A 144,179-nucleotide genomic window follows, 5' to 3' on the forward strand; every position below is an offset into this window, starting at 1 on the left:
TTTTGGCCTTTTCTAGCAGATGCGGGGGACGCTAGGACTTGAGATGACTTAAATGTTCCTATAGCCATGCGTGGGCAAACGGAAGGTCATAGATTCATAGAATCATAGAATAACAGAAACACAGAATGGTTGGGTTGAAAGGGACCTTAAAGATCATCTGGTTCCAACTCCCCGCTCTCGGCAGAGTTGCCAATCACTGGGTCAGATTGCTCAGGTCCCATCCAACCTGGGTCCATCCAGTGAGGTTCAGTGCCAGGGTAGCTTGGCTCCCAGCCCAGCAAGGACCACTAGGTTTTTTTCTTAATGTATTTGGTTTTTGGGTTGGAGACCCCACGTTTCTGCTGATGTCCTCTGCAGAGTTTCTAAGGGACTACGGCAGGGATAGCAGTTCAGCCCCATACATAACAGATGACCCTGACAAATATCCAGTGCCACCACTTGTTGGCTTTGGCCTTACGCCACCCTACAAAGCAGCATCTGTTCCTCAGGTCCATGGAGCTCCAGGAGACCAAGGCTGAGAAGAGAGAGAAACCAGTTTCTAACAGCCTCTAATCCCAGCCTTCCATAAGCAGTTTTAAAATGGCCATCAAATCTTCCCTCTGCCTTTAAATGAAAAAGTGATGTCAGCAGTAATCTGCTGCCCCGATTTATCCCCATATAGTTGGGCAGTTTGGGCTAATGCATTGTTCCATAAACATATGTTTTAACGCACCCGTGAGCGCATACACACAAAGAGAAAGCTTTGAATACGCTGCACTAGTTATGGAGACTAATGCCTTAAATATTACTTTTAAGACTAATGTCAGATTATTAAAAACATAATCCATTCTCCTGATTGGACCTAATGTAAGCGGGAGGATAAGAGGGCTTCTATCCATGCATTAACACATTTCATGGAGTGTAAAGCCACTTTCTTCCTCTTAAAACATAAGGTCAGGAACTAATAGAATCTGCACTTCAAGTGTTTTTTTTTTGAAACATATTACACAGAAACTTTAGTGAAAGTTAATCTGTTGATAAGTGTTGGCTGGAGCTGTGTGGGTAAACAAGAAATAAATGTAATTCACATGGAATTTTTTTTCCCCTGTTAAAGACCTATCTGTGCACTTTAAAACATTTATGTTTAAATAGAGCAGAGACCAGCACTAAGAAGCACTCAGCCCAAAGCAGCTTTATGTAAATGTGTCGTAAGGGACTAAAATAAAGTAAGCTACCCAAATCTCCCAAAGCTAACAGGAGAGGGGCTCTGACCCCATGGGAGCTTCCCCCCCCCCCCCCACCCTGACCACCACTTTCTGGATTTCATTCCCTTTTCTGGCCTCTTTTTTTTTTTTTTTTCCTCATTGCCACTGTAGCAAGTTGAGTTGTTCCCCAAAACAGTCCTGCTTCCCCATTTCCTTTGCCCAGCCTCTGCAGAGTGATTCAGAAAGCACAAACCAGGTGCTGACACAGAGATGATGTCCACAAAGGGCTGGTGTGGTGTTGCCCAGGACCCATAAATCTGTCAGAAACATCAATTTTTAGCATCCTCAGCTCCTCAGTGGTGCTGGAGGCCAGGCAATGACCCAGCTGCAGCGGGGGAAGCAGGAGGTGGAAGCCTGTGCTGGCAAGCTCCGGGGCTTTGGCCCTTGTGCTCCCAGCTTCATGCCAGGGACTTAAGCTTTGGAAACGAGCAAAAGCCACCAGAAAGGGATTGATGACATATGGATTTCATACATTCAGCAAATGAAGGAAAAGCTCGCTGCGGCTGCATGGGATTAGAGCCATTCATGTGCAATTCCTTACAGGGAACCTCCATCTCAGGAGATACTGATAGAAAGATAAGAATCAGAATTTGGGGTTTTAGCCAACTCCAAGGAAATGGGGAACAAAGCGATTTCCCAGCCAACCAGCAACACCTGCCAAGATGGAAGTAAGTTGCTGGTGCTGCTTGCACCCCAAGGCTGCTCCAAATCCTTTGGTGACCAAAGTACCATCAAAAAGAAGCAGCAGCACCTTCCAGTCAAATACAAGCACAAAATATTCCCATCAGAACCCAGATAGTTCCTCTTACCTTCAAATATCCTCTGGATGCAACTGCTTTCCAACATATTCATCCCCATCAGATGTCATGCACCAATGAGGCTCCACAGTTCATGAGAAAAATTACTAAAAAAGGAAGAAAAAAACAGTAAGATAAAGAGCTGTGATGCTGGACAGTGAGCCCTCATTGTGTGGCCACGTTACTTTAAAAAGTAAGATATGACTTTGCAAAAAAGTGGAAATTGGTTTGTGTGTTTGGTGGTGGTAGGGGGCAGGAGGATACTGCTGTCTTAATCCCTTTTGTGGCTCTTGTCCTTAGCAGAAACTGATCATGCCTCAGGGGACCAAAAATCCTTACAAATGGGAATTCTTTGGCCATCTAAACGGCTATGATTTTGTCATGGAAGCCACAGGAGCCATGAATTTGAATTAACTCCATGAAATCTTACAAATGGATGGGGAAATATATCGAATTCGTCAGGTTTTTTTTCTCCTTTCCAAAAGACCATGTCCCACTGATGGCAATTCCAATCAGTGGAGGCATCATTCAGCAGGGAATTAGCTCTGGTAGCCGTGCCCATCCCCAAGGCACACAGCTGAACGGGGAGGTGGGAGTATTGGGAATGCCACCAAGGTCCCAAAGGGATGGGGAATATTGGAGCAAGCGTGGCATGGCCAACTGGGCAGAGCGCTGTTATTGTATAAGTGAGAACACAACAGCTCTAAAAGCTTTGACGAAAAGCAGTAGGGAAAAAAATAAAAGGTGAAAGTGATATAATAATAATAGTAATAAAAGATGCTAAATAGAGGCTTTTGCCAATGAATTCCAAAGTCTTTCAGTGGTGACAAGCATTTGATCCTGGTCAGGCCAATCCTCTTGACCTGACTCCAATGTGCACTTTCCCCATATTTGAAGGGTACTGTATTTGGCCAAAACTAAATTCAGAGCTTCATAAGCACAATTTCCAGCTAGTTATACAAAACCCTCTTGAATTTCTGTGTGACTTAAGCAATAGCACTCTTGCTGCCACTGTTGCCTCTAAGAGGTCCATCAGGAGCCACCAATGGGAACGAAGTCGCAGATGGCAGCCTCAGCTTCCAATCACACCTCTATCAGGTTCTCTGCAGAGTAAATTAATGCCTCATCACCCCGTTAGGGACGGATGTAGCTTTCTGTTATGCGCATATGTAGGTCTGGCAGGTGTATATTTTATTATTTAAAAGCACCTTTAAGCCACCTGGGTCATTTGGTGTCATTCCAAGGACTTTTCCCCAACTCTTACCTCCTCCATGACATAAGCTCATTTTTACTGCTTTGAACCCATGGTTGCACTCATCTGCTGGAAAAATTCTTTGTTATATTTAAGTGTCTTTTTAGTGGTATTTCCTGTATGGCAAGCAATGGCGGGTTGCAGTTTCAACTTCTCCATCTCAGGGCAATGTCCCCTCCTTAGGCAGGCAGAGTGGGACTGGTGGTGAGAAGCCACAAGGCAACCAAGATGCCCATCTGAAAGGAAACCAAATGGTTCATTAATGATGGGTAAAAAGCATGCAATTAAATTACCATGCATTTTAATTTACAGGCCATAGAGACAAACTGATTTAAACACATTTTCATTGCAAAGCAGGTACGAGCATTGAAATATCACCCTCAGACTCAAGGACCAGCTCTTAATTCCTCATTTGCCTTCTGCTTAGCCTTTCCTCTCGTTTGGTTCAGCTTCCTGGCTGTCACAATGTGTGTGTATAATCCTGTAAAGACTTGGCTAAAGTGTTCAATTGGAGTGGCCTGATGGAAGCCGTCACCATAGATGAATGAGTTGACAAGGCCAAAAAATGCTCTGCTCTGGGTACACAGCAGGGATGGAGGAAGGTCCCTGTGCTGAGGGCAGGGTGACCCAGTGCCCTGTGAGTAGAGTCACATGCAAAGAGAGCGTCCTCATCAGGTCCTTTTCCTTCTATAATCACGGCCTTCTCCAGCTCCTGCCTTCTCACTGAGGAAGAAGAATAACCCTCCTCCAAGCCAGCCTCCCATTGGGAAAGTCGTCCACATCTGTCCCTAACGTGGAAAGAGAGAGAAGAGAAGCAGTGAACGCAACGAGACAAGGTGAATTGCAAGGCTGTCAGATGGGGCAGAAGGTGGCCATGGCATTAAGGAACAAACTGCAGTACTCACACGGTGACTTTTTGCAACTTCTTTACACACAGCATAGGGAAAGAGGTGGCTGTGAGCTTGTTTGCCAAGTGTGGTCCCACCAGGAGCAGAATGCTGGACGATACTGGAGGAAGGTGCTAAATTCACCTGCAAACACAGGCAGCTGAATTTTAAAACATTAACAAGTTAGGAAATGCCTCCTGTTTAGAAGATCAGTGAGTATTGAAACAAAATGGGGCCAGAAGCTAATTATATGGAAATATTTCTATTTGCACATTTCACTGGAAGGCAAAGCGAAGAGTGCAACTAATACATCTCTGCAACTGACAGGAATATTAAATTTTCTGTCATTTTGCTACCACGGCTACCTCTCTCAGCATGCATTCTGTCCTAGTTCCTATTAAGGTGAGAACAGAATCAAACTCATTAATTGTCTGCATTTTAGATATGATAAGAATTTAGTGGCTGGTCTTAATTAAACTACAAAACAACTCCTCTTGCTGCGGTGTGCATTCCAAGTTGGAGCAATTAATTCACTCACTTAAACTGATCAAGATTTAATTACCATCACTCTGTGCAATTACTCCATAATTAAAGTAATTTGGTTCATTCCACTCACTGACAGTGTCATTGAACAGCCATTCATTGTACCAAAAGAAGTGATAATTAACTTAAAGAACAGCTCAAGGCAGTTCTACACGGACTTTTAGTTATTCCTAAATATACCTGTACCAGAGAAAGCAACCTGTCATATCATACATATCCCTGGTAAATGGTTTTTCATTGAAATTTCATGTTTCCTTTCCTGGAAAGAGAGAACCACCACCAGAGAGCAATGCATGCTATCTGAGAAGGACAGAGGGATTTTGGCCATCTTCTCAGGGAGCCCATTTTGCTCCCCCAGCGTCATGGGAAGACAGATCACGTAGATAGTACCATCTGTCCATGCTCAACCTCACCCTGTAGCATCCCACAGCGTCCCCAGTTTTGCTCCCATACTCACAGGTTACCTCCATCAGGCCATGAGTTGGGTGCTGATGTGAATGGTGATGGTGGCACTGTGCTCTGTGATTTCCTATTGTAGGCTGCCTGTGTTCTCCTTGAGCATCCTTTCCTTCAGGGGACCTCAAAGGACCCATGGGTGCACAGTCAGCACAGAGCATCAGGTTTGGGGATCTCATCTGTGAGAAGAGATGAAAGGACAAGAGGTAATGGCTTTAAGCTGCACCAGGCAAGGTTCAGGTTGGATATGAGTGAAAATTCCTTCTCAGAAAGAGTGGTAGGGCATTGGAACAGGCTGCCCAGGGAGGTGGTGGAGTGATTGTCCCTCAGGGTGCTCAAGAAAAGGATAGATGTGACATGGTTTGATGGGCATGGTGGTGATGGGTTGATGGTTGGACTTGATAGTCTTCTTCAAACATGAATGATCCAATGACTCATACAGGCACCAGGAAAAATGGCTTTAGGTATGTCTGGTTGCACCTCAGCCCAGGTAAATGTTAAGTGTGCCAGAAATGACCCTTGCACCTGCACCTCTGGTAAAGCCAAGTGCTTTAGTTGGGATCCCAGCGCTTGTTGGCCTTTGGTGACTTAGTTGGCTGAGTTAATATCAGCTCTGCCCAGGGGAATAGAGACAGTATTTCTTTTTTACTTAAAAAGAAACAAATCCCAAACATTATTTTTAAGCTCCTAAAAAAGAGCATTACAAAAGAATGAAGGGGAAGAAGGAAAAAAAAAGGAGACTACGTAAAGATTGCTTACCGGAGTCCTTTTGCAATAGTCAGCCACACAACAGAAATAGGTGGACATTAATTCATGCTAACCTTGCACACCTAAATACCATTAATTCATCAAAACTAATAACATTAATTCCTTCAAAAATGAGATTAAAGACAGGCACCCCTTGCAGTCATAATCTGTGGCTGATGACACTAAAATGAAACCTCCGCTAGACAAAGCTACCAGCAGAGCTCGTAGAATCTCATAAATTGCAGCTGGCAATACATAAATCCTCAAGACAATATATATTATTTTCCAGAGAGCATGCATTTGCACACCAAACACCAAACAAAAAGGAATGCAAAGTTGTGTAACTTCTCTCTCCGCAGGAGCTGTCAGAGCAGCGGGACGCTGCAGGGAGCAATGCTCACCTAAATGTGTCACAGCAGGATTGAGGACACCCGGCTGGGACCACATTTGTTGTGAGCTGGGTGCACAAAGCCCAGCACAAAGCTTGGGCTGACCTCCTGGGATGGTTTCCAGCAGGGATATCAATGGGGCTGTCCTTCATTTTCAGCAGGCTGGGGGCTATTGGTGCTGACATGGAGCACCTTAAAGGTAGGATTTGACCATGAAAACTATTCCACGAGATGGCACAAATTGCTGCAGGCCTTCCTTCCCCAAGCACGTGGGAATACGAGGGTTCAGCTTCAACATTTGGGATCATCATGACATGCATCTGTCTGATTCCTTCCTCAGCCCCATCCCTTTCTATCGTTTATCCTCGCCATGTCCAGGCATGGAGGGGGTGAGTGAAAAAAGAGGAGAGAAGGCACTGTGGCAGGATTTGGAGGATTTTTGAATCTTGCTCATTTCTGAGCAGGTCAGGGTTTTCCATGCTGCACATGGTGCTCACTTATGGGGATAGACCAGGGCTTGCTTGGATTAAATGAGAAAAACAACCAAATAAGAGCAGCGTGGGAGCCCTGATACACTCATCAGGATATGCATCAGCTCCTGCTTCTGGATCCCCAGCTAAGAGCTGCCTGCAGCTTCACCTGCATGATCTGGGACTGTCAACAGCTCCAGCAGGAAGTAACACGGGCACATCTTGAACCCGCAAACATTCAGACTCCAAGCTTCCTATAGATTGCACCAAGAGGTGTCCCAGTCACAGCTGACGGCCAGATTGAGAGTGGGACCACCTGCAATGGGATGGATGCTGTGCGCCTCCGTGCTGCCCAACTTCACTGCCCCTTGGCCCTTTGTGGAAGCATCGATGCGTCCAAACACCGGAGGTATTATTTCAGATTAAAACCAGATTAAGCCCATTTAATTTTAACTCGGATTAAGCCCCTGTTTAGAGTCTGGCCCCGTTTCCAACGCAGTCAGGCTCCCTGCAGCCAACTGCCTTGGCCCTGGATTGGAGCAGAGCTGCATCTCCTCCTGCCTGCCTTTGGCTCAATGGTGCATTGGGGCTGTGCTTCATGGTTTTGAGTGGGCACCCCTGCAATCCCCAAGAGATGGAGGCACCAGTGTGTGCACTGCTCCAGATGAATGTGTCACCCACACATGCACACCCTCTGCATGTTTAATTACACAGTGCTTTTCAGTGCTTTTTAAGAAACACAATCCTTCAGTGCCTTTCAGAGAATAGTTGTTTGCAATGAAATTTAAGGAAAGAAAGGTTTTGGACCTGTTCAGTCTAGCTGGAAAACGGCAGCAGGGAAAACGCAATCCATCTCACCACACTGAGTTACACTGTCCTCATGGTGTCACAGGTCTGATTTCTGGGATATCTTTGTTTAAATTATTTTGAGATTTGGGGATTTTGCCTGTTTCCATCGGGTCATTCCTGATGTTTGAGGACGGATTGGGGCCCCACGCTGCACTTGATCTAGGAGCAGTTCCTTGGCTGCAAGTCCCACACTTCAATGCTAAAACCACTTCTTGCTTCTACTGGAAAGTGTTTTTCATTTGCAAAACAAACCCCACACAATTTCCACGACTCCACTCACCATACTGGGTGTGCCTGTTTCAGCTGGCCTCTGTTCCCACATGGGGAGCTGGAAACAACACACAGCAGTGAGGTTGCAGCCTGGGTGAGTGAATAGGAGAGGTGATCAACCCAGACCATTCATCCCTTCAAACTTCTGGCCTCTTGAGGTGAGTTCTGGGTCTGATCAAGGGCAGCGCTGCCCATGGGATGCATGGGACCTGAAAAATGGAGTCCCAACCCAATAGGAAGTGAGCTGCGGATTTGTGGAAGCCAATGATGACATCCCCAAACATGGTCCTGTCACAGCAATGGGACACAGTAGGTTCAACGTTCTCAGGAAACACAAATGAAGACTCAGTTTCTCAGCAGGACGGCAGAGCCTGGCACCAATCACAGTGTTTGCAAACCCAGGGCTGCTTCCAAATAAATGCCAGAGCCCAGAGCAGTACTGGGATGCTCAGCTTCCCTACTTCTCCTACTTAGCGCCCTCTCCTTAAAAATACTGAAAACAAATCTGATATTTTGATGCTTCCTGATAAATCTTACATCTGTCAAAAATGACCTTTTGGGGAAACAGCAATAGCTGGCATTAATCCTATTATTTTATCATGATTTTTTTTTTTTTAAATGCAGCTGCCATTTCATCTTGCACCAAGTGAATTGAAGTTCTCAGCTGGGGCACGCCACTCTCTCAGATGTGTGAAACACTGATAGCCATGACAAGAATCACAGCTCCTTCCCCTCCTGAGCCCCCAAACTTCTTTCCAAGTCTGCACTGAGACCTTCAGAAGAGTCAGCTCAGCACTGAAAAAAATAATCTCTCACCAAATGATGAAGGGGTCAGGTGAAATTCATGGCTCCCTCTCATGGTATCAGCCCTCGTATCCCAGAGCTGCACAATGCAAGAAAGAACCTTTGTTAGTTCTGCAAAGAAGTGGGATAAAATTGCTAATGATTTATCTTAAAAGAAACAATAAATGAATGTTGAACAATACTGTTCCAAGTCCGAATTAAAAGCAGATAAAGACATGAGCTAAAGCATTATGAGTCAGGCAAATTTCTTTCTGATGCACATATCACTGCTCTTACCAGAGCACCAGACATGGATTGGGTGGCCTGGTGAGGTCCCTGCCAGCTGCAGTCTTGGTTTCTGTGCAAGGAAAGGGTTGGATTCTCAGGAGGTAACCATACAGAGCTGGTCCTGCTGAGCTGTGCATGGGCGCAGGCCATGGAAAGACATAGGAATAGGCATAGGTATGGGCAGGGGTAAGGGTGCAGATATGGCTTTGGGTATGGGGAGGGGTTTGACAATGGGAATGATGATGGATGTGGGCATGGAGATGGGAACGGGCATGAATATGGACATAGGGATGAAAATGGACATGGAAGGACACGGGTATGGATGTGGACAACGCAATGGTTTGAACAACCACAATGGGCCCTGTGGGACTCACCACCAGAGCTGGCGTGGTGGGAGTTGCGCTGGGATTGGAGGCATCCCAGCAGCTCCCTTCCTGAGAGCTTTCCAAGGAACTGATTTCCAAGGAGTTCAGCCAACGCAGAGTAAAACCCTTCTTCTGCAGCCCTACACTCACCGTCCCAAAAAACCTTGGGTTGAACCCCTCCCAAGGCAAGGGGCGCCTGCCCTAGGGGACCCCTCTGCATTGAGGAGACAGCACTGGACAGAACCTTCTTCTGCAACTCTTCATTTGTCCTTTACAAGGTTCTGTGATTTAAGAACGTGTGTTAAATCTTCTGCAACAATCAATTCAAATATACAAGTTTGGCTATTCAAATTACTTTTCCAAAAGTACTTTAAAATGCATTAAGTTATTAATTGCCTGCTGGCACTTTAATCAAACGGGAAAATTGACATAGCTAGAGGCATGTATTTTTGTGGAAAGGAAATTTATTTAAGAAGAAACAGCAGCTCTTACTGCTTAATTTAAACTGAGAAAACTGTGGAAAATCAACTGCTATGGAAAATTAATAAAACATTTCCAGCTGCAAACAGTGACTAATTGTACAAGATGAAGACTGCCTGGAATTAATAACTTGCAATCTTCTGTGTGAAGAACCCCCTACCAGTTCAATTTACTGGGAGATTAAATTACTTCTAAGTTTGCCATATTAAAACAGAACATGAATAAAATGTTAGTGAAAGCACATCTATTATTTACTGTCTGTGATATGGATATAATTATTTCCAAACAACCACAATGTGACGTGACTGGCAATATTTAAGTTATTTGCTGGTGAATGCAGTTATACCACCCTGGTTTCTGTAAAAGCAGCCCAAATGGGTTCCTACAGCTGGCATACTCCTGCCACAATGAGTTCTCTCCCATCCAACCCACCATGCCCAGCATCCCTATCGCACTGCTCTTTCAGCACCGACGCTGCTGTGCTTTCTCCACCGCCCCACGTTCTATGAACTCTGCACCTTCTTTGCTTTGCCTGGTTTTTTTTTATATCCCCCCCGCCCCCCATTTTATATCAGGAGGCAGCTGGCTGCACTGAAAACCTCATGGAGCACAATTAGGTGAATGCTTTCCCTGCATGTAGGGGCTCTTCGCTGGACCCGCTGCAGAAGCTCGCTTTCTTTTTCAACGTGTGCCAAGTTCCCGGGGTGCATAAGCCCCTTTCAAAGCAGTAAAAATAGGAAGGTGAAAAAAGACAGACAGCCAGGTGAGAGGGTATTTGCTGAAACCCAAACAAAACCCGGTGGGATTTCAAAGCAAACCACGGTGTGGTGGGGAGACGAAGGAGTCACGGCTGCTGGGATGCTGTGCTGTGGTCATGGTGTTGCATGCTGACATTAAGCAAAAAAAGAGCTTGTGCATGACATGGCTTGGCTTTGGTGGAGGAGATGGTACTGAACGTTGCAATGCTGGGAATGAGGAGGGACTACCTGGGACACATCGGGGCTGACAAGCTTGACAGAGATCCTTTGCCATGAAGCCATAGAATTGTTTAGGTTTGAAAAGTCCTTGAAGATCATCACGACCAGCCATCAACCCATCACCACCACGTCCACTAACCGTGTCCTTCAGTGCCACATCCACACATCTCCTGAACGTGGCCTGGGGAAGCAATGAAATGAGGCGAGAGGGATGGAACTGGGTGAACCGCAGTGGGAATCACTCAGCAACTCATTCAAATAGGAATAAATGATTTACCATTAAAAGGGACTGTCTCTAAAGCTTTGCACAGACATTATAAACCATGAGTGCAATAAGCCAGAGCTGCTGGGGCGGCTGTGTCAGAGGAAGGCAGAACTGGCTGCACTGTGCTGGTCTGCGTAATTATTAACACTGGACGTTGAAAGATAAGCAGCCCTTCTTCCTCCATCCATGAGAAAATGAGTTGTAGTGCAGATCTGTAGGTTAATATACAGAATGTGCATGGATGGAGATGGAGCTTCCAGAAAATGTTTTCACATTTCGATAATTGAGTGTGTCACATTTAATTGCAATAGGCTTTCCACTGTGCAAACCCAGGGACCTCTCCTCTTGATATCAAGTTAGACCTGATTGCCTAATTGCAATTACCTGGGTAATTAGAAAGAAATAGAGTAGCCCTGTGCTGCCCGATAGTGACGATCCACTTCCTAAAAGAATTAGCCTAGCTTCAATGTGGAAAACTTGTACATCTACTGACAGACAGACAGACAACTTAACCTGCCTGTGATTACACAGATTATACCTGGAGTGTGTTCCTTCCAAGCAATAGTTATAGATGTCACTGGCACAGGTTGCCCAAGGAGGCTGTGGATGCCCCATCCCTGCAGGCATTCAAGGCCAGGCTGGATGTGGCTCTGGGCAGCCTGGGCTGCTGGTTGGTGACCTGCACACAGCAGGGGGTTGGAACTGGATGAGCACTGTGCTCCTTTGCAACCCAGGCCATTCTACGATTCTGTGTTAATTCTGGTTCCACAGAGACTCATCTGTGGATCTGGAGGTACCAGAGAGCAAAGCAGCCAGCATGCTCCCACCACACAGGAAATTTTCGCCACTGTGCCCCAATGCCACCATGCCACCACTGGGCCTTTCTCAGCCAGGCAGGAAAATGAGCTTTGCTCTGGAACAGGTTTCAGAAGCAAGAAGAAAGCAGTAATTCCCCTGCAGGGTGCATTTCTCATAAACACAAGTGGTTGTGAATGCTTACCTGGAGATTGGCTTGCTTTAAAGTTCCTTTTTCTCCCCCGCAATCACATAAGTGGGGGATATGCCAGCCCTGAGCTGTATCTCCTTGGGATGGAGATGAGCAACGTCGGCCACGGTGTGACCAAGCCCTGGTGAGGAGTGGGAAGAAGACATCTTCTCCATAGGGCTGCTATTTAGGACACCATCAGCTCCTTTGCCAGCCCTCACACCAAAACCCACCCCAGGCAAGGCGAGGTGGCCTGGCTTAGCTCTGAAGGGCCCATTGCAGCCCCGTTCCCCCATCCACCTCTCACCAGGCCACCCTCACCCATCACATTGCTCTCTACTCCCACCCTCCCTTTTCTCCTCGCTTTGTTACACTGCATTTTTTTTTTTTTTCCCCTTTCTCCTCCCTCCCCTCTTTTCTTTTACCCTTAAAGAGCGAACAAAACAAAACAAGAGAAAGCGGTGCCAATCCGATCCTCTTAGCACAACGTGCCCACCCCGGGGAGGGATCTCGCCTTGAGCCCCACGCATTCGTGCTGTTCCTTCAGAGCAACTCGAGCAAATTGAAAGCCGCGGAGGGGTGCGCCCCGAGGCACTCCGCAAATCCACTTCCTTTGTCATAACAAGAACAAATCCCACCTTTGAAGTTTTTTCCCTTCTTGTTACAAGGGGGAATGTCTTTTGTTTAATCCATTTTAGCCTTTAATGCCTGACCTGGATCAATCCTGTTGGGTAGATTACACATTACTCACGCCGACTTTAAACCACCCTACAGGGATTTTTATTTCTCCCCCCCCCCCCCGCTCTCCCCGCCGCATTGGTGTGAGAATCTCAGCAGTAATCAGCATTATGACTTTAGACCATCGCTCACTTTGAAGGAGGAGACCGTCCTTTAACAGGGGGGAAGGGGAGGAAACCCTCAAATATCAAACAGATTTAATCAGCTTTCAGGCCCTCCTATCTCCTATTCAGAACGGATCTTTATTAGTTATGAAAAATCAGTGCAGATTTTGGTTGGGTTCTGTCTCCTCCTTGGCCATTTGGTGCTGTGTACCCCACCACTGATTGTTGGGACGTCCAGCTCCCAAACTGCATCTGAAGCTCCTGGTCTCCATTCCACTGCTCATGCAAATGCAAGAGGCTGAGAAGTGCTGCCAGCAGAACCCAGGCACCCTCTTTGATGACCCAGATAGAGAATAAATGTATATACGACCCTTTAACCTCGCCTCATTTAACCTTATATTAGAACTTGGGATCTCAGCTCTCAGGGTTACCTCAGCTTTGCAAAAAAACCCTGCAGTCTCAACTCCTTTGCTCTCTAATAACCACTTACAGTGGCTACACTGCCATGTGAAAGCCTTCAGTCCACAGCACTCCTCTTCTACAGCACTTCAGCCCCAATGGCTCCCAGCCCCCTCTTGCAGGGTTGAAGAAGCTTTGGGGCAGGCCCTGCCTTGGGATCCCAACAAGGCACAGCTGTGCCTCACAGCCCCAACCTCACAGTGAGAGAAGGTGATTGCTTCATTAGCGCAGCCAGACCTCATTAAGGCCAGCCCAGGGCCCTGACAGCCACCCCAAAACCCTTGGGACTTGCCTTACACAAAGATGTCCCAGATGGCCACAGATATCACCTCACTGTGCAGGATGTGGTGGTAGGGATGGGATGAAGGATGCAGGATCCAGGGTGTGGGATGAAGCTGCAGGAAGAAAGAGGACAGGGGATTTGGAGTGGTCCTGTGTGTAGTCAGGAATTAGACTCAGCGATCCTCATGTGTCCCTTCCAACTTAGGATATTCTGTTATTCTGTGTGTGATTTCTCCTTCCCCGCTCATTGAAGAACCCAATTTTGCTCACTTCTGACCTCAGTTCATCACGTTTAGAATTCCTGCACAAAAGCTCTGGTCTCTCCCCTACTCCGAGCTCCAAGGTGGACAGCAGTACCAGCTCAGCGTCTCACCTGGCCACACACAGAAAGACAAATGAAAAAGATAAAACTGCCTGAACATCCCAGACACGTCTTGTATTGCAGCTCTTGAGAAGACCAAAACATCTTCAGGCGGATGCAGCCCACCTGTTGGGTTGGGGTCCCAGTTAAACATCCAGACCCTGTATCACTGAGCAGCTTGGAAGACTGGGGACGTGAGCTATAGATGCCCCTGTTCATTCATGGCCTAGGTGACCTTCAAAGATACCTTCCAACTCAAATGATTCTGTGTGGGCATTTAGGAAGTGGGATGATGATGCGACAGGGTGCCACCAGCGCTGGGTGACTTGGGATCTACCATTCTCACCCCAAGCACCAGTTCCACCGACAGGTGGGAGCCATCTTCTCCCACCACTGACAAGGCTCTCCTTTGGGGATTTGCCAGCAGGAGCCACAGGACACCCACCACGACCTTCCTGCATCACACTGGGGGCATTGCAAAGAGCAGGGATGTCCTATGGGAACAGCTGGGTCATTCTCCATGAAACTGAGCCAACCGTTGCATAGGATGGTGCAGGTAAGGAAATATCCTCTTTGTTTAGCTTCTTATGAGTTTGATATGTTTTGAAATTAGCAGCCCTCCATTAGCTCTCCAAATGGCTCTGCATCATTAGGGTCAGTACGTCTGCACTCCTCAGAATGAGCTTTTACCTGAATTAGCATCTCAAAGAGGCAGGGCTCCCTTCTCTGCTTTAATTCCAGCACCGCGGCACATCAGGATGAGTTCAGTGGCCAATCCAAGCCCCGCATCCCAAATACATTCAGGGGAACCTGCTGGCTTGTTTAAAATGTTCTTTTTCCTTCCCATTCTTTACTAAATGCCTATTATATTAATGTTTAAAATCCATTTAAGTTCATCATGGGTGGTTTTGTGAAAGGACACCGGCTCTGCCATTGTAATTAGATGATTTATTGCCCTCTCGTGGTGACACACGCTAACTAGAGAAGCTGTGATTTAAATTGGATGATCCTTCCGAGAGTGTTTGAGTGAGAAATAAAGGGAGAATTATTAATACCATTAGAAAGCAGCGGCGTATACATGCTAGGGATATACAGTGCCAGGAGAGGGATTAGCCCAAACTTGCTGGTTTGCAGCTGAGCACTGTGTCAGCCAGCATCCATCCCGACGTGGGACCAACATCAGTGATGGGCATCTCATAAAGATGGAGGTGGTGCATGAAATCTCTGGGTTTCGGCTGAGGAACTGTGGGGAATCCATTGACGTGGGGTCTGCTGCTCCCTGCGCCCTGGATCTGCCATCTCTTCTCACCTTCCATTTCCATTTCTGGCCACAGAAAGCAGTAGCTTAATTTTATTTACTTTTTTTTTTTTTATTTTTTTCTCCAAAAGTTTGTTTTTTATATCTTCCTTTCGGATTAAAATAGGTTAAATGTGATCTTGGGTTTACCAGCCTTCTTCCACTCTATGGAAAAGCACCCCAAGTTAACCAGTACAGTAATTTCCTGTCAGCGTATGGGAATCTGTATTAACATTTTTCATTCAATTTAAAGCAAACAAACAAACAGACAAGCCTGAACCACAACAATTTTGTATCGAACCCAAGTATAGACCTAGCCTGGAGCTGTTATTCAAATGCCTGGGTTAATACAGTGTAAAACCATGAGCACATCCTCTTACGGTGGGGGTTTAAATCTTTAAGAGTGGCTTATATCAATCTAGTTTAAGTCAATTCCTCACCCAGTTAAGCTAAATTGAAATAAGCACTCAGACCCCAAATGCCGGCACGAAGCCGGTGTCAACTAATCTCCTTGCACATAGACTTCAGCCAGGCACTGCATCCCTGCAGGGGACAGGGTGGCAGGGACAGCTCAGTCCCACTTCAGGTGGCTGTGCCTTAGCAGAGGGCTTTCAGCCTCAGCATCCACTTTTCAAGGCTTCGGGGGCAATTTCTGCTGTTGTGCTGAGCCCAAGGAGGGGCACAGCCATCTTGCTCAAAGTTCATCCGTGTTGGAACAAAGCTTCCCGACCTCTGCATCAATGGGATCTGTGTGCGCAGCTCCCCCAGGCTGCACTCATAGAATCATAGGGTCATAGAATCATTCAGGTTGGGAAAGACCATGAAGAGCCTGAAACCCAACCCAACCTGATCCACCCCACCATCCCTGCTGCCCGCATCCCTCAATGCCGCATCTCCATGGTTCTGAAACACCTCCAGGGATGGTGACCCCCCCCCCCGCTCCCTGGGCAGCTGTGCCACTGCATCACTTCTTTCAAAGAGGAAATGTTTCCTACTAGCCAACCTGACCTTCCCCTGGCACAACTTGAGGCCCACCACCTCCCGCCTTTTGCCGACCCAAAGTCACTGCTGTGAAATCACCAAAGTCCCTTGGGAGATGCTTGGGAGATTAAATGGACACAGATTTGAAGATGTCACCGAAGAGTCCCACGCTCCCTCTTTCCTGACCTGCATTTTGCTTTTTGGGGCAGGACAAAAGCCATTTTTTAATCCATTCCAACTCATTACATACAGCAGCACAACCAAAATGCAGAGATTATGGAACCCATAAGAAGTGACTCTCAGGAAGAGGGTGCTTTGCCTGCAGATTTTGGATGTGCTCAGCTAGTAGGACCAACCTATAACCAAACAGCATCCCGGGCTGCACTGAAGCCTGACCTGAATGCTCTTGCTATTTGCATTGCCCAAAGGGCAATTTGGGAATGGCACTTGGGAAAGGGTTTTATCATTCATTCATTCATTTATTTATCTATTTATCTAATCATTTATTTATATCTATATTATTATTATTTTCTCCTATGGTTTCCCAAAGGTCTCTCCCTGCACTTCTCCAGCTCGTGGGCTCTGGGCGTTAGGTGGCAGCAGCGCTCAGGCAGTGAACGTATCCCCATCCTTCTCTTTTTTTTTTCCCGTGCTTTTAGCTCCCTATCATCCTTTACAGGACAGGAAAAGTTGGATGTTGGGATTTGAGGTCTGGGTATTTTGGAAAGTAGTTTTGGGTAGCTGGTGTTATCATGTGGTGCTTTGGTTGATGAACTTCTGGAGCATCCACGTAGTCCTGTCCCAGGGGAAATGGTGCTGTGGGCACACAGCCTGGGATCCCCTCACTGCTCCACCAAGAAAACTGCTGGAAAAATGGATAGTAGTAGGGAAAGCCACAGAATCATAGAGGTTGAAAGGTACGGCTGGGGATCATCAAGCCCAACTCCTTGCTAAAGGTTCAGGTTGGATATTAGGGAACATTTCTTCTCAGGAGGGGCTGTGATGCAGTGGCACAGCTGCCCAGGAGCAGTGGGGTCACCATCCCTGGAGGTGTTCCAGAGCCATGGAGATGTGGCACTGAGGGACGTGGGCAGTGGGCATTGCAGGATGGGTTGGGCTTGGGGCTCTTGGAAGTCTTCAACCTCAGTGATTGTGTGGTTCTGTGATTCTAAAGCAGGTCCCTACAGGAGGCTGCAAATCATAGCATTTAATGGAAGGGATTTGGGCCAACGTACGGTTTGGGGTGTTGGGGTGTAAGGAGGGGACACCTCACCATCAGCACGACTTTCAGAAGGCCATTTGCAGGCTGAAAAGCAAGTTCTCCAGGACCAAGTAAGAGAAAATGAAATCAAATCAAATAAAATTTGACTTCTTTGCTATTGCTGCAGCTGCAGAGGAATTCATGGAAGCACAGGAGAGCTTGAACGGTACAGTAGTTAGCGCTGGGTCAGGGTGCAGTTGGACTTGATGATCTTGAAGGTCTTTCCCAACCTGAGCAATTCTATGATTCTATTTATTTGTTTTATAGGACACGTCCACTTGCTCACCTCACCTTGTCTTATCTACCAACTCCAATTAGTGCCCCAGAAAACAACAAACAAAACCAGAGATTAATAATCAAGAGAAATTGCATCAGGTCTGTGTGCCAAACGTGGGACAGAGAGCACTGTGTCCTTTGTCCTTCCGAGATAGGGCTGCCTGGAAACCACAGCACTGTTTGACCAAACAAGGCAGAGGAGGACGTGGGTTTGGGGTTTTTCCTGGTGTCACGTCTGCAAACACGGGGCACCCCTGCACCCACACCCAGCATGGCAATGGAAGGAGCCTTTGCTTCAGCAATGAAAAAACAAAACAAAGGTGTTTTTGGCTGCACTCTTGGCTGGTTTTGCTCCATGGGGCAACTGCCTCTGGTACGAACAGCCTACATTCACCAAACATCCCAAATTCACCAAATACCCTAAATATCCCCTATACCCAAATACCTTGATCCTGGGCAGCCTGATCTGGTATTAAACGTGGAGGTTGTGGCCCTGGGGGGGGGGGCTGGAGATTGATGATCCTTGAGGTCCTTTCCAATCCAAACCATTCTGTGATTCTGTGTGATTAAGTACCCCAAATACCCCACTTACCCCAAAATAACCCCTACCAGAGCCACCCTGTGCCATGCAAAGGGAAAATCCAGCCAGCTGCCCGTAAGCAAAGCTTGGCTGACCGGTGCAATCCTATCCAAATTGACAATATTACTTATTTTCTAAATAAGATTGGCTGTCACCTTCGGCCACGACCTCGCTGATGACATCCAGCTCTCTGCTGCCAAGAACAAGCCGTGGGTTTGCCAGGAGCTATGGAGCAGCGTGCCATCGTGGCTCAGGGGGATTTCGTGCCTTATCACACGTGCACTGCAGTGATTCACACCGTAACGGGAGGCAGCAGGAGGTCACATTCACAAATGTTGGCAAAAATCTTTAATTACTCCCCCAAAGGCTGCGTCGGAGCTACCGTAGGGCCGAAAAAGAGATTGGGAAGGATCGTTAAGGAAGTTGGCAGGCAGCTGCGCCCGCAGTGCCGCACCGCAATAAAGTCCGTGACCTTAACGCAGCGAGTGGGGAACCGACCGCAGTGTGAGGAATGCGGAGAGCTGTGAGCATCCTTTGCAACCTGCATCGTGAGGTTGCTGCCCTGAAACGTTGACTGTGCTCTGTGCAAGGAGCAGCGCTGCCAAGAGAGGGCAGCCCAAGCCGGCACATCCATCCGAGCTGCTCCCAAATCCGTGCGTGGAGCCGTTGGGGTGCTGTGTGCAAACAGGAACGAGAAGGGTAGGGAAAGGGAAAAGGATAAAAGGGAAGGGAAAGGAAGGGAAAGGACAAAAGGGAAGGGAAGGGAAGGGAAGGGAAGGGAAGGGAAGGGAAGGGAAGGGAAGGGAAGGGAAGGGAAGGGAAGGGAAGGGAAGGGAAGGGAAGGGAAGGGAAGGGAAGGGAAGGGAAGGGAAGGGAAGGGAAGGGAAGGGAAGGGAAGGGAAGGGAAGGGAAGGGAAGGGAAGGGAAGGGAAGGGAAAAAAGAAGAAATCTGAAAGGCATTCCGAGCCTAAATTCCCTGTCCAGAAAATGCATTGGAAGAAAATACAAGGGGAAGCAAGGAGTCCCCAGCTTTGGAGTGAAGTAATAATTCTGCACACTGTGCAGAATGGCTGATTTTATGTGATTTTACAAGGCCAACCCAAATCCCTTCTGTAAGGGACCGTGGGGGATGACTTGCAATGAGATACCCCTGGGCTTTGTTTTCACAGTATTATAGGAAGAGGAGAAAGCATCCAACGTGGGCCATAGCTCGGCCCCATGGAGTGCATCCTGGAGGACTCAGCCCCTCAGGAAGCATTGATTTCCCATGCAGATGTTTGGGTTTCTGTCTCCCCTGAGTCCACGAAAGGCCTTTTTCTCACAGAACGAGGCAGCTTTGCACGTTTACGGAGTCCTTAATAAATAGTGACAACAAAACCCACGGAGGCTGTGCAATGGGTTGTGTCAGTGCTCCAGTGTGCATGTGAGGCTTTGCCAAGCCTTAATGGTGGTGGGGGAGCAGGTGGGGTGGGTTGCACCAAACATGCGGTTCGGACACGTAAAATGGACATTATCCACAGCCCCAACTTTAACATGGGATTCCTTTGTCCCCTTTCAGCGTGGATTTGTGCTGATAATAAAACCCGAGATGGTTGGGAAAACCCTAGTGGTCGGCAACAGCCCACAGCAGGAGGTTGGGACTGGATTATCTTTGAGGTCCCCCTCCATGCCAGGCTATTCTGTGGTTCCATGGATTAATGAAGATGATGGAATGAGGATAGGCCCCAAAGTGGCTGATTTTAAGTAAATTAATCAGGAGGAAAAAGAATTACCCAGCACATTCCCTCAACGTGTTGCATCAGTTTAAAGCGATGTTAATGTTGATTTATTGATTTGGAAAGGTACTTACATTTATAAAAGCAGCAAGGGCTTGTCCGTAGTGCCAATAATGTGACATAGGCATGCTGGCTGGCACATGGGCTGCTCTGGTCCTGCCTGCCCATATCCAAGCAGCAAACCCATCATGGGATCAAAGGGAAAAAGCAGGAAGCTGTATTGCTTCTGCCATCACAGAATCGTAGAGTCATTTGAGTTTGAAAGGATCTTTAAAGGCCATTTAGTCCAATTCCCCTGCAATGAACAGGGGCATATAAATAAATGATATAAAATAGAATAAAACAAAACAGCTGGAAAGACAAAACAAGAAGCATTTTGCAGGGTGCTGGATGCTGGGGGACACTTGGAGACACCATGCTGTGCTTTGGGGAGCCCAGAAAGGACCCATGGAGGGGGCAGAAGTAGGGAAAAAATCCCTTTGCTTGGCAAAAACAAGTCAATAACCTCCTCCTGGCTCATTGTTAGGAGAGACATGGGATTAAAGGCATTTTTCTGAATAGGAGGCAGAAATCAGTCATATCCCACGGATCTGGCACAGCCCAGGTCAAGTAGGCAATAGCAATGCCTGCTTGTAAGGAAATCCATACCAGCACCCTGCAGACCGAGCTTACTTCTCGAATGGGAAATCAAGCTCCTTGCACAAGCTCTGGGGTTTTCCTGTGTTGAACCAACATGGAAAGGGCAGAAAAGGCAATGGGCAGCCCCAGCCATTGGCTTCCGCACCAAAAAAATGATGGAAAATAGCAAGAAGGAATTGTCCACAAATTGTGCAAGCTGCAGAGGTTGCTTTGGTTACCAAAGAATTAAAGCTTTTGGTTGATAAAGCGATGGGGATGGTTATGGTGTAAAAATGGGGAGTGTGGGGAGGGGGCTCCTCCTCTACCCCTTCAGGGGCTGCCCCAGAGAAGTAAAACATCACGGATGGAAATGGAAGTGGATGAATCAGTGAGCTGATCGGGTCACAGATGAGAAATAGCACATCTGCTGCTGCTTTCAGTGCATTAACAAATAAGGCCACTGGATCAGACACCCTAATGCTTGGAATAATGAAGCTTCAAGAGCGATTAGAGCATAAATCACTTTTTTAAAATGCAGGCAGTCCCTCCTCAGCCATCAGGATATATTTGCTTTATTCTGCACGCTCCTGGCCACGCTGCTGCCCTGCTCTGTTCTATGAAGAAGCGTAAACCCAGCCCTGTGAATTGCTTCCACGTGCATCAGGTCAATATCTGGTTGGATATTAGGAAGCATCTATTCTCCAAAAGAGCAGTGCTGCAGTGGCACAGCTGCCCAGGAGTGGTGGGGTCACCATCCCCAGAGGTGCTCAAGAACCATGGAGATGTGGCACTGAGGGACGTGGGCAGTAGGGATGGGTTGGAGTTGGACTTTGGGATCTTTGCCGACACGAATGGTTCTAAGATTCTATACATTGGGTTTGCAGCAGTTTGGGGTTTGGCTTGCAAACTTCCAACTGTGAATGTGGGGTCAAACCAGAGGGGCTCAACAGCCAGTGGTCCCACCAACATCTAGTCCCATAAGAAGGGATTTGGTAGGATTTTGGCACTTCCCAGCCCCTGCTCACAGGCTCTTGCAGTGTTCAGCCTTCTCCTCATTCCTATTTTCCCATCTCCCTACCGTTGAACACGGGAAGGTCACAGCACCCCGAGTCTTAGAATCACAGAATCATTTGAGTTGGAAGGGACCTTTAAAAGTCATCCTCTACTCCTTTATCCTCTCCACACCAAACACCAGCCCTGAGCTCACACCCTGCCGGTCATCATGGGTCACAAACCAGGAGATGTCAGCACCATTTGGGTCCCACGGATGCAGCCGGAGCTCTCCCACCCCTGCTGATCCCCAATTTCTCTCTGCCAACCCCACCTCCTTCATCCCCTTTGCATCCACTGCGCACAGACGAGCAGATCGATAAGCTCATCAAGCTGCTCCCCCAGGGCTTGTAAGAGAGATGGATCGTTATTGGTGTTTCTATTTTTAAATAGTGCTGGGATATTATAGCAATAGGGTCATCTGCGCTCCTGGCTCCACTGAATCGTGACTCAAACTGCAGATGTACGGGCCTTAAAGAATGGTGCAACCTGAATGTGGAAATCCGGCACCAAAATAGCAATAGGAAGAGCCAGTTTCTGGTATCCAGATGCATATGCTTTGAGTCGAACACTGATGCTCCATCCCATATGGACAGAATTGTTCCACCCTGACTTCTTCCTCACGCAGAAGCACAGATGTGGCTGGGATAAGGATGCAGCCCTAATGCCCGTGGGCATTTTCCTGTCTGGAGTTCGGAGCCCCATTCCCATGCATGCATCCTTTGGGACAGGGGACATCCCCAGGGATTGCAGAGGGAACCGCTGCAGAAAAAGCCCCTGATTTTTCCGTTATGTCCCCTAGTGGTGGTGGCCTCAACGAGAGGATGAGAGGAAATGGCCTCAAGTTGCATCAGGGGAACTTCAGGTTGGGTATGAGGAAAAAAATCTCCAGTAGAGCAGTGATGCAGTGGCGCAGCTGCCCAGGGAGTGCTGGGGTCACCGTCCCTGGAGGTGCTCAGGTGCTCATCCACCATGGAGATGTGGCACTGAGGGCCATGGGCGGTGGGTATGGAGGGGGTGGGCTGGGGTTGGGCTTGGGGACCTTGAAGTTCTTTTCCAACCTCAGTGATTCTGTGATTCTGCCTGCAGCCCGTGAGCTGTGCACAAAGATGGGGTTGACTCGCAGGTCAGGAAGCTTTGTTCCAACACGAGATTTCATTTTGAGCAAAATATCCGTGCTCTTGACTTTTTACCACAGGAACGGAATCACAGAATTACAGAATAGCTTGGGTTGGAAAGGACCTTAAAATCATCTCATTCCAGCCCCCCAACAAGGATGAACTGAACGGCTAACGTGGGCTGACTGCTAAAACACAAGCACTCAGATCTTTGGAAATCACGTTTCATGAGAGCAAGGTGCTGCTTGGGATTCAGGGGCAGCCACATGGGATTACTGCACGACGGGATTATCGACCCATTAGGATTTCCTGCACTGCTGCTATCCAATTACTCAGCTCCAAATGCCTCCGCCGCCTGCCCACGCCTGTGCAAAATCGCTTCCCGTTGTCCTGCCGGGGAGATGGCAAATGCGATCCTTCAGGCTTTATTGCTGGGCACTGAGAGCAGCCTGGAATTATCAATTTGCAGTGAAGGTGGGGAGGGCATCGCTGCGAGGGATGGGGCAGCAGCTTTAGATCGAGCAGCGAATAGCAGCACGTTTCCCAGCCTAGATTAAGAGGTCTGCTCTCGCCGCGAGGTGCTCGATTTATTGCGGTGACAGCTGCGTGTGTTTGGATTAATATTAAAAGGCAAAGGACCATCCAGCTCCACTCATTCATTAGGAGGAGTATCGCAAAGAAGCCTGCTCCGGTTGAGATTACCTGTTTGCAAGTGATATCCATCGCCGAACCAAAAACTAATTACGTGGTTCGCTGGTTTTCCTCTCCCTTCGACTCTGCCACAAGACCCCCAAAAAGCCACGGGAGCGCTGGGTGTTTGCAGCACAGAGCTGGAACTCGTCAGGATTCACACCATGAGCACCGGGAATCAGGGCTGGGTGCAGGGCTTTGGGATGGGGAAAGGCCCAGGTGGACCTTGGACCTCCTCCCCATCTCTGGGGATGCTCTGGTTGTGTCTCCAATTGGCATCACGAGGCTCAGCATCCCCTTGGGACCTCACCCTCGGTGGGTGGGTGCGTGGCTTTGGAGGAGCAAAGTGAAATCCATGTCTGTAAAGGCTGGGAGAAGGTCACTGCAGGCATCCATCCCAGCACAGCGTGGCTGCGCATCTGCGTTTTTTTTTTAAAGGCATGCTTTCATGTTGGGAAGTGTTTAAAAATGCAGATTTTGACCTAAAAAGGGCTGGAATGGCTCCTTGGGTGTGCTTTCAGAAAATGTTTGTCTTTTGAGTTTAGAAGAGACTTCTCGCCCAGTGTGGCTGGGCAGGGGGCTGCATCAGAGATGGGGATTTGTAAAGGGAAGTCACAGCACAGCCTGCAAAAAGGGGGTGGGAAAAAGGGGGAGAGGGGAAGGGAAGGGAAAAGGAAAAGGGAAAGAAAGGAAAGGAAAGGAAGAAGGGAAAAGGGAAGGACAAGAAAAGTGGAAGGATAGAGGGGAGAAGAAGGAAAAAAGGGAGAAAGAAAGAAAAAAAGAGGAAATGAAAATGAAAAAGGGAAAAAAGGAGGAAACTAAGGGGAAAAGATCCCCACCACCCACATCCCACTGCTCAGCTTCTGCTCTGCAGAGCACGTGCAGAGCCAGCTCCACTGAAGAGCTGGCAATGTAGGTCAGAGCCGTGCTTTAAGCATCTTTCAATATTAAACAAAACTCAGGCACTGTGAGTAGCACATCTGCAGGGCTTCCTGCTCCCCTCCATTGGCTCAGCATGGAAGGCAGCAGCCCTGAGAGACACAAAATCTCCCATGGTACTGGGTCTTACGTGTGGAGGAGCGTGAAGCAAAGGTAACCTGCTTGGCAAACGTTTTGAAGTACTCAGGAGGTCATGTTTGTGTGTTTGATGCTGGGAAACCCACATTCCCCTTCTACATGAGCTGTTTCATCTGACCAACGGTAGCATATCCTCCCCAGCCCTGCTGCTATCCTATTAAATGTGGGTCAATCCTCCAGGCAGGATTAGTGCTCCGGGGACATAGGGCAGCTGGGGAGTGATGATGGCACCCAGATTTGAGCGGGATAAGACCCAGATGTAGATGGAACAAGACTCAGATGTGGATGGAACAAGATTCAGATGTGGATGGAACAAGACCTGGATACATCTGGGACAAGAGCTCCCCATGGCTTTCCAAGGCTGCATGGCCAGGGGGCTGCATGGTATCTCCTCACTGCTCCCCACCTGACATCCCCAGCTGGAGCAGCTTGTCAGAAAGGGTTTCAGATCAGATAAATCCAGGCTCAATTTAGTGCCTGTTACACTCTGCAGGGAGAAGGATGCCCCTGCCCAGAAAAATGCACTCGCCGGTTTTCATCCTTTTGATTTATGGAGCTTCTGGTTTAAGAGATGTTCCTCTCCTCTCCAAACGAAGCTGGTGCTGACAGCTCCATCAATCACCTGGGCTGTCAGAGGCCCAGTGCTTTAAATAAGCTATTAAACTGAGATCTAGCTGGTTAACAGTCATAACAGACCAGAAATCAGAGTTTGCTTACTTCAGTGCTCGGCCAAATGAATTTCCTTTTAATGACCAGGGACCTGAAGGCACAAGTGCTGCAGTCTGACAACGGGAGATATTCCTGGCCTCAGCCATACCCTGTAAACAACCATCCACAGTCAGGAATTCATCTTTGTTATTGATGGTAAAGTCTCATTAAAGGGCTAATTAATGGGCTCCAACACCCATGGTGCTTGACCTTGGGACCTTCCATGGTGGTGATGGTGGGAGCAGCAGGGGAGGACACAGCAGCCCTCACTGGGCAGGCATCCCTCTGTCTGGAATGCATTTTTAACAAAATGAAATATTTTGGATGCTTTCCCTTCCTTTAGAGCTCTTAATGCTTTGGCTCCAGTGCTGGTTCCTGCTGTGCCACAGCTCAGCAAAGCTCATCGTGTCCAAAAAGTGACCCACATCAGCAGCAGTGTAGCACCTTCTCCATTTTGTTTTGGTTTGTTTTTCTCTTAGCTCACCCCAGAAAAATCCAGGCACTTTGTCTCTGTTAGCAAGCTCGACGCCCTTGTCATCTTTTCCCTTTCGATTCCCACCAGCCCGTGTCACCCATTCCCACCCCACCATCCATCTTGCCCACCTCCCCTCCTCCATCAATGTCCCAGCTCACATCACTTCACCTTCTTGCTGCACCCAATCCGTTCCCAAGGTTGGAGCACCTGCAGATCACTGGGATTTCACTGTCAGCCTCAGCACTGAAGCAAGGGGACTCCGCTGGAGCAAGCGTCACCACCACAGAACATGAATGGGAACTGGGACCCCAACCACAGCCCTATGCTTTTGCCTCTGGGTAATTGATGCTTCGAGGGAAACCTGCTCTAAAACCCCTGTTTTGATGGCTCTAAGCCAGCCGTCAAAACAAAGTGCTTTGCATCTGCAAGCAGGTTTTTCTCATCATGTGTGCAGCAGGAAAGGCACTGGGGCCATTTAGGGCACCTGGGTGTCCTGATACACAAATTGGGGCTCACCTCCCAGCTAACAGCAGAAGGAAGAGTGGCAATAGTCTCATGTTGCACCGGGGAAGGTTCAGGTCGGATGTTAGGAAACAGTTCTGCTCCAAACAAGCAGTCGGCACAGGCAGAGCTGCCCAGGAGTTGTGGGGTCAGCATCCCTAGAGGCAGTCAGGGAACGTGGAGATGTGGCACTGAGGGACGTGGGCAGCGAGAGCGGTGGGAGTTGAGCATCTTGGAGGTCTTTTCCAACCTGAACGATTCTGTGATTCTGTAATGATTCTAATTGCCATTCCCTCGGTGCTGATTACATCATTATCTGCCACGTGCTTCGCCTGGCAGCCTTCGCGGGGAGTGAAGGAACTCGCGTCCTCACCTGGATTCAGTGAGACACAGGGCCTTCACTCGCTTCTAAATTAGTTTGTAAACAGGGATTTTGTTGGCATTTGCTCTCAGACAGGTAATGCTTCTGGGCAAGGAGTCAAGCATAGATCTGCTGTCTTGCAGCATCGTCTCAGAGCCTTTAATCTGCGCTGACACACACAAAAAAAGCAGTTTTCCTCATTCTGTTCCTGCTGTGCAAGACCAGTACCGCACTGCATGCACACAGCCAGCAAGAAATGGGAAAAAAAGCCATTTTATGGGTTCTCAGACCAGTGCTATGGCATGGGTTTTATGTGGGTTGGCAATGGAGGGAGGCTTGGGGCTGATGTGGGGCAAAGGCACAGGATGAAAGCAGCGCTGTATGGTTCATCCCCACATTGAATTTTGCCCAAGACTCAGAAAAGAAATCCAGGATTTAGGATCATTGCAGCCTGCCAATGTTTCTTTCTGGTACTATGAAACCTAATTCCTGGGCAGCAGGGACATCACCCTTTCCCACCTCCCTGGGATCATCCAGCAGCAATTCCAGGGGATCCTCACCCCACTGTTGGCTGAACCCAACGCACTGGAACAGGTTGCAGAAGGAGGCTGTGGATGCCCCATCCCTGCAGGCATTCAGGGCCAGGCTGGATGTGGCTCTGGGCAGCCTGGGCTGCTGGTTGGTGACCTGCACACAGCAGGGAGTTGGAACTGGATGAGCACTGTGCTCCTTTGCAACCCAGGTCGTTCTAGGATTCTATGAAATACCCAAAGTCGTGGTACAAAACAAAGGCCATTGGCTCCTTTTGGGAAGGATGGGGGAAAGGAGACAGACTGTGCCCAGAACCAGGGAAATCTCCCCAGACAGCGGCAGACGGGCGGCCTGATGGGAAGATTTAGCTGTATATAATATCAGTATGCTAATAAGAATCCTGATTATCAGTCTTTCTTTGGGAGAGCGCAGCGGATGGGTTTTGTAGGGGCTGCTCCTCACAGCCACCAACGCAGTGAAATCTGAGCTCCCCCAGCTCCAGTGCAGCGTTATTGGGCTCTCAGAAAACCAATTTTACTGCGTCCAATATTGAGAGTTGATTAAACCTGATTTGAATCGACAAATGTCTTGGGAGGGTGAGTGGGAGCCAGCTGCGAAAGGAGGGGGAGAGTTTAATAAACAGGCTTTGGAGATAAAAATCTCCTTTTATTCCAATAAAACACCCGCATCAGAACGCTGATGGCTGTATGGAGGGTCGGAGAGAGGGAGAAGGAAGTCTCGAAGACGCAGAGAACTGGCTATCAAGAGCAGCAGAGATGAAAGATGAAAAGTAGGTGGGAAAGAAACTCTTTAAGTTGTTTACAGAGAGAGCAGTGAGGTGCTGGAACAGCTGCCCAGAGAGGCTGTGATGCCCCGTCCATCCCTGGAGGTGTTCAAGGCCAGGTTGGATGGGGCCCTGGGCAGCCTGGGCTGCTGTGAAATGGGGAGGTTGGTGGCCCTGCCTGTGGTGGGGGGTTGGAGCTTCGTGATCCTTGAGGTCCCTTCCAACACTGGCCATTGTGTGATTCTGCAGTTCCTTTGGTTCAAGACAATGGACCATAGCAACTAAAGCACAGCCAATGCCACAGAACTGCCTGTGGGGACAAGGAGATGCCCTCACTCCTATCCCATCATAAAGAGCAGCATGCCTTCGTTTGCGGCTGAGATACAGCTGTCGAGGTGCCAAAACCAAAACCCCAACAGAATATCAGGCATCTCTGTGATGCGATCCCCAAGGACACAAAGAGACCCAACCACATTCTGCTGCACTTCTATGCCCACATGCCAGCCCCACAGCCTCCATCCTGCCCCATTCTGCCTTCAATTTGTGCTTCCCTTCTGATAAACCTGAACATCCCTCCCACCTGCAGCCTCGCTGTATGGGAGCAGTGCCATAAATCCCCGCATCCCTCTGCTGTAGGGCTGCTCTGTGCTGTCAGAGCCGCCTGTGAAACCTCCCCCTATGATTTAGGGAGCGGGACGATGCGAAACGCCGCAGTGCCCAAACCCTGCGGCATCCAAGCACTTGGAGCCAGAAGGAAAACTGTGCCCTGTGGGCATGAAACCAAGACCCACAACACCTGGCATCGATAGGGGACCCCGTGGGAGCTCCCAGCTCCAGCACACCCCAACAAAGCAGGCTTTTATCACCTTACAAAAATATACTGCCATCTCCTGTGCAGCCACCGGGCTCCTTGTTATTCAGCCCACATCCGTGCCGATGGCTCTCTCCCAGGCAGCAAAAGATCACAGCAAGGGCTGCTCGAGACACTCGTTGGGACTGTTTTTTTTTTTCCATAAGGAGTGTGTTGTCAAAACCTCCAGGCTTTTGTTCCTGCAAAAGGCTTAAAATGATTTTTACAGCAAGGGAGCATCGTTAAACCGTTATCCCCAGCTGTCCTAAAGGGAAAATGGTTGGGTATTGGGAAACATTTCTTCCCTGAAAGAGCAGTGATGCAGTGGGATGCAGCTGCCTGGGGAATGGTGGAGTCACCGTCCCTGGAGGTGCTTCAGAACCATGCAGATGTGGCATGGCACTGAGGGATGTGGGCAGTGGGCATGGTGGGGGTGGGCTGGGGTTGGGGATCATGGAGGTCTTTTCCAACCAGAGTGATTCTATAGTGATGCCATGGTTCTATGCAAAAGCTGCTTTCAAACAGACTTCCCAAACCACGCTCGCTTTTTCTGACAGCTGTTTTATCCACAGGGCAGAAATCTCTAAACTGGACCCCCCCCCCCAATTCTCCCACCAGATTGTGAAACTTAAAGCTTTGCTCAACCCCAGTGACAACATTCCGTCTTAACATCACTTTGCAGCTTTCAGGGTTGAGTTTCAGAAAGCCCACACCAAAATCCCTGGAAGCAAAGGGGAAAATTAAAGGAATCTTGAAGGAATCCCAGCAAACATTGAGTGCAGAGCCCCAGGGCTCAGGTTTTGCACCTCACCAGAAGAGCACACCCCATCCCAATGGGCCTTCATGGGAACGCTGCATATTTCCACGCACTGCAGAGCCAGCGCCCTCAGCCCGACCCCAAATCCCTGCAGAACACAGAGAGTTTGCTGCCAGGGGGAAGAAACAGGGATGCAGCCCATGTCTGCACCCCATAACTGCAGCACATGGTGCTCACGTGGCCCCACACACCGGGGACATCACTGCCTTCACTTCTGTTTACTCCATTATCCCATTTTCCACTCTCTAACTCCCTCAGCATTTTCAAGCCAAATCAACCTCCCCCCCCTCCCTTTTTTTTTAAATTATTATTATTTTTTTAATTACTCATAATTAAGTGATTCTTGGCAGGGAGGCCTATGGAAACAGCATTATCCCACAGGCAGTCAGTCAGTTAGGAATTTCCTCTCGGCCCCCCTGGCCTGAAATGCATCTGGAAAAACAGATAATTGCTTTATTTACTACTGCAAAGTATTTCCTTGCTCGCACAGCCCCTCACAGCACCCCAGGACCTCGCTCAGCTGCTCCATGCTTTGGTTCTTCATCACAGAACTATGAAACGGGTGGAGTTGGATGGGACCCTTAATGGCCATCTGCTCCCACTCCTCTGCAATGAGCAGGGATCAATGGACATGGGAAGGCTTTTTTTGGTGTGGTTGCAGGACAAGACCCTACAAAGAGCCGTTCCCATCTGATCCGGGCAGAAAGTCACCTGAATTCAGCTGACAAAGAAAACAGAAATGCAAAAGCAACTGGTTTCCACGGGGTGGTTTTGGAGGAAATAAGCATTAAACAAACATGCTCTCCTTCTTAATGAGACAACAGGGTGAAAATCCATCCCCAAACCTCTGCTGAGGGCAGTCTGAGCTGGGAGGAGGTGTCCCTGACCTCACAAGGGGCTGAAACCAGACTGGCTTTAAGGTTTCTTCCAACCCCAACCAGTCTGCTGTTCCATGAACAGGAAGTTTCACAGCTGCTAATGAGAGAACATGATTGAAAAGCAGATCCAGACTTGACCAAAGAACAAGGCAGGCATCTTTAGGACCTGTCATCCCACTAGCCACCTTCACAGGTCCTCCTATCATCTATCCATCATTCCCATTCCCACCACCTGCAGCATCCCCCACCACTCAGCCACAGCCTTGTGTTTCCATACAGCCTTCAACACAGCACAGAGGTTGGTTTGGGGGAAACCAGCATCTCACCAGAAAGATGCAGAGCACCTGAGTCGGGTTTTTACCACAGAAGAGCAGGAGGCAGCGCAGCATGCACAGCCCTACAGCAATAGGCAGGAAAGAGGAAGAAGGCAGCAAAAACTGAGTGGGGACCAAAGGCAAACCCACGAGCCAACTACTGGTTACAGTACCCACCAGCTTCTCTGCACATTCTTATGTGATTTTTTTACTTCCAATCCAAGATACTTGGTTGTGGTGGGTCTTCTTGGTTGTTATAAACCAGAAGGCCGAGCTTTGTTTCCAGAGATGTCCCTTAAAAGAAGCCAGACCCATGGAAGCATACCACAGCTCTTTGACCAGCATTAATGCAAAGGAACAGATTAATGCTTGCTGAGATCCAGCGCTGGGCCCTCATTTTGAGCAGGCTCTGTGTTAATTAAGTGCAGGTCTCACATACAAAATACACCAAGAGCCCTTCAGCTCTGCAGACAATGTCTGGTATCTCCTCCCAGCCCCCTGGCCCCAGTGAAGCTGCACCAGAAGTACAGGTTGGATAATAGGAAAAAAATCCTGCCCTGAAAGTGGGGTCAGGCAGTAGAATGGGCTGCCAGGGAGCGGTAGGGTCAGCATCCTTGGAAGTCATTCAAGAAGCATTCAGATGTTGTACTGAGGGACGTGGTTTAGTGAGGAAAGATTGGTGGTGGGTGGATGGTTGGACTGGATGATGCCGGAGGTCTTTTTCCAACCTTGGTGATGTGGTGATTCTATGAATCACTTGAAAAAAAAAAAACAACTTGAGAATGGCCCAGGTTGGAAGGGACCTCAAGGATGACGAAGCTCCAACCCCCCACCACAGGCAGGGCCACCAACCTCCACATTTCACAGCAGCCCAGGCTGGCCAGGGCCCCATCCAACCTGCCCTTGAACACCTCCAGTTTTCTATCAAAGCTGCAAATTCTGTCCAAACAAAAGCAAACAACAAAAGGAAACAAGAAAAAAATACGGATTCTCATGCAGTTGCAGTGGAGGTCAAGCTTCTGTTTTCCCAATGAGACAGGACAACGTGCATCGGAGAGCAGAGCAGCAGGTTCCCAGAGCTCACAGCCACAGAGCTCCTTTCTGCTGCTCAGTATTCCCTCATCCCAAGCCCGTATTCAGCCATGAGATCTCAGAGTTAACATTTTAGAAGAATAAAGAAGAATCAGGCTCACACAACTCCGACACCTCTGTCAAACTTCTGTCTGCCTTGTTTTTACATGAAAGAGATTTCTTAAGTTCCTCCTAAAAATATGCATCCGTGCGGCGATACCTTGAAAGGGAAAGAAAGGGAAGACATCAGAGGTGCTCTGCAAACCTCTCACAAAGTGCACATCGATATCCCAAAGCTTTCCTCTCCCGTTCACCTAAGAGCATCTTCGCAGGGAACCACGTAAGGCTCCTATTTAGAAGGAAGCCTGCTAGCCAGCTGGCAGGTCACATGTAGAGAAAGCTGCTGAAATCCTGATTCTCCTTTATTATGCTCATGTCAATGTTCTTTCCTTCTTACTGAAAAAAAAAAGAGAAGCAGACCATTCATTTCAGTTCATTTTAAAGAAACGAAGCTTGCAAATTCACAGCAACTGCGTACAGAAAGGGCACAAACACACAGACGTAAATGAAATGCAGAATTACCATTATGAAAATTAATCTCAGGAGTCACAAAGCATATTATTCCTGGAAATTGCTTTTATTTTGCAATTATGTTAACACCGCGAGAAGGCAGCTGGCATTGAAAACAAACAGCTCCATTTAAAAACCAGGGGTGTCAATCAACTGGAATTTCAGGGCGCTCACACCTGAATCCACTCTGTACCTCCAATGCTTAAGGATCCTCAGAGATGTGGGGCTTTGCTTGCTGAGGAACAGAGGGAAGGGGATAAGAGAGCAGGAGAAGTGGTGGCATTCTTAATAAGTTCTTCATACGGTTTTGCAAACCCTTGTCAAGCCCTGACAACCAATCAGCAGGAGGGGAAAAAAAACAACATCGGAGGAGTCGATGAGAATACTGAGATAACATTTTAATTTCTTCTTTTTTCTTGAAGGTTTCTGCCACCCCCTCCCTCCCTCCCTCCCCCCCAAAAAATGGCTTGTACTTCCACGGGTACAACAGCAAAGAAATCATTTCAGTTCATTTCACACAGTGTAGAAAAGACCAGCTTTACAAACACACCCAGAAGTCTACAAGCTGCTAAAGCTGCTGGAAGGTGAATGCTTCTCCATCACTGGCTGAGGCTGTTCCTATGGCTGTATGGCAGCAACAGGGGCTCTTCACCACGCGTTTGATCCCTTGACACCCATCCCTAAGCACTGAGATGGAAACAGAAGGGACTTCAACTCCAAGGTGCCCTGCTGCAGTCAGTGGGACCCGGTTTGCACGCTGCAACTTCTCAGCCCAGCAACTACCCCCACACCCCCCAAAAAGCTCATGATCTTCTAAGCTCATCCTTTTAATTCACCAATACTGAGTGTGCAGGTTGTGAAGAGTGCTCATGAAATACAAATATTGAGGAAAAAATCAAAGACATTTGTAACTTCGTTTTCCTTAAAAAGAAGCAAGCCTGAAGGCATCTATTTCTTTTCCCTGCCTTCCTTTCAAGCCACATTTACTGGTGTACCTGCAACGAGGCAGGTAAGTAGACAAAGAAAGGAACCAAGAACTCACAAGAGGCTGAAAACTGAGTAAATGAGTAGGAAGGAAGGATCCTCAGTCAGAATACTCCAGAAGTTGGGCTGCCCACATCTACTCAGCCCCAACGCCCAACAGATTTCTGCCTGCCACCTCCTTGGGTCAACAGCTCTACATGTCCATAACGTGGGAGCCACTCATCCACATCCAGGGCAGAAAGTCAGCAATAACTGTGGGTAAAACGAGACTGACCACTCTCTGCAATACGATCCTTGACAAAAATGGACAAGCACAGCTCCTTTCAAACTGGAGTCAGTTTTCCTAGCACATTAAAAATGCTTTTCAATGACCATCAGTGGTAACGATGGCCAGATCGCTACCAACGGATCTCTCAGCCCAGAGAAATGAACTAGATGCACAGAAACGTGACGGCTTCCAGAAACAAAACAGCAGAAAAACGAGTGAGCAGCAAAGGGAGAGCTCCCACAGCCCCAACCAAGAGCTTATTTCATGAGGTACATGGAGTTCCAGTAAATCCTGGTCAGTGTGTTGCATTCTCAATGCGACTCCCAGCTGTTCAGGGCAGCCCCAGCCCAGCACCTCCACTCCCTGCTCGGGCTCTGAAGCAGAATCCTTCAATTCCAGGCACTGCCATGTTCACAACCAGTATTTTCCTGGGATGACCACAGCCTTCCCAATCTATTGTGGGGCCTCCTAACAAAAGAGAGTGCTTTTTGCAGCATGAACCTGGTCTGAAAGCAGAACGGTTATGGTCACAGCTCCTGGCACAGCAGTTCATGGAAGCAGTCCGACAGCGGCTTTCGTCTCCTTTCAGTCCCATTCCCATCCTCCCCAAGAAACACAATCCTCCTTTAATTGCTATGCCAGTACAGTACTGCTACTGTACCAGAGGCACAAAGTGACCACACTTGAAAAAAAAAATATCTTGATTAAAATGCAGTATCATGCTAACTCCTTTGTACAAGTTGGACCACGGTTCAAAAAAGAACAACACTCACTACTGAGCTGCCTATTGAGACTTCAGCACTCTACCAAGAAGCTGCCAGGAAAAAGAGAAGTGTTACAGCTCCAGCATGCATGGGTATGACAGACTTTTTCCTGCTTTAAAGATCAGACTAGAAAAAAATACTTTTAAGTTATGCAGTCAAAGCTGTTTCTGAAGCATTCAAATTGAGTTAACAGGTTAAAAAAAAAAAACTTTACAGAATATGCTGCCAGTGCTTGAAATGGTATGTAAGAAACTCAACGCTGAGATCATGAAATGAGCTTTCAAAACAAAGTATGAGTGTGGTTCTCAAGTTCAGTCTCTCCAAACAGGATCAGTCTTGCTTGTCTAGAATCTACTGCTTCCAGTTGAGTTAGCAGAATGAGAAGCCGTGTGGTTATTGAGATGAGAGAAAGAGAAATGGGATAAGCAACTGAGCAGCCCCTCAGTTAATCAGAGCAGCACACGTGGCAATGGTGTTTGAGGAAAACAATGCTACCAACTCCTCTGCCTTCCCAGAAAACCCAGCCTTGTAGGATGCACCCTAGATTTGAGTACTGTTCATGGCAAAGTACCTGGATTTATATGTGGGGGCTGCTGAAGCTTGCTTCCCAGACAGAAGTTTTCCCTCCTGCAGTATTTTCATCATACAGAACTGCTGACAGTGAAAGCAAAGGAATTCTGCTTAAAACACAGCCTTTTGAAAGGACACTTCCCTCAGACACAAACCATTCACCTGTCTTTCACTGCACACCAAACACAGCGACCAGATGGTGTGCTGGCACTTCCAACACGCGCTCCTCTAGCTCTGTGCATGCACTTTGCACAGGGCACAGCTACATGTAAGCCCCGAAGCAACAATTCATCTGCAACAGAAAAGGAGGCAAGTGAAGCACAATAATGGAGGTGCCTTGGAACCTGTGCTTTACATCCATTTAGGCTCAAAAGGAGACACGCGTGTCCCGATGAGCTAAAGCTCAGGAAAAGGCAGCTGCCAGCCCAGGCTGGTGAAGATGTTGCACATGGAACCCGAGACTTCTGCCCCCCCCCCCCAGCATAAACACACAGCTCATGGCCAGAATTCAACAGTCAGCATTTCCTGAAAGTGTGTTTTCATTGCATCTCTTGTGAGAAACAAAGTTAAGCACTCCCGAGTCCAATAGGAACGAGGTGGAGGTGAGACTGCCTCTCACAGATGAGGTATATGCTAAACAGAAATAATGCTGCACTATGCATGTGGAACCTGAGGAACTCGTACTGAATATAAACAGGGAAGAGGCACCTTCACATTTACAACAGAAACCAGGAGGAACTGAAGGCCAAAGGCGTTTCTTCCCCATCTGGTTGGATCGCCGTTCTTGATGAAGATCAGCCACAAGGTTGTCTTGTGGGAGTAAGGACTCAGCACACGGAATCACAAGAGGATCTCATTGAGAAGGCACTAGGAAGAAGCATATTGTTTTGTTAACAAGATGCATCCTATTTCCAATCACTGAGTGGGACAAAACTGTACAGTTTGATTTTTTTTTTAGAGAAAATGCTACAGAACAAAACTGAAAAAACCAAAAACAAAAAAAAAAACAGCAAAAAGCAGTAAAAAGTAAAGCTATTTTCAAATTATTAAAATGCTGAACATTTATACAGCAAAATTACACTAAAACCAGCAGCAGACAAAGCATGTCCCAGCACCACCTGCAAGGGACACGTTAAATGTTTATAAGGTTAACTATAAAATAATTTTACAACCAAAATATGAACAGGCCAATTCAAGTATATATACAGAATATATTAAAATCATATAAATTATCTATTTATACAAAGGGCGCAAATATAGCAAAAAGCTACAGTTGATCAAACAGAACCGAGTTCGAGTCTGGAGATGCTGTAATTTTCTCCCGTTTTGTTTTTCTTTATAGACTGGATAGATTGATACCTCAGATACCAAGAGCACAGAAAGCAAAAGGCAGAAACCAAATCAGAGTTCTCACTCTGCATGAAATGACACTAACAGTGGGCAGGCTACATCTCATATGAAATTCTGATTTAATTATCTCCACAGTAAATATTTATCAGCTCCCTTAAAGAGTCAGGAATTCCAAGTGATCCACTTCAGATGTACCACCCCGATACGTGGATCTGATTACATCTGAATGTTGTTTGATTTGCAAACATTTAAGAAAGGAAGATACAAACACATCTCAATCTGCATAAAGAGGTGACAGATGGCAGCTAGTTGAAAACTGAACAGAAATACTCAGCTGAACCAGAAAGGATGCTCTCCTCACAGCATTTTGGCTACTAAGTGAACTCAAATAAATTATTTTTAACCTTTGCTTTTTTTTATTATTTCAAAGCATAACAGTGCATAGCCACGACCCACTGAAGCACTTAGATCCTTGAATCCCATCTGTGGGATTGTACTTGTATGTTAATTAAGTGCTTCCCTGAATTCAGGTCTATGTAAATAAGTTCTGTGTCAATTGCACCTGAATCTGCTGTTTTGCTGTAGCACTACATCCCTTTCTTGGATTTAGTTTTTCAAGGCTTGCTACATCTCAACCCAATGGTTCTGGGCATGCAAGGCGCAGGGAGGGCAAGCTAAGCTAAGCAGAAATACAGAGATCAGACTACACGTATACAGAAGGCTGGCTTAAAACCAGATGTATGTATGTAGAAAAGTAAAGAGGTTTCACCATATGCAAGCTAAACGGGGAAGGAATAACAAAACAAAACCCAGCCACACACTACACATAACGAGCAGTGGACATCTATTACACTGAAAAGAAATCAATGCGAACAGGATTTCCTCAGTTTCAAGTAATCCTTGATGCCTTGTTGGCCAGCTGTGTTATACCATAATAGATATTTTAATTACATTTATACTCTGCAATTTAGGCAGCTAATTTTTCTCTTACATATCCAATTATCTCTAGTGAACATTCACCTATGGCTGTCCACACATTCTGCTTTAGCTCCTTGAGAAACTATTCAAGTTAAATTATACTGCAAATTAAAGACAGTTACATTCTGTACGCTCCTTCTAGGTTTGAAAAATAGGTTTTAAAGGCTTGTCAAAGTTTAGAAGAAAAACCTTTCCATTAAAAAATCTTAGCTTAAAAAAATCATTAAGACATCTTTTTCTGATCCAGGGTACTAATAAAAAGATTACAAATATACTACAATTTGACCAAGAAGACTTTGTGAATATGCTGCTTTTGAGCATGCAACCCCACTGATATCTGTCGAGTTCCAGGTATCAATGTATCCCATTCCACCACAGTTCCTCACCGTTTCCTTCGTCAGTTCCCCATCCCCACCCCACCACCCTATTAATAACGTTATAAAAAAAGGTAAAATCTAGAGTTAGTGGCAAAATTTTCACAGTAAGTTGTTAAACCAAACGCTATCGTGGTCATCGCAAAAGTGACATCAGTCGATTGGACCCTGAAAAATAAGCTTGACGCAGTTGTGTTCCCCAGACAGTTGTGTCGCACAAAAAGGGCAGGCAGCATGAAATGCGTGAGTACCGTGAGGCAGCGGGATTTGAGACCAGTATTTTGCAGACTTCTCAGAGCACACGTGTCCACAAGGGGTGAAAGCATGAGTCGGAGGGCCGGCATCCACGTAAAAGCCTGCTTCGCAACCAAGCCAGAGAGGCACGTAGGGGCCAACGGTTCTGCACATCGGACATTCCCGCTCGTTAGCTTCTGTGTCACTGCGATGTCCCCAGTTGTGATAGCCGTGAACGTGACCGCAGCTGAGGTATGCCCAGGGCTGCTTCTCTTCCACCACATCTTTACGGTTGATACTGGGAAACGCCAAAGTGTTTAAACCGACGGGACACTGCGGCCTGGCGGCGTTGATCTCCTGCCGCAGAGCTTCGATGTGTTTCTGGGTCGGGGTGTGAAACAGTCCGTCTGCTGTTCTCCACAGAAGGGTGGCTCCACACAGGTCAATGAGGGAGCCATCTTGTAGGACGTTGGTCTCGTTTTCTACCTAGTGGTGGAACGCAAAGATCACAGAATCACCACAGAATCATCACAGAACGGCTTGGGTTGGAAGGGACCTCAAGGATGACGAAGCTCCAACCCCCCACCTCATGCAGGATCACCAACCTCCACATTTCATAGCAGCCCAGGCTGCCCAGGGCCCCATCCAACCTGCCCTTGAACACTTCTAAGGACGGACCGTGCATCCACAGCCTGATAACCAAGATAAGGGGTCAGGTCTGAGACACCACTTTCTCACAACCAACTCTGTCTATAAATACACCCTCTCTCTCAAGAAACAATTACTTTCACCAGCATGCTAAATAATTATCTTGTTCTTTTGTTACGGTCCCCCATTTGTCTGAATTCATCTCTCACCTCTTCTGTATTTAAGATTACAATAAGCATAGCTCTTTTTCATCCTGTTCTTGTAGATGAGATCTTAAATTTGCAACCATTACATGCTACGGGAATACCAGTTACCATGCAGTTTTCCTTCCTCTAATTCTTTGTGAAATTATCACATTACACTAACTTCTTCATAAGGTGTCCCTTCCCATGGTGGGGTTGGAACTAGATGGTCTTCAAGGTCCCCTCCAGTCCACACCATTCTGTGATTCTATAATTACTCTCACCCCTGAGCACGTTATTTTTTGTCTGGTACTGACTGCCTGCATGCCTTTTATGCCTTTGATAAGTCACCACAGATGGAAGGGGAAACCTGCCATTCCCTCAGGGCTGTCTCAGCCATGCAGCAGCTAGCTCCCCTATAACTCCTTGCCCATGAGGACTGGCAGAGGGTTGCTCACGCTAAGACCCTCTATGGACCAAAACCAGCTACTACCAGGACCGTCCTGATACCCAGATACCATTTTTTTGGCTTGTGGTAGGAGCAAAGCATTTTGCACAAGCATGAACCCCCACAGCATACCTTATTAACGGTGATTCTGCAGATACATTATGGATAAATGACAAATGCAGCACCAGCTGCACACACAGGTACATTCAAAGGTATCACCACACAGTGAATTACAAGTCACATCTCTCAAGAGACAAGTTCTGCAACCAAAGCCACCCAGCCTCAGCTTCTGAGCAATGATCCCCCCATCCCCCAAACTAATTAGCCCTCTCTTCAGTGAGGTGTTCCATGTAAATACAGCCCCAATAAGCACTGCCTAAGGGTTTCTCTTATCTGAATGAAAGCAGGTAATCGTGATACATTTTCAAGGGATTATGCTAAACACATTGTACTTCAGCGAAATATTCTAATTTATTTTAATTTCAAAAGTATATAGGCCATTGCTCCCAGTTTAGCTGTGAAGAATATGCATTAAATGAAATCAAGAGAGACAGCATACCTACTGCCCAGGTTTGTACATTGAAAATGAGTAGTAAATGCCACTAAGACAAAATAAATCCCCTGGACATTAAGTAGGTCATATAAAGTCATCACTACAGCCTAAGAATTCCATGAATGACAAGCAATTTGGCATTCACACTTTAATCCAGTTTAAATTCATATTAACTGTGTATCCTCCTTGGATAAAGCACCTAAATGGTACAATACAGACTGCAGATAAAAAGCCACCATCATAAAGTACTAGCAGCATGAAAAAATAAATAAAATACAAAAAAACTCCGTGGTTCAAATAGAGAATCCTTGATCTCATGCACTTCAGATAATGCCTTCACAAACAGAAAAGAAAAAAGCCCTTGTATGCAATGTGTTCAATTCATTATACGCTGCATTTGGTTTTATGAACCAAATCAACGAATACTGATCACATCAATACCAGCGTGCCATGTAATTTTATTTCAATGAGAATTCAAATCATTTTACATGCAGGAAAGGGGATTTGTTTTAGTACTGCCTTTCCTTAGGAGCTCTATCAAGGTACTTTGCTAACAATGTACAAAGGGCACAACTGCAACACCAAAACAATTTATGTACTCCAGGCTGTTTTCTGGAGTTTCAGAATTTTATTCTGCATTCATTTCCCAAACCCACTGAAGGAGTCAGTTTTCAGCAAAGCAAAACTGGGTAATTCAGTTCAGCATGAGCACACGGATACCTCTAACACTATTAAACTAATGAGAACGAGGCAGCAGCACAAAAGCAGCTTTGGCATGAAGGAGAGAGCAATGAAAATCCTCTCCCCCTGTTCTCAATGTTTAAAGTCTGGCAGATGGATGATGAATTTAACACATAAACCCTGGTTACATATGGCACAGGTTGGCAGCTGAAGCCTTCCTCTGCTGGTAAAGGTGAAGCTATCCTGCTCCATAGGAGAATACAGGAATATACTTAGCAGGGCTCCTTTTATCTTCCTAGTAGCAGGTAAATCAAACAGAAGCTGCACTATTCAAACTCGTTTTGCATACAAGCAGACTCTTTTAAGGTTCCAAGTGCACGGGGAGCTGTCTTTTGCAATACAAACTTCCAGATCTTCCCATGTCTCAGAAGGACATTTAAGAGGTGAACATTCAAGAGCAAAGTTTGTTTAGCTTCTACACTCGGCACTGTTTCAGTTGGAAAGAAGTGACATTAGCAGAAAACTAAAGAGAATTCTGTGTCAGTAGAAACAGAGCAGCAACGAGAACACACTGTAGCACACACATACTTCAATGATACTGGTACCCCCTACCCTTGCTCTGGTTTAACGACCAGCTGCTTTCCACTCACCAGCTTCCCTCTTTGCTGAGCAGATCTGGTTTCCCGGAGGGTGTACACATCCCCACAGACAGAGATCTCACGCCAAACTCCAGGTTTAGACTCCTCAGTGAACCCTCCTTTTGGATGCATGACCAACACCCCATTGGTTGTTAACCCATCCATGTGGCCATCAGGATTTTTCCATTTTGCTGCTTTTTCCTGCGGGTGACAACCAGCCCCAGAAAGAAAGTTTGTAAGTTTATAGATTGAAGTTTACAGATGAATTCCTTTGTCTTCAGCACCCAAATCCGCAACAGCAGTATTCCCAGTGAGCACCAAGAGCATAGCAGGCAAACCCAAAGAAAATTCTACCAGCTACTGCAGTATACCTTCATCAGTAAAGGAAATTATCACCAAGAGTCCACAGTAATAAATTTGGCACATAAAACTACGGTTACTTCTTAATACCATGGCTGCTACACTGCAGTAATAAAAGCCTAATGACAGCATAAGTTGCCGACTTATAACAAGAGAATCTGAGGGCTTGAAAATAAAAGAGGCCAAAAATTGAGTTTGCTCACATTTAACATAATCAGTAGAAGTACTTACACCGAGAAATATGTTTTTAGAAGAGTCAAATCCAGCTGCAAAAATCCTTGCTGTGTATGGTGGGCTCCTGTCACAAACAATCCTGCATGCAAAGCGGGAGATGGTGCTCTGTGTAATCTGAGTTTCGTCGTTGTTTTGACTCCCAGAAATAGTATCTGTCACTACAAAGTCTATGGGGCTTTCTGTTGACCTCCCAACCTGTAAAAAGTAGTGAGATGATGGTACAGTTAGAAAGAATCATGGGAACATCACCCATCGAGGGCATAATTTCGTCAAGTTAACACTGATGACATCAATAACCTACTGTCTATTGAATTTCTGGATTGTAGAATGGCCTGGGTTGCAAAGGAGCACAGTGCTCATCCAGCTCCAACCCCCTGCTGTGTGCAGGTCACCAACCAGCAGCCCAGGCTGCCCAGAGCCACATCCAGCCTGGCCTTGAATGCCTGCAGGGATGGGGCATCCACAGCCTCCTTGGGCAACCTGTTGCAGTGTGATGGAGCACACTGGATGGCAAGATCCACTTAGGGGCTCACACATTTTCACATTGGTCACAGGCACAAATGCACTGCTAACACAGCAAGACAGGTTTTGTATGTTTGTCCATCACAGCTCCCACAAGTTGTTTGATGGCATATCAACAGCACAAAGGGATTATCACCTTGATATTGCACAATGCAATTACAAGCTAGCTACCACTATATTCTGTCAATTAAGAAAAAAGCTTGAAAAAGAAAGCTAAGAAAAAGAAAGTTTTCTTCATAATTTTTGTTCCAATTTAATTTGCCATGAAAATAAAGGACTTGTTTTTAGATCCAGAACCTGATTATTTTTGTATGTTTTAGCAAGGAACTACACACCTTCACATTTTCAGAATTTGCAGTTCGAGAACAGAAAAGCTTTGAGATAAAACCTAATCTATCATTAAGTTTATTCCCAATCATAAGCATAAGGAAGTTATAAACATATTTTTGTCCACTGACCAGCAGTGCTTTTATTTTTCTGAAGAAAAGGGGGTTTTGTTTTTGCTTTATATCTTGCTGCCTACATGTTTTAACTGTAAAACTGGGAACACCTCAGCAGTGCAAAACAGGACAGCAGGAACTGAACTTGTGGTTGGATGATTTTTACGGTCTTTCCCAATCTGAGCAATTCTATGATTCCATGATTTCATGAAATGCAATCTCAGTGCCCAAGAAATTGCATTCTGTTTAACTTCTTGCTCTACAAAAGCATCTACTGGAACACACATCTTGTTTCGTCATGAATATTAGCGTCTCTGCAAATCAAATCCATTGTATCAACCTAAAACAGTAAAGAAAAGTTATCTAAGAGTTGAAAGTGATATGTTTGATACACATAACCCCTATTAAGCCCTGTCACAACTGAATGATAGGAACAGTGCAGGATCTTTCCCATGCTCCTGTTCTACTTGCAGTTCTGCTCTGCAGTGTTACTCTTGAATGCAAGCTGAAAGTCGTGTCTCAAGGAACACATCCAATTCTTTCCTCTGCATCACAGCTCAAAGTAAAAAATATGATGAGCTTGTCAGAGAAAAACCACTGAGGAGATACTAGCAGAGGCCCCATCAAAAGTATGCACTTCAATTTTTCAGTGAAAGTAACAAGATTGCCAGAATACCCAATAGATAGAGTTTAGAAAACCACTTAATATAGGAAATTCTGATTTATGAAACTTGACAGGTTCAATCTAATAAACTATAAAGCTGTTTTCTACAATATTACCACCAACAGGCTCCTATTTGCCACCCAATGCAGCTCCTGCTAAGAGTCAGCACTGACCAGCAGCAGGAACTTTATTCCTAACTTCTGACTAATCCGTATGCAAAGTCTCTTAAAGGGTAATCAATAACGAATATGAAGTTGTTCTTAACAAGCTCCTGCCTGTTGCAGTCTCCCCAACAGCTCACTCAAGGCTTTTAAGAGGCAATTAGAAAATCCTGGCTTATTTTCCTGTAAAAGCTGCAAGCCTTTCTGCCTTGTCTTCCTCATACCTCCCTCATCTGCCAACATGAAATCTAAATACATCCAGACATAAGCATGAAATTACATATACCACCATCCTCCATTTTTAAAAAGCTGAGATTAAAAGTAAATTTTGAGCAACAACGGAAGGCTGCATTTCAGGACTCTTTCTGACCAGTGCCATCATTTCACCCAACGACTTCCAACACCACGCTATGAATCTTGCAACTGATGTGCCAGACAGCTTCTGTTGTCTACACTACAAGCTGCTGTTAAAAGCTGTCAGAGCCAGGCCATCAGTCAACTCGCTGCTGCCTACTGTCAGTCAAACAGGTGTTACCAAAAAGCCCTCACTCCTGAGACAAGGCAAACCCAGACAGCCTGCCAGCACACAACGCAACCGCTGCAGACTCTTCAACTCAACAGAACTCTGCTCTGATCACTGGGAGAAGCAGGGAGAAGCATCTTATGTTGTTTTCAAGAGAAGTCATAGAATCCTAGAATGGCCTGGGTTGAAAAGGACCGCCATGATCACCTAGTTTCAACCCCCCCGCTATGTGCAGGGTCAAATGTTCAAATCCAATGTTCATGTGCAATATACCTGCTTCCTATATAGACCTGGAGTTATTTAGGCTGCTGGCTGCACATTGTGATCCTTCTAGAGGTACTGATTTGATCCACTCTTGTCCAAACAGACCATGAAGGAACAGGTTCTACTCCAACCTGATGCATCACCTACAGATTGCATCAACTCGTAAAAACCTTTTTTTTTTGCAACACACAGGTGATGAAAGGAACGACTTGTCTTTGGGGAAACAGAAAATGAAACGTTAGCACATCCATGCTTTTAACCAAATGAATACACTTCGTCTGGGTGTCACCAATACAAAGCTCCACGGTAGCGTTTGTGCTCAAAATTCACCAGACAATTACATCAAGGAAAAAAACACCCAACAGGATAATAAATACAAATGTAGTCTGCATGGCTAACACAGTGTGCGTGTGCACGGGGGACAGGGGCTGGAATATGGGTGCATACGGGGCATGGTGTTATAAACTAGATAACCAATAGGTTATACACAGGAACAGATGGAAATTTTAATGTCAGTATTGAAAGTATCAAGAAATTGCATGGTTTGCCTATGATAGCACATGTCATCAGGAGTCTGAGGAGAGGCCCCAAGTCTTAAGATAATCCTCCATCTTGCATTATCCTTCCCTTTCCAGATTCTGCATCCTCACCACTGTTCTACAGAAGTCAGGAAAACAAACTTCAGAAGAAAGCAGCAAACTCAAAGAACTGTCTACTCGAGCAATGATTGATCAGCAGTAAAGTTTTATCCTGCAGATCAATACAGACAACTAGGAATTTGCCACTGTGTGGGATGGAGCAACATAAAACAGCCCTCCAGTAGCTACTCTGACAGCCCACAGCCTAAATCTTGAGAGTAATTAAAGCCCAGTGGCTTGCCCAAGTTAACTGAAGCCTCTTCAGCTGCTGTCTGAGCATGCCCCAAGCAGCAAAATACTGTCACAATCTACCAGACTATTTCCTTCCCCGTTACATGCTTATCAGACCCTTCAGGCCCGTATCTGCAGCACACTGAAGGAGGCTACAGGCAGAGGAAACACGAACCAGCATGCAGCACTCAAGGTAAAGCTGAGATCAAGTCACAGCATGACAGCCTTCACATCATGGCTGAGCTGAAAAGACAAATCTGAACAACACAGAAGTTGTAACCCTGACACATGAGCTGTTTGAGGGGCAACAGGAGGACTGGGATGCTCTACAAACATGACACTCGTCTCAAAACGTTCTGTTAATAAGATGGGATGGGTTGGCTTGTAACAGGTCAAACCAGTCGTGTAACTACAAAGGTAGGACAGACAGTGGCACAAACCACAGGCATCGTCTCAGAGGTGAATGAGTAGAGAAGCAAAAATGAGAGCTTTTGTGACATTCACTCGGCCTCTGAGAGCTGATCCAGGCTTGCAGAACGGCACTGAGATGTGCACTGCAGTGCCAGCTGGTGCAGTAGGTCTCTGGGTCAGTTCAAGCTGTCTCACTGTGTTACTCCATGCAAGTTCCTGCTCTGCTGAGCATCAATGGACCCCAACGGGTGCCAGGGGAAGCTGCTATGTTAGCTAGGCTGCTCCACACCAAAGTGAGTGTAGAGTTCCTCTCAAGGTAAAATCCTGGCTTAGGTTTGAAGTACCTTTAATTAGCTTCCTTGCTCTACTGCCTTAGACAGGCATCACCTCTACAGCAGTCTGTAGAGCATGGCTTTACTGCAGGCTGCTAGATTTCATTAGTGACAGCTGATCCCTCCAGCTAATTCTTTACTGACATCCTTCCCTAAAGTAAAAGCTGCAACTACCACTATATTATTATACAAGGAAAGAGTTATCTATACAATGCAACCAAAAAAGCAGCTGTTCTGCTACTCTTCACTAGCACAAAGAATTCTTTTATCTGTGTTACTGTACACAAGAAGTAGAAAAACCTCCAGCTTTCTTAAATGGCTTTTCACGATTACTGAAATGTACGAACACTTTACTGCAGCTACTCAAAGCACCACGCAGAGATGAATATCAACCAGGAACTCAAAAGCAGGGGTTACATTTTCCTTTTACCAAAGTTGTTCAGTTCACCCCAAGTGATCATTTTATAATGGTGGAGCATGTGGACAACACTGTTTCTTCCCACTCTCTCTTTGGACTGAACCATTTCCAAGAAATACTGGGAAAACATTACATAGAGTAAAGAACAGAAGCCCCACAAGGTAAGAAGCCCTTTTCATCTTGACAGAGATGTTTCCTCTTCTGTCAACAGCATGCAGTTGCTGACCCTTCTGAATTTGAATGAGCAGGGATAACAATCCATGATAAGATGCTCTAATTACAGAGGTCGCTGACAAGACAGACCCAATTAGTCTAGATTGGAAAAGGTTGTGCATCTTTGTTTTTCCTCCAAGCTTGAAGTTTCCACTGAAATAAGCATCACACAATAGCTAGCTTAGGTTACCACACTATCAGATGAAGGAGAAAAACAAACACGCATATGTGGGTAAGTGAAAACACACTGGATATTAAGGTACATAGAGGAAACTCAGCACGGGTCCCTTTCCTTCTTTCTCATCCCATGTTCTGCTCTCATTCACTTCATTTTAATGCAGTTATTCAATGAACTGGAAGCTGGCACAGGCAGGAGGGTACATAATTTCTGCTTATTCGTGAATTCAAATGGACTACTCATTCCTTTCTGGTAATATTTGTACCATCACCACACTGCCCTTGCAGAGAAAAACAAGTGCAGGGACAGCAGAGAGGCAGTACAGATATTAGCAGATGCTGGCAGTGCTCTGAGAAGAACATATAGGGCAACTGCACAAGAATTCCACACCACAGACAAGATGCCCTGAAGAATATATAGCAGAACTATGGTTTCACATATTGCTTCAAAGAAATTAAAAAGAAAGGAGTTGCATAGAGCCTTACCTGAAACATGTCTGTATCTTTATCGTGTGTGTACTCCACTACAACCGTCTGATTTCTGGATAAAGTGTAAGAGATACTGTGCTGACCTTTGCAGCTGATAGCCTGTTGAATTAAAAAAGAAAATAAATTATATACAGTTTTACAGAAATATCATAATCAAATTCATTTTGCTATATAAAAACCTTTGACCATGATCATAATTTTAATAGGAGGCTTGGTAAAAAAATGCAGGACTTCTAGTTATAATAGAAAATCACAAGCTGCTCTCATTTGCTTCTGGTTTTAAAGTACCTATACCTACTATTTTCATTGTCCAGACTCCAAGCATATGGTTTTAACTCAAATTATACCAAGTTCCCATGCCTCAGAGGAACCCAGCTCCAAAGATTGGGCTTTTAGGGTTCCTTAGTTCTGTCTTCTTTTTTAAGCAAGCAAGCAATTAGATCAATTCCCAATTAAAAATGCCAGGATTTTGGAGGTAGGAGTCATTAGAATCGAGCAGACTTTGCACTTACATAAATCATGAGGAAGAGCGTGCACTTTCAACACGTTTTTCCTCACTCTAGTGTTTCTCACTCCCTGCCAAAGGAAACTGATCTCTACAGATACGAATGCAGCAAAGACCAAGCAGTACTTCAGCATTTAAAGCAAGACGACAAGAGGACACTCCTGTTGTACATAGCAGGAAGGTTGAAACTAGATGATCATTGTGGCCTTTTTCAACCCAGGCCATTCTATAATACGATATGATTTGGCTGAGTCTGAATTCTTGTTAAGTCTTCCCAGGTTTACATCTCTACAGAAAAGCTGTACCAGTGCAATGACTTCCAGAACAGAACGGAGACATCACTCCAACATAGGAGCGCTCACAGCTCTAAAACAGACACCCCCAAACAACAAAACAAACAGCAAGAAACCCATTTCCCCATCTAAAATAAGAGCACAGCTGTCCCAGTGGAGAGCTGTAAGAAGGGGTGGCACACAGCAATTTTTTTGGAACCTCTGAGACTCATACAGCATTTCTGTGGCACTAATGATCAGTTCTCAAGCTTGGGATTAATAGTTATTATGCAATGTCAAAGCATAATTGCACTCTATGTACAGTGTAAATGCATCAATAAAAGCTTCAGGACAGAGCAGAACCCACTGAGAAACTGTGCCTATTGGCTAACAGGAGACTGTGTGTAAATATCAAGTCCATACAATGGCACGTCATTAGGAAAAAGGCAACGACTTACTACTCAGAAACACTTGCAGATACTTAAGTACTGAATTAATAAATCAAAGCTTTCTCCAGATTCCTGCTGAAGGGGTTTGTTTTCTAGTCTCAACAGCTTCATTCCCCAGTGGGCTCTTCACCTACAAAATCACAGCTGGGGTGGGTAAGCCAAGCAGCTACATGTAGGCATTCAGCTACATATAGGTATTCTGCTCTTCTGTCTGTCATCTCTCACAGAAGCCCAGAAGTTCCTAATGCTACAAGTGCTAAACAAATCATTAGAAGCGTTGCTGAATGTTAGAGCTACCTAAAAACACTGCCATGCACACTGAAAGCCTACTAAGGGCGAGCAAAACTACTGATGCATACATGAAAAAACACTGGCAAAAGTATTTTTTTTTTTCTTGCAACCGAGTGTCTGCAGCAACAGATTAGAGACTGCTTTACAACATGCCTCTGCTGAAAGCTCCCAGCAGCTTCAACACCTGCTAAAGCTTTAGGCTTAGGTGATAATACCTGGAGGCAAAGGATTGGGCAAGATGACCTCACTAGTCACTCCCAAGCGTTTGTCTGCAAGCAAGCTTTTCACACTTGAGAGGTTCTGTGACTTCAAGCCATGGTGCCTAATTCCCCTGTTTTTCTTCCAGCAGGGATAATGACTGCTGAAAAGTGAGGTAAACACATTTGGTGATTGGTGGTGCGCTAACAGATTCGAAATGTCTCGTGTTCAATGGGCAGGCTGTTTGGTAATAACCATTATGCTGACGCACAGTGTGTTGCAAGAACTAACAGCATCTGTAGATGCAATGCAAATGAAGTCACCACCACTTTGTGACCCGCCAGGAGCAATGCGTGCAGCAAGAGCTTCTCCTCTTTGCTGTCCAACATGTGAGGAGTGGGATCTCATGCCCCAAGCAGTTCTCAGATGCTAGAGAGCGAACGTAAAACATTAAGAGCAACAAGAGACCTTTATGCTTTGCATTTTAAGCATAATACTGCAATGATCAACTTCTACTCACGTTATCAGGCGTTTCAAGTGTCAGAAAGTAATTGCTTTCAGACAAAATGCATTTGTTTGTAAAAAACTGGGTGGCAGCTGAAACCATCATGGGAGACAGCCCCATCCTCGACTGTTACCTGATGATCCTGCCTTAAGCTCCAGCCAGCCCATGAATACTGACCACCAGCAGCAGCGTGAAATTACCAGGCAAGGATGAGTGCCCTAAGCTTACACTCTTCTCAGTCTGCAATTTCTAAGGTCCAATTAAAACAAAACAAGATAAGTGGGATAGTAAGAAGCTCCAGGAATACTTAAGGTCATGTCCTCATCAATAGAATGTAGGGCACAGATGTGCTAATAATTCCCATTAGGTCATCCATGGTCAGCATCTCATCTGAAATATTAGTGTAGGACATAATCTGTACTCTTCCCCCCCTCTCCCCTTTCTTCCTCATCTTATTTCCCCTCTTTGCCTTCCTCTGTTCAAACCCAGTCATTTCCAGTGCAAAAAGCCACATTTTGTTTCCTGGACTTGTGTAATCATTTCTCAAAAAGCTGAGACTATTACAAGCAATGTTCCAACCCATGTCCTTTCAGGCTACTCAGCACCAACAGTTCCTTCAATTCAAAGGACATTTTACAAGTATTTTAATTGCTTGTCTCAAAGCAATTGACCATTTCTAGCTAAGAAGAAAAGTAGCAGTATTTCAGGACTACACAAAACCCAAGAACTGGCACAATGAATTACAAGTGCAGGGCAAATATCTCAATAAAGCAGCACTGTGAGTGGAGTGCATCCACAGGCAAAAAATCATGAAGGACCTCGATAGCTTGATAAGCTATAGAAACACAGTATTACCAGTCCCAAAAGCCTGGTGATGGATTGCTCCAATCCCCTTATACATCTCCTAGGCTGCCACTAATTGCACAGTTCCAGTAAGCTGAACTGGAATAAAACCCCACCTCACTAACACAAATAGCCTGAGCTTGCCAAACAGCTCAGAGACACGCAGTTCCAGGCTGGCCATTGCAAATACCACCTCTTGTCCAGCCAGAATGCTGCTGGGGAGATGCAGGCTAGATTCATCCTGCTGCCTATACAATTGGGTCCGTATGGCCTGCTGTCTCAAGCTGCTGCATTCAAGTAAAGCCTTCAGGAGATAGAGTGGGGACAAAAACTTTATGGAAGAAGAAAGAAGTAATCAGAGCAGGACATCTTCCATGACAATCCCACTGCCAGCAGCTCCATGCCCACGCTGGGACTGAGGGATTTTAAGTCCAAATGAAAGGAAGAGGAAGATTGGGGTGCCATATTCCAGTTGGCATGAAGGCTTCCCCAGCACCTCTCCAAGCTGGAGCTCATGTCTGCAATAAGTCGCTCACCTCCATGAGACTTTCAGCTGCAGGGCAGCACACATTTGCTCCATGCTCCTGCATGCTCAAGCAGTTTATCTTAAGAGAAAACCTCCTCTCCATTGCTAAAAGCAAAGCTTGCAGTTAGCTCACTTGCGCAGTGCTCCCACAGCCTCAAAATTTGCATTCCAGTAATTTAAGGACATAATAACTGCCATATATTAACAGAGACTGGAGAGGTGCATATTAACCTCACTATCCCACCCTCACTCTTAACATGGCCAAAGCAGTTCAACCTAAATCAGAACTTTGCAAACTATTTCATAGCAGCTCCTCAATCTTTGTTATTCCGCTCCCATGGGTCAAAATTATGCTTGGCCTTGGTTTTTCCCCACTTCCTTATCCACAATTTCCATCCTTGCTTCTTTCTCTCCAGATGGAGAGCAAGACTTCATCACAGCACTCTGCATAAAGGCCTCGGCTTACAGACCTGCCTGATCTCAGAGGAACCAACATCAAACAGTGCTTCCCCAGCAGCAGTGCAGTAGCTCAGCCCACCCAAAACATCTCAGCCCACCTGAATGCATTGCTATCCCTCCAGATCCCCACATCACCATTTTGAGAACTGGGAAAGCCAAATGCGCTCAGCCTATACAGAAAACACCTAGCAGGTAAGGGGAGTAAGAACATACAAAGATTTTGTTAAAAAAGCAGTATCAGAACTCTACTTTTGCTAGCAAAATAGAGAAAAGGGAGGGATAACACCAATAAAACACCTTCAGCAAACAAAACTTATGCCCAGTTAGCAGTAGCCATGCACAGCACCTTCTCATCTGCAGGCATACAGCATTACTCAGGAGCAAGACAACACTGCAAGTGTCAACTCCTACCCTAACCACAGATGGGGCACACAGCCTCCATCCCAGCAATTAGCAGAGGGCAGTACCTCTGAAAACAAGCTTTAACCAGTTCCTGTTGTGCAACGACAGACTGATGTCAACACCACTCCAGAATTGCCTTTATGGACCAACAGGACACTGCAGGTATAGTAAATACCCTGGACTAAGGACGAGGCCCAAAGAAAGGCGTGCAAAGTACAGGTGTGTTTTTCCCCCAAGGTTAAATGCAGATCTCCTAGCAATATTCCCCTAGAGGGGAAAAATTACACGGGTTTCTCACCCACCATCAGGCAGATGTTCCTCATCTAGGAGCACCTGCTGATGTGCCACAGCCCTTCCCAGCACCGACATGATGAAAGTGCTCATTTTCTATAGGCACCTTCAGCCCAGCAGTTCAAGAACAGGTCAGAAACACTCAGCATTAACAATGCCATGCAACGGGGTCAAACCTTCTGCGTCAGGAGTGTGTCCATGAATCAACTGAAGCAGCAGATCCTGACATTCTCACAGCCTTCAGGCCGTTACGTACAAGCAGTAGGTCCAATCCACTGCCAGAAATGGATGTTTTCCTGCTTTTTTTTTTGCTCTGCTGATAGTATTTTCAGGAAGAAGAATAATACGTGAGCTCTGCTTTGGAAACTGAAGCTTCACTCACGCCTAGCCATCTCCCCAAAGATCAGACGAAAGGCACAGCGTTATGGTTACCAACTCTCCTGCACCACAGCAGAAGGAAAGCGCAGATCCATTAAGAAAAGAGGCAGCTGTCTTGCAGGAAGGGCTGTTCCATTAGAACAGGAGACCTAGTTGAGTTAATTAGGTTGGATTAGGACAATAAGATGATTTATGGGAACGCTTTAGTTTCCTTTGTTGGTAGTCAAGCTGACCGACACCACACTGACGCGTGTGAAATTAATGACAGCAGTGCCTTCATGAGTTAAACGCTTTCTTCCTTGGCTGCCAGCCTTCAACTTCTTTCAGAAAAGAACACAAACACTCAGGCACATCAGACAAAAGTTCTGAAGAGGAAAAAAGAGGCTTTAGCCAGCAAGGAAGACTCTGTTTTAAAGGGAAGAACCCAGCATGCTTCCACTGGACTTCTAGACTGTCAGAGCCAACAACCATTGGGTTATCATGTAGAAACCACACCAAGGGTCCCTAATCGTGACACTGAGATTTTGCCCACTTCAGAAGTTCCCCAGCAAATGAGACCAGTTTTCAATTCATGTGATGTTAACTAAAGCCTGTCTGCAGTGTTATCCAGCCTCAATGTAAAGCCACCAGTAATTGCCCAGAATTACTGCTTCTGTAGCGCTGTATTTCAATAACTCTGGAAATTTACACTGACCTCTAGCTACTGATACAGCTATTATATGCAATTGTCCCCCAGCCTCTTTCAGAGAAAATAAGAGACATTATCATGGAAATCTCCCCGTGCCTGCATCTGCTCCCTGCACAGCTCCACACAAACCCAGCTTTCAGCGCTCCCCTTTCCTTGGCAATAAGAGCCTGAATTACAACTGCAATATCTACAGCCTCTTCTGAATACCAACACCTCCCCTCTCTAATCAACATCAGTCTCAAACGCTGAGTGTCATGAAGCGGTTAAAGACAGTCAGCAAATGCAGGTGAAGAAAAAGCTGCTTTCTGAAAAGCACCAATTGTAACTGTAAAAACATCAAATTCCATACCAGTTTCAGACAGTCGTGTTTATTTGCTGATCTGAGCATTAACAGCCATAAACAACCCAAAGCGGGATTTTTGCCAGTTAAAGAAACAGTTTAAACCTCTGTACGCCCGGCACTGTTTGCAATCCCACTTGGAGCAAATCAATCTCTGTACAACTTGAGGCCACTTCTGTTCAATTCACCTAAGTGCAAGTCAGTCCCTCAGAAAGTCTGGGCTCAGCACCTAGAAACAAACTAATTCTAGTTGGTTATTTACACTTAAAAGCTTTTGTGCCTTCCAAGCGCTCATGTTTGTTTCCTATGAACCCTTTCATGCTGAGCTTGTATATTTGAGGGGGAGGGGGAAGAAGGGACGACGCATTTGTATACATGGCAGCCATCTGCTCCACGTGCACACATGGGGTTGTGCTGCTGCTGAATTGCCATTTATCAGCTCAACAGGCAGACCTTACATCTCCTCCACTTGCTGAACTGAGGCTTGCACAAAGCTTTAGACAACACTGCAGACTGCCCTTTCTCCTGAAGGGGCACCAAAATATCCCATTGGAGTAGTTCTCTAGTCTGAGTAATGCAACAAGCAAGAAGGCAGTGATCTAAGAGCATCCCCAGGGAAGTTTATTGTAAAGCAAGGTGGGTGTTGACAGATCACACAGAGCCCAACACCTCTGTGCATGCTGTTATTCTGGGGAATACTCCAGGGTGGGTTATTCCTATGAAAGCAAGCATTAATCAGTGCCTTAGCAAGGCATTCTGAATTGCATGGACTGACTCCAGATGGCCAAAATCATCATTACTGCACACCCAAGTCCTGCCTTGACACCTAGGACTCCTGAGCACGTCTGGTAAAGCAGTGCAAGGCCTTCTGCTTTGTATTCCAGTGTATTAGGAGCAGCTTGAAGAAGGTGCGGTTTTATACTAACAGATGCAGCTATACTATGTAGTGCCTCAGGACCTCTTTGAGCATCACAAATTTCTTCTGAGTGTTATGAATCAACACTTTACCTGCCTAACCTGGGAAGCATTTTCCTTCCATCTGGCCTTCTAGCTTTTTTTCACCCCTTACAGACCTTTATCTTCCCCTTCCATTTTCCTTTAAGCATACATTAAGTAACACTACATTGCAGTGATCTTTCACACGTCTTCGAAATCAAGTCTGTAAACACTCCTCCCTTAGTCAGCCTGCTCCACTTCCCCTCCCCCCAGCAGAGGAGAGCTGCAGGCAGCTCAGATGCACGCACAATAAGGTGCAGCAGTGCCAGATACATCACCCACTCAGCATCATCACTCACACCAAACTCCAGAATGCTCCTTTCAGCAAATTCCTGCCTGCACATTGCTCCTACACCGTCTACTGCAACTTCTTCAGAGCTGCTTACATATTCTGCTCCGAGGACATCACACCTGCTTTGAAAGCCCAGGAAAAGGCACACATTATCACTGCCCTGTATTGACTTTTGTCAATCTGATATACCTCACCTGGTTTCCAAAAACTGGTCTCTGACTTCCGGGACAGGACATGTATGCATGCTCCTTTAAACTTCACAGTTCTTACACTGGTAATCAACAGTAATTATTTACACTTAGAAATAGTCATCTCACAATTCCTCATTAATTCTATCATGCTGCCTTTTCATTACCTTAACTGTTCACTACAGGGTATATGAGACATGGTTTGGTGACAGGACTCGGTAGGTGAAGCTGACGGTTGAACTTTGTAATCTTGGAAGTCTGCTCCAACCTAGATGATCGTATGACTCTTTCTGGAGATCCACCTTCCATATCACAGGTCGGATTCGCATATACCTCCATCTTTCTTCCAGTTTTGAGGAATGGTTAAGATACTTTTTTGGATCACACACCTGTTCCCATCTCAGCTTCAGCCTACCATGCAGTCACTGCCTTAAAGGAGAATGAATACAGGCACGGAGGAAGGCCCAAATATGATTTTGCTACAGCAGCTGGAGCACATCCCCCAACACTCTCGATACACCCACAGAAGTGTCTGTAATTAGAGAAGGATGCAACAGTGTTTGTAGCTGAACATTCTGGTGCCAGCAGTTTACAATTCATTTATATACATCAGGAACAAAAGCAGCAGATGCTTGGCTACACTTATGTATTTGGATACGCCAAGCACACAAAACAGTCAGAAATTAGAATCTTTAACTAAAAACCACAAAAAATAGTGATAGAGTCCCCTCAAGGGCCTCTATCAATACACAGACTGAAAGATTTGTACACTTAGCACATCAGCAGTGAATGGTTCTGTGAATCAAAGCACCCACGAGCACCGATCTAAGCCTGCCTGCCAAAGGAGAGCACATAATAACAAGATGAGAAGCTGCATATCATTCTGTAGCTTCCAGAAACCATAAATTCAATCTGACACAAATCAATTTTACATTAAGACAGCCAAAGGCTCTCCCGACAGTTACCTTAACAGACCTGTTAAGCAGCTGCACGGAAATCTCTCAGGAGAGAGAAAAAGTTAACTCTTGCCAAAAAGCCATTTAACGCTTATGGAAAGCAGTTAGGTTTTATGGAGCCCAACAAAGGACAGAAGTTGCTTTCTGAACTTCACACTACAGCTTGAGCACTGTGAGAGAAAGCACAGAAGGAGCGTGCCCATAGGATCTGCCTCCAGCTGGGATGAAGGAGGAGGCTCTGATCAGCAGGCTCTTGGTGCATGTTCATATCCTAAGTAGAAGAAATAGCACACCAGTTAACAACGTGCATTTCGTATGCAGGAAACGTCCACTTTTTTTTTTTTTTAATTCCTATGATCTTGCAGTGAGAAAAAGTAATCCTAACCTTTACAGTTATACATATTACAGAGCATCTTCCTGTGTAAAGTTCAGAACTTGAATTCCTTATGTGCAACTTCGTATAATTAAAAAAACCCACACACTTACACTGCTTGCCTAAGCTACTGATGTGATTGAAGCCATAAAGTTAACACACTATGATGCTGCCCTGATGCTGCTGCACAGGAGATGCAAAACCAACCCCCTAACAAATGGGAAGCAAGGAGCTTTCCTCACTGTTATGCAGCTGCCAAGTTCATATCAAACTGCAGCTGGCTATAAGAGCCTCCAGTAGTAGATACGTACAAAAAGGACTAGTCTGGCTGGCCCTGGGCCTCAGACTTGGTACTGATAAAAGTTATCCCAGGAAAGAAAGCAAGCCCCTCGCTGCACACAGTGAGATGGCACAATAATGGTAGTATGTAGCAGCACTGAGAATGGTCAGAAAGTGATGGGTGCTCAGTGCATCCTCAAGTGCATACCCTCAGCCTTCCACCCGAGCTGTGAGGAGGTGTGAACAACCACATTTGGGATTCATTTATCAGTGTTTAGTCACTGGCTGTCACTCCAAGAGTTCTACAGGCTAACGGATTCACAAAGTAGATTCAGTGCTTGTACAGGGAGGTTCAGCTGAAAGCCAGTTAAAAAGCTTGCATACCTTGGCCTTTTTGGTTTGAATACCTATTTACAGCTTCAGCATGAAATACAAAGTGGGGAACAATTCAAGTATCAACAGTGAGCTAGAGAATAAAGAAGTACAAAAGAAGCACTGGAGCCAAAACACGGGGAACGTTTGCTATGTAACAGCTTTGATATCAGAGCAGAACCAAAGGACTTGTACAGGTCAGTCCAACACAGCCAACCAACCACTCAAACGACACACACCCAACCCACCAAAGCACAACACTGCACTGACCTGAGCTTTCAGCTCCATTTCACAACCTGGGATGTCAACGGGTAATCAGAGGGCAATCAGCACCCAGGAAAAAAATCAAGCCTGAAGACAGGCGTTTAGCAGAGTAGCCGCATCTGTTCTACTGCTGTCAGATAAAGACCACCACAGTCCATTACTATTCCAAGCTGGCAGCAAAATCCCTCCCTCTGTAGCTTTGGAAAGGAATAAATTGAGATTACTTGAGATTGTACTGAAGAACGTTCTGCAGCACAACTCCCAGTATTCACAGAAAGTAATTAGAGGATTAGTAGCCTCTATTGGTCTCAGTTCCTGTTATTTTCATTGTGTTCTCAAATCCACACTTTCTATCGTTTTCCAGCAAAAATTGATTCAGATGAGAAGGAAGGAAAATTTATTCCCCTATAAAATTTAAATACAGCATCCTAGCTTAAACACTGAAGCTGGAAAGATTCGTTTTAAAAGAAGTAACAGTGGCATCTGGCTTCAGTAGGCTGTGCTGGGTGCACTCACAAGCAGGAGTTACCACTTATCTCTTCCGCAATTTATTAAAATTTAAAGCAAGCTTTACAGGCAACTTGCTTTCTATTCCTACGTTACATTAGATAAGAGAACGTCTCATCAAATGTCTCATGCAGTTCACACAGCATGGTTTTACCACTGATAAGACTCACGTCCCTCCCTCCCCAAACACACACGCAGCCGTCCTTAGAAATAAGAGAAGCAGAACTGTGTCCTGTATGAATACATTTCTCCATGTGCATGCTCAGTGATAAAGCTCAAGTCATCCTGACCCTATGCTCAGATAACATCTCAACCCTCCAGGGTTGGAAGTAATAAAACATTAAATACATAAAGAGGTACAGCACAGAATTGAAGCTGCAGCAGCCAAGTTACAGAATACCTCACATTTTCTGTGGGAAACAGCAGCTAGGTATACTGGATTTTAAGATTTCACACTGAATGGAACAAATGCTGAGCAAAAAATAATTGAACTGCAATACATTCCAGAGGCCTAGGGTGTAAAAAAGGCACAGCATGTGATTTGGGCTACAGAACAGCAAGTGCCTCTGTACTTGCTGTCTGACTGCCCAGAGTGAAGATGACCAATGACAAAAATTCTTTCATATTTAAGAATTCATACATCTGAATATTCCATAGAACCACAGAATGGCTTGGGTTGGAAGGGACCTCAAGGATCATGAAGATCCAACCCCTGTGGAGGGCCACCAACCCCCATTTCATAGCAGCCCAGGCTGCCCAGGGCCCCATCCAACCTGGCCTTGAACACCTCCAGGGATGGACGGGGCATCACAGCCTCTCTGGGCAGCTGTTCCAGCACCTCACCACTCTCACACCACAGAACTTCCCCCTGACATCCAACCTCCATCTGCACTCCCTCAACTTCAAACCATTTCCCCTTGTCCTGCTGTTATCTCCTCTTTCCAAGAGTTGACTCCCTCCTGTTTGTAGGCTCCCTGTAGGTACTGCAGGCTGCAATGAGGTCACCCCGCAGCTACGGTCAAACAGTTTTAGTAGCAACATTTGACTCGTTTCACAGTTAAATCATGCCCTCATCCTTGAGACTCCAAGTTCACTGATAAGCAGATAATGGGGAAAAAGCAACATAACCCCACCCAACCAAATCTCCCAGCCCTTCCTACGCCTTGGCACAACACGTGCACCGTGGGGTGCCAGCAAGACTCGACTGTGTCCCCACCTCACTGTACTTAAGCTGCAGCTCTGATCTTGCAAAAAAAAGATAAATAAATACTGCTCCAAGTTCAATGGCTTTGGTACTCACCACCTCACACACCACTGAAGAACTGAACGCTTTGGAGGACAACTGATTTCATCCACACAATCCTATACAAAGCTCAGTCTGTCACCCGCTCACATTACAAAGGCTTTCAAGCTGATTTGGCACATTACACGAATACATATTCAACTACAGACCAAGATTTCCAAAGTTTGAGCTTTGATGACTCCAGCATAAGAATTAAAGTGTTCTGAATCACACAATCAATGACTAAGTGTGTCTGCTGCAGATAAGAACAGAAGATTCCCTTCTCTGTGCCCTCTGCCAAAAAGCCACATCACTGCCTTCCAAAAGCTGCTGCCTAAAAGCATTCCAAGTGGTGCACAAGTTGCCTGCACTGCTCCGTTCCCCTGCTCCCACTTGCAGACTTACCAGCCTGTTTTTGCACTACTGACCAACCACCTAATGGCATTGGTTACAGAACGTGGAAAATATATGTAGTAACATGTAATTTATGCCTTTTGTGCTCATTAAATGTAAAGTTAAATATTGAAATTGCATGCTCTTGGGTTGAATTTCACCACACATTTGGAACATCTGGATGCTATCCAGAGGAATCCTCAAGGACACTGAATGAAGTCAGCTGGGTGGACTAGGAAGCAGCTACAGGGGCTCCTTAGAGCAAACATTATCTGCAATAATTGATCACATTATCTAACGCAGACAGTAGAAAAATAATGAATAGGCTTTAAGCCAGCAGCAGCAGTGAAGATCGAACTGGTAAAGTGAACAGCCACCTCTTATCTGAGCTCAAGAAGCAATTTGAAAACAGTTAACATGGGAAATGTGCATTGAAACCGGCTGATTCTTTCACAAAGTATGAATTCAAAGCTACGAAAAACAGCAAGACAACAGATAAAATAGCAATCCAGATCAAATGCCAGATTATAACTAAACACTTGATATATTTCCAGGGCAAAGATAACAGAGAGAAACCCAAAGAAAAACATAATCTCTTCAAAGTCAGTATTACTGAAGGACGCGTTCACATTTGCATTTAATAAAATGAGAAGGCAGGTTATCAGTTTTCATACCTAACAAGCTAGAGCAGATTCACCATTCCCTGAAAAACACAGAGCTTAATAACACTGTATTGTTGGGAAAACACAGACCACACAGACTGCAACGGCAAGAAGTTCTTTTAGTGTACAGATCGTACACAAGCAGGCAGCTTTCTCTGAACTACTAGCTCAGAAACCAGAGCAATAACCCTTATCCAGCTCACCTCTACACACACAAGGAGGGATATCAGCCTGTCTCAGTAACTGAATGCCCTCCCAATGGATGTTACACACTGCCTCAATGTCTTGTCCAGCAGATGCAAGTAACAACTTACGTATTGAGTCTCCTATATTTAAACTGTGATTTATTTCACCTCCATCTATCTTAGTTTCACGTAGGAACCTCAATCATTAGTCATCATATATTAAGTAATTAAGAACATTTTATCACAGAATCTCATTCTGGCCTCCTAGTTACTGTGCATGGCAACTGATTTAACTACTGAAGAGATTGATTCTCTTAAGCTAGGTGAGCCAGTGGGGAAAACAGGGATTTAAAGCAATGGCAGATGGTGGAGCCAAAGATTTATGGCAGATAAGCCATCTCTTTACACTACATACAGCATCATTCCAACTTTTACTCTCCCACAGATTAAAAACAAACTGCAGTTTGAAGATGTTTCTGGCATTGGGAACAGTTAACGAGCCTCTATAATAATAGCCAATAATCACTTAAATCTGCTTTGTTGAGGACGCACTGCATCTGCTTTGCCTAACGAAGCACCAGAAACAAGGATCTGACAGCTGACTGCTCCACATCCATGAAGGCACGGGCTTTTACCTCCTCCCCTGCAATACGATGCCTCTGCAGGCAGAGCTGAGCTGACAAATCACACATGGGCAATAAAGCTGGTGTCTTCTGAAGACTAACGCTTCCCAGGTTTCCCACCCACACTCCATGCACAGATATTAGCTTCTCTTCTCTCTCTCCCCATAAGCACTATCATTTTCTACACCTGAAAAGAACAGGCCTTCAGTTTTGACAGTCATTCACAATCACCCTTAATTTGTTTTACAACATCCCTTACCCTCCACATCCAGTTTCACACACTACAAACAGTGACTGCTTTAACACACAGGAGCATATTCCATCATCCAAGACAACACTACAGTTACTGCACTGCAACTTCTCCCTCCTCCAAGAGACTTGGAAGAAAACAGCGCCTTCCTGCTTCAAAGTAACCAAAAACCTTCGAGCAGGTAAAGGGCTTTTTTGGAGAGCCCAAGTTTAATTAACTCGGAGTTTAAAAAGACTATTAATTTTTAATCAGGTCCCATTTTCCCCATACCGGGTATCTTCCATTTCCATCCCATCATCCTTGCAGTGTTCCTAACCACACTGTTTCAGATCTTTCACAAAGCTGCTCCAGGCCGATTTGTTCACATCAAGATATTTTTAGTCATCTTACCAAAGAATGGCTTGGGTTGGAAGGGACCCCAAGGATCACGAAGCTCCAACTTCCAGCCACAGGCAGGGCCACCAACCTCCCCATTTCACAGCAGCCCAGGCTGCCCAGGGCCCCATCCAACCTGGCCTTGAACACCTCCAGGGATGGACGGGGCATCACAGCCTCTCTGGGCAGCTGTTCCAGCACCTCACCACTCTCATAGCAAAGAAATTCCCCCGACATCCAACCTCAACCATTTCCCCTTGTCCTGCTGTTGTCTACCCTTTCAAAGAGTTGAAATCTTCCTTGGTTCCAATAGCTAACTCTTCTCTTAAAAAGCATCCTTTCTGTCTTCAGCATGTAGCTCTGGTTGCTGACTCCCCTGCTAGTGCAGAACGCCTTTTGGCCTCTCCTGTGCCCACGGCTGCAGGATGAGCACTAAACACAGAAAGCAAACCATGTTGCAAGGAGCAGGAGCAGCAAGCTGGAACTGATAGGTAGTCCTGCAGTTCAGAAGCAAAGCTGGAGCCACTTTCTGCGTTTCATACATGCAGTCCCCATAGCAATAGACACAGACCTCACTGAAAGCTTTCACCTGTTCAGCTTTACTAGCATTTTGGTTACAGATTTCGTCAGATTAGGAATGGGGTTTATGCTTTCTTTCCTCGATTTCATATGGTACATCCCACGCGGCAAATTGCTTATCTCTCTGGAATCCCATTAGTAACCAGCTCAGGAAATTAAGTTTCCTTGATAATTCCTTGGGATTTAAATGAATTAATAGCCAGCTGAAAATGGTTAAGATATTAAAACCACACAGTGTGCCTTCCTATTTCTCTCCTCTTCATTTCCCATACCAGAATACAATTAACTAAAATTAAAGAGAAAGGCAAATATAATACATATTTAACAATCAATCTACTAGCATTGTGGCAATCCTTACTTCAGTGTCACATAAAACTGTGAGGCAGAGGCAGTTATTCTTACTCTCTGTTAAGAATAAGGAAGTTCTTCACATTTATGACAGTAACAACATTACTGCTACCACAAGGTAGGTGAGCCACAATAACTGCCTTAATACCACATGCAATGGGGCACTGGTGCAGTTAAGCAGAGAAGCATGCATGCTGAGGTCCTGCAAAATCAGTACATTACTGACAATAAAACATAACTGTGCTCACAACACAACGCCTGTCCTGGACAAAGAGCTGTAACTAATTCAATTCTGGTCTCTAATCATTCAGTTTACCTTTTTATATGCTTAGCAGACCACCAGAACTCTGCAGGAATCCCTCACTGCAATCCGCCCAGCACTGGCTCTCTTTGGCCACTTGGGATTCCAAGCAACATACCTGATTATAGGTGTTTGCCTAGTACTCACTCAATACACTAGGATTCATTTTATAACCATCCAGTGTTCTGCTTTTTTCTCCTAAATAAAAACAACACACCTGTGAACAGGGATGAAAAGATGCTGCAGAGTTGTTGTGCGAGCTTTATCATTCTTACTTTCGCTTAGGGAAAGGAAACCAACGAGCTCTCACCTGTTTCTAATAAAGAACGTCCAATTACTTTAACTATAGGAAAGATACTTCAAAGGAGAACAGCTAAACAGATGAGGAACCAGAGGAACCTGTGGCATTCATGCTATGCTCCTGACCCCTTCTCCAATGAAAAGCAAAGGCAGAGTAGTTCAGATATCACACTCCTCCTTTGTATTTTCCACTGCCCTTTCTGAAGAGTCCTTTTTTATATCAACATTTCACTTATGCAAACCCTCAGCAAGTTACAGAAATGCCACAGCAAGTTTCTTCTCAAGAGATGATCTGCAGAGATTCCCTGCATTATTCTGTAGGCAAGCAAGGAATTTCTTTGGACCAGAATCTGCTGCGTAAGTTTCTCACATACGCTACTTAACACACCATGAACTGCCATCCTGGGTGTTTTCAGGTGTCTTCAACCTAGATGGTAATCTCACGTGCCAATTAAATTAAGGTCATCCTTCACACAGTCACAGAACCATTCAACTTGAAAAGACCTCCAAGCCCAATCCTAACCCATGCCCATGTCCTTCAGTGCCACATCCCCGTGGTTCTTGAGCTCCTCCAGGGATGGTGGCTCCACCACTTCCCACTGAAACTGAACAAGAAGAGCACACAACACAAAAACATGTAGTTCTTGCTTGTCACAGTACATCTTTCTTCCTTCTTTCCTCCTTGCCAGGAGAGACTGAGAAGGCAGGCATTCGCATGGTACCAGATCCATATATTGATGTATTCAACACAAAACAAGCTCTTTGAAGAAAAAAAATTTGGATAGAGCTCCCTTAATCACCCCTACTTCTAAAAATAAGTATTAAACAATAGCTACGTTTATTTTCCAGACAAAGAATTGTAAATTGCAGATTGCTACTTCAGTAAATGCTTTTAAGACCAGACATTCCTTCCAACTTGCTACAGATGTATATATGAATCAAGAAGCTGTTTGCTTGACTTGTTCTCAACCCTTAATTGCTGGCAAAGATACCACCATACATACACGCTGTGGAAAAAGCCTCACAAAAATATGCAAAAGAAGTACATTCTGGAGTCATTAAAATCATAAAATGAAATTCTAGCATGAATTATATGCAGTTTAATCATGTAAAGGGATTTGAAATATCAGGTGTCCAGCTGACATGTTCTTAGGTAGCGGAAAGTACAAGCATCAGACAGTTTTGGTGCCCATAATCCAATATATCCTTAAAATCTTGTGCTGAGACTCCAACTCGGATTCGATAGCTAAAATGTCTCACCAAAAAAGGTTTACAAAGTGTCATGAAAGAAAACCAACAACAGTGCACTACCTGAAAATATCACAGCCATGATGCAGAAATATTTGCCTAGAAGCTCATAGAAGTATTCAATACTTAGAAGTATTCAATACTTGCCCTAGGGAGAACAGGTTATCAAATCAAACTTCAAGAAAGCCTGTTTAAAGACACTACCCGATCACAGAGTTGTTTTTTAAAGCATAAGCTTTCAAGGGTTAAAGCACAAAGTACCTGTGAAACCATATTAATCAACGGTGGAAATACACCAGTCTAAAGCCATTTCAGATATGCAGTTGTCCCCATCTCTTCCTGATAGTGGTGAATTGATGCACCAAATACAGTTGATACTTTTGCTACACTGCTATCAAACAAGTTGATTTAAAGACTAGAAAGTCTGCCAGAACTCGCACAGATCCTCTGCTGTTGTAAGAACAGCAAGAAGGATGGCTTGATGTCCAACCTGTAGGCATGAAACACTGCATTACTGCTGAATAAGTTCCACAGACATAAGACCAAAACGACAGCAATTCGTCCTGAAGGAAGCAAGCTAGGCTGTTTTTATGAAGCTTTTCCAGCACACTTGCTACAGGAGAAACAAGATGAAATTCTGTCCAGATTTGGAAGGACTCATTTTATTTGTGACACGAGGAGACCACAGCTCAGTGTGCTGCTGTTAGATACACGGCTGACTGACACTTTCTGCTCAGACAGCCTTCCAAGCAAAATGATAGCTTTGAGAAAATGATAGCTATGAAAGAGCTGCATGTATCCTACATTTTTCCCCTTCGGTAGCAAAAGGTCCCAGTACCAAAGAAAATATAAAGACAGCAGAAGAGCTTGCAACTGAAACATGTAATTTTTAATGCTTGCCTTCGTGCAGCTCACATAGCAAAGTGCGTACAGTAGTGATTTTCACTACAAATAGTAAACTAAGAGATAATCCAGCGCAACTAATACTCTAATTAGAGACGTAATTACAGAAATATATTTACAGCTCCAGGACCTTTCACCCTCCATGGAAGCATGAAGCAGCAACAACACAACCAAACCACCTTCCCAACCTGCAGCTTCTTGCTTTACAAAGTTCAGACCTACTTTTCTGCAAAGATTCAAACCCAGAAATTCACAGAATTGTATCACAGAATCATAGAACCCATAGGCCTGGGTTGCAAAGGAGCACAGTGCTCAGCCAGCTCCAACCCCCTGCTGTGTGCAGGTCACCAACCAGCAGCCCAGGCTGCCCAGAGCCACATCCAGCCTGGCCTTGAATGCCTGCAGGGATGGGGCATCCACAGCCTCCTTGGGCAACCTGTGCCAGTGCCTCATCACCATCCTAATATCTAACCTAAACCTCCTCTGTCTTAGTTTAAAACCATTCCCCCTTGTCCTATCCTGAGCACACCAGATTGTTCTTCACTCCATGTAAGAAGGAAATTTTTCACTCAGGGTGGTGACTACTATCCTACTCCTACTATCCAATCTATCCTGCTCCTGGAGGACGAAGGTTCTCAAGCAGTAGTGAGTGCTAAGCACAGCAGAAACATGTTTTATGCATTAAATGCAAAATGAGAGGGAAAATTCTCTTTACAAACCTCCGAGTGCAGTTCTATCATTTTTCTTTCCCAGAAGAAAACGTTCAGCAGCACTTTTTCTAAAAGAGCTCAGCAAGAGCACCTCACAACAACCACATCCTCAGGACTCCTGGTGCCCCTTGCTGTGACAGCAGAGCACTGAGCAGAGCAGCACCACAGGCAATGGGCAGAGAGAGGAGTGGGGAGGGACAGTGACTGCAGAACGCTTTCATCCATCCTTTCAAACCTACTCATTAAAGCAGAGGGCACTTGACCTACATATTTTCATAATATGCACAGCAGATCATCTGGAAGGGGAAACAACACGCTGCAAGCTTATTTTTCACTTTATTCCCATATCATATGTAATCTAGCCATAAAAAGTAACTGGAGTGCATTATGAAGCTGTCACTGTCAGAATCTGCACGCCAATTATTTAAGAGTTTAATGCAACAGCCACCCCAAATGTTAAATGCTTTATCATAGAGTGATAGAATGGCTTGGGTTGGAAGGGACCTCAAGGATCACAAACCAACCCCCCACCACACACAGGGCCACCAACCTCCACATTTCATAGCAGCCCAGGCTGCCCAGGGCCCCATCCAACCTGGCCTTCAACACCTCCAGGGATGGACGGGGCATCACAGCCTCTCTGGGCAGCTGTTCCAGCACCTCACCATTCTCATAGAAAAGAACTATTAGAGAACTTTATACCCCTGGCAACTCAGAATCTTGGAACTCTCTTCCAGCCCAGCAGTTTCACAGCAATTCACACAGAGGCCACATCAGACACACTGCCTTTGCCCTGGTTACACCTAACTGCGCACCCCACAAGCAGACACCCAGCTCCACGTATCGATCGCAGTTGCTGTGAAAAGCACTTTATTACAACCACGTTCCCTATTTTAAATGTAAGGGTTCCTCACCCCCACAGAGCACGCAGCATACACTCAGCATAACAAACTATTGATAGAATGACTGCAGTAAAGGTTGAGCATCAATCAGAGCCAGATCTTGCTGACCACACCAAGCACTGAGCTCTCTTTGGGCCTTTCTGCTCAGCGTGCAGCTGTGTGCACAGAGCTATGTTAGCCTCGTATCAAGGAACCATCTCACTCCAAGTCTTCAGCTGGGCTTCATAAAACAGCATTCCAAGACCACACCAGCTCATTAACTGGCAGTAAATTAGGTTTAAATGCAGTGATGCTTCATGAGAAAAGGTTATAACTGCTTGCTTCCTCCCTTCGGCTGTGAGTTTCCCATTGTAGGAGCAAGGTGAGTGTGGTATCTAAGACTAATGCAGCAACAAAACACCAAAAAAAAGAGAGTGCATAAGCAGCAAACCATCACACTGCATAAATGTGAACCCTGGTCTGTCACTGAAATGGGATTAAACATCCTTACTATTCAAAGTTTTCATTTTAAAGAAGAAATAATTTCTATATATTTCACAGAACGTCTTGGGTTGGAAAGGACCTCAAGAACCTACCTTTCAATCTTAGTTGTCCTTCAAATATGCTTTGATGCATTATCTGAGAAGCTACACAGATAATACATGAAGTTACGTACCTGCATCAAGCATTACTCAGCACTCTCTCCTTCCTGATAACGAAGGTCAAGAAAGTCGAAGCTGAGGCAAACCCTGAAGCACTGAACAGACTTAGAGGCAGCTCCAGTTTGTGAACTTTCACTACTGCTAAAGGCTCAATTAACAAAGCCAGCCCTAAATGCAGACAGGGCTAAGCACAATCCACAAACAGTTCTGGCTAGGACATTTCCTTGCGGAAGACTTCCTAGACTTCAAAGCAACGAGTATGTGAATCATTGCAGCAGTACAGAAAAACGACTCTGCAGATGTTCCCTGAGTGCTTGGCAGAAAAATTACTGCGGGACAACAGCTGACACGAGGCTCCACAAAATGTCAAGCAGCCACTGCTCCAGTTCCTTCTGGAGTTGCTTTCAGCTGGAGCAAGATCTACTATCAAAACAGCTGCGTTGCCACAACCCACCCTACACACTTGATTCCACTGTCCCTACCTCTGAGCACTGTTGTACACTGTTTTAACCAAGGCACAGTGGCTTGCTCACAGCAGTGCCAGGCAGGATTGTTAGACTTACAGCTACGAGCAAGACTTTCTGGATATCAGATCTTACACACTAACAGTCTGCCATCGATGCTGTAGCTAAAAACAAGCTAAAAAAGAAAGGATTACTGGTTCATGAAAGCTGTAATGTTTGCTTGTCGAGGCAAAACCATCATTTCTCAGCATTTGCATAGCCTGCAATCCTACCTGAGGCAAATGTACTTCTTGCTACATTCCAAAACCTTTTCTTCCCCCCAGAGATTTGTTTGAAGCCATGCAATCCTTTGGCCTAGGATGCTGCCTCTGTATTCCTGTTTTAAAGTATGCATTTTAGTGCTTCTAAGGTTAAACGCAGTCAGCTCCACTATCACAAAATAAAACAGTTACCAAGTTGCCACCTTACCACCTACGTCCAGAAAAGCCTCAGCACATCAATTCATCCCTCTTGTCATTCGTACCTGGTGCTCATACACACCTCCCTACAAGCACGCTCACCGTTATGCTTCAAGTTGAATCAGACAATTTTCTACCCATATCAGTGCTTCACATCAGAATTTTATAAGTGGGGGGCACAGCCATAAAATGAGGCAAACTGGAATCGAAGCAGCAACAGAATGTACACAGATACTGGTACAGAGTGGGTAATCCCAGAGCAGCAAGGATTAGAAATAAAGCCTGAACGCTACGGTTTGTACGGGAGGGGCAGGCTGAACTATGAGGGTTTTGTGATGTTCCTCACACCCACTCCTTAAGAAAAAGCCTTGTGAACTTGAACATCTGGAATTAAACCCCCACAGCAAACAGGAAGAAAGGCATTCTGCCAAAGGATTTAACTGTCGGATCGTAAAGGAGTTTTGTTCAACAGCCAGTATCGGAACTGAATACGCTGTAGGTCAAATAAAGAGCGCCTACTCCTGTTTAAAGAGCCATCTATCTAAATTTTAACACAGCCATTTTCATATCCATTGATTTTAAGCTGCAAATCTTTTCTGTCAAGATCCAATATTCTTCAGAAAACGACTGAAACGCTTTCATTTTTTTTTTCTCCAAAAATCTGTAAAAATATTTTACACAGCGAAATCCATAAAAGCAGCTTACAAAATACACGAAACATCCATCACATCATCTAATAGCAGTGCATTACACAGTTATTTAACAGAAAAACGCTTCTGGAGCAAGGTTTTCAATGACTGAATGGGGCTACTGCGACTCAGGCAGATTTTTCACCAACTACTTGAGGCCGTAAGCAAATGCACACATCCAAAGGAATTCAGATGCACAACTTCCCTCAAAAACCCTTCTGTCTTATTTCTAAGAAGAAAAGAAAAAAAAAAAAGCTTCTTGGGAACTTTTGTGTTTTTGTAGGCAATACAATCACAGAATAACTGGGGTTGGAAGGGACCTCAAGGATCATCAAGCTCCATCCCCCACCAACAACATCACAGCAATACTCTAAACTCCAGCAATTACGCGTTAGTACAGTACAAAGAGACTAAAACTTAACTTTAAATGACAAATATTTATCAAGGAAAATATGCTTAGACCTTCTCAGTTGCAGTTAAGGCTGTAACTGTGACATTGTAAGGAAATAGGGCCGTCTCCAGCAATAAATTGCAAACACTGTTTTGACTTGTATTTTATTTGTTATGCTACAACAGCAACCGAGCCATTTTTGTAATTAAATACCAAAGAAGAGCATTTGAGAAAGCTCTGAGGGGGAGGGAGAAGTTAGGAAGAACATTAAGAGCTATTATAAGTTTTGCAATGCAGCTTTCCAAAGCTGGTTTTTCATTTGGAACAAAACAAGAGCAGCTGCCCATGCTGAAGCAAGGTCAGCTTTGTTCCTGCCTGCCTCCCACCTGGACCACCAAGGCACTGCCTCATTGCTGACCCTCAGCAGCGGAAGATTCTTTGGTGGGCTGAAATAGAGAGAAAATGGTGCTCGAGACTGAATGTCAGCATATGGAAACAAGGAGCAAAGCGTTTCTGGGCTCCTCAGTTGATTGTGTGAAGTTTTTAATACAGTATTCACTATGAACCACAAAGTCCCACCCAAAGTTGATGGGGGCATCCTGCAGTCCCTGTCTTCTTTAGTATTTCCCCCAAACCTACTCCCGGTAGGAAATTAAACAACTATAAGGTCTGGATATATGAAATACATAGCTATCAAAAGTGCAACTGAGATAAATCCTATCTAGAGAAATTAACCCATGATGACTGAAGACTTTTGGACCATTCACACGCTTTACTGGCAGATAGAAAAACTTTTATTTTAGTAACACTCAGCGAGCATTCCCAAACATCAAGCTGAAAAACCACACCTCACCTTCTCTCAACCACATCATCTCCTTAATTACTTCTTTGCCTTAATAACCTCTCCTGGAATTCTGGATTCTGAAGGAGACTGCATGTCAAGCAGATGCATAGCCAAAATACTGTGAAGGAAATACCTTCAAAGAGAGGTTGGTTGTTTACCCGTATGATCAGCTTACGTCCATCCAACCCTCCACCCAGTGAGAGACTCCAAGCAAAACTACCAGAGAACCAGTTGTGGGGCAAAAAGCTCTCAGGCTCAAAACTTAAGCAAAAGATTGAAGGATGGCTTTCCCCAAGTACAGCAGCAAGACTGAAATGTGAAGAGAACATCTAGAATTGAACACTGACTGCCAGCAGCGTGCCCCTGTTGCCACGGAGGCCAACAGCAGGAGTGGTGAAAGGATTGTCCTCTTGGATGTGACACTGGTGAGACTGAGTTTTAGGTCCCTCACTACAAACAGGGCATGGAGATGCTTGAATGCGTGAAGAAAAAAGCACTGAGGCTGATGAAGAGCGTTCGAGTTATGAAGAGTGGCTGAGGGAGCTGAGCTGCTCCACCTAGAGAATAGGAGGCTGAGAGGAGACCTCTGCACAGTTGTATAGAGATCGCCGAAAAGAGGGGTTGGTCTTTTCTCATATGAGATGTGAGGAAACAACATCAAGTTGTGCCAGGGAAGGTATATATTAAACACTAGGAAGAATTTCTTTCAGAGAGGGTGGTCAAGCTAGAACGGGTTGCTCAGGGAAATGGTGGAATCTTCATCTTTGGAGGTATTTAAGAAGTGCGTGAACATGACTTAAGAGGCTGATGGGCACAGTTTAGTGTTTGGACTTGGTTAGATTGATGGTTGGATCTTGTTCCCAAAGGCAGCATCCAAGGCCAAGAAAGGAGCTCTTCAGTGAAAGCCCAGTCCAAGGAAAATCACCATTCGAACACTGGCCCCATTCACCTGAGCAAACAGTCAAACATGAGGCTAGCAGAGTGAGATTCCTAAAGGGAAAATGAAAACCCAACTCCAATAAACCAAATCAAGGTTTTCATGGTGACAGCAAGCAATACTCCTGCTTGCCTGGTGATATCAAAAAGCAGGGGAGAGATCATTTTTCATCCCCTGACTATGGTAAACTCAGCATAGGAGAGATCGCTCAGAGCTCACACTGATGTATGTAGTTGGAGAAGACCTCAGTACTGTACAACTAAGCAAGCTGGCAGTGTTAGGCCTATAATTAGCTTCCTCAAATCAAAGTGATAGGCATCTGCTCTTACTGAATTAGAAGGCCAAAGTATATATTAGCACACGCATTATCTCACACGAGGCATCTGCAGAGTCCTGAACTTCCTGAAGTACTGGCAGAATCACAATGGACAGGAGACATGTGCAAAACTTAAAAGACAAGTCTGTACACAACACATGGTCTTGCAGGGAGGTCACGTAAGTACAAGGTATGACAGAGTCAATGGTTAGAAAAGCTTGTTTTCATAGAAGGGCAGCTCATTGGACAATCCCAAAAGATAACCATCTTGTGGAAGCAAATCCTTAGTGTTAAAATGTTCTGAATCGTTCCTATGAAATCCAAACATGATAATGCCTTCTTTGCAAAAAAGCCCTGAAGTGCTGGGAGCATCCAGTGAACAAAGCATCCCTATAAGCATTTTGCTATAGGTACATCCTTTCAGAAGAGGTTATCCAAATGAAGGAGGTTACTCATTTTCTCCCTAAAATCTTCGTGAGATGTTTGGTATGGAGTGTAAGCAGAATCCCAAAGTGAAGTAGTCCTGCATCTTCAATAAATCATGAACACTTTCCAGAGACCTACAGACAGCAGAAACAGGAATCCTGTAGCCTCACAAGTCACTCTCTCCCTATTACTTAGTGAGCAGATGAAATTAATTACTCTTTATGCATGTATCATAAAGCATCCTTCTAAAACAAGTGCTTAAATTTTGTTCTCACCATCAACAAAAATCTCAAAGAACTCTGAAAAATAAGTATTTTCCTATTTTTAAGAACAGGAGTAGCAGTGCTTTGCTTCTTTGAAAAGCTCCTGGTGGCCTATGAGGCTTGAATTGCTTCCTGTGTTTTTAGAACAACTGCTCCACTCAACAACCCCTTAAAACATAAGAGTCTCATCTACTGTTTGAGGCAGTTCCAGCTCCACTGCCCCAGGACAGTTGTTCCACACAGCTCTAAGTAAATATCACCTTATTTTTCCAAAATACAATGCTCCATCTATTTCAGATTGTTTCCCCTTATAGGACAATACAGTTTGGGATACTAAAGAAAAAACATTTGTTTGGCTGCATATTGCCCTTTCACCTAGAACGCAACAGCAGATTTTTATTGCTTTTAAGGTTCTCACTTAGTAATGCCAACTTGCAATGATGCATTAAACCCAGAGCAAGTTCAAAGAGAAGTAACCCGTGTTCAGTTTTGGGCCCCTTACTTACAAGAAGGGCACTGAGGCCCTGGAGTGCAATCAAAGAAGGGGAACAAAGCCGTAAAGGTTCTGGAGCACAAGTCATATGGGGAAGGGCTGACAGAACTGGGATCGTTCAATCTGAAGGAGTTTCAAGAGATCTTACTGCTCTCTACAGCTTCCTTACAGGGGGCTGCAGCATGATGGTGTTAGCCTCTTCTCCCAGGTAACTTGATATAGGACATGAGTTGAGATAGGACACGAGGTACTGGCCTCAAGCTGCACCAAGGGAGGTTCAGGTTGGATTTCAGGGAGAAATTTCTTTTCTTCTTAGAAAGTGTTATCAGTCACTGGAACAGGCTGCCCAGGGAGGTGGTGGGGTCACCATCCCTGGAGGTGTTCAAGAACAGTGTTGATATGGCACTGAGGGACACATGCAATGGGTTGATGGTTGGACTTCATGATCTTAGAGGTCTTTGCCAACCTTAATGATTATACGATTACCCAGTCCATGCGATTTCACTTGATCCAAAATCAGTACTAAGTTACCCCTTAACCTTCAGGAAGACAAGACCAGCTGAGTTCTCAAGACAAGCACTTGTAAAACCAAATCCAGTTTATTCAGGACTCTTAATTGCCTTGAACAAGCATGTAACAAGAGAGATTCACCACTACACTAGATGGCCCCAACTTTCTGTTCTACATCTGAGACGAGCAGACAGAACATACAGAAACTAGTTAAACAGGAAGAAGTTGATGTCAAACAAGTTGTCTTTTATTAAAATGAGTGGCTCTGCTTCTTGCAGTTCAAAGCTGCAAAACCCTATAGGTAGCTTCTTAACGTGATCCTTGCACACAGCACACCTTCCTCTGCCTCCAAAGGATAGTTGAATTCAAGTACAATCTGCTCCAAATATCAATTTATAGCAGATGTTGTTTAAACAGTTTACAAGGAAAGCATTTTCTGATCTTCTGTCTACCTTCTGAAGGAAAAGCATGAAAGCAAAAACAAAATGTTATAAAAAAATAATTGTGGTCTTCAGCAGTTTAATTCCCCTTCCTTTTCTGAACATCTGTTTTTTGTTAGAAAACATTGCAAAGTGATTTTCAGAAGTCTTTGACACGCATTCTGCTCAGTATGCCCCAAAAGCTTAGGAAGAACATCAAACCAAGTGACAGTTGTTATTTATTAAGCAATACAAATGAAATTGGTATAGCCATTTTCTTCCATCCTACCATTCCCTACTATCTGGGAGAGCAAAGGGGTAGGGACATAGCATGTTATGAAGATTTCATTTAATAGAAAAGGACATTTAACAGCAAGGAAACCATTAATCAAGTAGATGAGCCAGGGACTCTGCACAACTCGGGACTTTCAAGACACATATGCAATTAAGTTACTTGAGAACAAATTAGTGTTCCAAAAGCTGGTTACACAATAAATAAGCCCAACAAGAAATAAGAAAGCCACTGACAGGACACTGACATCACCCTCCTCCCAGCAGCCAAGCTCTGCAGCGCTCATCTAGAAGGAGCACCGAAAGCTCCACAAGGATTTTCAGCCTTTCTACTCAAAATTCATCAAGTACATCAAAGCAGACACAAGAACTTGCATTAGATAAGCAATCACAAGGATCCTATACTTTCATTTTCTCTAGCCACTCAAAGCACAAATCGCAGCTCTCTCTCCTGACCTAATAACTACTTGCATAGCTGCCTTTTATTCTTTTGCAGTAGCAGCATGAAACTTGATGGGAGCTGCAGGAACCCAGCCAGGGACTACACAAGCTGCTGTTGTGACAGCACAAGGCAGAAGCTAGCTCGGCAGGTAACTGGATTTCAAGTCAGAAAGATCTTCCCCAGTCAGCTTGAAACAATGATTTCAGAGGGAGGGAAAAGTACGTTGTCTTCATCTACCACAGGCTGCCAAAGGAAATCTTTTATCCTAAGACAGACAGACAAAAAAATAACGAAATCAAGATGCCCTTTCACAAAAAGCTATTACGGTCAGATTTTTTGTTGCACTCTACAGCAATTCCAAAGCCATTTGCAATCTTCTACCAATTCAGCATTAATATCCGACAAGAAAGAAGCACTTAGGTATCAAAACACAACATCCACTTGTTAGAAAGGAGCATTTCTAGTATTTGCTTGTTATATTGTACTGCCCATACAATGAAGCGCTTTTGCAGATCTCAACTGCAAGTAAGCTAACTCAGCAGCATCCTACACACTGCTACAATAGAGTTTATTCATGCTTTCAGAGTACTTCCATGGAATCCTGGAGGGCTAATGCCACCCCCTTAACTCTTGTATACAATTCAGGTTTCCAAACTGCATACTTCATGCAACTTTAAATGCACATTGAGCCATTTATTCTTTTTTTCCTAACCTACACAACCATGAAAGCGGTTCCAAAGCGTTAGGAACTCAAAGAAACCCTAAATGTATAAATACCTACAGTCGTGGGCAATTACATCATTTGACCATTCAGCATCACATTGTTAGTGCCCACTGCCAGCAACAGGACAGGGGAAGATCTCTTCCATGGCTCCCCCCAAAAGCACTCCAACTGGCAGATTCCAACAGGGCCTTACTGTTGGCTGCAATGAGGAGGAAAGAGCAGCAAAGATCCACCTGTGCTTGAACAGAAGGAAAGCTAACAGCCCACTGAACCAACAGATGGGATGTATATGGGAAGATGAACATCTCTGCGTGGCAAAAATTGGGATCATACAGCCTGATTTACACAGGGCACATTCACCCACTTAAGATCTGTAAAAACACTCTGCCTCAAACATTATTCTACAGAGATATTAAGCTGTTTATGTTTTTCAGTGAGAGAAATCTACCCCTTCCCCTTCCAGATATGTGCAATTATTTTTTCTGAGTAAATCAGCATCCCTCTCCCTACCAAAAAAGGGAACACAACCCCACACCAAGAAACCTCCTGAACCCCACTTTATCACATCATTCTTAGGCCTTAAGATCCACATTCATCAGAAAACTTCTGCATAAGCAAAGCCTATGCCTGGGTCTGCTGGTATCCAATACTAGATTCACTACTTCACATGAAAGCAACAGTTAAACTAAACCAACGCAACTTCTAACACAATTAAAGGTTAGCTGTAAATAGCTCTAACATCTTGAAAATAAAAACTTGGCAATCCTAGCTATGTCATGATGAACTATGAGATTGTACCTAAGGTTTAAGTAGTGCAGTCAGAGGAAAGCTGTTATCACTTGATCAACAACTGGTGAGAGACTTCTTTGTTAGGAGTTCCAGGTCAATCCAAGTAATGACCTTTCTAAGTAAAACCTGAATGTAGAACTGGAAAGGTAAGGATACACTTTCTTTAAATATCAATTTTGACCCTGCTGGGAAAGTCTGTCTCAAATGAATGGCCTCAGTTATGTGAAACGTGGACAGGACAATTCCCTGCGTGGTGTCTAAGCACGGAGTTAATAAAACAGGTCTTGAAGTCAGGTGCATAACGTTGAAGAGATGTATGCATATTTTAAGTGTAATCTGAAAAACCTGTGACTCTTAACCTCATGAAATGCTTTCTTTTGGAATATACCCATTAATAGGCCAAACAATTGTGGAGGTGCTAAAGAAGGTAATTTAGAAGGCAGAGAGGCGAAGAAAAGCAGCACTTGGGGGGAGGGAGCAAAAGGCACTGATTCACACAAAATTATCTCAGCTAGATTTGCTACTGAAACCATTGCTGCTCCAGCTGTCCTTGACACCTGCACATAGCTGGGACAACAGAACATGACAAGCATCCTCTCATGACCTACTGCAGTTTTCAGGCTCACACACTAACTTCAAATCAGTGACAGTTGTGGTTCTTGAGCTGCTGCATTAATGGAGTTGCACAAAACCACTGTGGCACCTTATTCAAGCATCTATGCCACAGCAGCAACAAAACAGAAGACAGTCAGTGCCTCACTCACCTCCAAAAAAGCATCAGCACCTGAGAGTAAAGAAACTTCCTTCTACTTAGAGACTCATTTCACATGGTGATGAACAAGCAAAATAAAACAACTTGTATCTGAAAAGTTGCAAGGGAGGAAACTTGTAATATCCCGTGCACTACAAGTTCCCACTGTTTTTCCTTCCATGAGAATTAAACTGAAAGATTCAGAGCAGAAGGAAAATGTTGAGGTCAAGTTGCATATTATTTTCCAAGAACAAAGCTCTCTGTATTCTCTACCTCCCAGTATTTCTGGGATCATTTACAGAAGCTGCATGCAGAAGCCATTCCTGGCAAAAAAGATTTAGGATACTGATGGTGTCAGAAAAGCCTAGAAAGTGTTTTAGAATGTAAATGGCCTTCCAGTGCATCCAAAAGTGCCCTGAAATTCACTGCATCACTGTTCTGGCACGCATACACAAAAGTTCTTTTATAAGGGTTCAGAGAAAGCGCAGAAGAATACATTCAACCTGACACATCCACCTGAATCCAGATCCTCAAAGAGAAGACCTTAACATCTCAGACCCTGTGCTATCTTTATAAGGGCATTAATTTGTACAGCATATATCTGCACTACCATAACAGTGCTGATAAACATGAAGCAGACACCTCGCCATGTGTGGCAGGCCTATAAATATTATGAAAGTCAAAAGCCAAAATGCTATCTAAAGCCCAAATGCTTAAAACTACATATTACAAAGTGTATGTTTGCATTAATTATGTAAAACACTTCTTTTCTGCATTTATTAAATTTTTAAAAACAGACCAATGTTCCCAGTGTACATGCAGACACTACAGATCAATGTATATTCTGATATTTTAGAAGGAAGTTTTTCACACAGAGGGTGGTGAGGCACTGGCACAGGTTGCCCAAGGAGGCTGTGGATGCCCCATCCCTGCAGGCATTCAAGGCCAGGCTGGATGTGGCTCTGGGCAGCCTGGGCTGCTGGTTGGAGACCTGCACACAGCAGGGGGTTGGAGCTGGCTGAGCACTGTGCTCCTTTGCAACCCAGGCCATTCTATGATTCTATTCTGTATGTTTCGGTGTATGCTACTCTACGTAGCACAAAAGAAAACTCCTATGTATTAAACAATTCTCTAAGTTAGAAAGCACACTTCAGAGAACAGTAGCTGGTGCCCCCATCAGCTGCTATTAACGGTAAGAAGTAGGTATGCTTCACAAAAGTATGCATTTTTGAGTGTAACCACTCAGTATTCACCTCATTTGGCCAGAACTTGATGCTCTTTCCTTGTGATACAAAGTATTTAGAGAGGAGGTAAGATGTCTTCTCACTGGTTCAGATACATTCTACCAGCAGAACCTTAACACAGACAGTTTTATATACACAACTATGATAATACACTCATTGAAATGCTGTTCTTCCTCTGTCTATACCAGGCCTCAGATGAAAACATGCACTGCATATGAAAGACTCACAGGGATCTCCAAGGTTTTTTTTGTTTGCTTTGTTTTACACCATCCCAGTCATCCTCGTGAAGAGGAAACACACACTTGTTCATACATGATCTTACATTCCAGTGAAAAATAAATGTACTTCTTGGATATGCATTCCATGACTGCCGTGTGTCTCAGATAAGGCAGTCAGCTTTCTGAATAAGGACAGAAGGGTCAGATTAACTCATACCTGAGGTTAAAGACTACTTTAAATAAGTAACTGGATTAGAGATCCATATCTCTAGAAAGAAAATCCACTACAGACTTTCCAAAGCAAGTATCTGACTACCAGAGAACAAACCAGCAGCAAGATGAATCAGGTAGCTGGGATACAACCCAAGAACACCAGAAAACAGGATCTGCCTCTGTTACGTACCTTGGATGCTTGAGGAGTAGAAATCACGTGAACAGTGCTGGGCTTAACTCCATTTGCTTTAGGTCGCTTATAAAGGGCGAATCTGCTTTTCCTGCGTCCTCTGTCACCATTAGGGAGGGAGCCATTATACCTGGAATTGAACAAAAAAGAGTCTGTCAAAGCATCAGCAGTTTGAAACACAGAAAAGGAAAGCAGCAATTTGGTCACAGTATCCTGATGGTTTCAAACACGGGGCTAAAAAAACAAGGCACAGCCATACTAAGCTTTGCCACCTAAATTACTACAGGCATTCAAATGCTCCTTTCTTGCCAATGGTTGATGACCTTATTAAAGATGAATAAAACTTCAACTACACATGACACAATGAGCTGTTCAGCAACAGAAATAGTTATTGGCCCTTAGAATTAAAGGAATTCTGAAGAACAAGCTCTAGAACCTTTTGTTTCATTTCATGACATGGCGAGTTGGGAAAATGTCTTTGCACTGCTATTTGCTTCCCACAGATCATGCAAGAAGGGAGAAGACAAGAGAGAGAAAAGGAGAAATTTGGGAAAAGCTGGGGAAAAAAATACAGTTTTAACTTCAGTCACATAGAATGGTTTTTTAATTTATTAAATGAAGCCTCTAGGAGTAGATTTATTATTAAGAAAAAAGGACATGTGCTTTTTGATTCATGTGAATCTATTTGAAGACTAGTTAATGACTGCCTTTATCAGGTGTAACCCAGTAACCTTCAGTCATTCTTTCATCTCTCACAAGATAGAAACCCAATGGGTAAGTTATTAAGAGAAGCACTGAGCCTCACGAGGATAATTCCTTCCCCAGGGAAGGAAGGAACTGCAAGTTTCTTTGCAATCCATGGGCAATGAAATCACATTTCCCCCTCCCCAAAGATTTAGGAAGGGTAAATGCTTCTCATCACAGCACCTCCACCTGTCACATTCCTGATAGCTTTCAGCTGGTCTGTGCTCCCAGGGCTTGGCTTTACTGCAGATGCCTCTTTCACACCTGATCTTCAGGCCCTTCCCTGAAGACCTACAGCTGCAATTCCACTTACAGATTTATGCAGTTTTACTGGTGAAGTCTATTCTACCTACTGGATCACCTATTTCTCTCCAGCAGTCTTTGTGATTAAAAGCTAACAGGAAAACCACCTGAGAAGAAGGTTTAAAGGGGACCGACCCCCTAGAAATCAAATGAGGCCCAAGAATTAGAAGTCCTTATCTATTTAGGGATGCACTTTGAAGCAGTCCAGCTCTATATCCACCACACCATCTGCAGATCTGAAATAGTTTGTCTGTAGCCCTACAGAAGCCAAATTAATGGTCACTCACTGCTCAGGCTGCAAGAGCAATCCTATAGCTGCCAACTAGGAAAAGCAAGACAGTAACCCAGAATCATTTTTCATAAGATTACCATTTGGCATACATAACCAACCAAGTTTGCCTTACAAGAAAACGTGCTTGGGGAGTTTGTTTTGTTTTGTATATTTTTTTTTTCCCCCCCAAAAAAGATGGGAAAAGTGAGGCAGACAAGGACACACAGCCTGCTTGCTAAAGCCCTGGAGCCCAGCCTTGCAGAAGCCCTACTTACAGCATCCAACAGATACCTGACAGCTCTATGGAAAATAGCTTCAGCTACACGTGGGCAGTACCTGGGGACGTGAGACCTGAACTACAGCACTGCTGAACATTCCTAAGCAGATAACAGATTTGAGATTATGCTCTCAAATTTAAGCGCTCTCAAACATAAAGCCAGACGTGAGGACTGCTTTTGATAAAGAGTCCCAGAGAGCCATGAGTAGTTCAGAGCTTTGGGCTGGGTTACAGCTCAACTTGTTCTCCCACTCCTGTTTTCACAGGGAAGATCACTTTGTCTCTCTTAAATATTAACAAAGATTCCCCAACACAGCAAAAAAAACAAACAAAAAACACTAACAGAAACAAACCACTTAGTTCACACCAAGCCTATTTGTTTTTGGAAGCTTGTTAACTCTGTGCAAGGAGAGTAGAGCTCAGTTAACACAGCTGATCCTAATCCCTAAAGACTGATTCCATATATCCATGACCCACAGGGAATGAATACAAGCCCTCAAAGTGTGAGTGATTTGATTCTGCAGATCCAGTCTTTTTGGATACTGAGACAGGAGGTTTAGGTTGGATATGAGGAGGAAGTTTTTCAGCCAGAGGGTGGTGAGGCACTGGCACAGGTTGCCCAAGGAGGCTGTGGATGCCCCATCCCTGCAGGCATTCAAGGCCAGGCTGGATGTGGCTCTGGGCAGCCTGGGCTGCTGGTTGGCAACCTGCACACAACTGGGGGTTGGAACTGGGTGAGCACTGTGCTCCTTTGCAACCCAGGCCATTCTAGGATTCTAAGTACTGTCTTTCAGTGACGCTATTACCACGATTATGTCTATACCTTTCCTAATGACAACATTCCTCCTGCATGGATTTGTGCTTGAAACCCAAAAAAAACCCAACAACTCCTGAAGAAATCATGTGAGTAGCATCGTTACTGGCTTTACACTCTGCAATGACATTTGCTGTGCTGGTACCATTGTTAAGCAGTCCTGATTTTATGCAGTTTTGCTGAAAGTCAAAACCGGACTTGGCATGGTTATCTTGTTTGGCTTTTCTCATGGTCGCAGAACAATCAGCTGCAAAGGCCACTTGACTTCAGGGTTTTTTTTTCCCCCACCCTTGTTTAAAAACTGTTTAAATTCTGAACAAGAAAAGAAAGAAGCCACTCCAGGTTAAAGGCCTCTTGGAACCTAAATAGAAAGGAAATGCAAGCAAAATGAAAGCTTAATTCGTCCATCCTGATTAGCACTGACAAGTTTTCACCAAGGTTTTCTTTGTGCCAATTTCTTCATTTCCTTTATATGAAAGGGCAGGAGGATTTGAGTATGCACAGCAAACAGCAAAAACTAATTACAGACTCTTAAGTTTCATTCTGATCAGACACTAGTGAGAAGCAATAGGACAATCGCAAGGCATTCCTATGCATTTCACAGGGAGGAAAATAGCATCAGATTGGAGCCTTTTCTCCCCACAGCCAACAGATGCAGCCCAGTACGTTTTCCAAGTGCCTCTCAGAGGCAGCAGCACCGGGACAATCAGCATTATGAACCTCTCAGGATAATTATCTCCGTTGATAGCGCTGTTCCTTGCAAATAAGGGAGTGGTGCTGGCATTTCTCTAACTAACAAAGCCAGTTTCCAACAGATTTACATCAAACAGTTGAGGACTTTGGTATACCAAATGACATGCAAACTGCAGTAAGTTTTTCCCAGGGTTGGGGTATGTCATGGAAGCTTCTGCTTTGCTGCTTGGAAAGCAAGACCAACCAGTAATGCTTCCACTGGCCAAAAAGGAACAGCCTGACTTCATTTTCCTCACTATTGCTGACAGCTCCACTGCAGACACCGTACGTTCAGAGGCCATCCCATGCACAGGCTACCATTCCATCTCACAGACTCAGCTTTGAGCAGGCAACAGATGTTAGAATGGCTCTAATTTACGAGAAGAAAGCACGACTTTCCTGCGCTGAACAACAAAGCCACTAAAGCATTAGTGACAGCTTTCATTATGAGGTCAGACTTGAGTGAATTTTTTCCTTTTAAGTCCATTCTGATGCCATATTTGGTATCACACAGTAGTATATGCTCAGCACATACCAGAAGTCAGTCTGGGCTTACAGCACGCTTTTTACCATCACTGAACCAGTGTGGGCCAACACCGCTGCCAAAAGCAGCAGTCCCACCCTTCATTTGCTATTTTGTCCCTGCCCCAGTGCAGCTTCTCTCCCTGGTTCACATGCACTGGAAATAAAACCAGATTTATGCTTTAAGTTTAGTTTAAACCACATCAATTCCTTGCTCTCTGGTTCACTGCAAGGCCACAGAAGCATTTTTATCAGCAACAAGGGAAAAAATGGCACAGAGGACGGGAGAAAAATTCCTTTGGCAGCATTGCAAGCCTGCATTATGGTATCTACAACATTATAAGTCTAAAGATATATTATTTGCCTTGGCAATAACCAACCGCAGGTTTTCACAACTATAGGCTAAAGCCCTTTCACAACTAAAGGAAAGCCCTATTGTGCTGAAGCATCCAATTTTTCCTTTCATGAACACAGATTAAATGGGAAAAAAAAATCCACATGCTTGTTTACATAAACACAAACAGCTTCAGTATTGACTGCAAGATATATGAGCTTACAACTCCTGTTAGGTAATTCCACTGAGAGTATTTTACATTCTGAACAGTACCCTCTTCTATCACACTGAAACGTTCATTTTGAACACAGAAATGCTGTATTACTTCATAGGATCATTTGAGTTGGAAAAGATCTCCAAAGGTCACCTAGCTAAACTCCCTGCAATGGGCAGGGACATTCACAGCAGTGTGCACCTTTGGCAAAGCATGCAGTTACTTGCTGGTCACTGAATGACAGAATACAGCTTGTCAGAACTTCAGAAAGTCACCTTGTCTATCTTCAACTTGAAGACCCATTCCAAAGCATCCTCGATATTCCTGCTTCAGCCTGGAAAGCCCACTCCTCACTGCCATACAGACAGCATGCTGCATACCTTCAGCAGTTGCATCCTAGGATTTCAGCATCTTTTGTGTTAAAACTCTCACCCATGCATTCAACAAGGGAGACTCCAGTCAAAGCAAGGTTCCTGCACTTCCTGTCAATAACCTCTGCTCATGCTAGAAGATTTCATTCCCATCTAATTTTTGTTTCTTTCTGAAGAAAAGGATTTTAAGTTAAGGCTACTTCAGTTACTGCTGTAAGAGTTTTTGTTACTATGCCTTTAGCAACAAGTAACTCATGGGTAAGCAAAGAACTTCCATCCTTAGTTTAACAAGAGCCACTGCTCCACAACCATGGCTCTTGGGTCATCCTGAATGAGAGGCCCAGTCTCACCCCAGACTCTGTTGGTGAAGATCTCTCTCCAGGCAGAAGTGCTTCCTGATCACCACACCAGCAGTACAGGTTAACAAAACAGTCCTCCTGTTGAGCAAGAAAATCCAAACCAGCAAGTTTGGAAGTCCCAAATAATCTCATCTCTTTCCCCAATTAAGGCAATGTTTTTGCATCTGTGAGCTTGATTATCCCTGAGAAAGGCATGTTGGCATAGTTAGTTGTGGCTAAATCAGCATTTTTCCCCCCTAAGATAAATATTTGTTCCTATAACTTGCATTTGGGAAGCCATTTTACACCTGTAAACACCTTACAATGCATTCCCTTCTGTGGGGCTTTCAAAATATCCAGTGTGCTCACCACAAGCATCTCTTCCCCAGCATCGTGCCTTAGCAGAGCTGCCTCATTGACTGCCACCTGTACAGTCCCAGAGCCTTCAAACAGAGAAATGCAGTCTAATCTGGCAGCTCCTCCAATTCTTGGGTAGACCATCAGTAAAGGCCGAGTTGGCACGACTTGATAGTGACTAGAGGCAAGAGTTTTACTTGTCAAACAGATTATTTGAAAAGCCTGTTATAGATACGGACCCCTACAAATGCTCTTCTACTACACTCCAGAAGTTCACTCCTAATTGCTTGTCTCCTAAGATCTTAGCAGACACCTTGACCAAAAGCTATATGCCAGCCCGATTGTGTTTGTATGGTCAAATACAGCCAGCCCCTCTTACAGATCAGGATAAGTGTGGCTATTCACACCATGGAGAAAGTTTCTCAAAGCCTCCTGCAACACATCAGATAAGCTAGAACCTCCTTCCCACGGTACACGGATAAACTTGAACCTTATCTCCTGAAAACACTGCACGAAGTCACACGCGAAACAGTGGGGTTCTCTGGGGTGAACTCAATTCTCCTTCACCATTCTGAAAAAGAACCAGTTGTTCTCCTGGTTCCCATCCCTGGCTGAGGCAAGGAGCCTGCTTCTGGCTGCTGCGACCTCCTCCTGATTTGCCATGCAAGGAGCTGCCATGCTGTGGTTCACATTAATTCACAGGCTGGCTGCTCAGCCAATACTCCTCCACACATCCCCATCCACCATCAGCAGGAGGACTCTGTAATTGTAGCAGCTAGAACATAATTAAAAAACCTGTTTAGTTCTATTTAGGACAATATTTAGACATCCTCCTGCAAGTTGAGCTTACATAATATAGGCAATCCAGGAAGATGCACACCTGATCCGTACGCATTTCTACCTCTAGGAAAAGATGCTACTGGCTTGCAAATACCATGTTAATCATATAGTGCAAATAAAGGAAATTAAAAGCACTTCTTACACTTCCAGTTTCTTTCCAAATTCCCAAGCCTCTCTCTTACTCTCCCACACACTGCTATGGGAAATAATTTAACAGAGCAAGTAAATGCAGAAGCAAAGAGGTAAAAGCAATGCGTCTCCAAGTGAGGAATGCAGGTGTGGCGCTTCATCACTACAACTTCTTGTAACGTATGAAGACTGAATCCCACCAGAAACCTAGTTTTGAGACTTGTGCAAGCCATCTGGCATTTCTTCTGCAGAAGGGGGATCTTAATACTGAAACTTCTTATCGCTCCAACCAAGCCTTGCTTGCATGTGGTTTGCTATTTGTCCTAGATTGGAAAACACTGTTACTTTTACTCTTGCGAAAGCAAAGACGGAAGTCCTTTGTCACAGCTTCTGCAAGACAAAAGTCTCTGTAGAAAACTCAATTGATACTACAACCTTGGTTTAACTATTAAAGGAGAATCTTCAACTGCACTTATTACCGACAACAAGGAATTTGGCATTTCAAGAAGCAGCAACCGAAGATATTTGCTGCACAGGCTTCTGTGAGACACCTCCACACACAGCACAGGAGTTTGATTAAATGCTCATACACCTCACAAGCATGCTGATGTGGACTACCAGAGCCTCATGATGAGCTTCAATTAAAGCAGCCTGACAGTTTCAAACAACTTATTAGCTGAAAACCTACACAGACATCCCAGTTAAATACTACAGCCAGAGACAGTACGAGTGAAGTCACACCCACAACATGCATTTCTCAGAAGTCATCCATAATCACTTGATTAATGGGGAAAAAGAGCAGCTATCTTTAAAGGCAAAAAAAAAAACACCACAAAAAACCCACAAATTTAAGACAGTATTACCCAATTATAACATAATACACTGCAAGAGCATTCAAATGCAAAAGGTTTTCTTTTTGGAAAGCAAAGGGTAAGAGAACCAGTTTTTCACACAATGACTTCCTTGACAATCCTTATTTCCAGCATTTTCCTGCTACCACCCAGCACTCATCTAACAAGGAGGCAATTTTGTTCAGTGCTTTAAGCCCATCTTCAAAGCTGTCAACTGAAACCATTCACCAGAGCATCAAATCAGCAATGCTAGAGCACAGCAAAACACAGGGTACACACTAATTAAGTTCATTTCAAAGCATGCTTCTTCACTAGCTACAAGAGCTTGAAAGGTGGGGAAAGCACAACGTTTAGAGAATCCTCTTTCCAATCCCAAATCTCTCATATTAGAAAGCACCCAGATGAATAGCAGTGCCTAACTACAACCTAGCCAAACACCACTGAAATTATTCAACCCAGCATTTTGTTAAAATGAATACAAATAGCTTTTGCTGTGTTGAGAACAAGTCAGATGAACACAAAGTCTCACTCAAAGCAAAGTACGACGCATAGCTGGGTTTGGAGAGAAGCAACAGATGCAAAAGCAGAAGACTGCACATCCAAAACACAGTAGACTTTTAGCATCCACACGTTTCAATACGGAAACAATTTATGGGCCTCTCAAGCAGATCAAAAACAGCTGGGAGTTTTTCAAAACTAAGACAAATGAGACCTTATACAGTGCAAGGGGACTGGAGATCCTGTGACACACCTGCCCTGCCACACCAAGCACGTTCCCAGCCTATCTGGGCTTCATACCGACTCAAAGGTGAAAAAGCAAACTGTCCAAATTGACAGCTGAGGAATGAATAGGAACACCACCATCTGATGTCTGAAGCTTCACTACATTTATCATTATAGAAAAAATGCATTGGATCCAAAGGATCATCTGGTCTATTAAAACAAACGCACGACTCAAACAAATCATTTTCTCAGCTGCCAAGTGCTTTCTTTAACACGCTATCAAGGACTATTTGACTGCTCACATTTTTATAAACTGAAGTGGTAGCTGCCTTATTATTTCAGTTCTCCTCCAAATATGAGCAGCTGGAATATCTTTGTGATTGCACAGACAAGTAGTTCCAGGGTCTGTTGCTTACAGTATTTTCAAACACTCAAGCATGACAAGAATCTTTTTAGGTTCCTTCCAATAACATTAAGCGTGGAGAAAGAAAACTTACATCCATTTTGTGAACATAGGTGATCTCAGAGGCAAAGTACTCAATAGAAAGTGAAGCACTTAAGTCCAGAGAACATCAGGAAGCAGTGCAGCGTTACACCCAGAACAGCCAGAAAGGAAGCGAGCAAAGCCCATTCTTTGCTAGAAGTGTGTATATGTACCCTATTAAGAAAAACAAACAACAGAAACACCCTACAGGTGAAGTCAGTTCTTTAAATCTGGTTATGAGGAATCATCTCAAACCTACTGGATCAGTGGAGGTTTGCAAGCATTGTTGCACAGCTGACTGTTCCCTCCACAAGTCTTGATATACCAGAAATTATCAGTGCAGTAATCCAGAGAACTAGTCTGGGATCTGTACCATTTCTGATGGCAAAGTATATCAGCTTTACACTGCACTGCAAAATTCTTGATCTCTTGTTCTTCCCTCAAGACAACTTCCCAAGATGTTACAAGAAATAAACTCAACTTCTCAACAACTCAACTTCTATACCAGCGTGATCACAGAAGACAATCCCATAAATATTTAGGAGTTACAGTGAATTTGCATATACACTTATTGAGAATGACTCATATCATAGAATGGCCTGGGTTGGAAAGGATCACAGTGCTCACCCAGTTCCAGCCCCCTGCTGTGTGCAGGTCGCCAGCCAGCAGCCCAGTCTGCCCAGAGCCACATCCAGCCTGGCCTTGAATGCCTGCAGGGATGGGGCATCCACAGCCTCCTTGGCAAAACATGACCTGAAGTCACATAAATGATGTATGCCTGAAGCTCTTCCTTTCTAGGAGCTCAGAGATTCCAGCCTCCAGAAGATTCCCACTCTACAGCTTTCTGTAGTCCCATCAGTGCCTGCCTGAACAAGAGCTCTGCAGTACCAGCACCCAGATGGGAAGGCACTCCACTCTCACTGATGCACTGATGCACAGTCAGCCACAAGCAAGACTGCTCACACACAGAAACAAGCACAGAAACCCTAAAGCCACACAGCAGGCTCGCCAGCAGTCAAATCTGTTGGAGGATCGAAGTTCACCCATAGCTCACACAATGTGAATCCCAATGGTCTATAGAAGTGAAACCAAGTTTAAAGCCATACATAGAGTTGTCTCAATCTCCTTCCTCCCACCCCCTCCCACCATTTTTTTTTGAAAATCCAGTACCCAAGGTCAGTCAGCACACCAGTACAATTCTTGTTCACTAGCTTCTGCAAAACAAGCCACACCGTGTGTTTGTCTCTAAATATCTACATTCCTTTGATTTCGAAGGCAAGGGAGCACCACGCATCAAACTGAACCAAGAAAACAGGACCTGTTTCAAGCACTATCTCCCAAAGTACAGGCTATAATTCCAAACGGTATTACAGGAGTTACAAGCAGCATTTGCAAGCCAAACGGAAAAGCAACTGCACAAGTAGAGCTGATGATGAAACTGCAGTTGGAAGTAGCTTCCCCAGCAAAGCACATCTGACAAGAGCTAGTTCAGACACACAGAAATCAAGTAACACATTAAGCTGACTGGCTCAGGAGATTCCCTGTCACCCTCATCAGCTTTTATACTTGACATTCCAACGGGGCACCAGGGCCATAAGATGCTGTTTTCAACTGAACAGAGGAGCACGTGATGCTAACAAATGCCTCATTACACTGCTCTGCTAGCAGATGCGGATGTACAAATACATATATTAGTACCTATATATAATCCTACATTTGTAAAAGTTTAGATATCTGCAGAACATATGGATATGTACACCTTTTCTCCCTTGCCTACCTAAATAGACTGCATGCATGTTAGAGAAAACAAAGAGCATATTCCTTCGTTACCCTGTCAGTACTCTGGCATTATACTTGTAAAATCCTATGTTTTAATTCCTGTTAGCTATTTTACTTTCCTCTACAGCTCTATCAAAAGCAGAGGGAAGAGCTTTGGCATTTGTTTCTGTTAAATAGAAGTCTCCTGTAAGAGATACCACCTCAGGAGGTAGGAGAAGATGGTTAAAAAAAAAAAGTAGTACAGAAATACATTGCATCAGCCTGTTTTAACATCTTATATCTCTAAAACTTTCAAGTGCATCTTTTGGAAAGGCCCACTATAACATAACAAGCCTGAAGTCTACTAGAAAAATATTCACATCTGGGCAAATCCCAAACAAGCTTCTCCTTCTGGATTTTTGGACTGATTTACAGCCACTGGGAAAGTGTGACTTCTACCCTCTGAGAAAACTAAAGGCTTATATTAAGTAATACAAAATGCCAATCTGGGTTTTGAACTGAGCTCGTACACAAGAAGAAGAATCACGAGGTTGCAGAACTACAGGGGACATTATCTGGAATTCCCAAGACAAAGTTTCAGACTGTCTCTGAAAAGCTGGTTTTCTAGGAAAAACAGACACTGATTCTTCCAGGATGTCTTTTTCCACTGAAAAAAAAAAACAGAGAAAAGCTGACATAGCAGAAGTATGCATCACAGTAACTCAGTTCTATACACAGAAAAATCACAGAATGGCCTGGGTTGCAAAGGAGCACAGTGCTCATCCCGCTCCAACCCCCCTGCTGTGTGCAGGTCGCCAACCAGCAGCCCAGGCTGCCCAGAGCCACATCCAGCCTGGCCTTGAATGCCTGCAGGGATGGGGCATCCACAGCCTCCTTGGGCAACCTGTGCCAGTGCCTCACTGCACAACACTTAAAGGTTTTTCTAGTAACAGCCAGCTACTTCCACCCAAAGGCGTTTCTCTCCCTTCCATTTACAACACAATGAACACGTTTACTATACTCAGATTTTCTTCACAGCCACCTGGGTCAGGCCCTAAGACACAGCCCTGGCTGCCTGCAGGGATCACAGCACTTCTGCACCCAGACTGCCTCAGTCTGGTTAGCAGCAGTGACAGCACATCTGTGTTTGTTCCCATTCACTCAAGGCTGACATCGCACAATTATTACAAGCAGTAGAGGTGAAGACACAGTAGTGACAAAGAGAAGAATCAAAAGCAAGGAATTTCATAAGCTAAAGAGCCAGCAAAGCATGATTTCCTCTGGGCAACATGACTTGCAGTTGGATCCCTTCTTTGTCTACTAAGGTGACAGCTCCAATTGAACAACTTCTGCAGCTGCGAGGCAATCACAGTCACGTGGATTCCCTGATGTCTAACGAAGCAGGGGGAGTGGTGGGCTGATTTATGTCACAGAGTCTCCTCAATAGAGCACAAACAGCATCGAGAGGCTGTGGAATAAAAAAATCAGTTCAATGACATCCTTCATTTCCAGTTACAGACTACAGCGTCACCTGCCACTACCTCTTTCAGTAAATCACTGAGTATTCAATAGAGGCAGATGGAAAACGACTGCAACGCAGAGCCAACAGTGCCAGCAGGTTGAGGATGTGGTGTCCTCCAGCAATGAGACTGCCTCGGCAGCAGGGGAGCAGCAGCCATCTTGCACACTGCCTCCATCTGCCTGGGTCAGCATCCTGATCCTGCCTATACCCCATGGCTGCCCATCACAGTCTAAAGGAGGCATCAGACCCTTGAACAGTCTGTCCCATTGCACCTAAACACTACCAGGCACTTTTCAGCCAGAGGGTGGTGAGGCACTGGCACAGGTTGCCCAAGGAGGCTGTGGATGCCCCATCCCTGCAGGCATTCAAGGCCAGGCTGGATGTGGCTCTGGGCAGCCTGGGCTGCTGGTTGGCGACCTGCACACAGCAGGGGGTTGGAACTAGATGATCATTTTCTGAATATTAAAAAGCATCATACATGTGTGCAAGCCATCAATTTCCTCATTTAATTGTTTTGCTGCCTTAACTTATGCACAACAAACTGATTTTTAATGCGTTTCTCCAACCCAACACAGCACAGCACAGAGCATCTCACTTTTTACCATGCAACATATTCATAGCAAACTTCATCAATTCACAAAACCGAGACGGCTGTTTCTTCTCAACTGCCATCTCTGCCCAAAACTTACAAGTCAGCCAATATTCTTTTCTGGCTGGGATCTGAATAGAGCCTGCAGTTGGAATCCAGCCAACCCAAAATCCAGTTCCTTCCTTCCTGCCTGCCTGCACTGGCTACAGAATGCCCAGAGGAGAAAGAACAAATCACTTTTGCCACAGAAAGATTCTGCTTACCCTTTAACAAAGTATTATTTTACACACTGCTGAGAGATTTCCAGTAGGTAAAGCTTTAACATAAACTTCTTGGAGAAGACTGGTCTAAGGTGCAAAGTAGCAATACGTGATCAGAGGCCAATTCCTGAAGTCACATTGCGTATAATAAACCTTGAGCTTGACTAAGACCCTGCTAATCACTTAAACTCCCGCTATGCTTACAAAAGGTACTGTACTTTATATTTTGTAGTCTTCCTGAATCCTTAAATGGAAAGGTATTTGCTATATCACACCAGCCCCTGCATACTGGAAACTCACAACTTGAGTGCTATATATCTAGTTTTACTGCAAGCATTACAGCTGGAAATGTGATTGTGCAACCAAAGAGATAAAGCAGGGCTGAGCCAGCAATGTAACAGCATTTTGTGCTCCAATGCTGAAAGTAAGGCACAAAACAGAAGTCAAACATTAAAGCTCTTCTGCTCTGACAGCAAAGAGATTGTGAAAACATTGGGGGGGGTGAAGAAAAGGCTTATTTACCTCCAGGAGAGAAAACAAGGAACACATTTACAAGTGCTTTAGGGAAAGCTGTGTTAGTATTTAAATGGGTGCAGGGGTTCACTTCCAGACATGGTTATTTAAGAAAACCTTCTGGAAACATTGAAAAAACAAGTGTATATCCCTAAAAACAAGTGAGCAGCTTGTGTTCTGCACCCCAGCAGCCTGATCAAGACATCTGAAGAGAAATCTCACCATAGACCATAAGACCGAAGCTTGCACAGATGCTGACCATAGAACCACGTTCCTGGAACTGCTGGGAATGCCAGCATATCCCATGGGCAGCTGGGCCATCTGAAGGAGCCTCTCATCTTTCAGACTTTGCCTGGGTCCCATGAAGATAAGCTGAAGACAAAAAAAGGAGTAAAAAAAGCCATGCAAAACCGATCTGTTCAGCTATTGCCAAACTTCCTTTTCAGATTCAGCTCTGATGGAAGGAGTTACTCAGCTGCTCACTGTCAAACTAAGTCTGCACCCTCTTGATCTGCCCTAAGATCAATTTGCTTAATTCGCTGCTATGCTTTGGCCAAAAACTTCTGAGGTATTGACAGTCCACTTAATGAAACCTTCCATCAGAATCAGATTAGGGAACACTTACGAATGAGTGGAAAGTGTTGCACTTGAGTCAGCACTTAAGTCCCAAATGCACACAGATTAAGAGAACCCCTTGAGAGCAGCCCTGCAGAGAAGGACTTGGGGGTCCTGGGGGACGAGAAGCTGGACATGAGCCAGCAGTGTGTACTTGCCAGCCCAGATGGCCAACTGTGTTCTGGGCTGCACCAGCAGAATGGGGGTCAGCAGGGCAGGAAGGGATTGACTCCCTCTGCTCTGCCCTCACGAGCCCCCATCCAGAGCACTGCATTCAGGCCAGGGGTCCTCAGCACACTAAAGATTCAGAGCTGTCGAAGGGGGTGTAGAAGAGGCAGTAAAGATGCTTAGCTTAGAGAGCTGGAGCAACTCTCCTACAACGACAGGCTGAAAGAGCCAAACTTGTTCAGCATGGGGAAGAAAAGGCTCTGGGGTGAACTCAGTGTAGCCTTCCACTGCTTAAAGGGAGATTACAAACAGGAAGGAGATTGACTTTTCACATGGGCTGACAGCAATACAACGAGGGAGAATGGCCTTAAACTAAGAGAGGGGAGATTTAGGTTGGGTATTAGGAGGAAATCTGTACTCACAGGGCAGTGAGGTCCTGGCACAGACTGTCCAAAAAGCCATCCCTGGGGCGTCCAAGGCCATAGATGGGGTCCTGGGCAGCCTGATCCCAGCGAGGGGGTGGCCAAGGCCACAGCAGGGATTAATGGGCTTTAGGGTCCCTTTTAACTCCAGCCATTCTGTGATTCTATGGTCAAAGCCTCTGCCCACACAACTGCTCCAGCAGCAGGGACACAGACACACACAAGGCCACAGGCTGCAACAAGAGGTCATGCACTAAACCCATGAATTCTGAACTCTGTGTTGCACTGGGAAACTGTTCTATCAAATATTAAGACGGAAAAAGTAATTCAAACAACTTACATGCTTGTTAGCACAGAGATAAGGACAATGACTATGAGGTAATAAAACACAACCAGACTAAAAGATTCCTCTTCAGTGCCAAACTCCTTTTTGAACCCAAAGGCCGAGATCCACAGCTGCTTGCCCTCGGGGGTCCAACGCAGACTAGAAGGAAGTCAAGCTGGAAGTACAGCAACATTTTGATTTATTAGTCAGTGTTCCATAAAAAAACATGGTGATCCATGGAGATGGACAGCATCCTGCCACAGGATGTACGGGGAAGCACAAGCTACAGCTTTAACATCTTTCAACAATTCAGCCTCTCCCATGAAGAGGTACACATGCACATTACTCCTGTTTCAAAGACTACCACTACACCATCACTAAATCAGACAGCAACAAAGTAAAATCATGCTGCTTCATGTGAAGAAATACAGCTGTGCTTATATCAAAAGTTTCAGCCCATTAACTTCTGTGTCTAGACTAAACACTTCTTTCACTCTTCCTAAAGGCACGTGCTAGGGAGTTTGCACATTTGGTCTCCAGTTTATTTGCAATACGCAAGAGGAGATTTGAGCTTTTAGATGCTTCAGTTTGTTTTGTTTACTTTCATGCAGTGACTAATTGTCTTCACAGTCAGTACCGCTCTGTCCCTGACATTTATATGCCCTAAGAGGATGCACCCCATATGCCTGAAGGTTACCTATTTGTTTAGGTATTATTCTCCAAACCGGATGGCTTTAGTTAAGTTCCTTCATGACCATTTATCAATTTACTGGATGCTAAAATGAAAACAGCATACACGTTTCAAGGTGAAGAGTAACCTGAAAGCCTGCTAACCACATCATCAGTACAGCTCAGCGTAAGGACTGCTTTCTAAAAAGCACCGTTTAATCAATAAGAAAAAGATTATGCCAGACTTTCTCCTCTGCCCTCATTTTCTTCAGTGTAAGGGAGCGTTTTGCAACAGGGGTTAGTTTAACGTTACAGCACTCAGAGACAGAAGTGTAGTAAGTACTTCTTGACCTTCTCCTTCCTTAAGCACACCATCAGCTGTCTTTGTTTCCTCGCCTGTCCCCATTCATTTGCGGAGGCAGCACAATGAACCGACATTTGAAGCAAGTTTTTGTCTCACTGTGTGACTGGCTGCTTTAGTCTCTGCTTAACACAATTAACTGCTACAGTCAGTAACACAGCTATATTATAGTTAATGTAAGCAATAAAATGTGACAGATGAGTATTAGGTCAGGATATACAGTGTACTTAAGTCCTACAGTAAAGATGATATTGTTAAATGGAAGGGAAAAAAAGATCTCTCAGCTGAAGTAAATCACTTGCAGAAGCACAAGATGTGGCTCACCCGGTTTCCCTGCCCATCAGAGGCACAAACTCCTGCTGACAGAAGTGTGCCTAACAAGTCCTCGGCAATCAGCACTTTGATATCAGGCCTAATTAAGCTCAGCTCAAAACTTTGTTTTTAATGAATGAAACTGCTCAGCACTGCAGATGTTGCCTGCGCCCGCTCTCACAGCCATCTATTCCACCTATCCAGCCTGTCTGTTGTGAAACAGAGGAAAGCTTTTAGCTCAACTGTTCTCTCTTCACCCTGACCCAATAACTGCCATTATTAAGCAGCAGCAGGCTGATCTCACAGGACTTCACAGCCCGGCCCTGGAGGAACAGAACAAAACTTAAGTGCAGAACCGCTGATATTTGCACGCACTGCTCAGAAGGCCCCTCTGTGAGCAGAAGTTGTATTAATCACAGCAATGCAAGCCCCCGGTCACTTTGTCCACACTGCACTCAGAACACAGTCATTAAAACCCCACATTCTGCTGCCACACAGCCCTTCAGTAAGAAGCCTCCAAGGACTTATGGAATGTTTCTACTACTACTGTAGTGTGCATTGCACAGCCATCCACGGGACACAAAGACCCTGTGAGATAGCACTTGCTGTCACATTACAAGGCTGAATGCTAAAGTGATGCTATAGAAAGGGCACAAGTGACTGGGGAGTGACAGGCTGCTCCTGCATCCATACTCCCAACAAGCTCATCTGCAGCCCTGGGAGCCCCTTCTGCTCTCAGCTGTGCTGCTTGCTTAGTGCAAGGACCAGGACCTGCTCTAGGCCACTAAGAAATAGAATTAAAAGAATCTAATCCCAAGTGTTACTTACAAATTGGTCCCTCCAAAGTATCCATAGAGCATGCAGACTCAGAAATAACCTGCAGAAAGCTACACCAGCAGCTGTCCAAAGCCCATATTTTATATCATGTGCTAATCAAAGAATTGTCACTACTCAGCAAGAGCTGACAAGTAGCTACCAACTGAAGAAGAAAGTTTCACACCTCACTGAGGCAAAGATCTGTTACATAGCAAATATAACCCTGGTACAAGCGACAGACATTTGTGTAGGCATGGAAATAACCTCTCATCTAGATCAGGGTGGCCAGAGTCTTTCTTGCTAAGAGAACATGAGGAGTTTCAGCAGAAATAGGCTGGGAGTAGTAGAGGGGACAGAGAGATGGAGCTGGTGGAACATCCCAGCCTCTACTTAAAAGGTAAGAGAGACAAAAATCTGAACAGCATGCTCAGGGGAAAAAAGCACATTTAGAAGAGGTTCCTCTTCAACACAGCAATAGCATATTTAGGCAACAGACAGAAGTAAAAAGGATGCTGCATATGCTAGCATTCCCATTCCTGTCCCTCAAGGTTTAGGTTTGGGACGAGCATGATGTAAAGGTTTTCACTGCTGACCTTGGGGCAGAGTGGAAAACAAACACCAAGTATACTTGCTGATAAAATACAAAGCACCCTGAACACAAATGAGATTTCGCTACCCAGGCAACACTCAGTACACCTGGAAGCCTGAAAGCAAGTTTCTGCATGAAGCTAGGAGGCTGAACCAAATCATCCTCAATTCCACTTGCCTGGCTGACCAAGGGACAAATGAGGCAATTAGGACACAGCACAGTAACCAAACAACCCTAAGTGACATCAGAAACACTGCTACTAGACACAAAGCAAGATGTAGAATGCTCCTTGTAAGGCTACATACCCATACTAATCACAGATACTATGAAACTGAGAGCCAAACCAAGTGTAGGCAATATCAAGAAGAAAAACTGTCAAACCAAGGGCTAGCTCAGCCCACCTAAACACCTGTTGTCTGTATGTTTGTAAAAGCTGCTTTAAAACTTTTCTGCTGCCACTCTCAACTAATAAACCCCACCTGCAGCAAGGCAGGTTGGCTCACGTTCACCCAGCTTCTCCTTAGCCTGGAGTACACAAAAAGAAGGCTGCATCTTCCCAAAGCATCAAGTTGACATGTGCTATAACTGCTGAGAAATAATGATTAAGCAAGTTAAAGGGCAACATTAATTCCATAATAAGCGAGTATAAAACAGCCAGAAGTTCCTCACCTCTCTGGAAAAAATCTGTTCACTAGCAACCTTGCAATCACAGTTGAGAAACAGCCTGCTGTTACAATGGAGCACGAAGGAGCTTGAACAAGATACTGCTTTCAGTAGCAAAAAGCTAATCTTAGTAGCCTAGGAAGTCATTTCTAGTTTTATAGGCTTTTTTTTTTTTTTAAATTAGAGGTAAGCAGACTTTCATATTATCTGCCTGTTTACAAATTCTAACTGAAAATGGGAAGCTAAGAATCCCTGATTCTGCCAAAGTAGGAAAGTAGCAGTTAGAGAGCAGTGACACACTGGAACAGGCTGCCCAAGGAGGCTGTGGATGCCCCATCCCTGCAGGCATTCAAGGCCAGGCTGGATGTGGCTCTGGGCAGCCTGGGCTGCTGGTTGGTGACCTGCACACAGCAGGGGGTTGGAACTGGATGAGCATTGTGCTCCTTTGCAACCCAGGCCGTTCTAGGATTCCACTGTCTTCTGCTTCTACATGTGTGACCTACAGCCTTGCACATGCCAGAGGAGTAGCACCACTTCCCAGAAGCACCTGATTTTATTTCTCCATAACAAGCATCCAACACGCAGATATCTGATGCTCCGAATGGCTTTGTTTCACATAGCTTTTTGCTTCCCGTGTTTGAGATTTCTGCTCTCCAGTTTGATATCAATATTGTGATGCTGTGAACAAAGCCTATAGCTGAATACAAATCTGCATGCTGAGGAAGTCAGAAGTACTCCAAGGAATATGATAGTCACACAGAATGTTTTCTTTCTTACCATAAATGAAGCAGAATCTTTGCTCTACTCAACCACAAACCAGCTTTCATTAAGAAAACAAAAAACTCAAGTCCATCAATGAAGTCTAATGCACATTTTAAAATAATGTCCCAAAGCAGAACCAGAATTACCTAAGCAGCTCCAATAATGCATCTATGCCATACAGCATGGAAAGTTACAGAATCACTACAAGCCTTAGGTTTGTATCAGACAGCAAATCCACATAAGCACAAGGTAATTCTCCAGCAGGATGCCACAGCCAGGATGACCCTCCCTGCCTTCAGCCCGTAAGCAGAAGCAAACAGATGCCAAGGACAAGCACAGATGCTACACTGCTTCTGCCTTCAGCAGCATGACTGGCACACTGCACCAGCCCCCCTTGCTGTGCAGTTGAAGGAGATGAACAAAAGAGTTCCAAAAAAGCCAAACAGATAATTTAACAACTGGAAACGTGCTTAAACATAGGAAATACTTAGAGAACTTTATTTAGCTTATCAAGAAGGTAGTGATTAAGAGGAACTTGGAGCAGTCAGAAATAGCCTGTATGAGAAACAAGGGTCTAAAAATGAAAGTCTCCCAGATTAACACAAAGGAATGTGCTTCAAATCTGAATTGCTAATAGTATGGAGTGATCCATCAATGAGGACAGCTTCCCAAAAGTTAAGGCAGAATCTATCACTGTAAACATGGATCAGAATTTTATATATCTTTCTGAAAATTTCTTCAAGCAGAACTACAGCATGTCTGTTCAGCAGGGGGTCCAGTGGTCCTCATTAACCTGGCAGCAAGGTGCTGTTGCTGGGTAGTTGGACTGGATGACCTTCAGGAGACCCTTCCAACTCAAAGGATTCTATGCTGAATTGCTTCTCTAACATCAGGGCCAAAATCCTTCTGTTGCTAGAGGTCTCTGCCTCTAAGACATGCTTCCCTGGTATTCCTGTGTCAGCTTACACCATCTTTTCAAGGCCATGCTGGATGGGGCTGTGAGCAAACAGGTCCAGAGAGAGGTGACCCTGCCTATAGCAGGGGGTTGGAACTGGATGATTTTAAAGGTTCCTTCCAACCCAAACCACTCTATGATTCTATGATCTTACCATCTGAAAACAGCACACTGACACCACTAAATAGTGGATAAGTCTGCAGAGATGCAATCCCCTCAAGGGGATGGTTTGGTTTTCTATAGCACAGCTCTGACCACATGCAGCTCTATACGAGCAGCTACCAGACCAGCCAACCAGCTCATTAAATACCCCAATGCTCTACTGAGGTGCATGCTACTGCATTCAGCTTCTCCTTCACAACTCCCTCCAGTCCCATGTTCCACAAAGCATTAAATGGAACACTGCTCTGAAGGGACTTCAAATAAAGGCTTTAAAAAAATAAAAATAAAAATGACTGCGAATGCTTCCACTTCATCAGAAAGTCCACAGCCCTCTGTGAACAGATGATGTTAGGAGCAGATGTACACAACCAGATGATCTCTTCTTTACCAGCCATCTTGACCTGTCTGGCTTGATTTATATAAACTGCTTTTGCTCACTACAACACAGATTATGTAAATCTCAAGAAACCCTTCACCAAACAAGAACTGCCACACCACTTGCAGACGAGCAGCCTGCAGAACACAGTAGCACATCCTGGTGGGAGAACCACCTCCTGCCAAGGGAACACATTCCCCTTGACATTAACACCAGGAACAGAAGAACCCCATGCAATAATGCTAAGGCAGAGCAAGAACAAAAGAATCACAGAATCACCATAGAATGGCCAAGGTTGCTAGAGACCTCAAAGATCATGAGGCCCACCAAACTCCACATTTCATAGCAGCCCAGGGCCCCATCCAACCTGGCCTTGAACACCTCCAGGGATGGACGGGGCATCACAGCCTCTCTGGGCAGCTGTTCCAGCACCTCACCACTCTCACAGCACACAACTTCCCCCTGACATCCAACCTCAATCTGCCCTCTCTCAACTTACCACCATTTCCCCTTGTCCTGCTGTTATCTACCCTTTCAAAGAGTTGATTCCCCTCCTGTTTGTAGGCTCCCTGTAGGTACTGAAAGGCAATGAGGTCACCCCACAGCCTTCTTTTCTCCAGGTTGTACAAGCCCAGCTCCTTCAGCCTGTCTTTGTAGGGGAGGTGCTGCAGTCCCCTGATCATCCCTGTGGCTCTCCTCCAGATGCTCTCCAACAGCTCCCTGTCTTTCTTGTATTGGGTGCCCCAGACCTGGACACGGTATTCCAGATAGGGCATCACGAGGGCAGAGTAGAGGGGGACAATCACCTCCCTGCCCAAAAGATGAAAGTTCTACCATATCAAAAAGAGAGGTCTCGGCAGCTCACCAGGTAGGCCAACTCCTTTGTTCATCATCATCATTCTCCCCATCTAATTTACAAGTCTCACAGCTCCAGACGGGTTATGACGCTGATGAATGACTTCTATGTCATTTTTTCCCCCCCCTTCTTTTTTAAAGCTACATGGTATCCCAAAACAACTTTTTAAAATTAGCTGTGAGGTCATTCTAACCGTTTAAATCAAGCGGGTATGACAAGAGCTGCAGTGCCAGGCTTCTGCATTTTACAGATCTCCGTTTCACTTCGAAGAGAGCAGATTTACGCCTTCTTAATTACACCGAACTCCAGATTGCGTGCTTTTAATACAAGGCAGGTATTAATGCATGTATTTTTAACGCTGCCCAACAGATGCTTGCTATGTTCTGAGAATTTCTAGTTGCAAACACTGAGTCACCAAAGAAGAAAACAGAGTAAGTTTGTGTTACCCAGGCTGGATGTGGCTCTGGGCAGCCTGGTTGATGACCCTGCACATAGCAGGGGGTTGAAACTCAACGATCACTGTAATCCTTTTCAACTCAGGCCATTCTATCATTACTTACAGGTTAAAACACCTCACGGGAAAGGTAGCAATCGGCTTTAACGGCGTAATTAGCGAAGTCACCGCATTGCCCCCCGCCTGTCACTCCTCCATCACAACGCGTCTGGCGGAGGGGAACGGCGGCACTCCGCATCCGCGCTGCCCACAAAGGCACCGAGCGCACAGCTCAGCCCGCAGCCGGCCGCTTCGCGCTACAAGGACGAGATGCGCGTTTTCGGCAGCAGCCGGCTCTCAAATCCAAAACCCACACCGCACGAAGTTTATTTCATCTTCTCGGCGTTCCAACGCGCGGCGGGGAGGAGCGGGACCTCGGGCAGAAGCGATAAGCGGAGATCGGTGCGTTTCCACACGTTAAGATCACAGCCAAAACATCCCGTACTTCTGTTACTTTCAGCCGCAGCTGAAAACAGCGAAGCAACGGAGAGGAAAACGCTTCCAGCTGCGCACAAAAAGCCTCCGCGGCACAAGAGCAGCCCCGATGCAATTAAAGACCCGAGGTGACACGGCGTTGCACCGCACCATTGTTAGCGGCGGGGCCGCGCAGCCCGGCTTACCCTCCATTTTCACGAGGGAAGCAGCTCGCACGGCCCTTCACGAGACTGAGTCGGACGCTTCGCCCTAATGGAGTTACTTCCACTGGAGCCTCTGAGCCCCTTCCCCCTCCCCGCTCTCCTCCTCCTCCTTCCCTCCCCATCAGGACGGCCCGACCGCAGCGCTCACCCCAGCACCACCAGCTCCCCGTACTTGACGGGCTCCTTGTTCGGGGCGCAGTGTTCCTCCTGGCTGGGGGAAAACATCGGGGCGACCGCCGCCGAGATCACCCAGCGCCGGGTGCAGCTCCCGAGCGGGTTCCGCGCTGCGCCCCGCACTGAGCCGGCGGTCGCCCGACCGCGGACACTACACTCCGAGGGTCGTACCAAGTGCTGGCGGCGGGGGGGTGGGTAGGAGGAGCCAAGCGGCGCCCTCGCGCCCCGCTCTCGTTCACCGCCTGCGGAGGGGGCGCCCCCGGCCAGCACCTCCCCTTCGCCTCGCCGCGCGCGCCCCCCCCCTCCTCCGGTCGCGAGTGGTACGGCCCGGCTCTGTTATGTAAACATAGAGTAAAGGGGACGGGGCCGCTCTTAAAGGGGCCGCGCTGAGAGTTAGAGGGGGCGGGGCTGCGTGGGGAGGTGGGATCGCGTCTCTAAGTGGGGGGTGTCCAGAGTCAGCGTGGCGTGGAAGGAGATAGTTTGGAGCTCAGGTGGCAGTAAACCCAGACTTTCTGTGGGCTCACACCCAGTACTGCTCACACCTCAGCTGCACCCAGCGCGGCCTTCCTTCCATTCCCTCCAAACCCAGCAGGAATCAGCCCTCAAATGGTATTCGCTCAGCCAGGCTCGAGCTCTCTGCTCCAGGAGCAAGGAAAAGTCATTGTGGTCTTCACTCAGAATCTTCCCTGAGCACAGAGCAGGAGTGGGCCCGGCTTCTCCTGCCCAGAGCTTTCCCATGGCTGAAATCACATTTAGCTATTAATTTTCACAGCGATGCTATTTTTCTGCCATCCCTGGTGAAGAGGTGAAATGGAAAAAGCCAGCCAATCTCACAGGGCTGCGGAATGGAGATCTTCCCAGGGGCTGTGCGAAGAAGACAAGGTTTTATTAAAGACAGAGAGCTGAATTATTACGGATTTATCTTCTTTATTGCCCTAACAAAATAGAAAAGAAAGCTGAGCTGTAAGTCACTGTCGAAGAAAACAAATACAGCCTGGAAAACAGTGAGAAAAACAAACCTCCTGGCTGCATCCTCTTTAAGTTCTCCCTCTTCTCCCCCCGGAACACAAGTCCTTCGCTTTGCTTTTGCACGGCATAAACAAACTTAAATCGTCTTCCAAGAGGCGCTCCGACAGTTCTTAGCTCAGGTTTCCTGTAAGCCCCAAAGCCCTGGATCAGGTTGGGTTTATGGTATTTTCTGCTTCCCAACAACCGACTCGTGGGAATGGAGGAAGGACCTTGAAGGTCTGGTTTAGTCTGTGTTCTCTTCTTTCTTGTTTTCTAGCATCTTTTGGAGACTTTATTACTGAAGCACTGGTTTTCTCCCTGCATCTCCCAAGGACCTACTGCTCCCAGCACCAAAAACCTGCTTTTAATTTGCTGGTGAGAGCAGTGAAGCAGAGATGGAGCAAGGAGCTGCCCCACAGCTCCACATCCCCCACAGTCACAGCCACAGCACTGACGCTTCCTACAGCCCCAAACATTCCTCCTCGCAATGGGAGCAGAAAAAAAGGAGCTGCATTTCTCCCCAGATCTATTGAAATAATGGAGAAATGTATCTACAGCCACGTTTGCACAGGGAGGTGGTGGAGTCATCATCCCTGGAGGTGTTTAAGTACCATAGAAATGTGGCACTGGGGGACATGGTCTGTGGGCATGGTGGGGGTCAGCTGGGGGAGATCTTGGAGGTCTTGTCCAACCTTAGTGATTCTATTATGTTTAAGTTGAATATATCTTGTTCTCTCGCCTTCAGAATGTCTCCACGTGGCAGCTTTTTTGGGGAGCATCCTCCAGTTTTATTACAGCAGCTTTCTGGCCAAGGTGCATCTTTCAGCAGGAATATCCAGCAAAGCCAGGAAGGCATTAAAATCAGTGTCCGAAGAAGAATCCCAAACACGAAGAAACAGTGCATACCCATTTGTTTTTAAAATGTAATTAAAAAAAAATATTTTAAATACAGGAAGATTAATAAGGCTGTAATTCAGCAAAGTGCTTGCAGATGTGCTGGGCTCAGAGTAAGTGCTTCAGCGCTTTCATGATTCGGGGCTTAGGGACTGAGCTTGAAATGTAGAAAAAGTACTGAAAGACATAATTTGCTGTCGTACCTGTGGCTTGTGTTGCACATGAAGCTGACAGGACACACATCAGGTCTGGTGATATACTGGTGCGCAGGTTTCCATTGCATTCCTGTGCAACACCATGCTGTGTAATGGTCCTTGATTCACAGAAACACCAAGAATTTAGAAAGGGAAACGACATGAGGAAAAAAGTGGAAGAGTGAAAAGCATGACACGATTTCAAGTCTCGCAGCAGTAGCTTCAGAATGAGTTACAGGCTTGGGATTAACACAGAGCAGTCCTCGCTAAAGGCCCTACCAGGTTTTAACAAAGCAAGGTAGTGAAGCAGTGAAGCAGAGTTGAAAAAGCAGCTATCAAATAACTGTATCTAAGCAGGGAAAAGAGAATAAAGCATAAGCAGCATCGAATACAAAACCACAACAAGAAAAGCTGAAAGGATGTTACAGAAATGCTTGCCAAAGGCAAAGGATTTTAAAGAGATTCAGATATGACAACATTGAACAAGTCAATATGGATTCATAGGGATGCATCTGATGAGCCTGATACACTGGGGAGAAGGCAACAGCATCTTTTGCAGACAGAAGTCAAAGTTTATAGCATGTTCACACCCTCTGAAGCAGCCAATGAACATGATCACATATCAGGATCTCATCTGAATTTTGCCACATAAAAGCTCTGAAAGAAATAAAAGTAGTGTGAAAAAGGAACAAAGTATGTCATGGCTTAGCAGCTGGCTGCAAGAGAATTGGGAGGCTTGAAGTTCTTCTTTTTGTGGTGAGGAGAGGTCACTGCTGGGACATCGTGGTGCTCTGGGGGACCTTGGCCAGGCAGCTCGCTGGTAATGGAAAACTTTGCTGAGAAGCCAAAAATTTTAAGCTGACTGCAAAGAGTCAGCAGAAGACCTAGCAAGAAAATGTCCAGCTAAAGTACATAGAGAAGATGACCTTAGCCATATCTACCTAATGACTGGCTCTAATTGAGCTATTATCATTCAGGAAAGACATCGTGAGACTTTACAGTCACTATAGGTCCTTCTCTTGTAGTGTTAGCCCAGAGATCAACAGAAGTCTAAAAGGTGAATAAAATGTGCAAAGGAGCCCTTGTACTTAAAACGTGTCTCTTCTTCCAATGTCATGGGTACTCCTAGGAAAACCTGTTCTGTCTCTGGATGGATGGTCATCATCCTTCTCCATGGGGTAAAGCCAAGGGCATTGCTCTGCTCTGTGCTCACCAGCTCTCCCATTTCCCCTTCAGTGAACAGGGACACCTCCAGCTCCATCAGGTGCTCAGAGCCCCATCCAGCCTGACCTTAGGTGTCTGCAGGGATGGAGCACCACCGCTCTCCCAGCAACGATGCTCCACACTCGGGGAGGCCAGAGGAGCAGCCATGTCCACATCTACGGAGCTACGTTCAACCAGCCCATAAATCAAATGGACCTCACGCAATGGACGTGAGGAGAATCCCAAATCAGTGCAGGACGTAAAGCTGGGATGCAATGGGAACTCTGTTGTCTCATAGCAGCAAACCTCAGACCCAAACCTTGCTCAGTTTGCAGCCACTTAGGGATTTCACCCACCAGCAATGCAAGAACACCCACAGAGCCACTTAAAACTGAAGACCATTTTCACATATTTCTGCTACGGAGAATGAAATGCGATTTAGAAATTACTGCATATTAAAAAGGAGCAGTCCCCCAGCTGCTGTTCCCACTTCAGATATCCAGCTGCAGATATCCAGCATCCTGCAAAGCTCCAGCACAATCCCACGAGTGTCACTCTGCAGCAGGGTGCAGCTCCCACACCCTTCTTTCCCTGCATAGTTTTGTCATGCTGCTACGTGCTCATGGTCTTAGAGGAAAAGGGAAACAGCATTTGGCTGAGAACAGTAGGATCTATGGCTAATAACTACTCAGGAGTTCAGATTTCCCTGGCAGTAAGAACTCACAGTTAATGTTTTCTCCCCTCGTTAAGGGAAAGAGAGCTGGGTCGGAGCTGGGTATGTTAAAAGCAGCATTAGGGTTAGGGTTAGGGTTAGGGTTAGGGTTAGGTATTATACACATTGCATTTGGTCTGCAAAGTATATACATCAGTAAGGTCTTATAACTACCTCCTAGCATCTGATATTCTTTTCATTACTGTCATTCAGTAAGCGAGCACATTGCCAGGCCTCCAGGCTGCCTTCAGCCTAGTAATGGCTGACCTTGGCAAAAGGCTGGAAACCCCAAAACCTTGACATCCCAGCATGAGGGAAAAAAAAAAAAAAAAGAAGCAAAAAAACCAAACAAAACTCCACCGAAACCAAACAACAGGCGGGCACAGATGTCAGGAAGATGCAGCAAAAGGAACAATGTCCTGCAACATCCTGTTGGGTCGATGTGTGAGTGCAACCCCCAGCACTGCCTTCCTCCCAGCCGTGAGAAGCCTGTGTGCTTGTGGATGCTCTCCTCTCCCACGCCTGCACGCTGTGGGCAATTATGAAGTCGTTAGCTCTGTAAGCTGAAAGGATCGCTGTTGTCAGGATCGGCTGAGACGCAGGTTCACTTGTCGTTATTATGGGCACTTTAGCAGATGGATGGCCAAAACTGTAGTTGCAGCAATGAGGTAATGACTGAGAAATGCAATTCTGGTAGCCCCCTGATTGCTGCTGGCTTTCACTGGCATCATTAGGAGATGAAGATGCTTCGTACCTCAGCAGACAATGCCTTCCTTTAACAAAGCAGCTGAGTTATTTCAGGAAAGGGTGAGAATTCCTCACCTTTGGGTCTGCAGAGTAGCGGAGAGTTGCCAGTCACGTTAAGCTGGGGAAGATGTTGTACAAGAACTACGGAAGAAGCTCTGAAAAGACCACAAAACTTTCTTCTTTTTTTTTCTTTTTCTTTCTGTCATTAAGGGACACAAAATAGGTGAAAAGAGGCTTTGAGTGGAAAGAAAATCAACATGGGTTCAATTAGTCGTATACAGCATACATTCAACCAAAGAAACCAAAAATATGTTATAGAAGGAAGAACAGGCAACCACATGGCTAGCTTAGTGGGCATGATGGTGATAGGTTGATGGTTGGACGAGGTGATCTTAGAGGCCTTTTCCAACCTTAAGGATTCTATGACTCTACAATAAAAATCATCATCTACCTTTTGGAATGAAGAACACCCCATTTCAGATGGTTTAGTCAAAATAAAGTGTCCAGTCATAGAATCATAGAATCAAAGAATGGCTTGGGTTGGAAGGGACCTCAAGGATCATCAAGCTCCAACCCACAGGCTACTACTAGACCAGGCTGTCCATCCAGCCCAGCCTTGAACACCTCCAGGCATGGGACATCCAGTCATTTTTTCATGAAAGGAAAAGCACTTGTATCAATCTGGATAGTGAGGGCTGTGGAGCTGATGGGACACCTCCCATGGGAAGGATGAGGTCTGACTGCTCCAGGCAGCTGACTGAATAATAAAAACATAGCAACATACAACCATTAAGGTTGGAAAGGATCTCCAAGATCCCACGTCCAACCCTGCCCACCCCCACCATGCCCACTGCCTATGTCTCAGTGCCACATTCCCACAGCTCTTGAACACCCCAAGGGACGGTGACCCCACCACTCCCTGGCAGCTGTGCCACTGCATCACCACTTTTTCAGAGAATAAATGTTTTCTAATATCCAACCTTGTGCAACTTAAAACCATTACCTCTTGTCCAATTGTACAGCAAAACACCCAAAAATGCCTCCAGGAAAACACACACAGACCATTTTCTTCCCCTGCAAGCTGTGAAACCCTCTGCTCCCCGGCACATGACGGAGCTGTCGATAGGAACACACTGACATCTTCCCAAGGAAGAACAGGATGTGACAGCCCTGCAGGAGTTACGCAGCGTGGTTGGTGTGGTGTTGGGAACAGATGGGAGCAAAGCCACAGGGAGCCGCTTTGCTCCGGAGTTGGCCCAATGTGTGAACCAGCAGTGGGCTGGACCCAAGGCTGCCCCATCTGCAACAGCCAAAACCTCGCTGAGCTGCTGCCTGCTGCCCCTGTACATCTTCACTCTTGCCCGTCAATAACTTCAGGATGCAAATGGGGCATATGGAGGCTGGAGACAGCAAAACAAAGGCAGGGGCCACGGGCAATTCACAGGATCAGAAACAGCAAGAGGTTCTCATTATGCAGAGGTCGCTGGCTGAGTGCGGTGCTACATTTAAATATTTCAGTGCGTGCTCGCCTGCATCCTCCCTGCAATGCCTGTGTGTGTATGTGCGTGCAGGCAGGAGCTCCTCCGGGTTGCAGCAGTGTTTTGGGCGAGATAAGGAACAAACAGAACAAGTGCAGATGCCCCCGCGTAGCACCGCATGAAAACTTTAAAGCAGACCTGAGAATCTTGGGAGCTCACGGCTTCTTTCCTCCCTGTGCTTGCTTACTGATGCTTTGAGCCCTGCGTAGCGAAGATAAATGCTTCTGCATCCCCAAAGCCATGTGGGATCCATGCTGGCACCAATAGATGCTGGCCACAGGTGTTGTCCCACAAGGGTCCATCTTGGGACCTGTGCTCTTTGACAGCTTTATAAGTTACGTGGACAGTGGGATTGAGTGCACCCTCAGCAAGCTTGCAGACAGCACCAAGCTGAGCAGTGCAGTTGGTACAGCAGAAGGAAGGGATGTCCCTGGACAGGCTCTAAAAATGGGCCCACAGGAACTTAATCAAGGCCAAGCATGAGGTGTTACACTTGGGTCAGAGCAATCCCAGCCATGAGCACAGATTGGAATAAGGCAACCTATCCCTGGAGATGCCCAAGGCCAGGCTGGGTGGGCCATGGGCAGCCTAATCTGGTGGGAGCAACCAGCCCATGACAGGGGGTGGCTCTGAGGTCCTTTGTAACCCAAACCATTCTGTGATTCTATGGTTCTGATACACCCACAGTATGCTCTGGCTGTCACCTCCACCATCATCTCCCCTGCACCCCCAGGACACGGCTGGCACAGGCAGGGCAGAGGGGACAACGTTGGGCATTTTTTCCCTCCTACTCCTCCTCTTTGCGAGCATGCAGCAGTGAGAGGGGACATTGTCAGCCTGCTCGTAGGCAGCACAAAGCGGTGGCTGTGCCAGCCTCCTTATAAAAATTCAAGGCTGTCCTCCTTTTTCCTGGAGGTTGCAGTGTTTTTGCACACACGTGCCTTTGTTGTGCCCACACCCTGCCCCAAAGCCCCCACAGCCAGATCAGTTCTTTGCTACCAACCCGAATGGATGTAATCGATCAAAACCAGGACAATTTGGGAGAAAGTTTAGAAATGCATTTCTGAACAAACAAACAAAAACATAAAAATATCAGTTCTTTCTCCAGCAATTCTGCCAGTTGAAAACTTCAGCTGGAAGCACTGGCAGCCCAGTTTTCCCCCAGATCAGCACCTCGAAGCCTATCTTTGCTGTGAGCATGGCAAAAGGGCATGATTCTGGATTTCCCAGGAAACTACTTCACAGGTGAGATTAGGAGATTTTTGTTTTTATATATTCTCTGTGGCCACTGAGGTCCCTAGGCTGGAACTTGTGATTTTTCCCAAGTGCAGGATGGGTGCCCATTGGTACAGTTGGTAAGTATGGAGCTGGGCTTTATCCCTTAGCCACAAGCAGGATTAAGGCCCAAGAGCTCCTTCCTGCCAAAAACTGGGAGAATAATCCTGTCATAACCTATTAATATGGAGCTGTGCTGGCACTTGGCAGCAAACCACCAAACCCACAAAGTTGTGTTTAATTTGCTGTTATAGGACAGGCTGAGTCTTCTTCACTCAATTATCCTGAGCTGATCTTTCAGCAGCTGCCCTGGAGAAAAGCCACTGTGCAGCTTCTCCATCCCCACATCTCCATCCTGGGTTCACCCAGATGCCTCAGAACCCCGGTCCCCAGTTTGCAGTGGCCCCACGTGCATAGCAGACTTGCAAGGGCAAGCAGGAATAACCCCAAGAAGACAGGCTGGGGAGATTATTTTGCTTCTTGCAGGTTTTCTTTCATAGGATCATGGAAAAGACCCTTAAAGACCATTTGGTCCAACCCCCCTGCAATGAACAGGGGCATCTACAGCTCCGTCAGGTGCTCAGAGTCCCATCCAGCCTGATCTTAGGTGTCTGCAGGGATGGGGCACCAGCACCTCTCTGAGCAACCTGCGCCAGTGCCTCACCACTCTTATTGTAAAAGACTTTTTCCTTATCTCCAGTCTAAATCTCCCCTCTTTTCATTTGAAACCATTTCCCTTTGGCCTATCCCAGCAGACTCATGCTAAAGAGTCTTTCCCCTTCTTTCTTTCAGCTTCCCTTTAGGTACTAAAAGGCTGGTGCCGGGCTTTGCTTGGTGCTTTCCCATTTCCCCCTCATCCAGGATGTCATTTTTCTCTTTTCTATTTTTACCCAAATCCTTGACATCTTCAAGGCAGCAGCTTGGAGGAAATGGATTATCCCGGCAGTGGCATTGCACTGCTCTGGCCCCAAGAAAACTTCTCCTTCCCAGGGCTCACCGCATTCCTGACCTGGCTGCAGCCCTGCAAAATAGGAAACACAGTGCCCATTAGCTTTGTTCAGTAAAACTTTGTGATTAGTCACCATATCCTTCCCGTACATGGGAAACGGCAAGAAAGGAACATCTCCTGCTGGATTTGCACGTTTCAGCACACACAGCCTAGGAGACCCCATATCCTTCCATCTCATCCTGGGGGTGGGGGGGATCTCTGTTTGCTCAAGGCCAGGAAGCTGCTTCCCTACACCCAACATGCGGGTGATATTGCAAACAGGACACAAAGATGCACTGAGGTATTTTGCAAACTGCAATGGGACCGCTGTTGGTGTTCATTTTGTCCCACACTTGCTATGCAGAATATAATCTTGATGTTTCCATCATTTTATCCTGCAGCTACAGGGCCCAGTGCTGGTTTTATCTTGTGATTTTTGTTTTGCCAATTTTGATGAAAAATCAGCTGTTGGGTCCCGCTGTTCTCTTGTCTAAAACACACAGAAGTGCAGAACAACCATTGCCTGAGGAGCATTGAAAGGCAGCACTGGGAGAAACTCTAGAGCGGCTCCGCAGAGAGCTCCCACGTTCCTGAGATTCCTCTTCCAACGCTCCACAGACAGGCTTGCAGTTTTATTTGCAAAAAACTGGGAAAGATTCCAAATCCGAGCCTATAAAGCCTTCCACTAAGAAAAAGGAAGAAAAAAGCCAGGAAAATCACATTTTCCCCCATAGCGGAGCAAGAGAGGCTCACAAGCAGCAAATCCTCTGCAGATGTGCCCTGGTGCAAGCACTCATCACCAGTGTGCTGCTTCCCAGCAAGGGTGCGTGGTCCAGGAATCCAATCTGCAAGCCCAGCACTGGTTTATGTCTCTTCATCAGCAGGAAAATCCAAGGTGGGAATACATAGCACATGCTGGAAGCCCTGATGGAGCAGGGCCCCTAGCTGAGCTCTCCCACCTGTTGTTCTCACTTCTGGCTGTATCCATCCCTGTACAGCTGCTGAATTCCTTGGGTGAATGTGCACCTAGATGTCAGACCCTTGCAGTCACCTTCATTTCCCCCCAAAACAGAGAAAAAAAGAAAATGGGAGCCCAATTGCATCCTGGCTTATATCAGAAATAGTGCAGCCAGCAGGATCAGGAGGTGACCATCCCTGTGTTCAGTTTTAGGCCACTTGGTACAAGAAAGACACCACTACAAGAAAAACATCAAGACTTTGGAGTGGGTCCAGAGAAGGGCTATGAAGGCTCTGGAGGACAAGGGATTCTCCCGTGTAACAGTGATAGGACAAGAGGTAATGGCCTCAAGATGTGCCAGGGTGGGGTTCAGATTGGATATTAGGAAAAGTTTATTCTCTGAAAGAGCAGTGATGCAGTGGCACAGGGACATGGTGGGAGTCACCATCCCTGGAGGTGTTCCAGGACTGTGGAGATGTAGCACTGAGGGACATGGGCAGTGGACATGATGGTTATGGGTTGGTGGTTGGACTCTGAGATCTTGGAGATTTTTTCCATGCTGAATGATTCTATGATTCTAATGTGGACTCAGGACTTTGTAACACACTTGGGTTTTGTTCCTTCATGTTTTACAGAATCAGAGCTGCTTAGGTTGGAAAAGACCATTAGGATCATCAAGTCCAGCCACCAACTTACCACAAGTTCACCTCTAAAGCATTCCCCTAAGTGCCACATCCACAGGGCTCCTAAATGCCTCCAGGGATAGAGATCACCATAGAATCATTAATACTGGCAACGATCACTAAGATCATCTACGCGGGCAGCCTGTCCCAGTGCTTAACCACCCTTTCCATGAATAATTCTTTCCTAATATCCAATTTATTATCCCATCAGAGCTCAGGACAGCCATTGACACATTGACTCCTCCCAAAGTGCCTCACTTGGCCAATTTGTGACACCAACAGGAGAGAAGTAAAAACCTGACCCTATGGACACGACGTGGTTTTTGCCTAATTTGAAACACCCCAAACACTCCTTTGGTTTGCTGGTGCAATTCTTGCAGTAATCACCTTTCAGGTACGATCTGCTCCAGCTTGTTGCAGCCTCTCCTGAAGAATGGAAAGTGCTCAAGCAAAGCAAGGTGAACCCAGCAACTCTGCTGGGTTGCTTGTCCTCACCACATAAAAGCACAGACATTGGTGTGGAGTGGTCTGGCAGACCTTATTTTGCAGGCATCAATCTGTTAACAATCCACACAAAAGTACTTTGCTAAAAAGGAATGATACCATTAAGTTCACAGGTTTTCCCAAGCCAATCTTCCATTTTCTGTAATGCAGAAGCAGCCCAGCACTGAGATCCATTCTCAGATCTGTAGTGAAACGCATTCGTTCAATTGTCAAGAAGCCTACAGCTGCCCTTCAGACAGTCCCAGTTAGCAGTGGGTCCCCCATTCGGCCATGGGAAAGGACAGATGTGGTCCTGGCACAGCTCAGCCCCAGAGCTGAGAGTTGCTGTAGGGTCAGTTTGGAGGCAAGATGGAAAGCTTGCATTCTGCTGAATGGCTCGGATCAGACAGCACACTGCGTGCCCCCACGGCCAGAGCGAAACCCCTGCCACTGTGCAGACAAATCCTACTGCAGATGTTATCAGGAAAGGGAATTATTTGCTACTGGAGAATGTACTTGTGCCTCGCAGCTATTCGGCTGCACAAGTATGTGGAGTGTTGCCGATAACTCACCGAGGGAAGGCTGGAAAATGGATTCCGCTACGAGATAATTCTGCTTGTAGACTCTTATTTTACGTATTTCAGTTTCCTTCCTCCCTCTCTACCACTCCCCCTCCCACCTTTCTCCATTTACATCTAAATGGGATCTTTGTTTTCTCCGAGTCAATATTTAGTCACTTGCTCCCCATTCAAGCCTCCAAAGCTCAGTTTCCAAGAGCAGAGCCCCTCCCTGGGGACGGCAAGGACTGAGCAAAATGCCAGAGCTGTGCTCTGCAGTTCCTTTGGGTGCTCACAGTCCACTCTGGTCATGAGTTTTGCACATGGATTTGTAACCAGCTGAGCCAAACCTCCTTATTCCAAGCACTCAGAAATAAAAGCCACCTCCCATATGCTGCTACCAATGGTATTTGATATTATGGAGATCCAAGACTGCATCCACCTTCAATGTTGATTACACCAGCAGATGGAAGTTCCCGTGACTTTAGATGCAAAGACACTTCCTTAAGGCCCTCCACAAACAAGGATGTATTTCTAGCTAATTGCTGCAGATCCTCTCTCTGCAGATCTATGCATTAGCTCCAGAAACAAGGAAACCTGTCCATTAATGAATTGATTTCCACTGAGATATCAGCCACTCGTTGCCCACTGTTTTCACAACAGCTGATGGAGCTCTGCTGACACTCAAGATTCCAGCACTCCTGGTCATTGCTTTTTCTTGCTTTTTGCAGTAAACCCACAATATATAGGCAGTGTTTGCTTCTGGGCTTGTCTATACGCAAAGGAATTATTGGCTTATTGGCAGGCTGAGCTACACTCGCTGGAACACAAAGCACCACTTGTCGTTATTTTGATGAAAACCTCTCTTAAGGCACATACTCTAACTAGATTTTATTTATGTTTGTAAATAAGCAGATACAGCAAGCAGGAAAAATATATATATATATATTTTTAGTTTTACACTAAGCAGCACAGAGTTGTGCTGAAACAAACACGGGTTGGATTACAATCTGTGAACACAGGAGGTTTTCCAGCTGTAGACCCAATCGTAATTTTTCAGTTCTACCATGTGGGGAAGCCCATAGGGTGCAACATTAAATGAACTTCACCTAACCTCATGCTCATAACCACATGGACTCTGGGAGGCTGCAGGCAACATCTCAGTGCCTGCCTGCTTTGCTCAGCAGAAATGTCTTCATCTCGTGGGTAAACAGGAAAATAGAAATACCGAAAAGTCAGGCAGAAAAAAGAGTTTGGTTTTGGCATGAGGACCCCCAAGAGATGTCCAGGGCATGGATGATCCCACGTTATCAGCCCACCCTACCAGCAGGATGGGGGTAAGTTTCCCTATGACTAGAAAAGAGCAGGAGGAGCTGGGACAGCTGCAGTTGGGGTGGTGGCCAAGGAGATGGGGAGGATCTGTGAGATGCCTACGCATGGACATCTGGTGGATGACTGTTGAAGTCTTTGCTGTGAGCAGAGAGGATCCTGGTGAAAAGAGGAAAGAGCATCAGCATCTTTCAGAGTGAAAAATGGGGGAAAAAATAGATCTTACACCTTCTTCTCGTGGAGAGGTTTGTAGCAGACCAGAGGGAGATACACCCACCTCCTTCAGCTGAGCTCTCCCGAGAACATATGTGCCTACTCACACATCCTTACAGGCACACATATCTAATTTTGACCAAAAGTAACTCAAGTCATACAACCTACAAACACTAGGCTGGCACTTGGACCCAAGCCCTTTCTGCCTCCTAAGCCACTGACTGCAGCAGGAGAGTTTTGCATTTGGTTTTACTGCAATTCTTCTGCCTGCTGCTTTGAAAACGCATGGAGATTGAATTATATAACAGTACTGTTTAAGCACTAGCAAAATGCACAATTTCATTAAACTCAGCAATGCACCAACTCGGAGATGTAAAAAGACATCCATGTGCATTTTAAGAAAGTTAAAGCCCAAAGCTTTTCATTTCATCCTAATGGATAGCAAAGGTCATTCTCCATTTGATAAATGACAACAGCATTGCTGCATTTGTCTTCTGGCTGGCAGTGCTGGATTCCTCTGAAGCTCGTGTTAATGAGATTCCTCCTACCACAGAAACAAAACGCTTCAGTGAGGCACTGGCACTGGATTTATAGCCAAAAAAACCACCTATTCTGCATGCACACAACAGGATAAATGCAACTTCCCATCTAGCTGGAGAGGTGCCCACAGCAAATGTGCCCTGATGGAATGACGTTGTCCGTGACATAAGTCCCAAGTGTGGGAACTAACTCTGTGATGAGACATATTTCTTTTCCCCGTGACTCAGCTGAGCAGTATTTTTCACAACAAAAACATACCAGCAAAGAATTAAAGAGTACATCCAATATTTGCCCCATGGGGATAGTGCTTAAAAATAGAGTTATCAGCCAAAATCCAAGAGAGGTGATATTTGTCTTGCTAAATCACCTGGCAACACCCAGCATGCATGAGGCTCCCAAAGACAATAAATGAGTAGAGCTGCATCCATGTGCTTCATGCTTACTCCTGCAACCGGTGCAGTGAGAGACAAATGAATGACAGCTGTAGGAGATATGAGACATCTCTTCCAAGGGTGAGATGAGAGCCACAGGGCAAGAAAGAGACTGGAGAGCAGTACAGGGAGAGATCCTGCCAAACAGGAGAAAGATAAGAAAAAAGACAAAGAAAGAATTTCTTCATGGAGAGGGTGGCCAAGCACCAGAACAGGCTGTCCATGGAGGTGGTGGAGTCCCCATTCCTGGAGATATTTAAGAGATGCGTGGACATGGCACTAAGGGATATTTTTTAGTGATGGGTCAGGTTGATGGCTGGATTTGGTCATCTTGAAAGTCTTTTCCAATTCAAATGATTCCATGATCCTTTGATTCACAGGGCTATTCTGCAAGTAGGGGAGGAACAGAGGCGGGGGAGAGCCCATTGCACAGGCACCCAAAAGACTGCTTATATTTTGATATCTCAGCAGCACCAGCCTACTCTGCCCAATCAGGACAATCTGTGGGCAGTAGAATATGTTTAGGAGCCTGTAGCCACCAAAACATGGCACCTTTGGGTACAATCCCTTGTGGAGCAGGACCTACAGTGTGAGAGGCACAGCCAGTCAAGAGCAGGAATGGTTTAAAACAGTACATCTATCACTTCACCATGCTCCCTCTGCATCTGTGTTTCCAGCCTCTCCTTCACCACTACCATCTTTCCAAGCTCTTTGCACGGACAGGACAACAGCAGAGACCTCACACTATCACCACGCAAAACCCCATGACTTCAAAGCCCAAAGCAGCCCCAGTCTACAACACAGCCAACACAAAGCTGAGCGTTGTCCCAGGGAACCAAAACACTCCTCAGCCCCATATCAAAGGGCACGGAGCTGACACATGATGGATTCCCAACCCATCCCATGCCAAGCACACACAATGGCACCTTTCATCCCAACCTCCAAAAGTCACCTCTTTGGGCAGACGTATGGCCCTTCTGCCCATGTGACCTTGCAGCCAGCCAGACAGGAGCACTAACACCCAAAACATGTTTACTCCCTCAAGGCTGAGTCACGGGGATCTTGCTTGGACGTGGGCTCCTTACCCGTCGCATCCAGATGGATGCACTTCTTGAGGATCTTCACCCTCCCAATTTCACCTCCATGCTACCTACAAGGATGCTTCATCTCCATCCTGGGCTCTGCTAATAGAGCACACAGCTGAGATTGGATGTAGAGCTGTAACAGTGCCTGCAACTCGTTAAAGGTTATCACAGCTGAATTACTCATCCCTGGGGGACAGGCAAGGGGAAGCAGCTGACTCACATTGTGAGACCAGAGCCCTGATTTTCCCCCTGGCACGGGGTTGCTATGTGAGTACAAGCTGTGCTTTTCCTCCAAAAATTCGTTGGTTTTTTTTTTTTTAAGGCCTAGTCTCACCCAAGGAAGATCTTCTCCTGGGTAAAGGGTTGGGGAAGTACCAGGATAAAAGCAAATTCAAACAAAGCAAAGAGTCCAGATTTTCCCTTCTGACACACTCTGCATGGCTTTGATCTGCAAACAGAGCTGCTAAAGACAGTGTGATATCTGCACAGTGAGTAAGGAACCTTGGACCTAGCCCTGAATTTTAAAGGTTTGGTTTGAGTTTTTGCAATAAGCCACTTGCAGATATTTGCAAGATGCACATCCCTTGCTTTCACAGCAGAGATGCTCTTGCAGAGCCAGTAAGGAGGGGAGAAGAGGGGACTTGCTCGAATGCCAACCCCCCTGAAGCCTAAACTGCTGGGAAATGATTTCTCTGGTTCCTCCCCATGACAGTGCATAGCACTTCTGGCAGCCCCTGGTGCTTTGCGTACCCTGAGGGTGCCTCATTCAAACCTCTTCCCAAAATTCCCCCACATCACACGTTTCATTCTGACCTCTGCTGACATCTTGCTCTGTGCTAAGGGAAACACCAGCTGACACTCATGTACTTAAGTTTAAAAAGCCATTAAGGCTCTTATCACAGCCATAAACCCACCACACCACTCCCCATGCTGGGGTGGCCTCAGCACCCAAATCTCTGGACCCAAATGGTGTTTGGGTGGCATGTGAGAGCAGGCTCATAGAAACTGCTTTTACTCAAGCCTGACCTTGTGACCTCAGCAACTTCACAGCAGCCCTTTACAAACATCCCCCATGGTCATGTGAGCACCATGGGCAGCATCTCTTGGGAATGGCATGGCAGTGAGCATTGAGATGCTGCATCAAGATGCATCAAAATGATGCCTCTCCATCAAAGCACTCTTGTTTTTATCTGACTGCCTGCCTTACTTTTGTATCAAGTTGCTCATTAAAAATACCCCTCACCAGCAAGAAGGGAGTTATTTGGGGCACCCTTGTTTATCTTGGTTTGGAGGGAGTGCCATCAGCTGCTGCACTCCTGAAAATCAACTTCTGCAAAACCCATCAGTGCTGTGCCAGGTCTCTGTTCCTGGGGCGATGCTCGTGGCTGGATGTTGCCAGTGCAAGCAGACAAGAACATAAGTGCCCATCTGATCTATAGTTTGGAGGAGATCCCATAGTCCAGCACTTCAGAGTTTGGGGATTTGAATGGGTTTTTCTGCAAGTGCATCCCTGGATACAGGAAAAAGCAGGAGAAAGCCCACTGGGGGCACAGGGAGGGAGAAGCACAGCCTGTGTCCCAAGCATGGAACTGTAGAGCCATGAAGGCTGGAAAAGAGCACTGAGGTCACCATCCCAGCCCACCCCCACCATGCCCACTGCCTACATCCCTCAGTGCCACATCTCCACTGTCCTGGAACACCTCCAGATATATTACAGTAACTCCACCACCTCCCTGAGCACACTGTGCCACTGCATCACCACTCTTTCAAAGAAGAAATTGTTCCTAATGTCCTTGCCATTGGCACCCAAAGAGGGGGACTGTGCCCTGAAAGCACCGAGTCCCCCCTGGTTCCTGCAACCAAAAAAAAGCATGGAGCACATCAGGAAGGGTGATGCTGAAAACACTCCATCTGGGGCCCCACCAGGTGACCCCCAATGCACATTGATTCCTCCTTGCTTTTATTTACTACAGGACATTTTAAGACCCGAAAACATTCCTGGGGAAACTGTAACACCTTGTTTGCAGCCACGGCCTGCCCTCATCAATGAATCAGGCCTTTCTTCTCACCCTCTGCAGCGTTGCTTCTTTCTTTTTGCTTTTTTTTTTTTTTTTTTTTTTTTTTTTTTTTTTTTTAAACAGGTTAAAGTAATCACATAGTAAAAGTCTGGAATCCGACCACAGGGAGCACAGAAATATTTGAGCAAGCTGTTTCAAATCAGGGCTCTGACTCGCTTGAGCAACGGCCTCCTTGGTGGAGGCTCTGGCTGCTGCTTGGAGGTTGGGTCCCCAGTCCTCCATGAAGAGAATGAGATTCTTGAATCCTCCTTTTTTCGTGATTTTTTTCCTTATCTTGCACCAACCTGAGGTATTCCACGCAACCATCACTACTGCGTGTCCATGGAAAGAGTCACACAGCCCTGAGGTGACACCAAATCCTTCCTAACAGCCTCCATTACCTCCCTTTGTGCCCCTGCTTCCATGCAGCCGGAGGGGCCGAGCCAAGCCCTGAGCCCAGTGAGGACCAGTGCTCTCTGCTTTCCAAAGTAAATAATGACTTTAATTAGGATCTATGCATAATTAACCACGCCGAGCTGATGACTCAGCTGGCTGTTGAAAGACCCCACAGCACTTTTTTTTTTTTTTTTTTTTTTTTTTTTTTAAGCTCTTTATTTATTTATTTTTCTCAACTCAACTCTCTGCTCCATGGACGTTGGTACAGCAGGGTGACACTGAGTCCTTGGGTCCCCGAGCCGGGATGGAGAGACGAGGGCAAAGCACCTAGCACAGAGGACGGCCAGCTACTGGAAATGAGATTATTGCTGTCCTCATTTGAATTTTAAAAAGCAAACAGGCTCTGTTGGTTCAGACATAACATGTAGAGTGGGGGTTGTAAATAATGCAAGCGCTGCTCTTTTTATCAGCTTGCTCGGCAAATCAACTGGAGGACTCGAAAAAGGATTGTCATCATAAACGAACGAATTCATTAACGCCCCTTGTTTGCCTTCGTGCTTTAATCGAATGCAAAGCAAATACAACAGGCAGGACACGCGTCCCTTATGGGTTTAAATCCTCGGGGAGGAAAAGGGAGCAGGACCTTGGTGTTTGGGGATTTGCAGCTCCTCTCCCATGTGTATTCCAAGGGAAAAGAATTTATCTCCTCATGGATTCAAGGCAAGGCTGGATGTGTCTCTGGGCAGCCTGGTCTGGTGGTTGGCAACCCTGCACATAGAGGGGATTGAAACTAAATGAGCATTGTGGTCCTTTTCAACTCAGGTCATTCTATGATTCTATGATACCTTATTCAATGCCCCAGTTCCTGCAGGGAAGGTCAGCGTCTGGCTGCTCCCCTTATCTATCTGGAGGGACAGATGTAATTGAAAGCACACACAAAGCAGTAAATGCAAGAACTACGGTTCTTTAAGCATTTGCATGCCCTCCAACAGTCTTACCTTTCTATGAAACACTCCAGCCCCACCAGGACGGCTGTGCTGGTGCTGACATGAACTCAGTATGATGCTATTTGGCAGCCAAATGGGAGGTTCCTTCATAGCACTTTGGATGTGCAAAAGGGGAAAGATACAGAGCATCATCTCCCTTTCTGTCATAGAATCATAGAATCGCCAAGGTTGGAAAAGACCTCCAAGATCATCCAGTCCAACCGTCCACCTACCACCAATATTTTTCCACTAAACCACATCCTTCAATACATCTGCACTTTTCTCTAACACCTCCAGACACAATGATTCAGCCACCTCCCTAGGCATCCCATTCCAGTCCCCAGCCACTATTTCAGAGAAGAAATTTTTCCAAACATCCATGGTTGTCAGTGGTTTCATGAGCAATAAGCCACCGGCCATCTAGCTGGGACACACCAAGAGCTCTGCATCCTCCTCTCACACAGACCCCAGTGCCTCCAGGTCCAATATGATTATTGCGTATTGCAAGGGTGCTTCTCACTGAGAGTTCTTACATAAGCCCCAAACCAGCAGTCATAGAATCATGAAATCATAGAATGGTTTGGGTTGGAAGGGACTTTAGAGTCCATCCAGTTCCAACTCCCTGCCAAGGGCTGGTTTTCCCCATCAGATTGGGATGCCCAGGGCCCCATCCATGGCCTTGGCACCTGCAGGGAGTGGGCACCCATCATTGCATTTCTTCCATGGATCTCCTTGGTGTTCACCTCACCGTGTCTCTGGTACAGCATCAAAATTACACAGTTTCACAGCATTTGCAAGTTATCCAGGCGTCTGCGACCATGGCTGGCTGGGGGGCATTGCTCCTAATGGACTTAAAATGTTAAAAGTGGTGTTTTCACCCCACTTTCTCAGCACCAGAAATGACCCTTGGGCTCCTTCTCTAAGTCCCCCTGGTACAGCTGTTCCATGGGACTCATTTAGCCCTGAGCAACACCTGCCTCAAACTGAGCTAAAACCAAGCTCATTTGCACATATTTATCACAAAAAAAAGATATATATATATATATATATATATATATATATAGCCGTTCACTGATCCAGAACATTCATCTCTAAATATTTACAAAGCATTATTTATCCGAACGAAAGAGACATTTTTCCACTCAACAAACCAGGCATATGGTGGCAGTGGGCAATAGGAGATGAATTGTGCAGCGTAATTCTAAACAGTTTTAATGCCAGCAATAATTATTTTTAATCAGACAGCAAGTTCCCTGGGTGATAACCGAGCATCTTGCATTTTCAAGCAATTGCATGGGCCACGCATTGTTTGATGCTATTTGTTCCAATATGCTCGTTGTGCCTTTTGATATTACAATGCAACTTTGCCCCCCTCCATCTCCCTTGGAAAAATAAATAAATAAATTGAAAAGGAGAAAATAAACCAAGCCCTCTGTCATTTATTTCAAGCATGCCTTTTAATTACAGTGCTGTGTTGAGATAGTGTACAAAATATTCCGGGCTGGATGCCTGTTTTGCAGACTCCCGGGCTGCTGCTTGGAGCTGCTGGGCAGAACAGAGTGAATCATTCCCAAATCTCCCACTTCAGCCCATACTGGGGAAAAAGGAGGACAACATGTACAGAAGGCAAGCATTTAACAGAGAATGGCACGGGAGGGGAGATTTTGCCAGGCTGGGGGTTTTGGAGAAGTTTGGCAGATGGAACCTGCTGCCCTTTCCTGGGATTTGCAGTGCAGGTTCTGCTGCAATTCAAGAGCTTAATGGAACGTTGATTGGGGTGTAACCAGCACGAGGACCTCATTGCCTAAACCTGCACCAACACACTGTGTGGGATGGTCCTGGAACCTCAGCTAAAGATTGAAACTGCAAGGAGATAAGGAGCAGCAGCATGGGGAGCTCACAGGGCAGTTCTGGTATCCAAAAGGGAAAAGGCTTGGAGTCCAAAAGGAAAACTGTTTTGGGGTTCAAAAGGAAAAAGAATTGGAGCCCAAAAGGAAAATGTTTGGGATATAAATCTTCTCCCAGGGCTCTGCTCCTGTCTGCTGGTGTATTTCCCATAAATCAAACAGGGTAAGTGCTGGAGCCAGGAATCCAGCAGGCTTTTCATCTTCAGTTTGGGGACTGCTAGCAAAAAAAATATCTTCTTCACAGAAATCTATCCCCTGCATGCAAGAAATGCTCCAACCTGCCTCTAAACGTGATGGACATTCTGGTTGGTTTAATATCCTTTCCAACCACCGGCATTCAGGCAAGATAAATGAGATTTTGCTTCCATCCACGGAGCCTTTGCACTTTGGCTGGGCTTGAGCTGCTGGCATGCACGGGCTGAGCTGGAACACAGTCTGTTCTGACCAGAAGAGAGCTCAAGAAGGATCATCTTCTGCCTCTGGAGTGATATCATCAGGCCCAGGGACTGGTGTTTTATAGGAAACATTATTCAGGTCAGGAAAGAAGCAGTGCTAGAATCCAAAAGGGAAAAAGTTCGGGGTCCAAAAGGAAAATCTGTGGGGGTTCAAAAGGAAAAAGGATTAGGGCCCAAAAGGAAAGTGTTTGGGATATAAATATATGGACATGGCCAACACAAAGTGATGGCGCACTGTACACCATGGCTCATGTCAGCTCTGGGTGTTAGGGATGATATTGGAGGTGCTGGGAGGATTTCTCATCCAAACCTGGGTTTGACCATAAATAAGCCCACAAGTTGCACACAGTGCATGAATCCAGCCAAAGCCCCCACCAACTGCACATTGGGCCCTTCGCTACAAGAAGGCATTGAGGCCCTGGAGCATGTCCAAAGGAAGGCAGCAGAGCTGTGAGGGGTCTGAAGCACACATCTATGGGGAGCAGCTGAGGGAGCTGGGGTTGTTCAGTCTGGAGAAGAGGAGGCTCAGGGGAGACCTCATTGCACTCTACAGCTCCCTGAAGGGAGGATGCGATGAGGTGGAGGTCAGCCTCTGCTCCCAGGTAGCAGTGACAGGACAAGAGGTGATGGCCTCATATTGTGCCAGAGGAGGGTCAGGTTGGATATTAGGAAACATTTCTTCTCTAAAAGAGTGGTGATGCAGTGGCTCAGCTACCCAGGGAGGTGATGGGGTCACCGTCCCTGGAGGTGTTGAAGAAGTGGGGATGTGGCACTGAGGTCAGGGAGACCTCTTCCAACCTGAATGATTCCATGATTCTATGACCTCAAACAGCGCTCGGCCCCCAGAACCACATGGTGGATTTTACAGCACTAAACGTTGCAATTATGCCCAAATATACTGGCACTGGGCACAGAGGTTGAACAATGGTTCCTCATGGCTACTATCAAAGCAGTGGTACACCAAGCACAGCACTGCCAACAGTTCATTATCCCTCCTCTGCCCTAATAAGACATGCTGCTGAACAGAAAGTCTCATTCTGGGGAGGGCTCTCAGGATCTGTGCATCAGATTTGCCCTTTTCTAATGAGAGCCACCTCATTTACATGCTCATCTAGCACTGTACGTACCTGTGCATCTTACAGCACCTTCCAGGTACATTATTCCTGTATTTGAAATCCAACCCATTTACAAAAACGTTTCCCTTAAACCGTAATTAGGTCACAGTGACCCCACATAATCTTTATCAAACCCCTTTGTGACTGAACAGCACAACCTCAGAAATGCTTTATCCCAGCACCCCCATCACGAGGTTGGGCGTGTTCCAATCCAATGCATTAACAGATCTGCAAGCTTCGTCCGATTAGCAAAACTGAAAAGCCTGGGGGGAAAAGAATGGAAAATCATTCCTAGTTCTGTTCCTGCTGCGGAACAAGCTCTCTTTTCACCTGGGAAAGCCTTCCCTTGCATGACCTTTTCCAAAATCCTACATGTAGGTCCGTGGGATAGAATCAGAGAATCGCAGAAGCATTCAGGTGGGAGAAGACCTCAGAGATCTCCAACCACAGCCCACCCCACCATGCCCACTGGCCTCATCCCTCAGTGCCACATCTCCATGGCTCTGAAACACTTTCAGGGACAGTGATCCCCCCGCTTCCTGAGCAGCTGTGCCACTGCATCACCACTCTTTCAAAGAATAAGTTTTCCCTAATAACCCAACCAGAGCCCCCCCTGGGTAGGTCCTGGGGAGGTCTTACACTAGGACCTATCTCAAAACACAGCAAGAGGGCTCTGTGATCCATTAGTCTGGAGACCCACAGCCTGCAGGAGATATCCAGTCTGACTAGGAGGGAAAAAGTCATTTTTTCCCATTTCTGAGCTACCCCATAACCCAGCCCCAGGACCAGGAGCTCGGCTCCTCTCTGCTGTGTCCCTGCTCGGGAGCTGTAGGTTTTTCTGCTGACATCGCCCTTCGCCTTCGCTCTATTTGCTCCCCACCCTGATGTTTACATTCCTGCTGTATTTATAGACAGTCACAGCGTCCTCTCCCAACCTCCTTGGCCAAACACAGACTGTTTTTTGCCTCCTCTCCTAAAATAGCCCCTTTTCCCCCGGCCGCCCCAGCAGCGCGGTGCAGCATCTGCTGAGATGTCAGCCCCTCTCTGGGGAGCACAGAGCAGACCTTGGGGACATATTCCCAAAGGGTTTCCTGAGCAGAGAGCACTTCCAGCACCACAATTTCCCTATGGGATGCTCAGGTCAGGGCTCTAATTCCCCTCTAGCTCATTAACTCACCCAGCAACTCACACTTTACATCTCCAATTACTCCCTCCTTCCCTTTTCATTCCAGCTTTGTGAGCTCAAGAGAAAAAAAAAACAACAAAACGTTCTGATGATTAGCTCTTTCCCCCCGCCCCCTTTTCAAGCCTTTGCCATTCTCCAGGCAGACGATGCCCCCTCCACCTCTTCTGTCCACAAAGGGCTGCCCTGAGTGTTGGCTGCAAACGCTGCGGGGAGGAACGCTCCCTTCGTTCCGGGTTATTATCTCAGCAGAATGCCATACATTATCCAGCAATCTCCAGCTGAGCTGGGGGGAGGCTGTGTATCCCCGTATCAGCCTGTATGGAGCACACAGATTGCTCGTCTTGTGTTTCTGCCCCCAAAACCAACAGAAAAGCACCCGCTTGTGCTGCTGAGAGAATCCTAGTGAAAAAAAATCCAAGCGAAGCGAGAGCTGATGGTGCAAGATTTGTCACAAGCACGAGCAGAGGCTCAGAAAGGCTCGGAAAGCACTGGGAGGGGGGTTGTAACCAGGGAGAAAATCCTCACAGCCCTTAGAGGATGCTGTGCGCTGCTCTGCTCTGCATGACCGCAAGGCTTTGTGAGCGGCACTTCATGGGACGTTGCTTGCACACGTGGCAGCAGAAGGCAGAGTTCAATGGGGCATGGTGCCTCTTGGTGTCTGGAGAGGGAGAAAGCTCCAGCCTTCCTCCTAAAGCTCCAAAATGTTGCATGCCTTTAAAATACATCCCATTAGAGCCCCAACACCATGGGCTTTTTGCCCCTGCCAAAATTATTGCCTTGCTGTCAGCAACTTTGGGACCCCCTGGCAGCACGGGTCCATCCCAGCTAACCCAAGGTGAGTTGCTTATGGGGTTAATGACAGAAGCAATTTGACACGCCTGTGTTAATCAATTCCTCTGCTCAATTAGCTTTGCAGATTTAAGGAAAAGATGGAACTTGCTTCTGGAGCAAAAATCATCAGCATCACTGGTGCGGATGCTCGTGGAGGGTGATCCTGAAGGTCCCAGCTCTGTCTTCTGGTTCCTCTTTAGCAGACTGAGGGGTCTGTAGGACAAGGGGCCAAGCCACCACGGTGTCCCCAGCAGCAGCAACACAGCCCAGGGCTCGGAGCAACCTTGGACATCAGCCACTGATGCAATGCTTCTTGCTGGTTGCAAAAATGATGCATCGCCACCACAAAAATGATGGCTCATGATGGTCTGCAGGAATGCAGCAACTGTCCTTGCTCCATCCTCTGCAGCCACAAAGCTCCTGCCCCTATTGCACAGCCCCATATTGAACTCTTAATGCCCTGCAGCACCGCAGAGCAGCATTCCCTCTGGACTAAGTGTGTTTGATTTGATTGCTCTTCTCCTTCCACTTGGAGAAGTGGTGGGAACCCCAGATCTCTCCCTAGGAAATTTGCTTTTCCCGTGTTCATCAGTGTAACCACAGTCTCAGATGAAATCGGAGTTAGATCTCATGCCCACAGAGGGAGGAGGTGGCTGAGCATGCTGAGCATTTGAGGTGGAGAATGAGAACTGTGGGGCTGAGTCCTGAAGAACCCCATGTGTTCTGCTCCACGGCCAAAGCCGATTTGCAAATCTGTCTCTTTTTTCCCTCTTAGGAGAATCTTAGGAAAAAAAAACAATAGTCCATACACATGCATGTACCAACTGTTACCATCTGGGAACAGCACCTTACTACAGGAGATTTATCACACAGAGAAGTGCAGTTGTCAACTTCTGTAATACAGATGAGCGCTGCGGTGCACATCTAAGAGCAGAACACTGCCCCAGATCCCCTAGTAAGCTGAATACTGTCAGATTTCTCATGTGCATATCCTTCTGTTCTCTTTTCCAAGCTGTAACGAAAAAGAAACTGCAAGGCTGAAGAAAAAGGAGCAGTGCTGCTCCATCTGAAAACAAAACAGATTTTTCTTAGCAAGGAAAATCATGAAGAGAGTTCAGAGACGGCCACAATCAGGGAGCTGCTCATACCAGAGCTCAGCCCACATGGGGCTGTACAAAATCTTCTCCACCACTGGAATTATGCAGAACTGGGGGTAGAGAAGAGCATTTCCAGGCTATTTCTCAGTAGATCTGAGAGTGAACTGAGTCCTGGGCTCTGGATTCACACCTGTACTTCAATGTAATAATTCATTCTCTCTCTTCAGATTAGGGAGGACATATGATCGTAAAATACCCCAAGTGGAAGAGATCCAGTAAGGATCATCAAGTCCAACTCCTGGCTTTTCTGGACTCCCTGATAGTTTTGCTGCACAGTGAGCCATGTGCTGTCCTGGTGTTTTCAAACACTTCATGGCTCAATGGGAGATGACACATCTCTGCACAGAGCTCCTGCACATGACCAGAGGCCCAACTATTCAATGTATTTATGTTAAAGCCCTTTTCACTGGTCCATTAGTCACAAGCACGTACACCAGACACGTTTCTTGTGGCTGTTGGGCAGCATGGACAGCCAACTATCTGCCCTTGGCTAGCAGCAGCTGCTCTTTCTGCCCAAATTCATGCCAACTTGGCAAATAATCCCATGATTATTTCATTTGTAGAGCGGCTATGGCTGAAAACACAAAGAATTTTGCAAAATACAGACTTTGGAGCATGACACAGATCTGCTAGGTGGGCCAAGAGGATTGGCTGCTGTTGGGTTGTGTCTTGGATTCCCTCCACGTCAACCTTGGAGACCTCTCCAGAGGCCCCAGGAGAAATCCCAGCATAAGGAACACAGTCACCAACCCCTCTCTGTCCTCAGCAGGGCTGGGATATCATCCCATACCCCTTAAAATTCTTCCTGAATCTTAAATCCAGGGATTCCCATAACAGAACCATAGAATGGCTTGGGTTGAAAGGGATCTTAAAGATCATCTACTTCCAACACCCTGCTGCAGACAGGATTGCCAGCCACTAGATTAGGTACCAGATCAGACTGCCCAAGGCCCATCCAACCTGGTCTTGAACACCTCCAAAGTTGAACCATGGAGCCTGCTAAGAGAATACATTGAGAGACTTTCCAAGGATGAGGAATTCCTTTTGGCATGAGTCCTCCAAAGATCTTGGGCACCCATAGGAAGGCCACTTCCCAAGAGGGCTCAGCAGCAGTGGAACTGAACCCAGCCCTCAATTATCTGAGGTGGCTGCAAACCTTAAGGCTGGGAGAGACCACCCCAGGCAGAAATCAGTCTGCTGGGTGCATCTAGAGAGCAGCAGAGTGCTGCTGGTGCATGCAGCCAACTTGCCAGCCAAGCTCATCTGTAGCAGCAACGTGATGGAGATTTGCAGTAATTGAATGGGATAAAATACTGTGCACTGATTTTAAATATTTTTCATTCGGGGATAAATTAGGCTTTAATTAAATGGTGTCATTTAATGCACTGCCCAATAGATATGATAATTGCTTTCTTTTTTAAGAGGCAGCGTGGTTATAACTGCTCATTCGTAAAGTGCTAGAGACACTAATCCAACCCGGTAGACATACAGATACAGCCATGCTATACATCACACCCTTTGGCAAGGCCAAACTGCTCACAACACCCACAGCTCATGCATCCTCTCATCCTTTCCTGCTCCCACCCTGGACTGAGCCCAAATCTCACGGGCAGAGATGTGGCTCTTGGCTCCTTCTTCGTACCAAAAACAGAATGTGCTGGGGATACCCTCCTCATGAGATTTGCCCCAGAGGATGCAGAGTGGAAAAGGGATGCCTCTCCCTTAGCTGTGTGAAAGCACCGGTTACATCAAGATACACCAAGGGCAAGTAGCTCTCTGAGTTTGTACTTTAAGGGTGCACCGAGCTTACCCCACATTGCTCACAGCCATCCCCCTCTTTGAAAAACCCTTGGTTAAAAGAGCATTTCTCAGGATTTTAAAGATGGCCCAAAATACCCCTTCCCTCCCAGTTCTGGATGCTGCATCTCTCTCCTTCTGCATCCTGGCTCTGCTCCCCGCTGGGTTAATTCCCCTCGCTCCGAGCTGCCCTCCCTTTCATCCCTGATTTAATGAGCTAAGTCGTGGTTAATGATGCTCCTCTTTTAAAGCAACAAAAGAAACCGGGTTAATATTCAGGGCTGCTCTCTCAGGCTCCCTGCAAACTCTGTCTGGAGCAGATCTGCCACGCGATGCAGCAGGTGGAGTGATGTACGGCGCGGCTGTGACATCCGCACCGCAACCATTCTGATGGTGCAGCCAGCACCCCAGCACACCAAAACTCCCACGTCTGCCACTGCTAGTATTTCTGCAATGATTTTTGTTTTTAATTTCAGGCTGAAATAGAACTTACATATATATATATATGTATATATTTGCAAACAGAGTAGCTAGACACTTGTGAATACATGGATGCTGCACACATGCTACAGCAGGTAGTGGGGTGTTTTTGAAGCTTGCAAACCTCCAACATGAGGCTCAGGGCAGCAGGACCAAAGCTTGCAAGAGGTGCACCCACAGCAAACTCCTGTTAGGCAAGGAGCTGTGGAGTGCACTGTGCTGGCAGTGGGGGAAGGATGGAGCAGCCCTCATCGTTAGCTTCAACAAAGCACACATTTTTCTGGCTCTATAATGCACTTGCATATTTTAACTCCTATCTTCTTTTCAGCAGCTAAAAAGAGACTTTCATTCCCATTCTGGCTGCTGCGTCACCGTCCCCATTCATGGGCTGTCACACAGGCGCTGATCCTGCAGCCCCATAATGGAGGAATTTGGGGTGCAGAGATGCCCTGAGCCCCTCTGCAGGCAGGTGGGGTTCTACAGGCTCCGGGTTTTGCAATCCTGTCACAGCAATGCTGGCAGCAAGGAGGGAATGTGAATCAGCACCGCGGCTAAATTAGCTTTCTGCCCACAGCTCGTCCCAGGAATTCTCACAAACAGAGATATATTTGTATTCGGCAAAAGAAGGACGGTAGGAAACTATAAATGCAACCCATCACCCACAATTAGAAATAAGAGAGAGCAGGATCATGAGAAACTTTCTATTTTCATGTCTTTTCGCATAACATGCTTATGTATATGTATGCATATTCATATATTCAAGGACTGTTTTAAAGCTATGGAGTATATATCTACATATACAATGCGTATACATACATATTTATTTTGTTCATCTACACAGAAATAGAGAGAGAGATAAGTGCAGATATAGAGACAGATGTAGACGCAGACAAGATAGAGGTAGAGATGAGACAGAGATAGAAAGATAGACATAGATGTAGATTACGAGATACAGAATGATAGATGAAATCGTAGAATCATTAAGGTTGGAAAAGACCACTAGGATCATCTATTCCAACCACCAACCTATCCCAGAAAGGATAGATACACAGAAGCAACCCAAAGAAACAGAGAACCTACTGGCTTTGCCCAAGCCCAGGAGCATTGACACCCAAAGATAATTTAATCCTAGTAGTTCACCTCTTTTTGCATTTGTTTTTAAACTTTTTTTTCTTAAAAGCCCAGCTCTGGGAGACAGATGAGCCTCTCACAATCATAGAATCCTAGAATGGCCTGGGTTGCAAAGGAGCAGAGTGCTCATCCAGCTCCAACACCCTGCTGTGTGCAGGTCACCAACCAGCAGCCCAGGCTGCCCAGAGCCACATCCAGCCTGGCCTTGAATGCCTGCAGGGATGGGGCATCCACAGCCTCCTTGGGCAACCTGTACCAGTGAATCACAGCTTTCTTCAACAAGACCACCAGAAAGGGCTGTCTGAACAAAAATCACACATCCTGCCTGCTCTCCACCAAGGCACAGGATCTTCAGGGCGCCAGATTTTGCTCAGGGCACCAACCAGAGCAAAACCAAAAAGCACTCTTAATCAGTGGTAGATGCCAGGAAGAGGTCCCTGCAAAACCCAAAGGGCCAACGCATGGCCCCAGTGCCCTTCTTGCTGCCTCTCCCACCCTTTCTGCAGAAGGCACTTTCACCAGCACTAAACTTACCAAAAACCCCTTTTAAAACAAACAAACAAACAAACAAACAAACAAAAAACACCTATTTGTTTGGAAAGTGTGGGAGGTGAAAGGTTTCTTTAAGAAGATTTAAAGCGAAAACCAATAGTGGAGCAACGTTCATTCAGTTCCTTTACTCATGACAATAGAACAAAATGATCTAATCTAAGCAAAACTTCTGGTTTCATAGCAACTATGAATATATATATATATTTTTTGGTGGGGAAATATAATGCAAATCAGTGCTTATGTGCATAAATTGTAGCTGCCTTATTTCCTGTACTCACGTCTGTTGAAACAATCTTAAAATATAATTTAACTAAATGGCTTCCTGAAAAATAACAATAATAATAATAATAATAATAAAACCACTCCAGTTTTAAAGTCCAAAAATATATTTGAAAAAAGCTTCTATGATTAAGTTGTTAAAAATAATAACAGTGTTTAGCTCTTATGTAACACTTTGCATGAGAGCTCAGATAACTTTCTGAAGACAATTGGATGCATTAGCCCTCCTCCAGCTCTGAGAAACAAGAGCTATTTCCCTTTGGAAACCAAAAATAAGGTTCCAAGGCATCTTCTAAGCTGAAGAGTAGACACCTGCACTAAGGTCTCCATGCTCAGGCTATGATGCCAAAGATGAATGGTGGCAGGTCCCTCTGGCCTCTAAATTTGGGTGAAAGTCACGGAATCACAGAATGGGTTGGGTTGGAAGGGAACTTAAAGCCCATCCAGTCACACTTCCTGCTGTGGGCTGTTGCCCACCACCAGCACAGGCTGCCCAGAGCCATATCCATGGCCTTGGGCACCTCCAAGGGTGGGATATCCACAAGTTCTTTGGGCAGTCAGAGAGAGTATCCACATCTCCCGTGCTGTGCTGTAGCTGGGTGCTCTGGCATCCAGCAGACCCCAGGAGCAGATAATAGTTTTAGAAACAAAAATAGAAGTAAAAGCTTGCCCAAGGAGGTTGTGGATGCTCCATTCAGGGCCAGGCTGGATGTGGCTCTGGGCAGCCTGACCCTGCACACAGCAGGGGGTTGGAACTGGATGAGCATTGTGCTCCTTTGCAACCCTGACCATTGGGGTCTTTTTCAACCCAGGCCATTCTATGATTCTATGATAAATTTATCACACAGAGGTTTTTAGCCTCAATCTTCAGACACGTGCCATCAGCCATCTCTGAACATGTGGTCTTCAGTCCAGCTAGGGAGGTAACAATCAAAATATAGGTGAAGGGGATCTAGACGAGTTGGATCATGATTTTTGGGCAGCTACGTAACCAACCCAACATCCCAATCAATGAAGAATTTGGCCAGTTTAGGTTTTGCCTTTAATCTTCTTCATTTTCTGCAAAATAAAGACAACCTTTCCTGTGAGGCAATTAACTCTTTGAATTTCCAGGGCTGTTTTATCAGCAATTCCTCCTGCAGGCTTCCACTTCCAGAGTTTCCCTTCCCCAAGTGGAAAATTGGAGGAAAAAAAAAAAAGAAAAGAGGAGTTTCACTGCCATTCCCATACGGAAAATGCTCCTGGAATTTAATTTAAACTCCCTCACTACACTTTAAACTCCTTCTTTGTTTTCCTGTCTCTGATGAACAATGATGGAGAAATGTTATCACACAATATAAAATATTAAACACCTGTTGTAAATATTGAACTATATACAAATAGAGCCTGGCAAGGATAATACTCAATACATTGCTTACCTTGCTACTGATTAATATTGGAGATTAAAATTAATACTCACATAATATAAACATCAACATGCTTTTAGAGTGCAATTAAGCTGAACGATTTCATCAGCACAAAATGTTCTCATCCTTGCTAAACAGGGCAAACTAAAACCCAAGTTGGCCAGAAAATATTACCAAAACCAAATTCCCTGCTGCAAGAGATCTGGATTGTGAAAGATGCTTTTTCCACTTTGGAAAATCATTTTCCCAACCTGGAAGGGGAGCATCCTCTGGTCTTCTCCACCGCAATATCCATCTTCACCAATACAACAGAGCCATGAGAGCCAGCAATGTTTTCTTTCCCATTAAATGGGATGAGTTACCACAGTGGTTGGGTGTGAAGCACACTGAGTTGCCCTTTGGCACGGCTCACTGCTGTTGAGATCATAGCTGGAGTACCATGGGAGGATCCAAAGTGGGCAGAGCCCCACAGGTTGAAGGAAAGATGATGAAAACAGAACCCAGTGAGGAAGAACTGAAGGAAACTGGGAAAAAAAGAGAGAGGGGAGTCTTCTCAACGGTCCTCAGAGGCAGAATGTCCCCTCAGAGAAAGGAGTGCATGGTTTTCCTTGTCTATGATGGGTAGGATGTGACATGGTGAATCAAAGTGCAGCACACCTTGGGTGACACTTGAGGAAACCTTCCTAACGACAGGGTTAATTAAGGACAGGTAATGAATTAGCTTGGGAAGTAAAGGAGTGCAGCACTGGAAACAGTTAAGAACAAGTTAGGTAAATGTGTAGGAACAATGTAGAAAAACGTCCATCATTTTTAACCAGCAGGAAACATGGTATGTTTAATGCCATCAATTTTCCCCAGTTGTCCTTATCCCTCTTCTGATGGATTTTAGCACCTGGGAGCTAAGAGGTGCACTGGCTCCCCAGCAAGCTCCGAGAGGCCAACCTGCATGAGTGCAGACCAAAGCAAAGAGATCCCATAACCCAAGGACAGTATTGCTCCACCTTGAGGACCCACGCTCAGTGCCTCTGCAGGGAATGAGTGAAGTGTAAAGCCAAGAAGAAGAAATGTGGGCATGTAATCAGGTGGCAGCACGCATCCTGGTAGATGACTGCGGTGATAAAGCACAGCATATGTCCCAGCTCCGATGTAAATCATCTTCAGATGACATCGTTACGGAGCATCTGAACATACGCCGGTCCCTTATGCTTTCTCCCTCCTTCCTACACACTGCCAAGCTCTAAATAGCTAAACATGGCTAACCTCTGACATTGCATGGAAAGGATCTGCTGCATCCCCAAAGCTCAGAGATTGCTCATCCCACATCTCTTGCTCACCCTCAAGAGTCAGACGAAGGCCATGCAGTGGGTACACAGTGCGCAGGAGACACCTCATGCTCACTGTATGGCTTTGGATGCTCTCTGCCAAACTGCAAGGGGTCTGGTGCCCAGGCATACAAGATTTGCATTAGCAACCCAGATGATCGACTGAAGAGTGCATTACAGTAACTCTGGGCTGGGAGGGGTGCAAGGCGTCTGGAAGGCAGACGACTAGCGACGATCTGAATAAATTCACAGTGATAATTTGGAAGGAGCTAGACCAAACTTGGAGAAGTAAAGAGCTGCATTTGGGATGGATAACTACACCAGACAAACTGGAGAACAGCTTTTGGGGAGGTGTGAAATCCCAAATAGAGCCTGAGACTGTGGTGGCCCAGGGTGGATGCTGATGAGCAACCAGATGCAGTCAGCCCACGTTGGGAGGATTAAAGACTCTTTCACCATCCACTATTAAGGGAAAAATAAAAAAGCAAATGTTTTTTACCCATTACATTACCCAGAGATAATAATCACTGGGTAAGTCCTGCTGCAGGTTTTACAATAAGCAGTTTCACATCTGTGATCAGACACCAAAAAGGGGCTCCTGGGGCTGATCACAGCTCTGTGGCTGCTTGCCCTCAGGTACCTCTGACCTCCTGCATCTTTCTAGAGATGAGATTCTCTTATTTTTATCCATTCCATAAAATTTCTGCAGTAAACACATATTTTGCTGCACCTTTCCTGGAACAGTTGCATGACCTCATTCTTCATTCAGTCACTGTTTTCCATGAATTTTTGCAATGTTCTTTTCCAAACCACTCCTCTGGAGCTGGCTTTTCCCTCGGGTGGGTCCCTCCATCCCAGCTGAGGGCTGGGCATGGCACAGGGGAGCAGGAGTTGTTCCCTGAGCAGGCACCGTACCTATTGTTCTCTGCATCCGCTGCTGCCACCAGGGGAGGAAATCAGCTTTATCTGAAGCAAAGAAAGACATCAATTAGGAAAGTTATCAGGGAAAATTTCCTGGCAATAGAGTAGCAATGCACGGGAACAGGCAATGCAGGCAGCTGCAGAAACAGCCATATTTTTAAGAAAACAGATGTATGGGAATGTTCTCCATGTGCCTTCTCTTCCAATTTTGGCACTTTGTCCAACTGATCCTCTCCCACTCTTCTTACAGGGTTCTCTCCTTCTGACCCCAGCACATCACTGGTACCTCCTGGCCTTACCCTGACTCTTAAAGGTTCTGGAGGACATTTGGGTGAGGGTGGGCAGCTTGCCATCCTTTGGGAGTTGATCTCAGCTGGGGAAGGTGCATGGTGGCAACCGCTACAAGCCCACCCCATGAGGCTGCTTCTTTGCCTCCACACTCTGGAGCCCACCCAAGCACCATCCACGTAGGGAGCCCTCGCTAATGGGAAAACCACCTGTTCCTCCTTTGCAAGGAGAGAAGAAAAAAAAAAGAAAAAGAAAAAAGTCTTTTTCTTCTGCTAGCTCCAGCAAAGCAAACAAACCAGTCACCCCAAAAGTCCCTTGTAACCAAATTACCCCTTTGGAATAGAAAGGGAGGGGAGGGGAGGGGAGGAGAGGGGAGGGGAAGATGCCATGTGCTGCAGATTGGTACAGAGCAGAGCAACCCTCTCAGCTGCCCCACTGCTTAGGGAAGTGGGAGGGGTTCATATTTATTTATGTGCTGGAGAAGAGGGGGAGTACTGAATGATGAGATCTGGTGCTCACTTGGCACCAAGAGGTGCCTCACACTTCTCTCAGTTGCCAACAAGCTGCTCCTGGCATACTCTGCTCCCAGCATCCCTGCCCTTCCTGTCCAACATCCCCATTTCTGCATGTTGGGAAAAATTTATTCCTTGAAAGAGCAGGGATGCAGTGGCACAGCTGCCCAGGGTGAGGTGGGGTCACCATCTCTGGGGGTGTTACAGAGCCATGGAGATGCAGCACTGAGGGATGTAGGCATGGTGGGGTGGGCTGGGGTTGGGGATCTGGGAGGGCTTTCCCAGCCTGAACAGTTCTATGATCCATCTGCTAGCAAGCCCATAACAGTAACACAAGTGCTCCCAGATTACACCGTATGGAGGAGCATCTCTCCCCTGTGTCAGTCAGTCCCCGGTATCCACATCCATCTCTCTCCATTTCGACCTCATGAATGTATGCTGCTTGTTTCCAGCTGGCAAAATAAATATGCCCAGTGCCAGGCTGAGGCTCCCTGGGGCCTTGCAGGGCTGCTTGGGAGGCTCACAGCGGGGGAAAAGCACTGGCAAAGAGGCAGATTTTGGTTACTGTGCTTGTGTTTGAAGTTTCTATAGCTACCAAAATGCTCCCATGCACCACTTTTGAGTGAAGAAGGGGGAAATAGCGCACATCAGAAAGGGGTTTTGATTTCCCATACTTAAGCAGTTCTCACCTTCTCCATGCCCCTTTCCAGGTGGGACATCTGGCTGTGTTAGTGACGCTTCACAGAGCTCAGGAATCAAATTGTAGGGGCAGATGCCACACAGATTCCCTGCAGATCTGTGGGCAATGGTGGCCAAGGAGCCCAAAATCAGCTGGGGAGCAAACAGGCTTGTGGTCCTGGGCACCAACACCGTGTGCTGCTGGGCATCCTTGCTTGGAACCTTTGGAAACGCAAACCCTTTCATTTTTTCCTCCCTTTTCCTTTTTACATCAATCCTTCTGCGTGTACACACACAGCATGCAATGGATAACCTTTAAGTCAGTTGTATTTCTGCTTTCTGATATTAGGTAATCCAGCCTGGAGAGCGGGAGAAAAAGGACCAGAGGATGGATAAAAAGAGGAAAAACCTTCCAAAAGCACCCCTTCGGGCCCTGAGACCACCTTTGCATTCTGCTCCCTGCATCTGCAGCTCACTGCAAAATGTTCAAATCTGCTTTCCTTCTCAAAACAACGAGCCAGTCTTTTCCTTGCATTAAGGAATAATGCACGCTCTGTTACACGCAGTGCTGAAATTGCTCCGGGGGGACAGAGGGGTACTCAGGCCAGGGATGATGGATTAGGTGTGAGGACAATTTCCTCAATGGGGTTCAGGTATTTGAGTCCTAGCAGTAATAGGACCCATTTTGTTTCAGGATTGAGGTGTTTGTGGAGTTGCGCTATCTAGATTCAAGGCATTTCTTCTTCTGCCAACCGCTGGGACACAGCAATCCACAATGATGTGCTCACATCAGACTTTTTTCACGTTCTTGAAACAATGCAGTTGCTTTTCCACCATGCAGACACACGCGTGCACTGAGGGTGTTGTCCCTCAGTACTTACAGAATAAGAAAATGAGAGGCTCGTTTTCACACGAGAAGTCAGAGGTTGGGTTCGCACAAACATCCAGAAGTTCAAATATTTTCCCAAAGCTGCTCTGAACTTTGCATGACCTTCCTTGGACCAGAAATGCGAAGCAACCAGTGTTCCCCGGGAGATTACCAACACGTCATGAATCTTGCAATGCCTGCAGCATCACCAGCAGAAAAATACTTTCCCTGCAGCATCCAAGTGATCTTGGTTTCAGCTGCTCACCAAGACCAGGAGGGCTGGCCTCTGGGTCGTGGTCAAATGGCAGAATTGCTTTGGATGGCTTCCAGGTGGATGTAACCAGCGAGCTGTGGCCAGCAGGGTGAGGGAGGGGATCTGCCCCACTGCTCTGTGCTGTCAGACCTCACCTGGAGCATTGCGTCCAGATGGGGAGTCCTCAGTGCCGGAGAGACATGGACCTGCTGCAGAGCAAGGGCCACTAAAATGGTCCCAGGGATGGAACATCTCCCTACAAGGACAGGCTGAGAGCTGGGGCTGTGCAGCCTGCAGAGGAGAAAGCATCCTGATTTTGTTGTAGGTATCCCTGTTCACTTAAAGGAGTTCAACCAGAAGGTCTTTACAAGTCCCTTCCAACTCAAATGATTCCATGTCCATTATTCCATTACGGGGCCTTCAGGCCTTTCTCCACCCATCTTCAAGAGCCAGGACACTGGAAGTAAGGAGAAATTTCCTTCATGGAGCAGAGCCACCTGCCCTGAGCACCAATTTGCCAGCATGGGTGGCCATCACCAGGACACTGGGGGAAACTTGAAGGTGGCAAATGCACACCATACAGTAACACTGCTATTCTTCAGTTCCTGTCCTGATTTATGCCCAGCCTGCTAAATGCTGTGCGCACATCCAGCAGTGGCACATCTTTATCTTTATTACAGAATCAGTCTCTTCCTGCAGGAGGTAGATGAGTCAGTGCTGAGCCCAAGCACTGTGTCCTGCAGATATCCACAGGGTAACAAACCACCCAGAAGCAGTAATGAACACGGGCGTCCTGGTGGACATTTTCTCTCTGCTCATTGAGATCACATGATATTTCATGACATTAAGATCACTCCACTTCTTCACTCTATCTCACCAACCAAACAAAGCTCACTACCTCAGGCCAGTGTTTTAGTCATAAGTTGCTTAACAGCATGCAAATATTTCTGCTGTTGCCCCTAACAAGCAATTTGCTACTTTTGCTGTTGCCCGAAATGCCAGATTAACAATCTCTCCCCTGGGTCCACAAAATGTCCTTTTACCACTGAAACTAATTATGCTGTTAACCACTAATGCTGCCGGAGGAGAGCTAATGAGTTGCGAGACGGTGGGTGTTTTTATCACCCATGCACAAAAAGCTACAGCAGTGCAATGTGCAGCACCAACAGAAAACTTCTGCAGTGGCCATGAGCTGCCTTGCCAAAGAGAAAACCACAGAGGAGGAAAAGCCACTGCTCTGAAGCACCTCCTCCTGCCCCCATCACCTGCAGTGCCATGGAAATGGGATTGATGGGATGCCCCATTGCTTTAACACCCCCAGGGTGCTGTCATCTTTAATGAGTTAATGTTGTTAAATCCTTCTGAGATCAACTGGGAAATGCTGTAGGAGAGGCATTTTTGAAGACAGCCCTCGCCAAACAACATCTCCAAGATCCCCAAGCTCAAGCCCAGCCCACCCCCACCATGCTCACATCACTCAGTGCCACATCTCCAGGTTCCTTGAACACCTCCAGGGATGGTGATCCCACCACCTCTCTGGGCAGCTGTATCACTGCAGCACCATTCTCTGTGAGAAGAAATTTCTCCTAGTATCCAATCTGACCTACCCTGGTGCAACCTGAGGCCATTCCTTCCCATCCTAAAATTTACCATAGGTATCGGTAGTACTGTCAACTTTGCATTGGACCTTCCTCTTCAAGCAGTCAGTTTGGATTCTTTCTTGTCCCCACACAAGCACTGGTGAAGTAGTGCTCCTGGGAGCAGACCTGGAACTGAAGAGCATCACCAAGGCACTCAGCACAAGCATTTCCAGTGGTGGACACCTAAAACTCTGCAATCCTCTTTGTGCTCACTGTAGCTGTAGGATGTTAATAGATATTCTTGGTCACGTTCATTAAATCTTGTGGAAACGTCTCCATCCATGGAGACACCCAAGGCCAGGCTGGACAGGACTCTGAGCACCTGATGGAGCTGTGGGTGCCCCTGTTCACTGCAGGGCGTTGGACCAGATGGCCTTTATAGACCCCTTCCACCTCAAACAAGCTTAGCCCAAGAAGGAAGCAAGACAGACCCCAGAATGAACCCTAGTAGAGAGGGTTGCACAGACACACCTGCACACTTTTCAGCTCCCTGTCCATCCTCTACCATGATCAGTTTGCATTCCCACCCACAATTCACCGAGCATCTCACTTGTCCCTCAACAGGTGATTTCCCTGCACATCACCAATTTTCAGCCTATGAATTCATGGCGTTAATTATGCCACACCAAAAGCAGCAGCTTCACAAAGCAGCCCGCACAGCTGCCAGCCTTCCCGCCTGGTTCATATAACTCCTCAAATCCTCTGCAACCAACTTTCTACTCCTTTTCCAGCTCTACTAGTTTGAGGGTAAGAACATTTTTGTGTTGTATTCTTTGATGGATCATTCAAAGGCTTTCAATAACTACATTTCAGATTTGTAACCTTTCCTGAGCACTGCCTACCACTCTTGTTTTCATCTGGGATTTTCTGTTGCTCAAAAATTCCTTCATAAAAGTATTAGTTCACAGCACCTGAGTTGAATTCATGGCTGGAAATCGTATCCTTCTATGTGTTTGTAAGCTTTTTTCTGCATCTGGCACAGGCAGACAGCAGTTCTTTGCATCCTGGGGAGAAATCGCCTCTTCAAGAACATCCTTTCCATTGTTATGATGAATTCTGAAGGAAGAGAACAAAGCATACTGTGCAGGCAGGTAGGAAAAAAGGGGGTCAACACACATCAGAGACTTACCCAGCTCTGGCAAACTTCTGGATGTGGAACAAGGAGCATTTGCAAGGAAGATGTTGCTGAGGGAAAGCTATTTTCTCGTAGGCTGCATCTCCTTTTGAAAGCACACTGGTCTCATCCCAGGTCAGCTGGGGAGCAGAAGGTGAGAGCCCAAAGAGGAACCCAGCTGCACCTTCAGAACATGCTTCCAAGATGGGCTCAGGAATCAGCACCTGCTCCACCACCACAGATACATACTTGGTGTTTCATGCTGACATTGATTTGTCATCTACCAGTGCAAGTGTCTCCTGGGGCTCCTCGGCTACCAAGTTTCTGTATGTAATCCAGGGCAAAGAGCATAGATCTCATGTTGGAGGCTGAAGACTTCTACATCTTCTGGGTGAGGTTTTAGCCTGGACTTGAGCCTCTCCCCCTGAGGTGATGGGAAGAAGGAGGAGAAGGGGAATAGCATGCTTTAAACATTCAGATGCTTCATCCCCAACATCGAATCCCTTCCAGGGATCACCATTCCAGGATGAGGAGCCAAAAACTCATCTCAAACCAGAAGCTGTAAAGGTTGCAAGGGACGTGACATGCTCAAGGTGGGACCTGCATCTTGCCAAGGCCTTCTTAGGCATAGTGGGCTCTCATGCCTCCACACAAACATTCTGTTCAAGGAATGCTAGTGGGATAAAAAAAAAAATTGTTTCTGGGAAAGGGACAGTGGTTATGCATTACATTGCATACACCCTGTGTCTGTGTGTTGTTTATTCTGTTCTCCACTGGCAGCAAATGTAGAGGGACGGAGATGCTTGACCACATAGTGAGAGCTTTTAGAGCACATGATGGTGAGCAAACCCTGCAGGCAGCTGGAGCTGAGCAAGCCCTGGCTGAAAAGGATGAAGGGGAAAAAAAAAAAAAAAAAAAAAAAGAAATCGAAGCAAAACTGATTACTTTTGGCTGGAGAAGTTTGTTTTTGTGTCTTCTCTGGGAAGGGAAGGAAGGGAAGGAAGGGAAGGAAGGGAAGGAAGGGAAGGAAGGGAAGGAAGGGAAGGAAGGGAAGGAAGGGAAGGAAGGGAAGGAAGGGAAGGAAGGGAAGGAAGGGAAGGAAGGGAAGGAAGGGAACAGCATATTTCAAGGATGAGGAGGGGAGAAATTCTGACAAGCTCTCTTTCCCTCTCTCTGGCTAGACCCAAGACAGCTCAGACCAGGAGCAATGCTAGTGCACATCCTCAGACCTGCAGGAAAGACATCCTACCCCAGCCAGCTCAAGCTTTTAAGCCAAAACTCCCACAAGGCAGTGTCACTTGCTAATGGGAAGCAGATCAGAGACCCGTGGGACCACATGTGCATGGGATGCCCGCACATCTCAGCCGCTATGCCCACCTCCAGACCATTTCTGCACCACAATGAAGCCCTTCCTCTCCTCACGCCTCTTTTCTTTCTATCCCAAGTCCTGTGGCCTAGTTCTGGCCCTTGGTCCAGAAGGTTCTTCCTTGTTTCATTTGCTTTCCCATTGTGTTTCCCCTTCAGTATGTATCCTTCCAGCCCCAGACGCTTGTTTGCAAGGTGCCATGTTTCTGATTGCTGTCATAAATCCTTAAATTCTTTGGGCTGTCTGATTTGGTGTCCTTGCCCATGCCAGGGTTTGGGACTGGGTGAGTTTTAGTAATAGAATTATAGAATCATTCTGGTTGGAAAAGCCTGCTAAGAACATCAACTCTAACCATCAACCCACCCCACCATGGCCACTGTCCACATCCCTCAGTGCCACATCTGCACAATTCTGTTCTGGAACACCTCCAGGGGCACCATCTCCCTGGATCACCACTCTCTGTGAGAAGCAATGTTTCCTACTATCCAACTTGAAGGTTTCTTCCAACCCAAACCTTCCTGTGATATCCTGAAATTTATGTTGGATGACTGTGCTCCTCTGACCCTAGCCAGAGATCGGCAGGCTGCTGAACCTGGACCAAAAATGCTCTTTTTTACGTTTATTTTCCCTGGAGTTTTATTTCACCAAGCAAAACCCACCCTTGTTTTGGTGGGGGCATTTGTTGGACATGGTGCATGGGTGGGCTCTGCAGGCAATGGATCATTTGACCAACCATGGGCATGAGGTGTGCATCTCCTCTCAGAGCCTGCCTCTTAGAGCCTGAGAATAAGACATTGCAAATGTCCCACCTGCAAGGAGAGGCTGGTGACAGCTCCATGCTGTCTGACACCAGAACTGCACAGCTGTTCCATGGACGTTCTTAGAGCAATTGGTTTGTCTATGCACTAGAGAACTGAGATGGGAGAAAGGCAATTACAGAGGAGCTTGGTATCATATTATGGATTGCTGCTGCTGCTACTGCTGGTGTTATTGCCCTCTTCCCTTTGAGCCTTATTATATGAGAGCCAAACTCTCCTGAAATGTCAGCAGGCACCATGCACTTGAACATCCAGCCCTGCAGTGCCCTGGAAATCTTGTTGATTGCTGTAGACACTATACAAACACAGGAAACCACAGCAAGCCTGCCCTCAGGCAACTCCCAGCCCTAAACAGCAGCAAACAAGAGGCAGCAAGGGCATCCTTCCACATAACACAACCTAGTCAATATCATAGAATCATCAAGGTTGGAAAAGACATTAAGATCATCTAGTCCAACCACCAAATGTCACAGAATCATCATAGAATGGCTTGAGTTGGAAGGGACCTCAAGGATCATGAAGATCAACCCCCCTCACCACAAGCAGAGCCACCAACCTCCTCATTTCATAGCAGCCCAGGCTGCCCAGGGCCCCATCCAACCTGGCCTTGAACACCTCCAGGGATGGACGGGGCATCCACAGCCTCTCTGGGCAGCTGTTCCAGCACCTCACCACTCTCAGAGCAAAGAACTTCCCCCTGACATCCAACCTCAATCTTCCCTCCTTCAACTTCAAACCATTTTCCCTTATCCTGCAGTACTTGTTAACCAAGTGGTCCTTCCCTTATCCTCGTTCCAGGGTCTCCATGTGTACTCCTGTTTTCCAGTATCCTCAAAGCAAGCTCCCATGTTCTTCATTTGGAATAGAGGAAGGTGCCCCCTTGCACTACCATCCATATCCAGAGCTTGCCATCTACCTTATTAGAGATAAACAACATACCTCTAATAACTCTCTCTAGAGGTATTATCTCTATTATCTCTCTCCAAAGAGAACTAGAGAGTCTCAAGCAGTGGGCCCAGGAGAACGTTTTGAGATTCAACAAAGCCAAGTGCAAGGTTTTGCACCTGAGTCACGGTAACACACCCCCATCAGACTACAAGAGATTTAGACTGCACAGAATGGAAAAGTTCTTTACTATAAAGTTGGTGAGGCAGTGGCACAGGCTGCTCAGAGAGGCAGTGGTGCTCCATCCCTGCAGACACCCAAGGTCAGGCTGGATGGGCTCTGCGCACCTGATGGGTGTCCCTGTTCATTGCATGGAGTAAGATCGGATGGCTTTTAAAGGTCCCTTCATACTCAATTCTGTGATTCCACAGAAAAGCCAGATTTCTCTTGTTTTTCCATCAAAACCAACTAGAGGATACTTCAGGGCTTTCCTGGAGGTAGCTCATGCAGAAATGGCAAGTCTGGTCTCCACACTTAAGCATGTAGAGGTACACAAAGAGCTCTACTTTCAAGTAACCTAACTTCAGAAAAGATCAGAAGCGCTGGGCTTCCTCCAAGCCACCCCATGGCCAAGATGGGACAAGTGGGACCACATCTGCTGTTTGCCAGCCCATAGGCCTGCTCATGGTTAACACTTCTTCTGAATTTTTCCTCTTTGTGGGCTGCGTAGCACAGATAATTGTTGACTTCACCCCTCTGCAAGGCGTGGGAGGTTTGAGTTTTACAGCCTCAGAAGACAGAGCTCCACTCGCAGCACCTCTTGCTGCCTCCTGAGGAGTTATATTTGCTCTTCCTTTCCTCACTGTTTTCCTTAAGCTAAAATAAAACATCCCAGACTGGGGAGGAAAAAAAAAAAAAAAAGAATTAGGGGAGCATGTTTTGCTCCCAGTGTCTGGACAAACATATCACAGCCCAAGCCTTAAATAGAGCTAATGGGATGAGTCAGTACAAGCTTGCTAGGATGCTGCAGCTGCAGAAGCTAACAAGAAAACGAGGCAAGAGAGCCTCCATGGGGACAGCTGCTGCCTTCAGACTTCTATTTTTTCCCCACCAAAACACAGCAATCGCGTGCGAAGAAGTCTCCCACTGCGCGCTCCTCCTGGGAAGGTGTGCTCTGCCTCAGATCAGCAGCAGTGGTTTGGCCTTTTGGCCATGAGGAGTTTGTGGTTTTTTTATGCTTGGGTGGGTTTTTCGTTACCTCAGACCACCTCTCCCCAGATTTTTTAACGAAATGCTGAAATGCTATCAAGTGTTGGAGTTACATCCTCCGCTGGCTGCATGTAGGGCTGGCTGGTTAACCTGTTGTGTTTTGCATCAGTTTAAGAACTGAAAATGCTGAGAGCACGGGTCCTTCCTCAGGGTGGGCACCTCAGCATTCTCAATAGAGAAAGGAGGATGATCTCCTTGGGCTGCATCCATGGCAGAAGTCAGGGGAGCTTGTTTCTACATCAGGCTCTTAATCCAGCTTTTTTCTGCTCCTCCCCACATCAGTTTGGATGAACTAAGAGCTAGCCAAAAAATACAACCCCATTCAACCAAAAGGTGTATTTTCTACTACAAAATAAGAAGGTGATGTTGACTGTGCTCCAACAGCAGCCCAAACCACAACTTTCAATACAGCTTTATTTCTGCAATCAAAATTACCTGTGCAGAAATCACAGCCTCAGGAGACACAGGAACAAGCAGGAAACACTTCTCCATAGATCATTCCATCATCCACCCTCTAAACCATTCCTGAAACATCTTACTCTATGACTGTGGCTGCCCTTTTATATTTCTGGGTGGCTTCAATTCTCTTCCAAGCTGACCTTGCAAAAATTACCACCCTCCTGGAAGGAAAGTGGCTGCTTCTAATTTACCATTCACTTACCACTGGGATTTAAATCACCTGCTTATGGCTGAGTGTGAAGGATGCCCTGATGGCACTGACTCAGCTCCATCCAGGGGGAAAAGCCTGGAAAGAACAAGCATAGCTTCCATCTGTCCCAGGGTGAAGCTATTTAAGGGCAAGGACTTACCCAAGGAGAGTCCCACGGTGATCCCCAAAGTGTCCCGGCAGCCTGCTGGCTGAGTAATGCACATCCAATGCAATAGTAAGGAATAGGAGC

General features: G+C 45.9%; 1 protein-coding gene across 1 annotated transcript; it reads right to left on the minus strand.

The window, feature by feature from the left end:
* Positions 1 to 38,015: 38,015 nt before the first annotated feature.
* PELI2 (pellino E3 ubiquitin protein ligase family member 2) lies at positions 38,016 to 100,824 on the minus strand (the record flags this gene model as incomplete). Its single annotated transcript, XM_079537787.1, has 6 exons — positions 38,016 to 38,582; positions 41,259 to 41,447; positions 41,838 to 42,035; positions 47,321 to 47,422; positions 78,472 to 78,601; positions 100,748 to 100,824. The coding sequence occupies 6 exons, from the start codon at positions 100,822 to 100,824 to the stop codon at positions 38,016 to 38,018; spliced, it is 1,263 nt and encodes a 420-aa protein (XP_079393913.1).
* Positions 100,825 to 144,179: the final 43,355 nt, after the last annotated feature.

The sequence above is a fragment of the Tetrao urogallus genome (genome assembly GCF_951394365.1).
Source record: "Tetrao urogallus genome assembly, chromosome: 6".
Classification (NCBI taxonomy): Eukaryota; Metazoa; Chordata; class Aves; order Galliformes; family Phasianidae; genus Tetrao; species Tetrao urogallus.